This window comes from Pelodiscus sinensis, chromosome 22 (genome assembly GCF_052426305.1).
Source record: "Pelodiscus sinensis isolate ZL-2025 chromosome 22, ASM5242630v1, whole genome shotgun sequence".
Lineage (NCBI taxonomy): Eukaryota > Metazoa > Chordata > Testudines > Trionychidae > Pelodiscus > Pelodiscus sinensis.
The window spans coordinates 26011647-26149520 of NC_143073.1; the positions used below are offsets into that span (position 1 = coordinate 26011647).

The 137874-nt window shown below is 55.4% G+C and overlaps 4 protein-coding genes and 2 long non-coding RNA genes across 6 annotated transcripts; all 6 read right to left on the bottom strand.

Moving 5' to 3' along the window:
* Nucleotides 1-622: 622 nt before the first annotated feature.
* LOC142819679 (uncharacterized) lies at nt 623-53037 on the bottom strand. The gene is made up of 8 exons (XM_089772755.1): nt 50751-53037; nt 34537-34656; nt 33147-33302; nt 32306-32443; nt 28878-31648; nt 28044-28822; nt 27401-27968; nt 623-4272 (listed from the first exon to the last, which is right to left on the bottom strand). Exons 1-8 carry the CDS (start codon nt 53035-53037, stop codon nt 1723-1725), a joined length of 9369 nt encoding a protein of 3122 aa, XP_089628881.1. The 3' UTR covers nt 623-1722.
* LOC112544113 (uncharacterized) lies at nt 8766-10929 on the bottom strand. The gene is made up of 3 exons (XR_016347748.1): nt 10788-10929; nt 9684-9821; nt 8766-8981 (listed from the first exon to the last, which is right to left on the bottom strand). It is a non-coding gene; the product is annotated as an uncharacterized LOC112544113 (long non-coding RNA).
* On the bottom strand, nt 11363-19194 carry LOC149521890 (uncharacterized). Its single transcript, XR_016347749.1, has 3 exons — nt 19145-19194; nt 17700-17821; nt 11363-12012 (listed from the first exon to the last, which is right to left on the bottom strand). It is a non-coding gene; the product is annotated as an uncharacterized LOC149521890 (long non-coding RNA).
* A 3435-nt stretch (nt 53038-56472) lies between the features above and the next one.
* Nucleotides 56473-64587, bottom strand: LOC142819736 (phospholipase A2 inhibitor and Ly6/PLAUR domain-containing protein-like; the record flags this gene model as incomplete). Its single annotated transcript, XM_089772756.1, has 6 exons — nt 64350-64587; nt 62908-63040; nt 59371-59493; nt 58084-58239; nt 57410-57547; nt 56473-56717 (listed from the first exon to the last, which is right to left on the bottom strand). Coding segments are annotated over exons 2-6 (723 nt in total), but the record flags the coding sequence as incomplete, so codon positions are not given.
* A 7587-nt stretch (nt 64588-72174) lies between these two features.
* Nucleotides 72175-77283, bottom strand: LOC149521891 (uncharacterized). Its single transcript, XM_089772757.1, has 8 exons — nt 77168-77283; nt 76303-76787; nt 76036-76206; nt 75619-75774; nt 75115-75530; nt 74431-74478; nt 74143-74190; nt 72175-74010 (listed from the first exon to the last, which is right to left on the bottom strand). The coding sequence occupies exons 1-8, from the start codon at nt 77281-77283 to the stop codon at nt 72406-72408; spliced, it is 3045 nt and encodes a 1014-aa protein (XP_089628883.1). The 3' UTR covers nt 72175-72405.
* Nucleotides 77284-110366: 33083 nt separating this feature from the next.
* LOC142819678 (uncharacterized) lies at nt 110367-126119 on the bottom strand. The gene is made up of 6 exons (XM_089772758.1): nt 125932-126119; nt 122756-122878; nt 118936-119091; nt 118122-118259; nt 117179-117471; nt 110367-111565 (listed from the first exon to the last, which is right to left on the bottom strand). The coding sequence occupies exons 1-6, from the start codon at nt 125990-125992 to the stop codon at nt 110597-110599; spliced, it is 1740 nt and encodes a 579-aa protein (XP_089628884.1). The 5' UTR covers nt 125993-126119; the 3' UTR covers nt 110367-110596.
* Between the last annotated feature and the right edge of the window lie 11755 nt (nt 126120-137874).

The window sequence follows — 137874 nt, forward strand, 5'->3', positions numbered from 1 at the left end:
AGATCCTGGAGTGACTGGCCCCTCATCTGGCCGGTTCTCACCCCTCACCTTGGATGAGGTGGGGGACCTCAGGCCTGGGGGCCTGCCCAGCATTGGTGAGTCCATGTACTGGTGCTCCAGCCCCTCTGTGCTCCACCCCACAGTGGGGTGGCGGAGTGGCTACTAGCCTGGCCCCCCTTGACTCTGGGGGGGGGCGGGATTTGAGGTGTCCTCCTGCTTCTCAGCCGGGCCACATCAGTGAGAGGATTTGGGGGTTTTTGCTTCTCACTCATGTGCGGCCCCTGGCTGATTTCTCTCTGGATTGGTGGCCCCCGACACAAAACAATTTCTCCGCCCCCCCCCGCCCCGGATTGACACGTCTCCGTTATCCTGATCTCTGTCCGGAGAGCTGGGGGGCCCTGTTCCCGTGGGGCTGTTTGTACATGGGCTGTTCAGCACCACTTGCTGCAGGACGTGTCTGCAGGAGCAATCGGGGCCCAGCACCCTTAGCATGGGGGCTCTGCCAGCCCAGCCCTGTGCTCGCCGGGTTTGGGAGCCGCTCCCGCCTCACGCCAGGCCTGGGACCCAGGGCTTCTGCCTCATGTGCTGTTCCTACGGCCTGAGCCAGCTGCTCCATCCACCCAGGGATGAGTCCCCCACACCCCATAACTGATGGGCACAAATGTGCGCAGCTCCCAGAGCCTGTGGACACAAACCTTGTGTCACCTGTTGGTCATAACGGCACCACCCGCTGGAGCCGCGTCGCTCCGGGCCCTTGGGGTGTCACTCGTGTGTAGTTGGGGACGTGGAACCTGGGATGGGCCAGGGCCTGAAATGTGCAGGGGAGGCCACCCAGGGCATGTCCCTCAAGGTCACCTGTCACAGCCCCTTTCTCCTTCCAGTCTGAGCCGTGCGTGGTCTCAGGAGGTCACATGACTCCCCCCTCCCCTCCCACACACACCCGGGAGGGGCTGGCGGGTACTTTTCTGTGGAAGAGGGAGGGCGTGGTAACAAATAATTCCACCTGGAAGGAAGGCTGTGTCGCTTTCTTCTAACTTTTCCAGAAGTGGCCTCTCTCCCTGCCCTGCAGCTGTCTCTTACCCCAGCTACGGGAGGCCTGTTAGCTCTTGGGGCATCCTCGCAGCTGCCATGAGGGGCCAGACACAGCTCGGGGATAGGGGCCCATGCTGGTGCCGCTTGAGCTCTGGAGGGGGGATGGCCATGTGCCAAGGGAGATGCCCCCTGTGCTCAGTGTCCCAGGACTCCAGCCCAGATTCAGCTACTAATGTTTGTGCTGAGGGCGCGGCAGAGAGGCTCCGACATTGACCCTTCAGCCCAGCACGGGCTGGTAACAGTGGGTGGGAACTGCTGCTGAGGGGGGATACAGGTATATAAAAAACATACACCTGGAAAGACAAACCGTTGTTTGGCTAAGGTGTCTAGCCGTGCCCCAGATTAAAAAAGGCTAGGCAGGCAACGGGCACCTGGAACAGATCAAATTGGCGGACTTCTATTTCCAGTGCTAGTTTATTCAGTGAATTTACCACAGACCGATTCCAGCCAGTGGTGAGGTACTGGAATACACACACACCCATGCACCGGGCACCCCTCACCACAGGGTTATACAGCATCCCCTTTGCATCCCCACTCTACCACGGAGGAGCCTCAGGAAGGGAGCAGCTCAGATTTTCAGACCTTAATTGGAAGGCATCAGGCGCTACATGGTCCATATAGCGCAGAGGCTCAGGAGAAGAGATTCACCATCAGGATCCCAGTAAGGAGAGGCAGGTACAAGGTACGCGAGAATTTCCCCAGAACTGAACTAGCGCCACAGATGGGGTCAGTTGTTGTTTTGCTAATCGTGGTTGGTCTGGGGGTGGATGTTTCAGATATAATGGTTGTTTTTTGGGTGGTTGTTGTACTGCGAGCAATGGTGGCAGTAGTTCTAGTGGTTGTCCCTGGAGTGGTGGTGGAGGTGGTAGTCTTCGGAGTGGTAGTGGTGGGGGTGGAGGTGGTGGTCTTCGGAGTGGTAGTGGTGGGGGTGGAGGTGGTGGTCTTCGGAGTGGTAGTGGTGGGGGAGGAGGTGGTGGTCTTCGGAGTGGTAGTGGTAGGGGTGGGAGTGGTAGTCTTCGGAGTGGTAGTGGAGGTGGTAGTCTTCGGAGTGGTAGTGGTGGGGGTCGGGGTGGTAGTCTTCGGAGTGGTAGTGGAGGTGGTAGTCTTCGGAGTGGTAGTGGTGGGGGTGGGGGTGGTAGTCTTCGGAGTGGTAGTGGTGGGGGTGGGGGTGGTAGTCTTCGGAGTGGTAGTGGTGGGGGTGGGGGTGGTGGTCTTCGGAGTGGTAGTGGTGGGGGAGGGGGTGGTGGTCTCTGGAGTGGTAGTGGTGGGGGAGGAGGTGGTGGTCTTTGGAGTGGTAGTGGTAGGGGTGGGAGTGGTAGTCTTCGGAGTGGTAGTGGAGGTGGTAGTCTTCGGAGTGGTAGTGGTGGGGATGGGGGTGGTAGTCTCCGGAGTGGTAGTGGTGGAGGTGGTAGTCTTCGGAGTGGTAGTGGTGGAGGTGGTAGTGTCCGGAGTGGTAGTGGTGGGGGTGGAGGTGGTAGTGTCCGGAGTGGTGGGGGTGGAGGTGGTAGTCTTCGGAGTGGTAGTGGTGGGGGAGGAGGTGGTGGTCTTCGGAGTGGTAGTGGTGGGGGTGGAGGTGGTAGTCTCCGGAGTGGTGGGGGTGGAGGTGGTAGTCTCCGGAGTGGTGGGGGTGGAGGTGGAGGTGGTAGTCTCTGGAGTGGTAGTGGTGGGGGTGGAGGTGGAGGTGGTAGTCTCTGGAGTGGTGGGGGTGGAGGTGGAGGTGGTAGTCTCTGGAGTGGTGGGAGTGGAGGTGGTAGTCTCTGGAGTGGTGGGGGTGGAGGTGGTAGTCTCCGGAGTGGTGGGGGTGGAGGTGGTAGTCTCCGGAGTGGTGGGGGTGGAGGTGGTAGTCTCCGGAGTGGTGGGGGTGGAGGTGGAGGTGGTAGTCTCCGGAGTGGTGGGGGTGGAGGTGGAGGTGGTAGTCTCTGGAGTGGTGGGGGTGGGGCTGGAGGTGGTAGTCTCTGGAGTGGTAGTGGTGGGGCTGGAGGTGGTAGTCTCTGGAGTGGTAGTGGTGGGGCTGGAGGTGGTAGTCTCTGGAGTGGTAGTGGTGGGGCTGGAGGTGGTAGTCTCTGGAGTGGTGGGGGCGGAGGTGGTAGTCTCCGGAGTGGTGGGGGCGGAGGTGGAGGTGGTAGTCTCTGGAGTGGTGGGGGTGGAGGTGGTAGTCTCCGGAGTGGTGGAGGTGGAGGTGGTAGTCTCTGGAGTGGTGGGGGTGGAGGTGGAGGTGGTAGTCTCTGGAGTGGTGGGGGTGGAGGTGGTAGTCTCCGGAGTGGTGGGGGTGGAGGTGGAGGTGGTAGTCTCTGGAGTGGTGGGGGTGGAGGTGGAGGTGGTAGTCTCTGGAGTGGTGGGGGTGGAGGTGGTAGTCTCCGGAGTGGTGGAGGTGGAGGTGGTAGTCTCTGGAGTGGTGGGGGTGGAGGTGGAGGTGGTAGTCTCTGGAGTGGTGGGGGTGGAGGTGGTAGTCTCCGGAGTGGTGGGGGTGGAGGTGGAGGTGGTAGTCTCTGGAGTGGTGGGGGTGGAGGTGGAGGTGGTAGTCTCCGGAGTGGTGGGGGTGGAGGTGGAGGTGGTAGTCTCCGGAGTGGTAGTGGTGGGGGTGGAGGTGGTAGTCTCTGGAGTGGTGGGGGTGGGGGTGGAGGTGGTAGTCTCTGGAGTGGTAGTGGTGGGGCTGGAGGTGGTAGTCTCCGGAGTGGTGGGAGTGGAGGTGGAGGTGGTAGTCTCTGGAGTGGTGGGGGTGGAGGTGGTAGTCTCTGGAGTGGTAGTGGTGGGGCTGGAGCTGGTAGTCTCCAGAGTGGTGGGAGTGGAGGTGGAGGTGGTAGTCTCTGGAGTGGTGGGGGTGGGGGTGGTAGTCTCTGGAGTGGTGGGGGTGGAGGTGGAGGTGGTAGTCTCTGGAGTGGTGGGGGTGGAGGTGGTAGTCTCTGGAGTGGTGGGGGTGGAGGTGGTAGTCTCTGGAGTGGTGGGGGTGGGGGTGGTAGTCTCTGGAGTGGTGGGGGTGGGGGTGGTAGTCTCTGGAGTGGTAGGGGTGGGGGTGGTAGTCTCCGGAGTGGTAGTGGTGGGGGTGGAGGTAGTAGTCTCTGGAGTGGTGGGGGTGGTAGTATCTGGAGTGGTAGTGGTGGGGGTGGAGGTAGTAGTCTCTGGAGTGGTGGGGGTGGGGGTGGTAGTCTCCGGAGTGGTAGTGGTGGGGGTGGAGGTGGTAGTCTCCGGAGTGGTGGGGGTGGGGGTGGAGGTGGTAGTCTCCGGAGTGGTGGGGGTGGGGGTGGAGGTGGTAGTCTCTGGAGTGGTGGGGGTGGAGGTGGAGGTGGTAGTCTCTGGAGTGGTGGGGGTGGAGGTGGTAGTCTCTGGAGTGGTGGGGGTGGAGGTGGTAGTCTCTGGAGTGGTGGGGGTGGGGGTGGAGGTGGTAGTCTCCGGAGTGGTGGGGGTGGAGGTGGTAGTCTCAGGAGTGGTGGGGGTGGAGGTGGAGGTGGTAGTCTCTGGAGTGGTGGGGGTGGAGGTGGAGGTGGTAGTCTCTGGAGTGGTGGGGGTGGAGGTGGTAGTCTCTGGAGTGGTGGGGGTGGAGGTGGTAGTCTCTGGAGTGGTGGGGGTGGAGGTGGAGGTGGTAGTCTCTGGAGTGGTGGGGGTGGAGGTGGAGGTGGTAGTCTCTGGAGTGGTGGGGGTGGGGGTGGTAGTCTCTGGAGTGGTGGGGGTGGGGGTGGAGGTGGTAGTCTCCGGAGTGGTGGGGGTGGAGGTGGTAGTCTCCGGAGTGGTGGGGGTGGAGGTGGAGGTGGTAGTCTCCGGAGTGGTGGGGGTGGAGGTGGTAGTCTCTGGAGTGGTGGGGGTGGAGGTGGTAGTCTCTGGAGTGGTGGGGGTGGAGGTGGAGGTGGTAGTCTCTGGAGTGGTGGGGGTGGAGGTGGTAGTCTCTGGAGTGGTGGGGGTGGAGGTGGAGGTGGTAGTCTCTGGAGTGGTGGGGGTGGAGGTGGAGGTGGTAGTCTCTGGAGTGGTGGGGGTGGAGGTGGAGGTGGTAGTCTCCGGAGTGGTGGAGGTGGAGGTGGTAGTCTCTGGAGTGGTGGGGGTGGGGGTGGAGGTGGTAGTCTCTGGAGTGGTGGGGGTGGGGGTGGAGGTGGTAGTCTCCGGAGTGGTGGGGGTGGAGGTGGTAGTCTCCGGAGTGGTGGGGGTGGAGGTGGAGGTGGTAGTCTCTGGAGTGGTGGGGGTGGAGTTGGAGGTGGTAGTCTCTGGAGTGGTGGGGGTGGAGGTGGTAGTCTCTGGAGTGGTGGGGGTGGGGGTGGTAGTCTCTGGAGTGGTGGGGGTGGGGGTGGAGGTGGTAGTCTCCGGAGTGGTGGGGGTGGAGGTGGTAGTCTCTGGAGTGGTGGGGGTGGGGGTGGTAGTCTCTGGAGTGGTGGGGGTGGGGGTGGAGGTGGTAGTCTCCGGAGTGGTGGGGGTGGAGGTGGTAGTCTCCGGAGTGGTGGGGGTGGAGGTGGAGGTGGTAGTCTCCGGAGTGGTGGGGGTGGAGGTGGTAGTCTCTGGAGTGGTGGGGGTGGAGGTGGAGGTGGTAGTCTCTGGAGTGGTGGGGGTGGAGGTGGAGGTGGTAGTCTCTGGAGTGGTGGGGGTGGGGGTGGAGGTGGTAGTCTCTGGAGTGGTGGGGGTGGAGGTGGAGGTGGTAGTCTCTGGAGTGGTGGGGGTGGAGGTGGAGGTGGTAGTCTCTGGAGTGGTGGGGGTGGAGGTGGAGGTGGTAGTCTCCGGAGTGGTGGAGGTGGAGGTGGTAGTCTCTGGAGTGGTGGGGGTGGGGGTGGAGGTGGTAGTCTCTGGAGTGGTGGGGGTGGGGGTGGAGGTGGTAGTCTCCGGAGTGGTGGGGGTGGAGGTGGTAGTCTCCGGAGTGGTGGGGGTGGAGGTGGAGGTGGTAGTCTCTGGAGTGGTGGGGGTGGAGTTGGAGGTGGTAGTCTCTGGAGTGGTGGGGGTGGAGGTGGTAGTCTCTGGAGTGGTGGGGGTGGGGGTGGTAGTCTCTGGAGTGGTGGGGGTGGGGGTGGAGGTGGTAGTCTCCGGAGTGGTGGGGGTGGAGGTGGTAGTCTCCGGAGTGGTGGGGGTGGAGGTGGAGGTGGTAGTCTCTGGAGTGGTGGGGGTGGAGGTGGAGGTGGTAGTCTCTGGAGTGGTGGGGGTGGAGGTGGAGGTGGTAGTCTCTGGAGTGGTGGGGGTGGAGGTGGTAGTCTCTGGAGTGGTGGGGGTGGAGGTGGTAGTCTCCGGAGTGGTGGGGGTGGGGGTGGTAGTCTCCGGAGTGGTGGGGGTGGAGGTGGTAGTCTCCGGAGTGGTGGGGGTGGAGGTGGAGGTGGTAGTCTCTGGAGTGGTGGGGGTGGAGGTGGAGGTGGTAGTCTCCGGAGTGGTGGGGGTGGAGGTGGTAGTCTCTGGAGTGGTGGGGGTGGAGGTGGTAGTCTCCGGAGTGGTGGGGGTGGAGGTGGAGGTGGTAGTCTCTGGAGTGGTGGGGGTGGAGGTGGAGGTGGTAGTCTCCGGAGTGGTGGGGGTGGAGGTGGTAGTCTCTGGAGTGGTGGGGGTGGAGGTGGTAGTCTCTGGAGTGGTGGAGGTGGAGGTGGTAGTCTCTGGAGTGGTGGGGGTGGAGGTGGAGGTGGTAGTCTCCGGAGTGGTGGGGGTGGAGGTGGTAGTCTCTGGAGTGGTGGGGGTGGAGGTGGTAGTCTCTGGAGTGGTGGAGGTGGAGGTGGAGGTGGTAGTCTCTGGAGTGGTGGGGGTGGAGGTGGGGGTGGTAGTCTCTGGAGTGGTGGGGGTGGGGGTGGAGGTGGTAGTCTCCGGAGTGGTGGGGGTGGAGGTGGTAGTCTCCGGAGTGGTGGGGGTGGAGGTGGAGGTGGTAGTCTCTGGAGTGGTGGGGGTGGAGGTGGTAGTCTCCGGAGTGGTGGGGGTGGAGGTGGTAGTCTCTGGAGTGGTGGGGGTGGAGGTGGTAGTCTCCGGAGTGGTGGGGGTGGAGGTGGAGGTGGTAGTCTCTGGAGTGGTGGGGGTGGAGGTGGAGGTGGTAGTCTCCGGAGTGGTGGGGGTGGAGGTGGTAGTCTCTGGAGTGGTGGGGGTGGAGGTGGTAGTCTCTGGAGTGGTGGAGGTGGAGGTGGAGGTGGTAGTCTCTGGAGTGGTGGGGGTGGAGGTGGAGGTGGTAGTCTCTGGAGTGGTGGGGGTGGAGGTGGTAGTCTCTGGAGTGGTGGGGGTGGGGGTGGTAGTCTCTGGAGTGGTGGGGGTGGGGGTGGAGGTGGTAGTCTCCGGAGTGGTGGGGGTGGAGGTGGTAGTCTCCGGAGTGGTGGGGGTGGAGGTGGTAGTCTCTGGAGTGGTGGGGGTGGAGGTGGAGGTGGTAGTCTCCGGAGTGGTGGGGGTGGAGGTGGTAGTCTCCGGAGTGGTGGGGGTGGAGGTGGAGGTGGTAGTCTCTGGAGTGGTGGGGGTGGAGGTGGTAGTGTCCGGAGTGGTGGGGGTGGGGGTGGAGGTGGTAGTCTCTGGAGTGGTGGGAGTGGAGGTGGTAGTCTCCGGAGTGGTGGGGGTGGAGGTGGAGGTGGTAGTCTCCGGAGTGGTGGGGGTGGAGGTGGAGGTGGTAGTCTCTGGAGTGGTGGGGGTGGAGGTGGTAGTGTCCGGAGTGGTGGGGGTGGGGGTGGAGGTGGTAGTCTCTGGAGTGGTGGGAGTGGAGGTGGTAGTCTCCGGAGTGGTGGGGGTGGAGGTGGAGGTGGTAGTCTCCGGAGTGGTGGGGGTGGAGGTGGAGGTGGTAGTCTCTGGAGTGGTGGGGGTGGAGGTGGTAGTGTCCGGAGTGGTGGGGGTGGGGGTGGAGGTGGTAGTCTCTGGAGTGGTGGGGGTGGAGGTGGTAGTCTCCGGAGTGGTGGGGGTTGAGGTGGTAGTGTCCGGAGTGGTGGGGGTGGGGGTGGAGGTGGTAGTGTCCGGAGTGGTGGGGGTGGAGGTGGTAGTCTCTGGAGTGGTGGGGGTGGAGGTGGAGGTGGTAGTCTCTGGAGTGGTGGGGGTGGGGGTGGAGGTGGTAGTGTCCGGAGTGGTGGGGGTGGAGGTGGTAGTCTCTGGAGTGGTAGGGGTGGGGGTGGAGGTCATAGTCTCTGGAGTGGTGGGGGTGGAGGTAGTAGTCTCTGGAGTGGTAGTGCTGGGGGTGGAGGTAGTAGTCTCTGGAGTGGTGGGGGTGGAGGTAGTAGTCTCTGGAGTGGTAGGGGTGGGGGTGGAGGTCATAGTCTCTGGAGTGGTGGGGGTGGAGGTAGTAGTCTCTGGAGTGGTAGTGCTGGGGGTGGAGGTAGTAGTCTCTGGAGTGGTGGGGGTGGAGGTAGTAGTCTCTGGAGTGGTGGGCGTGGGGGTGGTAGTATCTGGAGTGGTAGTGGTGGGGGTGGAGGTCGTAGTCTCTGGAGTGGTAGTGGTGGAGGTGGAGGTGGTAGTCTCTGGAGTGGTGGGGGTGGAGGTGGAGGTGGTAGTCTCTGGAGTGGTGGGGGTGGAGGTGGTAGTGTCCGGAGTGGTGGGGGTGGGGGTGGGGGTGGTAGTCTCTGGAGTGGTGGGGGTGGAGGTGGAGGTGGTAGTCTCTGGAGTGGTGGAGGTGGAGGTGGAGGTGGTAGTCTCCGGAGTGGTGGGGGTGGAGGTGGAGGTGGTAGTCTCTGGAGTGGTGGGGGTGGAGGTGGAGGTGGTAGTCTCCGGAGTGGTGGTGGGGGTGGTAGTCTCCGGAGTGGTAGTGGTGGGGGTGGCGGCGGTAGTGTCTGGGGTGGTGGGGGTGGAGGTGGAGGTGGTTGTTTCTATAGTGGTAATGGTGGTTGTTTCTGGAAGTGCAGTGGTGAGTGTCACTGTCTCTGCGGGAATTGAGGCGGTACTCAAGATGGTTACGGCAAGGCTTGAAATAGTCAGAACGGTTCCAGGTTTAATCTCCGTTGACGATGGTGATGCACAGCCCTTTCCAACGGATACGGGTGCATCTGTTGGGGAAAATCAGCCATGTCTTCAGGGCAAGGATCTCTGGGTCCTTCTCTGCTTCCCCCCCCCCCCCCCCCCGTCCCCACCAGTCGCAGTTTCCCGTCTGCCTTCCCTTCCCAGCTGCTTGGGGGTCCGTGCTCTGGCTGCACCAGGCCAGCACTGGGCATGCACCTGGCATCCTCTTGCCTTCCCCGTGCCCCACAGGAGTGTGGCGCTGGGGTTGGGAACGGAGCTGTGGTCGGGGCTGCTCCGGCAGCCTGTGGAACATGCTGGCTCTCCCTGTCCCCGGCAGCCCCCCGCTCGATTCAGTTATTTTATAACCACACCAGAGCGCCGGGAGCCCTGGGCACACTGAGAGCAGGAGCTGCCTCACGAAGCAACAGCAGCTTAGCTCCACCTTAGACATCAAGGGGGTGGGGACTAGTGGTTAGAGCAGTGGGGGAGGGGGAGCCAAGCTTCTCTTCCCCAGCTCTGCATCCCTGACTTCACAGCACTCCCCCTGGTAAGGACCCTTCTGCCATCACCCCCAGACCAGCGCGGCATCGCTGGGGTGGGGGATTCTGGGCTGGGAGGTAAACCCGTCTTGGCAGCCCCACCTGCTTAGGGCTTGGCACAGACTCCGGGTCCCACCAGGTCTCTGGGGAACTCCAGGGGTGTGAGGTTACTGGGCAACTCCCGCCCCGAAACCAGGTGGCAGAACTTACTTTCTAACAGAGAGCCAGTCAATTCCAGGCAATAGGTCTCTTGCCCTGTGCAGGGGGTTATTACGCCGTTGCAGGTATCGGAGTTCAGAGCAAAGCAGGTTGGGCACTGCAGCCCGTTCGGGGTGGTGTCTGGGGTCACTGACAATAGAAACAGAGATGGTTATAGGGTGCGTTAAACCTCGTTCCAACTGGGGGAGGGGCCCTGCCTCGCTGAGCATGTGCGGGCCCCTCCCTGCAGCCGGGCACCATTTCTTTGTCTGGGCCAAACAGTTGGCGATGGCCGCACTGGCTCATTTCTAGATCCTAGCGAGTGTGAAGATGGAGCCCGGTAGCTTCTGGGAAGTTTAGATTTGAGCCTGTCCCGGTACCTACTCCCTCCTTCACATGCAGCCCCAGCCCGTTTGGCGGCAAATTGTCCCTGGCTGTTCTGCCCACACGCACACCTGCTGGGCAATCTACCAAGTGCAGGTGTTTCACATCTGACATTTCAGTACATGGAGTTTGGGCGATAGAGGGGAGAAATGAGAACAAATACAATTGTGCTACAGCTTGTCTACCTGAACAGTCCGATTGTAGCAAGAGAGATGGGGTGTGCAGAGCACCTGGGGTGTGACTGCCCTATGTCAGTGTGACCCACACACCTGTTGTGGTTCACTGCCCATGCAGTGGCACTTAGACCACAGGGAAAGACAAGAGCAAGCGAACTCTGCAACCTAGGCTGAGCGCCAGCTGGCTTCGTCGTCTAACCGCCAGCATGCAGATTCGAGTCGGGGACTGCTGGAGCTTAGTTAGGGGCTAAGCCAACTGGCTTTCGGCTCAGATGGTAGCAGGTCCTACCCTAAACTGACGCAAACCCAGGTTCAAATCCATCCGGTGTCAGTTACACTGGTCCCATGGCCTCGCTGTGCCTGTGCACACAGCTGGCATATTGAAGCGGTTCATTAATGTGCTTTGAGCGAATGCCCTTCCACAGTGCGCCTCCCGCCGACCATGTGCATCGGCCAGGGCACATGCGGAGCTAGATTCACACCCAGCTCACGCTCCGTAATTGCTCACAGGGCCGTGCTCTGAAATAGGGACAGTATAAACAGACCCACAACGTACCTTGAGGTAGGGCTGAGTTGCACGAATCTGTGTTGCATTGTGTGACATTGATCCTCAGGTAGTAGCCATTTCCCACCGTGAAAGAGAGGGGACCCTTTATTTCACTGTTATAGGTGCTGAGGCATTGCTTGGAGTAGAACTTCTGCACCATTGTGCCTTTGTCACATACAGAGAAACAAAACAGAAAACGTGAGGCTGGGAGGGACCCTCGGGTGGGGGCAGGGAGGGGATTTTACCTCCTTGTGCCGCTGCTGGGATCCCGTGTCAGATTCTGGGGCCTGAATTCAGCCAGTTAAAGAGCAACCCAGGCCTAAACTCCCCCCCCCCCCCCGCTGAGTCAGCCCAGCTGAGGCTAAAGGGTTCGTGTGTGGAGAGTAGGGCGCAGTGAGGGTTCAGTCTTGGGTCACGGCCACTCAAATCGCAGTGAGGCCAGAGCCTGAGTCTGGGTGGGGATTTGAATAAACCCACTGGGGACTGTGCTGGGAAAGTGTCCTGAGTGGGGTCAGAGGCAGGCAGGCGGGTGGGCATAGTGGGGAATAAGTAGGGAGGTCGGCAGACAGGTGGCTGGATAACGACCGATCCCGGTAAAGCTGGTGGGGGCTCCGCGTCATTCCTACGGGGGAATGGAAGGGCCGTTCAGTCCCGTTAGGTCAGGGGCAGGATGAACCGAACTGGGTCTGTGACTCGGGTGTCCCATGTGAAAGGACAAACTGTGAGAACTGAAGGGAACTGATGAATCCGCCAGCCTGAGGAACTCGGGGATTGAACAGGGAGAAGGTTTGTTTGGCATCTCCACGTCAAAGACCCACCCCTGCAATGCACTTTCCAAGGGCAAAAACCTGTGTGAGGAAGGGCCACAGGCCTGAGCAGGTGACGCAGGGCGTCAAACGGGCTTTGGGAGCAGCCGGCAGGGCCCAAGGGATCCCCCTCATTTCCTTTCCCACCCCCCTCGGAAAGTGCGTTTCTCCCCGGTGCAGTTTTGCTTGCTGTCACGTAGCCGGCTCGGGTGGCGTTGAAAGGCCGATGGATGAAATCCAACCAATAGCGCCCTGGCCCCCACTGCAGGGTAAGATGTGCCTGGGTTGAAGTCAATGTCACCTACCCAGTGAAATGTCTTGTGTTGTGGAGATGCAACCGCCTGTCGCCTGGTCATCTTGGCAAGTCCCTTCAGTCTCATTGCAGGCCTCCGTTTGGCCGATGCACTCGTAGCATGTCAGGTTCCCTGCTGGAGAAAGAAGAACCCATCTGCCACAACCCTGGAAATCCCAGACAGCCTACCATCTCAGGCTGTAGCCTCCTTACAGCAGGGTTATCCAGCTCTGTCAAGACTCAGACCCTATGCGACCAGCACGTCTTGCTCCCGGACACACCGCCGGCTTCCTGAGGGAACTGCAGTGCATCAGCGATCTCCCTGCACACACCAGCCTAGCTGCCGTGGCTGTAGAAGCCCCTTCCACCAACATTCCCCATGAGCATGTACGACAGACTGTCGGGACCACACTCCCCGATGAGGCCCCTGCCCACCTGACGGCTGAGATCTGTGACTACCCTCACCCACAGCGATTTCCAGTTTGAAGACAATCGAACCCTTCCAGTCAGCGGTACAGCCCTGGGCACCCACACGGCTCCACAATCTCCTGACAATATGGCTGACCTCGAACAACATTTCCTCAGATCTCGTCCCTTATGCCCTCCTCCTCTTGCATTACTTTGACGATGTCTTGATCATCTGCACCTGTGTGATGGAGACCCTTGAAGAATTCCAGCAGGAATTCAACAACTTCCACCCCAACATCAGCGTCAGCCTGGGCCAGTCCACACGAGAGACCCACTTCCTTGATACTGCCATGCCGTTAAATAATGGTCACATTAACACCATCCTGTACCGGAAACCTACTGACCCCTGTTGTAACCCACATGGCTCTAGCTTCCACCACCATATGACCAGTTGTCTACAGCCAGGCCCTAAGATACAACTGGCTCGGATCCAACCCACAGGATTTCTATCAGGCATCCTTAAAACTTAAATAGCTGCCTGGGGAAATGAGGGAACCGACTGACAGATTCAAACAAGTACCCAACTGTCCCTTCTTTAAAGACAGGCCCAACAAAGAAAATAACAGAATACAATTAGTCATTCCCTACAGCCCCCCGCTCACACCCCTGTATCAGCCTACAAACTACCATCCTTCTGAGCAAGTGTGGCCATTCTTAACATGGAAAAGTGCCAACTGTACAGTTAACCTCTGATTAATGCTTCCCATCAATGGCTCTTAGCCAGGCTGGTGTCCCTGGCCTCTGTGGGTCAGAAGCTGGGAATGGGTGACAGAGGGAATTAGCCGATGGTTCCCTGTTCCCTTCACTCCCTCTGGGGACAGGCCATGGGGCTGAATAGGCCTTTGGTTTGACCAGGTCTGGCCATTCTGATGTTCTGGAAAATGATCCCTCATTGCCTCCAGACACTCACCAACCTGCAGCAAGTCCTTTCCACAGCCACACCCCTCAGCTCAGACACACCCACCTAGGGACCCACCCCTGCAACAACCCCATTGCCAACTCTGCCCACCCATCTCCACCAGCTGCACCACCACAGGCCCTGGTGCATCAGCCACCACAGCAGGGGCTCCTAGACCTGCCCAGCCGCCAGTGTGATCTACACCAGCAAGTACCAGCCACGGACAGTGGCCACACTGGATGGACACTGCAACAAGGGATAAAGGGGCACTAGTCAGACTCAGGAATGGAAACACCCGGACCTGTGGGGACCCTGGAACCTGCTGGACCTCTCAGTCCTGGATTTACAAGTAGCCGTTCTTCTACAAAGGAATCTCACCAGCCAATCACAGAGAGACGCTGAGAACTGGAATTCATTTGCATGTTTGACGCTGCCTCGCTGGGCGAGGATGGTCACTGTTAATGGGTTAACCCAGTGCAAAGGTGGCATGAACAGGGGGAGTGCTGACGAGCACCCGGTCACTAAGGGGTTAACTCAGGTACCTAGCAAAGGTGTCAGACGGGGGGCCAGGAGAGCCAAGCAAGATAGAGGGATGAAATGCGAATTGGATCTAGGTTCCCTGCCGGCTTCCTTTGGGTGGGAGCGTAACACCAGGAGCTGAGAGAGACAGAATGACTTAACACAGGCAGGACTCCCACCCCCACCCCCAATGGAATTCAGGACAGGGGAGTGGACAGAGGGGGGATTTGAGAGCAGCCTGCAGCTCTCGGATGGTGGGTTCCAAAGAGGCTGGAGAGAGGCTGTTCTCAGTGGTGACGGATGCCAGAACAAGGAGCAATGGTCAATCATTCCCAACATTCTTTTTGGTTTTTTGATTGCCGCTGACACTGAGTACGTGTAGACTACAAGCCTCTTTTGAAAGAATTTGAAAAAGCTTCCTTCGAAAGAGATTGTCTAGACCAGTGGTTCTCAACCGAGGGCCATATGGCTCCCCAGGGGCCACATCCTACTTTTAGTGGGCCACATGGGAAAAAACGGAACATTTGGTAAATGATGTGCCTTTTTTTCCAACTAACAGCGGCTATGATGGGGGCCACAGGGGTAAACGAGGCTCAGAAGGGGACTATGAGCGAAAAAAGGTGGAGAAACACTGGTACAGACAACCACCGCTTTTTCAAAAAAGTGATTCTCTTTTTTGAAAGAGAGAACTCAGCCAGTTTGGATGCTCCCTTTCCAAAGAGCCCTGCTTGCATTCAAGAATGCCTGTTTTTGAAAGAGCTCTTTAAAAAAAAAAAAGGCGTTCTTCATCGTAAAATGAGATTTACCGGTGTCAAAAAAAACCTGTCGTGTTCTTTCTAAATTAAATTAAAAAAACGCAGCAGCAGTCTAGACACAGGTGAAGTTTTCTCAGAAAAACCCTGTAGTCTAGATATAGCCTGAGTGAATTGTCCACATGACTCCAAGATCTCTCTCTCGAGTGGAAACAGCTAACTTACTCCCCAGCATTTGACACGTACAGATTGGATCCTATTTCCCAACATGCATTCCTTGCCATTGATCAGCATTAACGTTCAGCTTCCGTTTTGTTGGTGAGCTCCTTGGGAAGCCCTTCACACTCTGCTTTGGGCTTCGCTATCCTGAGTCATTTTGTATCATCTGCACATTTTGCCCTCTGACTGTTTACCCCTTTCTCTGGATAATGAACACGTGGAATGGGATGGGTCCCAGGACAGAACCTGGGGGACCCCACTAGTTCCCTCTCTCCACTCAGAAAACTGACCATTGATTCCCACCCTGTGATTCCTTTGTATTAGCCAGGTATCAGCCCATGAGGGCTTCCCCTCTAATCCCATTGCAGCTTCCTTTGCTTCAGAGCCTTTGCTGAGGATCCTTGTCACTGGTTTCTGGAAATGCAAGTACCTTGTAGCCACTGGATCCCCCCAGCCACATGCTCATGAACCCCTCAAAGTGCTCTCGCGGATGAGCCAGGCAGAATTCCCCTTCACAGAAAACCTGTTGGCGTTTCTCCCCGAGAAATTCTGTTCATCTCTGTGTCCGATAATTCTGTTCTTTCCTAGAGTTTCAACCAGTTTGCCTGGTACTGAAATCAGCGAACCAGCCTGCAATTGCCAGGTTCACCTCTAGAGCCCCCTTTAAAGGCTGGTGTCCCATTAGCTGCCCTCCAGTGCTTAGGTACAGAAGCTGATTTCAAGGCCACGCTACACACCACAGTTAGCAATTCCCTAGTTTCATGTTTGATCCTTTCAGAACTCGTGGGTGAGACCAGCTGGCCTTGGGGACTTGTTTATGCCAAAGCCTCCTGTAATGACACCTCAGTCTGGGACAGTTCCTCAGGTTTGTCATGTACAAAGAATGGCTCAGGTCTGGCTGTGCAGACGGCCGTGGCTGGATTATCATAGCCTGAAAATCGCAGAGTCTCTAACAGAGAAGCTGCCAAGGGGCTGTATTCACACAGCCGGTGCGGGGTGCTATATACAAGCACTGAGGGGCGGGGACCCTGCGCTCGTAAGTCCCCAAGCGGTCTGTGCGTGTCCATGTCTTGCGGTTACTGCCTCATGGATCAATGGTCATTGGGAGAATAGGGGGTAATGAACATACTTTGGTCCTGCATTTTCCTTGGCAATTTTCCCCCTTTTCTCACCCCCTCCCCCAGACTGGGAACGGCTGGGTGCACCCAGAGGGCTGTGTCTTTACCTTAAACCCCCTTCATGTCCCAGAGGCTCAGGGCCCTGTACTTGGGGTGTGACCCTGGGGCCAGTCCATCAGAGCCTGCCTGTCGGGGAGCAATGTCCACAAGGCTCTGGGCCAAGGCAGCTGGCCCCAAGCCTGCTTGTCGGACCCCTCTGCTGGCCGACCGGCAGCCCAGACAGCCTGGCCACCCTCCCCTCCTCGGCACCCCCCTATTTCTGTGCCCCAGGAGAGCTGCTGAGTGCTGAGATCCCTGCTCCAGCAGTTCTGGGGATGCTCTAGACACCTCCAGGCTGAACCCTGAAGATTTGGGGGGACTCAGACCAGGAAGGGTGAAGTCAGGGACACACAGAGCCACAGGGATGGTCTAGACGGCGCTTGGTCCTGCCGTGAGGGAAGGGACCAGACTTGAAGATCTGGGGGCCCCTTGCGGTTCTAGTGCTCTATGGGTCTATGATTGGCATCATACTGGCCCAGACACACGTTCCTCCGCCCCACCCCCTCCCTGTGTGTAGCTCAGCTCACTGATTGGTGGAGCCACTGGCACCTTCCAGCCCATCACACCCCCCCCAGCTCTGCTCTGCCGAGCCCAGCGCCCCCTGGAGGTTAACGTGTTGCACCCCGAGCGGCTGGTCTCCCAAACCGACAGAAGACTGATGGGCTGTGTCTAGACTGGCATGATTTTCCGCAAATGCTTTTAATGGAAAAGTGCTTCCCCATCCACCTAGGGAAATACTTTGGGACTTTTCACATTAGAAAAGAGAAGACTAAGGGAGATGTGACAGAATTTTATAAATTCATGCCTGGTGTAGAGAAAGTGAATAAGGAAAACTTATTTCCTTGTTTTCATAACACAAGAACTAGGGGTCACCACATTAAATGAAGAGGCAGCAGATGATTTTAGACTCGTCACGGATGCTTTTGCTCAAAAGCACTTTTTGCCCAAAAGCATCCTTGCCAATCTCGACGCTCTTTTGTGGAAATACTTTTAACGGAAAAACTTTTCCATTAAAAGTATTTCCACAAAATCGTGCCAGCCTAGACGCAGCCATAGACTCTAAGGTCAGAAGGGACCATTATGATCATCTACTCTGACCCCCTGCACAGTGCAGGCCACAGAATCTCACCCACCCCTCCTAGAATAATCCTCTCACCTACATCTCTGATATTGAAGCCCTCAAATGGTTTAAGGACCCCAAGATGCAGAGAATCCTCCAGCTGTGATCTGTGCCCCATGCTACAGAGGAAAGTGAAAAACCCCCAGGGCCTCCACTCCTCTCTGCAGCCCCCTTCGTGCTGCCGAAAGCAGGGCCCAGCGGCATTGTGGAAACGAACCCAGGGCATTAAGCAGTGAGGGTGTCCCTCCGGCCAGCTCGCCAGTTGATTTCACTGCAGAGCTCAAAGGGGGGGGGGGGAAGGGGAGGTGAAAAATCCACACCTAGCCCAGCCCACCCCAGGAGTGTGTGCGGCTGGATCAGTGGAGGAGCGTTCCCCTGCGCAGGTGAGCCCCTCGAGGGAGGGAAACCCCCTTCCACTGGGGCAGGCGGCGTCTGCACTACGGGCTCTGCCGGCCTCACTCCAGGGCCGTGGCCAAGCCGCTACCGTAACCATCATGTCGAGAGGCCCTTGTGCCCCAGAGCTAGTCCCAGCACCCTGAACGTGTGCAAGGTGCCCTGGTCGAGGAGCCGAGGGGGGCGAGGGGTCCAAGTCCAGGAGGGGTTAAGTGGCTGCAGCTGCGCACAACTCACCTTGGACACTGGCTGTGGCTAGGAGAGCAGTGAGGAGGCAGAGGAGCGAGGAAACCCCCATGGTGCTGGGAGGAGCCTGGGAGCTGAATGGAGCCTTCTCACGGCTGGTTCAGTGAGCTCTGCTGGAGGGGAGCAGGAGAGAGTCAAAATTAGGCTGAAAAGGGAATTCCAGCTGAGATTGGGGGGTACATGGAAAAGCAGCACTAAGCAACAGACCTGAGAAAATACTGATTTCTGGTTCTCCGACAGTTCTAAAAACTTTGACAAGGAATCTGTATTGACCAAATTTCCCATCTAACTGAAAGCCAAATGTCCTAGGGGTTTGGTTCATTGTCTGGTATTTATAATTAATGCTTTGAAATGCTACAGTCAACACTGAAAAGAACAGCCACATTGAGACAACAACAATCAAAATGTTGACTGGTAGGAATGTCACTTTTTTCAAAAAAAAATTTTTGATTTTTTTTCTCCACAAATATTCAGATTCCCCAGTCCTGCATTTTTTGTTGGAGAAAAGTTCTGGTTGAAGAATTTCTCCCTGCTGGATTATGCCTCAGATATTCCCACAAGTAACAGAATGGGAGTCATGGGGGTAGAGACCCGCATGGAACTATATTTTAATCCTACGCACTCCTGCATTATTTTTGTATTTTATCCTCACTCCTACCTGAAAGACCTTATCTCTCTTATCCCACAAGAGAGACACATTCCCTCATGCTACTTTAAAAACTAGTTTGGTTAATACTAGGCACATGCACACAGAAACACACACAGAAGTCAAAAATACGTTTTACCACTAAAATATGGAAGAAATCTTGCATGTAAAAAGTCATTTCTCTGCTGTTCTAATGGACTTGAAATCTCTTCCTACGTCCTCTTCACATTCAAATATTTAAACCTTTCTTTGGGAAAACACTTGCTCTCTCTCACTGCCATTTCTGACAAGCTGCTGTCATGTGCTTTGCCCCGGGGCCCCACAGTCTCTTCTTCTTGCCCACCCAGCTACCCCCACAGCAAAGCACCTTTTCCCGCTCCCACGACTGTTGCAGCGAGGCCAGTGGTACCCCTCCCCCATTAGAAGGGATATTCGCTCCAGATCTGCGATATCCCTTCTAAGACTGGGTGAACGTCACTGGCAAGGGCCAGAGCATCCTGCCGGTCCGGAGAGGGCACCGCAGTATTTTCTATGTAGTTCTCCATCCCCTCTGGCAGCTGAATGTCCTTCTTGGCTTTTCTCTTCTGCAGCCGAGGTGAGCACGGCTCCTCCTCCTCCTCTGGGGACACTCGGGTCCCTTTCTGGCTCCTCTCAGTTGAGTTAGAACCTGCCAAGTCTTGGGGCGCTTCAAACTCACCATCCCCAACGCGTGACCTAAACTGAATTTCATCTGCCATCCCATTACCCTCGAGCCCACCTCGACCAGGTCTCTCTGGAGTTCTTGACTTACCTCGGTGTCTGTCACCTCTTCGAATCTCATTCCCTCCCCTGAGAGCCACCTCTTATCAACTGATAAATACCCAGGCAGGGACCCTGCCCTTCCCTGGGTGTCACCCAGCTCAACCCACATTTCAGATCCCTTGAGGGCACCCAGCCAAATACTTGCCATAAACCAAAATGGCTTATTCAAAAGCGATTGGGTAATTCTCACCACCCTGTGTGTGAGCCTAGACAGGGAGCTGATAGGGAGACAGGCACCACCGGATCCCAGTGACTCATTTGGGAAGGGAGGCATGCCGGATGCATCCCACTGCAAAACAGGGATCTTGGTGCATGGCTCAGGGTTGGGGAATCCGGTCAGACCAAGATTCAGGGCAGGTCGGGATGAAAACACAAGTGAGAGATGCAAGGGGGGAGGAGTGGGGGTGTGACAGGTTGGGTCACAGAGACCCCTTTGGCACTGTCACCTGATGGGCTGAAAACACCATGGAGCCATAGAGGGACCATAGAGGGACTCCTTGCAGCTCCCAGGTGCACAGCCCAGTGGGACCAGAACCCCAGATCAATCCGCCTTATGCTGTAGAAAGTTCATACAGAGCAAGCTCATAGCATGCTCCCCCCTTTCTCACTGTCAGACGTGCTCAGCTCTTGTCCCCCCTTTTCCCCCAGGAAGAATTCTGTACATGGGGTCTGTTAACAAACACAAGTAATTTCATTAAATATTATAGTTTGATTTCAAGGGGCAGACAGAACAAAGTCAGTCACTAAGCAAAATAAAACCGGCCAGTTGCACCTGATACTCTCAGAAACCTGCTCCCTGAAGCTTCGTACCCGGACAGTCGTTCTCATCACCTGGGAAGCCTCCCACCTCAGACCTGATCCTCCCCCTGTTCAGTCTTATGTTTCCTGCAGGCAGCTTGGGTGCTAATCTGGGGTCTCTGGGCCTATGGCAGCCACCCCCTTGGTCCAGTTTCCCGCCTCGAGAGAGATTTTGCCTCAGGCGGGATCCCTTTGTTCTCAGCGCAACCTTTGTGCCATTTCCAGGGGAATGTCCAAGCCCCACAAGGGGCTCCAGTAGCAGGTCGTCTGGTCCCATGTCCCGGCAGGACCCAGCCCAGTTCAGGCTCACAGGGGAAGTGAGACTATTCACAGAGCAGTGTCCCCAGATACCGGCCGCTGTCTCCCTTCCACACCGCTAATGGCCCCGCTTTGCGGGGCTAGGTCAGTAGATGTGGTGTGTGTTTCACATTGCTCACTCCCACTGGGATGGCTACAGGCAGCCAGACAAAACAGGCACATTCAGCCGACTGTAACTTTTCAATGGCATGTTACATGGCGTAACTTGGGGAAAGTATACTGGAATTATTCATATTCATAAGCTGATTTTCATAAAGCCTGGCGGTGCCCCACCTCCTTCCCCCCCCCCCCCGGTGATTACTGCTGGAGTTCGGGACTGTGTTCAATGCAGAGACTGCCTGCCTACAATGTTTGTTAGTCTCTGGTTACACCCCCATCCAGGCTCATTATCCCTGTGACGCCATTCGCAGGGATGTTTACAGAGTTATAGGTCTCTGTTCCTGGATACCTGAAAACATTTTGGGCTGCAGCCTCACTCCCTGGGCTCTTACACTGTAATCCCCCTGAAAACCCAAACAACAGGAGAGCTGCCTGGGATTATAGATCCAGCACCCGCCCCTGAGCAACACCTCCCGCAATTTCCTTATAATGGGGAGCCAATCCTGCACTGCCCCCTCCAGGCCACCTGCCCCTGTCCAGCTTTCAGTGAAGACGGAGCCTGCATTGGGGAACAGGTCTCCCTCCCCCTACAAAGTGGGCCGGTGTCCAGTCACCAAGCCCCTGGGGCCTCATTCCCCGCAGCGGGTTCTTGGGCCCCGACTTCCCCCTGAAGGCCCCCGTCTGTGAGACACGTCTCTGTGCAGGCTGGGGCAGGATCTACCCCCTGCTCAACTGCCCCTGCCTGGCAGGCCCCAGCCTGGACAAACACCCTATTATCAGGCAAAACACTGTTTCCCCCAGAAATGTCCATAGACGGGCTGGCTTCCTTCACGTCACACCTTGTGCCAAATTGTCTCCCAGTCCTGGAGAGGAATTAAAGAGACTCTCGGATTTCCTCACCCACCTTGTGGCTTTGCCTTCCCCTCCTTGGGCTTCAACCCCCCATTTCCTCCCTGCTGCTAACAGCCATTGGGACAAATTCAGCCCATCACAATTAGCTCGGCTTGGTTCGGCTCATTCCCACCTGTGCCGCAGCCAAAGGGGCAGGGATCTTACGGCCTCCAGCCAATCCCAGCTCTGCAGTGTCCCCGTCAGAACGTTCTTCTCGTTACTCAGGTGCCCCCGACATCAGAAATCTCGGTCCCCGTGTCCCTCGCCCTGGAGTTCCCGGCCGTGTGTTCGGGCAGCAGGCAGATGCTCCCTGCTTGGCTGTGCAGTGATTTCATCTGTCCCAACTCAGTGCAGGGCGCGCTGCCTGGGGACACCCGTGCTCTGGGGAGCAGCATTTCCATGAGTTACCTGCTGCCAGTTCGGCTCAGCCCTGGATATTTGCTCCTTCATGCTCAGTGGGACCCGGCGACAGCCCCGTCTGGGCTCCTCCAGCTGTGCAGGGGCTTTGCGGCTGGAAACAGGGGAGTGAATTGGGGTAGGAAAAGTTCCGTCCTCCCACCAGCCCCCGTCCCAGGATACCAGGGGGCCTTTGCCTCCCACCAAACTGACACCTTCTGCCTGTGATCTACCCCAACCCGCTATCTCCCATTGGTCAAACTGATCAGCACAGGCAATAGGTGTTTCACTGATTTCACCTGTTTGTCCCACGAGCACCGCTTCATAGGATCTGTAGCCTCATTCAGGAGCTATTCCTGAATGAGCCACTCGCAGGTCCCTTCTCGGCCTGCCAGGCATGTCCCTGACTCACTCATCTTCAAGATCTGACACCTGGTTCACCTAAGCTGCCTTGCTCAGCCCAGCCCTTCACTTCTGGCTCCTAGAGTGCGACCTGGAGATTTCCGGTGTCATCTGAGACTGTTAAAACCAAACCCTGACACTGACCATTGTCTGCAGCATCCCTCCCAGGCAACTTCCCGGGGACCAGCCAGAGCTCTCCCGGCGAATTTGACCATCAGCATCACCAGCTTGGGCTCCTCAGGGATCGAGGGGAGGGGCGCAGTCTGCAAAAGGAGATGGGATGTTTGGGCAGAGCTGCTCCCCCTTGCAGGATTGTGGGGATCTGGATCCTGCTGTTTTGGGCTGTTGCCTCTTCCAGGCCCAGGCAGCCAGTTCAGGCTTTTGAGCTGCCCTCTGAGCCTCCAATTCTTCACCTTTTTCAAGGTCTGCCAAGTCTTGGGCCCTCAAATGAGCCAGGTTCGGGAAGCTTTTTCCCCGGCTATTTGTATGTCAGCCTGCAAATTGTTGAATCCCCTCTGTGCTGGGTCCGTTCTCCCTCTCCCAGCCGGGGCCCTGCCGCGTCTCACTGGGCTGCTGTCTCCTGGCCTGCTCTGCGCTTGCTGATTTGCCTGCCCCTGCTCCCTGACCTGAACGAAGCCAACAGAGAATAACAAACCGGCAGCTGCTTGGGCTGTTCTCACCCACAGCACTTCCCACTTGCTTAAACTGAAGAACCCAGGGCACAAGCCGCACACGACTGCCACTGGGGCGGGACGGGTCACAGAGATCCCCTTGAGACTGTCACCTGATGGGCTGGAAACACCGCACAGCCTTCTGACCTGCTTTTGGGGTGCCCCAGACTATGTCAACTGAGCCAGGCCCTCTGGCCTCCTCCAGCCCTGGCACAGCGCTGGGGTCCCAGCCCACAGCCGAGTGACACAGACATTCAACACAGCTCTGCTCGGGGAAGACTCCGTCAAAGGACTTATCCCAGCTCCCAGGCGCACAGCCCACTGGGACCACAACACCAGATCAATCCGTCCCAATCCACATAAAGTTCATGCATAGCAAGCTAATACGTTCCTCCCCTTATCACTGAGATAGAGAGATGCCCAGCTCTTGTGCCCCAGAGAACGATTCTTTACTCTGGGTTTGTTAACAAATGAAAGGGTTTTATTGAGTACAAAAGGCAAGATTTCACTGACTGCCACTGGGGGCCTTTCCCTAGGCCTCCCCTGCTCCCTGGGGCCTGCCTGAGGCTCCCAGAACTGTGGTGAGCTGCAGAATTTCCCTTTCTCTGCATGCCCGGCGAAGTCAGCACAATAGGTCCATCTCCTGTGCTGGGGCAATTGGGCTATTGCAATGGATGAGAGGTGAGAGCCATGCAGGACGGGCATGGCACCCACTGGAGGCGTCGCTCCCCTTGGGCACTGAGAGCTGGAGAGAAAGCAACAGTTTGATTCCTTTAATTACCTTCTCCATTATCTGCCCTGGCACAGAAGTTAATCTGTAAACACCTGGAAGATAATAAGGTGCCAGGTAACAGTCAACCTGTGTTTGTACAGAACAAATCATGTAAGACCAATCCGAGAGCTTTCTGTGTTAGATAACAAGCCTTGTGGAGAAGGGGGAAGTGGTGGATGTGGTATACCTAGACTTTAGTAAGGCTTTTGGTACAGTCTCGCATGATATTCTTATCCATACACCAGGCAAATACAATCTAGAAGGGGCTCCCATGAAGTGGGTGCAGAACTGGCTGGAGAACTCTTCTCGGTGTGGTTGTTAATGGTTCACAGTCATGCTGGAAGGGCAGAACAAGTGGGGTTTCGCAGGGGTTGGATTTGGGGCGGGTTGTATCAATGTCTTCCTCAACGAGTTAGCTATTGGCATAGAGAGGACGCTTATTAAGTTTGCTGCTGATCCCAAGTGGGGGGGATTGTGAGGGCTTTGGAGGACAGGGCCATAATTCAAAATGATCTGGACAAAGTGGAGAAATGGGCTGAGGCAGTGGTTAGTGACCAGTAGATCAAGGTCTACTGGCAAATTTTGGAGCCTCTGACGGGGTCCTGCCTGGTTTGGCCGGGAGGCTGCCAGGTGCCTGCACTTCAGCTGTCCCTCCCCGCATGCCTTCCTGCTCCTACCCAGAGCCTCAGGGATGCCCCTGGGAGCCTCCTGCTTGTTGTGCAGGGTGGGGGAGACAGGCAGGGGGAAGCTGATGTCACCACTCTCTCCCCCTCCCATGTACCCCACCTTCACAAAGGGAGAAGGGCAGGGCCTTTGGTGAAGGGGCGGGGCAGAGGCAGGCCTTTGGCAAAGGGGTGGGGCAGGGGTATTTAGGTTTGACATTGATCCAGGACTGACTTAAATTCAAAAAGCGACCTTGTGCTTAAAAAGGTTAGAGATCCCTGGTCTGAGGTTGATAGGATGACGCTGAATAAGGACAAATGCAAAGTGCTCCATTTAGGGAGAAACAATCACAGAATGGGAAGTTGAAAGAAAACACAGGACTATGCAGCACTTTAAAGACTAACAAGATGGTTTATTAGGGGATGAGCTTTCGTGGGCCAGACCCACTTCCTCAGATCAAATAGTGGAAGAAAATTGTCACAACCATATATACCAAAGGATACAATTTAAAAAGAACACATATGAAAAGGACAATAGGTCAGTGACTGTTCAGAAAGGATCCTGCAGAAAGGGATCTAGGGGTCAGAGTGGATCACAAGCTAAATATTTGACGATAGTGCGACACTGTGGCAAAAAAAAGCCAATGAGATTCTGGGCTCTTCAAACAGGAGTGTTGTGAGCGAGACACGAGGAGTCGTTCTTCCACTCTGCTCTGCCCTGAAGTGGAGTGTTGTGTCCCGGTCTGAGCACCACATTACAGGAAAGAGGCAGAGCAACTGGATCATAGAATCATAGAATCATAGGACTGGAAGGGACCTCGAGAGGTCATCGAGGCCAGCCCCCGCCCTCAAGGCAGGACCAAGCTCCGTCTACACCATGCCTGACAGATGTCTATCTAACCTGTTCTTAAATATCTCCAGAGAGGGAGATTCCACCACCTCCCTTGGCAATTTATTCCAATATTTGACCACCCTGACAGTTAGGAATTTTTTCCTAATGTCCAATCTAAACCTCCCCTGCTGCACTTTAAGCCCATTACTCCTTGTCCTGTCCTCAGAAACCAAGAGGAACAAATTTTCGCCTTCCTCCTTGTGACACCCTTTTAGATATTTGAAAACCGCTGTCCCCCCTTAATCTTCTTTTTTCCAAACTAAACAAGCCCAGCCTGGCTTCATAGGTCATGTTCTCTAGACCTTTAATCATTCTTGTCGCTCTTCTCTGTACCCTTTCCAATTTCTCCACATCTTTCTTGAAATGTGGCGCCCAGAACTGGACACAGTACTCCAGCTGAGGCCTAATTAGTGCAGAGTAGAGCGGCAGAATGACTTCACGAGTTTTGCTTACAACACACCTTTAGGCGAAGGTCCAGAGAAGAGCAACAAAAATACTGACCAGATAGAGAACGTGAGCTGTGGGAGGAGGCTGAAGGAATTGGGCTGGTTCAGTTTGGAGAAGAGCAGATGGAGAAGGGGCAGGAAGGCAGGTTGCACAGACATCGATCAGGGAGGGTCCAGATGGTGCTGGGTCCTGCCGTGAGGGTAGGGGACTGGGTGTGATGAGCACTTGGGGTCCCTGCCAGCTGTCAGGTTCTAGGGATCTGTAATTCTACACGTCTCTGTCCCCCGAGACAAAAGTGTTCCTGCTGCCCCCCTCACGTAGTTCTTGGAGTGACTGGCCCCTCATGTGGCCGGTTCTCACCCATCAGCTTGGACGTGTTGGTTTGATTCAAACGGGTGGGAACCTCAGGTCTAGGGGCCAGATGCAGCCCCCAACTTGCCTGGATCCAGCCCCCGAGGGACAGGCCCCGCCCGACATTGGGGACCCTACACTGGCGCTCCAGCCCCTCCGCTGCCCCACTGCGAGGTGGAGCACACAGTCTACTAGCCTGGCCCCCTCGGCTGTGGTGGGGGTGGAATGGGGATGGTCCTCCTGCTTCTCAGCTGGGCCACGGCAGTGAGGGGATTTGGGGGGTTTTGCTTCTCACTCGTGTGCGGCCCCCGGCTGATTTCTCTGTGGATTGGTGGCCCCCGACACAAAACAGGTTTCCCTCCCCCCCCCCCCTGGATTGACACATCTCCATTGTCCTGATCTCTGTCTGGAGAGCTGGGGGGGCCCCTGAAAGTGGCATGTAGGAAATGTGTTCCGGGGGGGTTAACATACTCTGGGAAGAGACCAGTGACATTTCCAGAGACCAGGCTGGAAATCGACGCCTGCCCTGCAACTCCCCCTCCCCCATGGCCTGACACGGCCCAGCCAGGCTGCTGCCCAGGGACTCTGCTCCAAGGGGTCCCCCGGCCTTCCCAGCAGCTGCCTCCTCCCAGTCCTGCAGCTGTCTCTTGACCCAGCTATGGGAGGCTGTTAGCCCTTGGGGAGTATCCACATGGCAGCCATGAGGGAGCTCGGGGAGAGGGCTCATGCTGGCACCACTCCAGCTCTGGAGAGGAGGTTGCCATGTGCCAGGGGAGACACATGTCAGGCCTCCCTGGCTGACGGCTCCTGTGCTCAGTGTCCCAGGACTCTAGTGTTACCCGCACACGGAGTGGGCGTGGGTCACTGTCCCAAGCAGAGACACTTAGAGCACGTGCAGCAAGAGATGAGAGCAAGGGAGCTCTGCAGCCCGAGCTGAGAGCCAGCTGGCTCTATAGCCCTAGTTGTAGCAGTTCCTCCACTAAGCTCCCGCGGTCCCAGGTTCCCATCCGCCTGGTGCGGTTAAACCAGCACAGATGGAGTCATTAATGTTTGTGCCACCCTCCTGCTGAGAGCTCCGTAGAGAGGCCTGGGCGGTAACACTGATTATTCGATGCAGCGCAGGCTGCAAACAGGTGGGTGGAAACCATAGCTGGGAGTCGCATATATGCCATGCAGTGGATACAGGGCTCTAGAGAAACTCACACCCAGAAAGACAAACACACTCTTTTGTGGCTCAGGCCATGCTCCGGTCTCATGCAGACACAGCAGGGAATGTGGAACCGGAACAGAACACACCAGGGGGCTTCTATTTCCAATCCTGGTTTATTCAGTGAATTTACCAAAGCCCAGAGAGACTGCAGCCAGCAGTGAGGTACTGAGACCCATGCACTGGGCACCCCTCACCACATGGTGATTCAGCATCTCTACATCGCCACTATGCCATGGAGGGGCCTTGGAGAGGGAGCAGCTCAGATTTCAGACCTTCATTTACAGGCATCAGGTGCTGCATGGCCCATGCAGCAGGAGGTCAGGAGAACAGGTTCACCAGCAGCAGCCCAGCAAGGAGTGGAAGGTAGAGGGCAAACGAGAATTTCCACAGAGCTGGGCTAGCTCCAGAGATGGGGTTAGTTGTTGTTTTGCTCGTGGTGGTTGTTTTGGGGGTGCACGTTGTTTTAGAGGTAGTGGTGAATTTTGGAGTGGTTGTTGTAGTACGAGTGGTAGTGGCAGTAGTTCTAAGGGAGGTTCTCTTGGTGGTTGGGTAGTGAGCACTGGTGGTTGTAGTAGACATGGTACTTCTGGTGGAGGTGTTTCGGGTGGTACGGTAGAGAGTAGTGGTAATTCTAGGAGATGTGGTGGTGGTTGTTCTGCTGGTGTGGTTGGTAGTTCCAGTGAAGGTGCTCCAGATGGTAGGGTAGCGAGTACTGTTAGTTGTAGGGGTGGTTGTTCTGGGGGTGGTAGTTCTGGTGCAGGTGCTTGGGGTGGTTGTATAGGGGAAGCGGGTGGTTGTAGGAGAGGTGTTGGTGGTTGTAGTACGGGTGGTAGCTCTAGTGGAGGTGTTCCAGGTGGTAGAATAGCGAGTAGTGCTAGTTGTAGGGGAAGTGGTGGTGGTTGCCCTGTAGGTGGAGGTGCGGGTGGTTGTAGAGATGTAGTGGTGGTTGTAGCAGGGGTGGTAGTTCTAGTGGAGGTGCTCCAGGTGGTAGGGTAGCAAGAACTGGTGGTTGTAGGAGATATGGTGGTGGTTGTTCTGTGGGTGGGAGTGGTAGTTCTGGTGGAGGTGCACCGCATGGTTATATAACGAGTGCAGGGAATTGTAGGAGAGGTGGTGGTTGTTATGCAGTTGGCGGTGGTACTTCTGGGAAAGGAACTCCAGGTGGCTGTGTACTGTGTTGAGGAGGTCGAAGGAGAGAGGATAGTGGTGATAGTAATGGGAGGGGGTAGAGCTCATCCTTGTGGAGCGAGTAGTGGTGGCTATAGGAGTAGTAATTCTGCGGGGGGAGGTGGTTATTTCCAGAGTGATATGGGTGAGAGGGGTTCTTTCTAGAGTTGTTGTGGTGAGGGTGGATATGGATGTTTCCGAATTGGTACCACTTAGAGTGGTGGTGGTTGTTTCTGGAGGAGTAGTGGTGGGGGTAGAGCTGGATCTTTCCAGAGTGCTAGTGGTGCAAGTGCAGGTGCAGGTCTGATGTTTCTGCAGTGGTAAAGGCAGTGGAGGTGCATCTTTCCAGAGTGGTAGGTATGGAGGGGGATTTTTCCTGAGTGGCAGTGGTGGGACTGGCTGTGGATGTTTCCAGAGCAGTAGTGGTGAGGCTGGAGGTTTATGTTTCCGCAGAGGTGGTGATGAGGCTGGAGGTGGTTGTTTCCGGTGCGGTAGTGGTGAATCCGGAGGTAGTTGTTTCTGGAGTGCTACTAGGAAGGCTGGAGGTGGTTGTTCCCAGAACAGTAGTGGTGAGGATTGAGGTGGTTGTTTCTGGAGAGGTAGTAGTCAGGCTGGAGGTGTTTGTTTCCAGGGTGGTAGTGGTAGCAGTGGAGGTGGTTGTTTCCGGAGAGGAAGTGATGAGGCTGGAGGTGGATGTTTCTGGTGCAGTAGCGGTGAGGCTGGACTTGGTTAGTTCTGGAGCGGTAGTGGTGAGGGTGGAGGTGGTTGCTTCCGGACCAGTGGGGGTGAGGCTGGAGGTGGTTGTTACTGGTGCAGTAGTGATGAGGCTGGTATTGGTTAGTTCTGGAGCGGTAGTGGTGAGGGTGGAGGTGGTTGCTTCCTCAGCGGTGGTGGTGAGGCTGGAGGTGGTTGTTTCCGGTGTGGCACTGCTGTGGCTGGAAGTGGTTGTTTCGAGAGTGGTGGTAGTGAGGCTGGAGGTGGTTAGTTCTGGAGCGGCAGTGGTGAGGGTGGAGATAGTGGTTTCTGGAGCGGTAGTGGTACCGGCGGATGTGGTTGTTTCCAGAGAGGAAGTGATGAGGCTGGAAGTGGTTAGTTCTGGAGTGGTAGTGGTGAGGGTGGAGGTAGTGGTTTCTGGAGCGGTAGTGGTGAGGCTGGAGGTAGTTGTTTCTGGAGCGGTTGTGGTGTGGGTGTAGGTGGTTGCTTCCTCAGCAGTGGTGGTGAGGCTGGAGGTGGTTGTTTCTGGTGCGGCAGTGGTGTGGTTGGAGGTGGTTGTTTCCAGAGTGGTGGTAGTGAGGCTGGAAGTGGTCGTTTCTGGAGTGGGAGGGGTGAGGATCGAGGTGGTTGTTTCCGGAGAAGTAGTAGTGAGGCGGGAGGTGGTTGTTTCTGGTGCAGTGGTGGTGAGGCTGGAGGTGGTTATTTCCAGAGCGGTAGGGGTGAGGCTAGTGGTGGTTGTTTCTGGAGAGGTAGTAGTCAGGCTGGAGGTGTTTGTTTCCAGGGTGGTAGTGGTCGCAGTGGAGGTGGTTGTTTCCGGAGAGGAAGTGATGAGGCTGGAGGTGGATGTTTCTGGTGCAGTAGCGGTGAGGCTGGAGTTGGTTAGTTCCGGAGCGGTAGTGCTGAGGGTGAAGGTGGTTGTTTCTGAAGTGGTGGCAGACAGACTGGAGGTGTTTGTTTCCGGAGCAGTAGTGGTGAGGCTTGAGTTGGTTGTTTCTGGTGCAGTAGTGATGAGGCTGGAATTGGTTAGTTCTGGAGCGGTAGTGGTGAGGGTGGAGGTGGTTGCTTCCTCAGCGGTGGTGGTGAGGCTGGAGGTGGTTGTTTCCGGTGTCGCACTGGTGTGGCTGGAGGTGGTTGTTTCCAGAGAGGAAGTGATGAGGCTGGAAGTGGTTAGTTCTGGAGTGGTAGTGGTGAGGGTGGAGGTAGTGGTTTCTGGAGTGGTAGTGGTGAGGCTGGAGGTAGTTGTTTCTGGAGTGGTTGTGGTGTGGGTGTAGGTGGTTGCTTCCTCAGCAGTGGTGGTGAGGCTGGAGGTGGTTGTTTCCAGAGTGGTGGTAGTGAGGCTGGAAGTGGTCGTTTCCGGAGTGGGAGGGATGAGGATAGAGGTGGTTGTTTCCGGAGAAGTAGTAGTGAGGCTGGAGGTGGTTGTTTCTGGTGCAGTAGTGGTGAGGCTGGAGTTGGTTAGTTCCAGAGTGGTAGTGCTGAGGCTGGAGGTGGTTGTTTCTGGAGCAGTGGTGGTGAGGCTGGAGGTGTTTGTTTCCTGAATGGCAGTGGTGATTCCGGGGGTTGTTGTTTCTGGAGTGCTAGTAGGAAGGCTGGAGGTGGTTTCTTCCACAGCAGTGGTGATGATGCTGACGGTGGTTGTTTCCGAAGCAGTAGCGGTGAGGCTGGAGTTGGTTAGTTCTGGAGTAGTTGTGGTGAGGGTGGAGGTGGTTGTTTCTGGAGCGGTCGTGGTACTGGTGGTTGTGGTTGTTTCCAGAGAAGAAGTGATGAGGCTGGAGGTGGTTGTTTCTGGAGCAGTAGCGGTGAGGTTGGAGGTGGTTGTTTCTGGAGCGGTTGTGGTGAGCGTGTAGGAAGTTAGGGTTGCTTCCTCAGTGGTGGTGGTGAGGCTGGAGGTGGCTGTTTCCAGAGTGGTAGTGGTGTGGTTGGAGGTGGTTGTTTCCAGAGTGGTGGTAGTGAGGCTGGAAGTGGTTGTTTCCGGAGAGGGAGGGGTGAGGATCGAGGTGGTTGTTTCCAGAGAGGTAGTAGTGAGGCTGGAGGTGGTTGTTTCTGCAGCAGTAGTGGTGAGGCTGGAGGTGGTAGTTTCTGCAGCAGTAGTGGTGAGGCTGGAGGTGATTATTTCCATAGCGGTAGGGGTGAGGCTGGAGGTGGTTGTTTCCAGTGTGGTAGTGGTGAGGCTGGAGGAATTTGTTTCCGGAGCGGTAGTGGTGATGCTGAAGGTGGTTGTTTCCGGAGCAGTAGTGGTAGCGGTGGATGTGGTTGTTTCCCGAGAGGAAGTGGTGAGGCTGGAGGTGGATGTGTCTGGAGTGGTTGTGGTTAGGGTGTAGGTGGTTGCTTTCTCATCAGTGGTGGTAAGGCTGGCGGTGGTTGTTTCCGGAGTGGTGGTAATGAGGCCTGAGGTGGTTGTTTCTGTAACGGTAGTGGTAGGGGTGGACGTGGTAATTTCTGGAGCGGTAGTGGTAGGGGTGGAGGTGGTTGTTTCTGGAGAGGGAGTGGTGAGACCAGAGGTCGATGTTTCTGGAGCGATAGTGGTGAAGTTGGAGGTGGATGTGTCTGCTCGGTGTTCAAGTGTGATCGGGCTGCTGGGGGTTATTTGCCCTCTCAGAAATGTGAAGGTGTAGGCTGTAGAAGTCACTGTGGTTCTGGGTTTAATCCCCTGTGCCGCCACTGACGCGCAGCCCTTTGCAGCAAATGGTGACGATGATGCACCTGTGGGAGAAATCCAGCCTGTTCTTAGGGTAGAGAAGCTCTTTGTCCTTTTCTGTAGCCTCCCTTTGGTCTCCCCCTTCTGTGTCCACCTCCCACCTGCCTGGGGATCTTGCTGCTGAGGCTATACCAGGCGTCTGTCACCCGCTTGAGCCTGGTGTTGTGGCCAGGATCCTTCCCCAGGGCACAGCACAACAGGGATTGAAGCGCCTCTGTCCCTCCGCCCAGATCAATTATTTGTTAACTACCACAAGCTGTCAAGAGCCCTGGGCCACACTGAGAAGAGGAGCTGCCTCACGGAGCAACAGCAGCGTAGCTCCACTTTAGACAGCACGGGGGTGGGGACTAGTGGTGAGAGCAATGGGTGTGTGAGTGAGGATTCTCCCCAGCTCTGCATCCCTGACATCACAACCCTCCCCCGGCAAATATCCCGCTGCCATCGCCCCCGGAGCAGGGCGGCATCACTGTGGGTGGTGGGGAGCTGGGCTGGGAGGGAAACGTCCCAATTCCTCTCTCTTTCCCTCCAGCCAGAACCCCTCTTGGCCTCCCCACCCGCCCAGGGCTCGGCCCAGACTCTGGATCCCTCCAGCTTTCGGGGGAGCTCTGGGGCCGGGACATTCCCGGGCACCCCCGACGCTGCGACCAGCTGGTAGAATTTACCTTGGTTCAGCTCGCCCGTGTAATCCAGGCAATAGGTCTCCTGCCCTGTGCAGGGGGTGATTTCGCTGTTGCAGGTATCGGAGCCCAGAGCAAAGCAGGTTGGGCACTGCCGCCCGTTCGGGGTGGTGTCCGGGGACACTGAGAACGAAAACAGAGAGACGGTTACAGGGTGCGTTAGGCCTTGTTCCAACTAGGGGATGGGCCCTTCCTCGCCCAGCATGTGCAGGCCTCTCCCTGCAGCTGGGCAGCATTTCTCCATCTGTCTAGGATACAACCGTTGGCGACGGCCGCACTGGCTCAGTTCTAGTGTGAAGGGGGAACCAATAGGGGCCGGGAAGTTTAGATTTGAGGCTGTCCGAGCGGCTGCTCCCTCCTTTGCCTGCAGCCCCCACCCGTGTGATTGCAAACAGGCCCCGACTGTTCTACCCCCCGCTTGGAGACCCACCAGCTACAAGGATTTCACTAGAGACAGAAATGACATGGGAGGAAATAGAGTTTGGGGCAATAACAGGGAGAAACAGGAACAAATACAATTTTGCTAGGGCTTGTCCACATGAACAGTCCAGCTGTAGGAAGGGAAATGGGGTGTACGGAGCCTCTGGGGTGTGACTCTTCCCTGTGCTGGTCCCATGACCTAACTGTCCATGTGCACCCAGCTGATACATGGGAGTCGTTTATTCCTGTGCTTTGAGCTAATGCCCTTCCAAAGCGCTCCTCCTGCCCACCCATGTACATTGGCAGGGGCACACGGAGAGGTAGAGCCACACCCAGCTCATACCTTGTAATTATTCATGTGGCCGTGCTCTGAAATAGAGACAATACAAACAGACCCACAACGTACCTTGAGGTGCGGCCGAGTTGCACAGATCTGTGGTGCATTGTAGGACATTGATCCTCACGTACTGGTCCTTCCCCACGGTGAAAGAGAAGGGGCCTTTTACGTCACTGTTATAGCTGCTGAGACATTGCTTGGAGAAGAACGTCTGCTTTGTCCCATCTTCGTCACATACATAAAAGCAAAACAGAAAATGTGAGTCTGGGAGGGACCTTTGGGAGAGGGTAGGGAGGGGATTTCACCTCCTTGTGTTGCTGCTGGGATCAGGGGCAGCCCTAGACGAGCTGCCAGAAACTGGCGCCCTAGGCGAACCATGCAATCAGCGCCCCCACCTCCAAACCCCTCAATGACATTGCACCACCATTTGGTGCCCCATTTAACTTGGCGCCCTAGGCAACCGCCTAGTTTGCCTAATGGATGGGCCCGCCCCTGGCTGGGATCCTGGGGTGCACAATTCAAGATGCTCAGGAGAAACCGAGGCCTAAACTTCACTCCACACTGGGTCAGGTAGTTTGAGGCTAAAGGGTTTGTTTGTGAGGGTTCAATCTCAGGTCCCGGCCACATTAATCTCAGTGAGGCCAGAGCCTGAATAAACCCACTGGGGACTGTGCTGGGAAAACGTCCTGAACAGGCTCAGAGGCAGGTGGGCGTGGTGGGGAATGAATAAGGAGGGAGGTCGGCAGACATGCGGCTGGATAACGACCGATCCCGGTAAATCTGGTGGGGGCTCCGCATCATTCCTACGGGAAGGGCCATTCAGTCCCGTTAGTCAATGGTAGAATGATCCAAACTGGGTCTGTAACTCAGGTTTCCCATGTCAAAGGACAAACTGTGGGAACTGAAGGGAACTGGTGAAATCTGCCGGCCTGAGGAACTTGGGGAGGTTGAACAGGGAGAGGTTTGTTTGGCATCTCCGAGTTGAAGGGGAAAATGATCTTAACTTTACATGCTAAGAACAAGCAAAAAGCTTGAAAGGAAGGGCCCCAGGCCTGAGGAGGTGGCCCATGGCATCACATGGGCTTTGGGAGCGGCTGGCAGGGCCCAAGGGATCCCATCCCCAGTCTCCTTTTCTACCCCCCTCAGAAAGTGCGTTTCTACCCGATGGAGCTACGTTTAGTGCTGTGCAGCCGGCCTGTGTGGGGTTGAAAGCCCAATGGATGAAATCCCATCAGTAGTTCCCAGGAGGTGAAATCAGTCCCCTGAAGTCAATGGGAGCTTTGCAACTGACCAGTGGGACCAGGTGCCCGGCCTGTCCATTGCTGCATCAGCAACTGGAACGTTGCCAGAACTGACCCAGCGCCCCGCCCAGGAGGAGCGGTGTTGGGGTGGCTCTGGTGGCGGGGGTGGGGACGGAGACAGAGTAAGATGTGCCAGGGGTGAAGGCAACGTCACCTACTCAGGGAAATTTCTTCTGCCATGGAGAGGCAGCCACCTGTTGCCGGGTCGTCTTGGCAGGTGCCTGGAGCCACATCGCAGGCCTCCGTTGGGCCCAAGCACACGTTGCATGTCAGGGTCCCTGCTGGAGAAAGAAGAGCGAGTGTTTCCTTCTTACTGGGGTAATAGTGTCCGCTCGGACACGTCCCTGAGCCCGAGTCTCCCCCTGCTCCAAACAAGAATGGGTCCAATCGCCTGTGGGACCGTCCGCAACTGCACAATTTCAATGACAGGGCCTGCAGCAGTATCCAGGCCAGGGACTGTGGCAGTCGCGGGAAGTCCTAGACAACTAGAAATAGGCAAATGTGGTGCCCCTCTGTAGAAAGAGTCTGAAGGACAATTCATGGAACAACTTCATCATTATTTCAACACATCCCTGAATGTTGCACTGAGCCACCAAACCTACAAGAACAGTCATTCAGAGACCCTTCCTGACAGTTGAAATGATAGTCGGCACCTCTACGGGGAAAGCTTCTGCAAATGGGCCCAGGCTGACGTTGTGAACAAACAACGTCCCGCTCCTAGGGTTGCCAGGTGTCCAGTTTTCTACTGGACCGTCCAGTATTTGCACCATATGTCCGGTAGAAAAAGTCAGAATATACCGGTACTCCACGAGGAGTACTGGTAGTTCGAATTAGAGATCCTAATTCGAACTATCTACTCTGTGCCACGTGTAGCCGTGGGCACGGAGTTCGGACTAAGGGGGATTTAAAAATGGTGGCGCCCAGGAAGATGCAAATGAAGCCCGGGATATTTAAATCCCGAGCTTCATTTGCAACTTCAAATGCCTAAATTAGCCTCCCTAGTTCGAACTAGAGGGCTAGTGTAGACATACTCTCTTGAGATTTTCAGGCTATGACAATCCAGCCACAGCTGTCTGCACAGCCAGACTTGAGCTATTCTTTGTAGGTGACAAATCTGAGGAACTGTCCCACACGGAGGTGTCATTAGAGGCGGCTTTGGCACAAACTCATAAACAAGTCCCCAGGGCCAGATGGTCTCACACATGAGTTCTGAAAGGATCAAACGTGAAACTAGGGAATTGCTAACTGTGGTGTGTAGCGTGGCCTTGAAATCAGCTTCTGTACCTAAGCACTGGAGGGGAGCTAATGTGACCCCAATCTTTAAAGGGGGTTCTAGAGGTGAACCTGGCAATTACAGGCCAGTTCGCTGATTTCAGTACTGGACAAACTGGTTGAAACTCTAGGAAAGAACAGAACAGTCGGACACAGAGATGAACAGAATTTCTTGGGGAGAAATGCCAACAGGTTTTCTGTGAAGGGGAATTCTGCCTGGCTCATCCGTGAGACCGCTTTGAGGGGTTCACGAGCATGTGGCTGGGGGGATCCAGTGGCTACAGTGTGCTTGGATTTCCGGAAACCTTTGACAGGGATCCTCAGCAAAGGCTCCAAAGCAAAGAAAGCTGCAATGGGATTAGAGGGAACGCCCTCATGGGTTGGTAACTGGCTAATAGACAGGAAACAAAGGGTAGGAATCAATGGTCAGTTTTCCGAGTGGAGAGAGGGAACTAGTGGGGTCCCCCAAGGGTCTATCCTGGGGCCCATCCTATTTAACATATTTATAAATGATCTAGAGAAAGGGGTAAACAGTGAGGGGAAAACATTTTCAGATGATACAAAACTGCTCAGGATAGTGAAGCCCAAAGCAGAGTGTGAAGAGCGTCCAAAGGATCGCACCAAACTAGGTGATGGCAGTGGAATGTTCATGCTGATCAGTTGAAAGGAATGCCTGTTGGGAAATAGGATCCAATCTGTACGTGTCAAATGCTGGGGAGTAAACAAACTGTTCCCACTCCAGAGAGAGATCTTGGAGTAATGTGGACAGTTCACATAAGGTGTGTCTAGACTACATGCCTCTGCCTACCCGGCATAGGGAAATGAAGCGGCGATTTAAATAATTGCTGCTTCATTTAAATTAAATGCCACGCTCTGCCGACCAGCTGTTTGTTGGTTCAGCACGGTAGTCTGGACGCTCCACAGTCGACATCAAAGGCATTTGTCGACCTCCCCGATATATTTCCTGGCAGCCATTTAAATTTAAATGAAGCGGCGATTATTTAAATCACCGCTTCATTTCCCTATGTCGGGTAAACAAATCTACAAGCCTCTGTCTCCAGAGGCATGTAGTCTAGACATACCCTCGGTGTCAGCGGCATCAGAAAAGCAAAAAAAAATGTTGGGAATGATTGAAAAGGAAATGCAAAATGAAAGAGAATCTCATATTGCCACTGTATAACCCATGATACGCCCTCATCTCACAGAGCTGCTGATAAAATTGACACTTTTTACTTTAGAAGAGAGGAGACTGAGGGGGATATGACAGAATTTTATAAAATCATGACTAGGGTGGAGAAAGTGAATAAGGAAAAGTTACTTGTTTGCATAACACAAGAGGTGGGGGTCACCAAATGAAATTAAAAGGCAACAGGCCTAAAACAAAAAAAGGAAGCCTTTCTTCACACAACACACAGTTAACCTGTAGAACTCCTTGCTAGAGGGTGTTGTGAAGAATTTAACTGGATTCAAAACGAGGTAGATACATTCATGTAGGTTCATGAATGGCTATTAGCCAAGCTGGGTGAGAATGGTGTCCCTACCCGCTGCTTGTCAGAGGCTGGGAATGGACACAAAGGAGGGATGAGTTGATGATTCTCTGTTCTGTTCACTCCCTCTGGACCTGGCATGGGAAGACAGGACACTGGGCAAGATGGATCTTTGGTCTGACCCAGTCTGGCCACTCTGATGGTCTCAGACTCTGGCTCAGCCTTTCCGACATCCAGGTCATGTCTGATACTTGAGCTAGGATTCGTCTTTTAGACGTATGTCCAACCTCAATGGACTGAGTGCGTGGGATGAAGGCCAGGAGGGTTAAGTGGCTGCAGCCGTGGACGACTCACCTTGGGCACTGGCTGTCGCTAGGAGAGCAGGGAGGAGGCAGAGAAGTGAGGAAACCCCCATGGTGCTGGGAGGAGCCTGGGGCCGGGCTGGGAGCTGAACGGAGCCTTCTCACGGCTGGTGCAGCGAGCTCTGCCGGAGGGGAGCAGGAGAGAGTCACAACAAAATTGGGCTAGAAAGGGAATTACGTCCGAAATTGGAAGTTCAAGGGGAGGCAGCACCCGGCAACAGACCTGAGCAAATACTTGATTTCTGGTTCCCTGGCAGTTCTAAAATCTTTGACCGCAAATAGTCTGTGTTGACCACATTTCTCATCTAACTGAAAAGCCAAACGTCATAGCGGTTGGGTTCATTGTCAGACATTTATAATGACACCAATTTCTAATGCTTTTCAATGTTGCAGTCAATTCTGAAAAGAAAAGCTACCTTGAGAGGAGGAAAAAGTGAAGTGTCGAATTCTGGAAATGTCGCTTTTTTTCAAGGTTTTTTTTAACAATTTTTTTCACTAGTTTGTGCAAATTTTCAGTTTCCTCAATCCTGTATTGATGGAAAAATATGACTGGAGAATTTCTCCCCCCGGAGTATGCCTCAGATATTCCCACAAATAACAGAACAGGAGTCCTGGGAGTAGAGCCCCGCATGGGACTATATTTTAATCCTACACGTTTCCACCCTGTTTCTTGAATTTTTATCCTTGCGCCTGCCTGCAAAGACCTTAGCTCTCTAATCCCACAGGAGACATAGTCCATCATGCTACTTCAAAAACGAGTTTGGTTAATATACTGGATATGCAGTCACACAGAGACACACACACACACTCCTCAGACATAATTTTTACCACTAAAATATGGATGAAATCTTGCATGTAAAAAGTCATTTCACTGCTGTTCTAATGGACTTCAACTCTCTTCCCACCCCCTCCTCACATTCTAGTATTTAAACCTTTCTTTAGGAAAACACTTGCTCTCTCTTGCTGACATTTCTGACAAGCTGCTGTCATGTGCTTTGCCCCGTGGCCCCACAGTCTCTTCTTCTTGCCCACCCAGCAACCACCACAGCAAAGCACCTTTTCCCGCTCCCACGACTGTAGCAGCGAGGCCGGTGGTACCGGCAGGATTCCAGTCTGGCTGAAGGGCTCTACCCTGGACCGGTTTTCCCCTCCCCCATCCACATTGACTCCAGATCTGTGCTATCCCTTCTGAAACGGGGCAACCGGCACTGCCCACCTCAGGGCAAAAGCATCCTACTGGTCCGGAGAGGGCACTGCAGTATTTCCATGTAGTTCCCCATCCCCTCTGGCAGCCAAATGTCCTTTTTGGCTTTTCCCTTCTGCAGCGGCACGGCGAGCCCAGGTGAGCACGGCTCCTCCTCCGGGGACACTTGGGTCCCTTCCCTGGCTCCCCTCGGTTGAATTAGAACCTGCCAAGTCCTGGGCACTTCAAACTCACCATCCCCCAACGCGCAACCAAACCTGAATTTCATCTGCCATCCTGTTGCCCTTGAGCCCACCTTGACCAGGTCTCTCTGGAGTTCCCGACTCACCTCGGTGTCTGTCACCTCTGTGAATCTCATCCCCTCACCTGAGAGCCACCTCTTATCAACTGTTAAATACCAATGTAGGGGCGCTGCCCCTCCCCAGGTGCCACCCAGCTCAGCCCACGTTTGAGATCCCTTGTGGGCACCCAGCCATCCATTTCCTAGGAACCCAGAATGGCTCATTCGAAGAGCCTCAGGGTAATTAGCACCACCCTGCTTGTGAGCAAAGACAGGGACCGGAGTGGGCGACGTGCCCCGCCGGGGCCCAGTGACTCAGCTTGGCAGGGATCAAGGATCTGGGCATGTGGCTCAAGCTTGAGGAACCTGGCCAGGCCCACCGGGGCAGGTCCGGATGAAAACACGAGTGAGGGATACAAGGGGGGAGGGGTGGGGATGTGACAGACTGGGTCACACAGAGACCTCCCCTCGGAAGGGCCATGGAGCCCACCGACCTGCCTTTTTGCCTGCTGCTAAGCCAACCTCTCCAGCTTCCTCGTGCCCAAGCGCAGAGTTGGGGTCACAGCTCTCGGCAGAGAAACAGGGGCACTCAACACAGCCCGTCTCGGGGACGGCTCAGTTCGAGGGACTCATTGCAGCTCCCAGGTGCACAGCCCAGTGGGAGCAGAACCCCAGATCAATCTGTTTTAGTCCTGTAGTGAGCTGGGGTGGCCACTCACTGACCCCGACGGGGAAGAACTCCTCTCTAAGCCCGTGTAGGCTGAGCCGCATCCTGCCTCTTTAACTCCCCGGAGGCCCAGGTATTTACCAAGAGGTGAGGGACTGCTGCAGCACCTGCCCTGAGTCTTAGCTGGCTGTGTACACCGGGTCCAGAAAGCCCTCCTGGTTCCCATTCTAGTAGTAGGGACCCCCCTTTAAACAGGTCGCCCTCGACTCAGTGGGGCTGCTACTGGAAAGCAAAGCCAGGTATTGGTACGTTCTGGTCCTGCTTGACTATGCGACTTTGTTTCCCAAGGCCTTTCCACTCTGAAATACTGGAGCACAGACTATTGCTTCTGAGCTGGTGAAAATTTTTGCCTAGGTGGGGCTTCGCCGGCAGTTGCTGGGAGATAAGGGGACCAGTTTCACCTCCCAGCTTCTTCGCTAGGTGTGTGCCTTGCTGGGCGTACAGAAGTTACAGACTTTGGTCTCCCACCCCCAGACTGATCTGTTGGTCGAACCATTCAACCACACCTTAAAGGGGATGTTGAGAAAGTTTCCTCCTGCCAATATGCAGCAATGGGACCAACGCCTTCTGCCCTTGTTACTGGCTATTCGTGAGGTGCCCCAAGCCTTCACCCACTTTTCACCATTCAAGCTCCTCTATGGGCGTTAGCCCCGTGGGGCGCTCGATTTGATGCAGGAAGCCTGGGAAACCCCCCCCCCCCCCCCCCCACGTACAGGGCCTGCAACAGTATGTTTTACAACTGCAGGAATGGCTGGACTGAGCAGGAGCCCTGGTTCGAGAGAACCTTCAGGCCACCCAGGAGACCCAGGTAAGATACTACAGCCAGAAAGCCCTGGAAAAGACCTTGGAGCATGGGGACCGGGTGCTTCTCCTACTCCCTTCGGAGGAATCAAAGCTCATGGCCTGATGACAGGGCCCATATGAGATCACCTGCCGGATGTGCCCAGTTACTTATGAAGTCCACCAGCCTGATCAGAAGAAGAAGTGACAAGTTTATCATGTCCGTCTTCTGAAGCCATGGCAAGCATGTGAAGGGTTACGCATCCCCTGGACCTGGCACTGGGACCGCAGGTACTACAGTTAGCCGAGGAGGAAGGACCCCAGCTGGGCGACCCAGTGTCTGAAGGTCAGTGGAAGCAGGTTCAAAAATTGATATAAGCTTTTAGGAACACTTTTACCACCTTCACTGGCCGGACAACAGTCACAACCTATTCCATTCTGAAACCTCCCAGCCAAATAGTGCAAGAAGGGACCCGCCTCCTACAAAGACGGATGAGAGAGACCGTGGAGAGTGAGGTCCAGACTATGGTAGACCTTAGAGTGATTGAGAGATCTGCAAGTGAGTGGAGGAGCCCTCTGGTTCTTGTCTCAAAGCCCAAGGGTAGTATTAGATTCTCATTGACGTCTGATCAATGAGATATCAAAGTTCGATGCGTACCCAGTGCCTAGAACAGAAGATCTGCCTGACTGTCTCGGAACGGCACAATATCTTACAACCTTGGACCTGTTGAATAGGCAGATCCCCTTGAGTCAGGGTTCGAGGGAGAAGATGGCATTCTCCATCCCCTAGAGCCTGTTTCATTTAGTCCGGATGCCTTTTGGCCTTCATGGGGCCCCAGCTACCTTCCAGAGGATGATGGACCAACTACTGAGCCCCCCATCCAGCCTATGCAGTAGCCTGCTTAGACAATGTGGTTGTTTACAGCTGTATCTGGAATGAACACCTCCTACAAGTGGCGGCCGTCCTTCAGACACTCTGGGACACAGGCCTTACTGCCAATCCCAAGAAATGCCGCATCGGATTGCAGGAGATCACTTATTTGGGGTATTGGTTAGGATGGGGGTTGGCGCACCTCCTCATCAGCAAGGTAAAGACCATATAACAGTATCCTGTGACCTCCACAAAGCAGAAGGTACGGCAGTTCCTCAGGCTAACTAGCTTCGTGCCCCAGTTTGTGGCCATCGCCACGTCCCTCACGGATCTCCTGACCAAGAATAGTGCACAGAGTGTACGGGAGCCCCCTGATTGTGAAAAGGCCTTCCAGACCCCGAAGGACACATTGTGTAGAGAACCCGTCCTGTTCAGCCCAGACTTCAACCGTCCCTTCATCGTGCAAAGACGCCTCGGAGTTGGGGCTGGGGGCGGTGCTCTCTCAGGAGGTGGATGGGGAGGAGCACTCCGTTGTCTATATTAGCAGGAAACTCTTCCCTAGGGAGCGTAACTACTTGGTCAAAGAAGGCGGCCCTGGCTATCAAGTGGGAGGTCGAAGCCCTACGCTATTTCCTCCTTGGGGACTTTTTTCTACTAGTTACGGACCACACCCCATCAAGTGGCTGCACAACACGAGCAACTCCAACGCCAGGGTAAAGCGATGGTCCCTGGCCCTGCAGCACTACGCTTTTACCGCACAGCACCGAGCCAGGAAGGAGAACGCCAGCACTGATTGTCTGTCCCAGTGCGGGAGGTTCAAGTGCCCAGCCCTGCAGACCAGGAGCTGGACTTAAGCAGGGGGGGTTGTAGTGATCAAGGAATGCCACTCTCTGACCTCGAGGGGGAAGAACCCCTCTCCGAGCCCAGATGGGCCGAGCTGCATCCTGCCCCTTTAACTCCCCAGAGGCACAGGTGTGGGGCAGAGAGCATAGAAGCCCAGCCCAGGAGCTCAGTAGGGTCTCAGCTGGAGGAAGCAAAGGCCTGCCCTGAGCTTGAATCCAGGAGGGCCTGAGGACCTTAGAGAGGCTGAGGAATGACCTGGACTGCCGGGCACTGGCTCTGAAGAGGAGACCTTGTACACCCCTGCCCAAGGGTTCAGACTACCACGACCCCGAGGACCAGCAGCCGGTGTGGAGCCAGGTAGGTGCTGAGGGGGAGTTAGGAAATGGCCCAAGGGAAGCTGACGGCTGTCAGGCTGCTCTCCTAACATCCTAGAATGGGTCAGTGTCTTGCGGGACAGATACCCGCTGACCCCAGGAGCAGCCAGGACTGCCACAGCTAGGGCCCTGGGCGAGGACGTAGTAGAGTAGGGAGGGCCTGCGTCCCCCCTGTCCAACTCCCAACCAGGACAGACCCTGCCCTGGGAAGCCAGGTTCCCCTCCCCCTTCAAACTGGTCCGGCCTCCAGTTACCACATCCCTGGGGTCCTCATTGCCCATAGCAGCTCCTTGGGCCCCAACTTCCCCCTGAAGGCCCCTGTCTGAGACATGTCTCTGTGCAGGCTGGGGCAGGATCTACCCCCTGCTCAACTGCCCCTGCAGTCCCCAGCCTGGACGGCCCCTCCACTATTAGGCAGAACATCTCCCGTGTCCCCTCCCCCAGAGATGTCCATAGACGGGCTGGCTTCCTCCATCCTTGTGGCAAATGTGTCACAGTCCTGGAGAGGAATAAGAGACACTCCCAGATTTCCTCAACCGCCTCTCTGGCTTCGCCTTCCCCTCCTTGGTCTTCAGCCCCATTTCCTCGTGTTGCCGACAGCCCTTCGGATGGATTAAGCCGCATCATAAAGTCATTTCCCAGAAGAAGTGGTGTAACATCGTGTGACACAGCAGCACTCAGCCCGGCTCCTCCCTCTTGTGCCACAGCGAAAAGGGCAGGGATCTTACAGCTTCCAGCCAATCCTAGTTCTGCTATTTCCCCAGCAGAACGTTCTTCTTGTTACTCAGGTGCCCTCAATGACAGAAATCTCGGCCCCCGTGTCCCTCGCCCTGGAGTTCCCGGCCATGCGCTCGGGCAGCAGGCAGATGCTCCCTGCTTGGCTGCGCAGTGACCTGCCTCAACCCAGTGTGCCCAGTGGCTGCTGCCTGGGGACCCCCGTGCTCTGGGGAGCAGCATTTCCATGAGTTACCTGCTCAGCCCTGGGCATTTGCTCCCTCGCGCTCAGTGAGACCTGGTGACAGCCCATCTGGGCTCCTCTGGCTGTGCAGGGGCCTTGGGGCTGGGAACAGGGGAGTGAATTGGGGAGGAGAAGGCCCGGCCTCCCTCCACCCTCCTTCTTAGGTTACTGCGGGGCCTTGGCCTCCCACCAAACTGACACCCCCTGCCTGTGATCTACCCCAGCCAGCTGTCTCCCGTTGGTCAAACTGATCAGCACAGGCAGCAAGTGCTTCTGCTCATTCTGTAGCCACATCCAGGAGCTGTTCCTGAACAAACTTGCACGTCCCTCTATGCCTGCCAGGCCTGTCCCTGACTCACTCATCTACCAGATCTGCCGGTTGGCTCACCTAAGCCGCCTTGCTCCGCCCAGCCCTTCTAGAGAGCACCCTGGAGATTTCCGGTGTCATCTGCGGATATGTCTACACTACAAAGTTAATTTGAAATAACAGCCATTATTTCAGATTAACTTTAATAGCGTTTACAGAGCCAAACAGTGTGAATTTATTTCGAAATAGTGGAGCACTTATTTCAAATTTAGTAAACCTCATTCTACAAGGAGTAACGCCAATTAAGTGCTATGTAGACACTTAATTCGAAATAGGGGGCCTCCAGCCCTTCCCAGGGAGCCCTGGTGGCCACTCTGGGCACAACCAGGAAAACTTACTCTCCTCTCCTCTAGCCCCGCAGCCATTGAAGGGGTAGACCCTGGCCACAGTGCCTGCCAGCTCCAAGCCTGCCAGCCCAGAGCCAGCAGTGGCCACCAGAGCCCCTGACCCTGTGGCTCCAAAACATAAGCCAGCAAGCCACTGGCAGCCAGCCCTCGACTGCTCCCCAGGAGCAGTCTGCCAGCTCCCAGCAGCCTGACAGGGGCTGGAGAAGGCGGGCGCCTTCCTGGTCCAGGGCAGAGATCATGGACATTATTCAGGTTTAGGGGGGATGCCCCCAACTTCCATGATCTCAGCCGTAGGCGGAGGAACACGGCCGTCTACGGTAGGATAGCTGCCAGCCTGGCCACCAAAGGCCACATGCGAACTCAGGAGCAGGTTTGCATGAAAGTCAGTTTAATCCGGTGAGACCCCCCAAACCTGAGCCCTGAGCTTCCCCTCCCCCTTCTTCCCCTTGCTTCCCCCTTCCAGCTCCCTCCTTCCAGGTTTCCCCGTCCCCTCTCCTACCCTCTCTGTTCCCCTCTCCCACCTCCTTTCCCAGTCTCCCCAGAGGTTAATCCCCCCCCCCCCCCAGTTTTGTTCATTAAACCAATTTTCTATTTTTGAACATACGTGTCTTTTTATTTGACATCAGGAGGGGGGCTAGGGCGGGGTAAGTGGAAGGATGTGAGGGAGGAATGGGGCACGAGCCCCTGGTGGGGAAGACTGGGGAGGATCCGAGGGCTCCTCGGGGTGGACGCTTTCCCGTAGGGCCTCCTGGATCCTGACAGCCCCCCGATAGATTCCCCAGATGGCAGCCTGCACCAAATGCAGCCGGGCTGATGGCAACGACCCCACGAGATGCACTGGCGTGCCCAGGAGCAGCTCTGGCTCCATGTGGCCGAGTGCTGTGGTGTCCCGAGTGTGGGCACTCAGGGCTGTCCGAGCCAGGACTGCTTTGCTGTTCCTCAGCGAGATAGACAAGCAAGCGGAGAACCCTGAGAACTGTCTGTCCGGGATGAGGGTAGAGTCCTTTTAAGCCCAGAGCTCAGTTAGCCTCAGGCAGCAGCCTCACACACTAAGTCCTAATCTGATGCCAACAGAGAATACCAAACCAACAGCTGCTTGGGCTGTTCTCACCCACGGCACTTGCCACTCGTGTAAACTCAATGCGAGAACCCAGGGCAGAAGCCACACACAACCCTGCTTGACTGCGCCACTGGGATGGGATGGGTCACAGAGATTCCCTTGGGACTGTCACCTGCTGGGCTGGAAACACCACGGAGCCTGCCGACCTGCCTTTGGGATGCCCCGTCTCTGTCAGCTGAGCCAGGCCCTCCAGCCCTGGCACAGCGCTGGGGTCCCAGCCCACTGCCGAGTGACACAGACACTCAACACGGCTCGGTTCAGGGAAGGCTCCGTCAAAGGAACACATCCAAGGTTCCAAGTGCACAGCCCACTGGGACCAGAACCCCAGGTCAATCCATCCCAGTCCGTATAGGGTTCACACAGAGCTAGCTCATAGCACACTCCCCTCTTTGTCACTGAAGCAGAGACGTGTCCAGCTCTTCCCCCTCAAGGAACGATTCTTCACACTGGGTTTGTTAACAAACAAAAGTGGTTTTATTGAGTACAAAAGGCAGGATTGAACTGGCTGACCCGGCGGTCTGGCCCTAGGTCTCCCCTGCTCCCTGGGGCCTGCCTGAGGCTCCCAGAACTGTGGCGAGCGGCAGGGTTTCCCTTTCTCCGAGTGCTCCGTGAAGTCGATGCAAAAGGTCCCATCCCCTTTGTTGGGGCTATTGGGCTACTGCAATGGATGAGAGGGTGACAGCCCCGCAGGACGGGCATGGTGCCGGTTGGAGGCGTCGCTCCCTTTGGGCACAAAGAACTGGAGACAAAGTGACAGTTTAACTGCTGTGCCAGGGCAGATAACGGAGCAGGTAATTAAGGAATCCATCTGCTAACAGCTGGAAGATAATAAGTTGCTAAGTAACAGCCGGCCTGGATTTGTACAGGACAAATCACGTCAGACCAATGTGAGAGCTTTCTGGGATAGGATAACGAGTCTTGTGGAGAAGGGGAAGTGGTGGATGTGGGATACCTAGACATTAGTAAGGCAGTTGATACAGTGTCACGCGACCTTCTAGGCAAATCCAACCTAGATGGGTGCCATAAGGTGGGTGCATAACTGGCTGCATAGCCATTCTCAGAGAGTCGTTATTAATGGTTCACAGTGAGGCTGGAAGAGCAGACCAAGGGGGGTTCTGCAGGAATCTGGTTTGGGACCAGTTCTGTGCAATGTCTTCATCAACAATTTAGCTATTAACAGAGGGGTAGCCGTGTTAGTCTGAATCTGCAAAAGCAGCGAGGAGTCCTGTGGCACCTTATAGACTAACCGAAGTGTAGGAGCATAAGCTTTCGTGGGCAAAGACTCACTTCGTCAGATGCATCTGATGAAGTGAGTGTTTGCCCACAAAAGCTTATGCTCCTACACTTCGGTTAGTCTATAAGGTGCCACAGGGCTCCTCGCCAATTTAGCTATTGACATAGAGAGTTTGCTTATAAAGTTTGCAGATGATCCCAAGCTGGGAGGGGTTGCGAGTGCTTTGGAGGTTGGGTCAGAATTCAAACTGATCTGGACAAAGTGGAGAAATGCTCTGAGATAAACAGGATAAAGTAAGGACAAATGCAAAGTGCTCCCCTTAGGAAAGACCAATCCGTGTCACATACAGAACTGGAAGTGACTATCTAGGAAGGATCCTGCAGAAAGGGATCTAGGGGTCAGAGTGGACCACAAGCTAAATATGAGCCAACAGTGTGACGCTGTTGCAAAAAAATCAAACGTGATTCTGGGCGGCATGAACAGGTGGCAGGGCGGGCGTAGTACCAAAGAATTCCCGCCTGGAAGGAGGCTGTGAGGTGCCAAGTTTCCAGTCTTGGTCTGGGGCCGGCGTGGCCCTGCCAGGAGACTGAGCCAGAGACTTCGGGGAACCATCTTCCCTGGCTTGGAGGGTTAGTCTGTGCTGAGCTTTCAGTGTCCTGCTGCTTGTCCTGAGCACAGTCGCAGTCATGGACCGCCAGGCCCAGAGTAAATGACTGTTACCGGGGAGCGATCGGTGTGCGCATCCGCCTGTCAGTGCTGCAGCGGGTGGCCGGGAGGATCAGTCGGGTTCTCAGCCCGTTCGGGGAGGGGTCCCTGCAAACTGGGCTCAGACCTGCGTTTTCCTCAGACCGAAGGAGTTTCAGTGTCTGTGCTGCTCCTCAGGGGGCGGGGCTCTCAGCTCGGTGCCTTGCCTGGGGAGACCAGGGGGTCTGGCCTAACCGGGCCAGGTGGTGAGACGCCCCAGAGTCCAGGGAGACGAGTGTCAGAGGCTTTGTCAGCACCCGGGGACCAAGAGGTCTTCTGTGGCCACTCCCCCAACACATTCCCCCCATCTATCGATCTATCCCCACACCCCCCGTATCTATCTATCTTCACCCTCCACCCCTCTCCCTCTCTCTCTCTCTCTCTCTATGGCAGGACTGTATCTATGTGCGTGTGCAGCATCTGGTACATTGGGGGCCTGATCTAAAAGGCTGGGCTGGGCCGCACGTGTCACTGGAGAGCAGCGTATAGAAAACATGCTCTGACAGGAGCCCAGTCACGTTCCAGAGACCAGGCTGGAAATTGGCGCCTGCCCTGAGAATCCCCCTCCCCCACGGCCTGTGACAGCCCAGCCAGGCTGCTCCCAGGGACACTGCTCCAAGGGGTCCCCCGGCCTTCCCAGCAGCTTCCTCCTCCCATCCTGGAGCCATCTCTTGGGGGGCATCTGCACGGCAGCCATGAGGGGCCTCCCTCCTTGGGGAGAGAGCCCGCACTGGCACCACTGGAGCGCTGGAGAGGGGTGTGGCCGTGTGCCAGGGAAGACACATGACAGGCCTCCCTGGGTGACACGCCCTGTGCGTCAGTGTCCCGAGACTCTAGCGTTACCCGAACACCGAGTGGGTGCGGGTCACTGTCCCAAGCAGAGACACTTACAGCAATTGCAGCGAGAGATAAGAACAAGGGGGCTCTGCAGCCTGACGTGAGACCCAGCTGCGGCTATAGCCCGGCTGTAGCGGTTCCTTCACTAAACTCCTTAGATCCCAGATTCCCCGTCCAACCAGTGGTGCTTACACAGAGCGAGTCATTAATGCTCGTGCCACCCTGCTGCTGAGAGGCCTAGGAGGTGTCACTGATCCTGTGGCGCAGACTGGGAATGGCGGGTGGGCAGTGCGGCTGGGGTCACACACGCCCAGCAATGGATACAGGAATCTAGAGAAACACACACCCAGAAAAACAAACAAACTCTTCTGTGGCTAATGCGCGTGGCCGAGCTTTGGTCTCAAGTGGGCCAGGCCAGGCAGGCAGGCAAAGGGACAGAACACACGGGGGCTTCTATTTCCAATCCTCGTTTATTAGTGAATTTGCCAAAACCCAGGGTACGTCTACACTACAGCGCTAGTTCGAACTAACTTAGTTCGAATTAGTTAATTCGAACTAAGCTAGTTCGAACTAACGCATCTAGAACTAAAAACTAGTTCGAACTAGCGTTTTGCTAGTTCGAACTAGTAAGTCCACATTGAGTGGACTCTGAACAGGGCTTAAGGATGGCCGGAAGCAGTGCCGGCAGGGCATAAAAGGAGGACTTAGAGCATGGAGATGCTGTCTCAGGCTAGCCGAGGGCTGCGCTTAAAGGGTCCCGACCCCCACCCCGGACACACAGTTCTAAGGGGTGCCCCGCTTGCAAAGAAGTTCTGGCTTGGAGTGCCCTGAGTGCCCACACTGGGCACATCACACCACTCGGCCATCAGCCCGGCTGCACTTGCCGCAGGCTGCCATCTGGGGAGAGGGAGTAATTGGGGGGCTGCAGGAGAGCTTCCACCCCCAGAAGCCCGCAGAGCCAGCCCAGTCCTCCCCATCGGGGGCTCGTACCCCATTCCTCCCTCACCTCCTTCCACTTACCCTTCCCTAGCCCCCCTTCTTATTGATGTACAAAATAAAGATAACGTTTCTTCCAACATTGACTCTGTCTTTATTGAACAAAACTGGGGGAGACTGGGAAAAGGAGGTGGGAGAGGGGAAGAGAAAGGCTGGGAGAGGGGAGGGCAACTAACATGATCAGGGGTTGGGAACAGGTCCCAGATGAAGAAAGGCTACAGAGACTGGGACTGTTCAGCTTAGAAAAGAGGAGACGGAGGGGGGACAGGATAGAGGTCTCTAAAAGCAGGGGTTGGGTGGAGAGGGTGCATTCAGAAAAGTTCTTCCTGAGTTCCCATAAAGAAGGACTAGAGGACACCAAAGGAAAGGAATGGGTAGCAGGCTTGAAACTAGTAAGAGAAAGTTGTTCTTCTTGACAAAGCAAATAGTTAACCTGTGGAACTCCTTGCTGCAGGAGGCTGTGAAGGCTACAACTAGAACAGAGTTGAAAGGGAAGTGAGATCAAGTCATGGAGGTTGGGGCCATGGAGTCCTATTAGCCAGAGGGTAGGAGTGGTGTCCCTGCCCAAAGTTTGTGGAAGGCTGGAGAGGGATGGCACGAGACAAATGGCTTGGTCATTGTCTTCGGTCCATCCCCTCCAGGGTCCCTAGGGTTGGCCGCTGTTGGCAGACAGGCTACTGGGCTAGATGGACCTTTGGTCTGACCCAGCACGGCCATTGTAAGCTCAGGGCTCAGTGTCGGGGGTCTCAGTGGACCCCCTTGATTTTCATGCACACCTGGTCCTGGGTGGCCAGGCTGGCAGCTCTCCTGCCCTAGACGGCCACTTTCCTGTGCCTAGTGCGGAGATCGTGGACGAGGTCCATGATGTCCGCACTAGCCCAGGAAGGTGCCCGCCTCTTGCGGTCCAGGGCAAGCTCCCGGGAGCCGCCAGCCTGGTCCCGGCAAGAGGGGGTGGGCTGGGGGGCATCGGGTGGGTGGCTCTGTGCCGTGCCAGGTGCAGGGTCTGCTAGCTGGGTGCTGGCAGGCTTGCACCTGGCACGGGCACCGTAGCCAGCCCGTGCCCCTTTAAGGGGTCCGGGGCCGGGAGGGGGGCATAGAGTTTCCCTGGTGTTGGCCAGAGTGGCCACCAGGGAAACCTGGGGAGGGCTAGCCTCCCACTAGTTCGAACTAAAGGGCTACACAGCCCTTAGTTCGAACTAGCTAGTTCGAACTAGGCGTTAGTCCTCGTAAAATGAGGTTTACCTAGTTCGAACTAAGCGCTCCGCTAGTTCGATTCAAATTCGAACTAGCGGAGCGCTAGTGTAGCACCTATTAAAGTTAGTTCGAACTAACGTCCGTTAGTTCGAACTAACTTTGTAGTGTAGACATACCCCCAGAGATGTTCCAGTGGGCAGTGAGGTACTGCGACCCATGCACTGGGCACCCCACCCCCATGGTGATACAGGATCCCCTTAGCATCACCACTGCGCCAAGGAGAGGCCTCATAGATGGGGCAGCTCAGATTTCACATCCTTGTTTACAGGGATCTGGTACCGTGAACCCCATACAGCAAGGGGAGCTGGGCCATTCAAGAGAATAGATTCATCATCAGGATCCCAGTAAGGAGAGACAGACAGAGGACAAAGGAGGATTTCCCAAGACCTGGGCTAGCTCCACAGATGGGGTCAGTTGTTGTTTTGCTAATGGTGGTTGTTTTGGTGGTGGACGTTGTTTTGGAGGTAGTGGTTGTTTTGGGGGTGGTTGTTGTAGTACGAGAGGTGGTGGAAAGAGTTCTGGTTGAAGAGCTCCGAGTGGTTGTGTAGCGAGTGGTGGTAGTTGGAATAGGGGTGATAGTTCTGGTTGAGGTGCTACGGGTGGTTGTATACAAACTACGAGTGGATGTAGGAAAGGTGGTGCTGGTCATAGTGGAAAGAGGGGTAGTTCTAGGGGAACTGCTCCTGGTGGTTGTTTTGGAAGCGGTAGTGGTGAGGACGGAGGTGGTCGTCTCAGGAGCCGTAGTGGTGAGGACTGAGGTGGTCGTCTCAGGAGCCGTAGTGGTGAGAACGGAGGTGGTCGTCTCAGGAGCCGTAGTGGTGAGGACGGAGGTGGTCGTGTCTGGAGCGGTAGTGGTGAGGATGGAGGTGGTCGTCTCTGGAGCCGTAGTGGTGAGGACGGAAGTGGTCATCTCTGGAGCCGTAGTGGTGAGGATGGAGGTGGTCGTGTCGGGAGCGGTAGTGGTGAGGACTGAGGTGGTCGTGTCGGGAGCGGTAGTGGTGAGGACTGAGGTGGTCGTGTCGGGAGCAGTAGTGGTGAGGATGGAGGTGGTCGTCTCTGGAGCCGTAGTGATAAGGACGGAGGTGGTCGTGTCGGGAGCCGTAGAGATGAGGAGTGAAGTGGTCGTGTCAGGAGCGGTAGTGGTGAGGACTGAGGTGGTCGTGTCGGGAGCGGTAGTGGTGAGGACTGAGGTGGTCGTGTCGGGAGCGGTAGTGGTGAGGACTGAGGTGGTCGTGTCGAGAGCGGTTGTGGTGATGACGGAGGTAGTCGTCTCGGGAGCCGTTGTGGTGAGGTCGGAGGTTGTCGTCTCGGGAGCCGTAGTGGTGAGGACTGAGGTGGTCATCTCCGGAGCCGTAGTGGTGAGGACTGAGTTGGTCGTCTCCGGAGCGGTAGTGGTGAGGACGGAGGTGGTCGTCTCTGGAGCGGTAGTGGTGAGGACTGACGTGGTCGTCTCTGGAGCTGTAGTGGTGAAGACGGAGGTGGTCGTGTCGGGAGCCGTAGTGGTGAGGACCGAAGTGGTTGTGTCGGGAGACGTAGTGGTGAGGACGGATGTGGTCATCTCCGGAGCCGTAGTCGTGAGGAGTGAAGTGGTCGTGTCGGGAGCGGTAGATGTGAGGACGGAGGTGGTCGTCTCCGGAGCCGTAGTGGTGAGGATGGAGGTGGTCGTCTCAGGAGCCGTAGTGGTGAGGACTGAGGTTGTCGTGTCGGGAGCGGTAGTGGTGAGGACTGAGGTAGTCGTCTCGGGAGCTGTAGTGGTGAGGACGGAGGTGGTCGTGTCGGGAGTGGTAGTGGTGAGTACGGAGATGGTCGTGTCCGGAGCGGTAGTGGTGAGGACTGAGGTGGTCGTCTCTGGAGCTGTAGTGGTGAGGACGGAGGTGGTCGTGTCGGTAGCGATAGTGGTGAGGACTGAGGTGGTCGTGTCGAGAGCGGTTGTGGGGATGACGGAGGTAGTCGTCTCGGGAGCTGTAGTGGTGAGGACGGAGGTGGTCGTCTCTGGAGCTGTAGTGATGAAGACGGAGGTGGTCGTGTCGGGAGCCGTAGTGGTGAGGACCGAAGTGGTTGTGTCGGGAGACGTAGTGGTGAGGACGGATGTGGTCATCTCCGGACCCGTAGTGGTGAGGAGTGAAGTGGTCTTGTCGGGAGCGGTAGATGTGAGGATGGAGGTGGTCGTCTCCGGAGCCGTAGTGGTGAGGATGGAGGTGGTCGTCTCAGGAGCCGTAGTGGTGAGGACTGAGGTTGTCGTGTCGGGAGCGGTAGTGGTTAGGACTGAGGTGGTCGTGTCGAGAGCGGTTGTGGTGAATACGGTGGTAGTCGTCTCGGGAGCGGTAGTGGTGAGTACGGAGATGGTCGTGTCCGGAGCGGTAGTGGTGATGATAGAGGTAGTCGTCTCAGGAGCTGTAGTGGTGAGGACGGAGGTGGTCGTCTCCGGAGCCGTAGTGGTGAGGACGGAGGTGGTCGTCTCCGGAGCCGTAGTGGTGAGGACAGAGGTGGTCGTGTCGAGAGCGGTTGTGGGGATGACGGAGGTAGTCGTCTCGGGAGCTGTAGTGGTGAGGACGGAGGTGGTCGTTTCGGGAGCGGTAGTGGTGAGTACGGAGGTGGTCATGTCAGGAGCGGTAGTGGTGAGTACGGAGGTGGTCGTGTCGGGAGCGGTAGTGGTGAGGATGGAGGTGGTCGTTTCGGGAGCGGTAGTGGTGAGTACGGAGGTGGTCGTGTCGGGAGCGGTAGTGGTGAGTACGGAGGTGGTCGTGTCGGGAGCGGTAGTGGTGAGTACGGAGGTGGTCTTCTCGGGAGCGGTAGTGGTGAGTACAGAGGTGGTCGCGTCGGGAGCGGTAGTGGTGAGTACAGAGGTGGTCGTCTCGGGAGCGGTAGTGGTGAGGACGGAGGTGGTCGTGTCGGGAGCGGTAGTGGTGAGGACGGAGGTGGTCGTCTCGGGAGTGGTAGTGGTGAGGACGGAGGTCGTCGTGTCGGGAGCGGTAGTGGTGAGTACAGAGGTGGTCGTGTCGGGAGCGGTAGTGGTGAGTACAGAGGTGGTCGTGTCGGGAGCGGTAGTGGTGAGTACAAATGTGGTCGTGTCGGGAGCGGTAGTGTTGAGTACAGAGGTGGTCGTGTCGGGAGCGGTAGTGGTGAGTACAGAGGTGGTCGTCTCGGGAGCGGTAGTGGTGAGTACGGAGGTGGTCGTCTCGGGAGCGGTAGTGGTGAGTACAGAGGTGGTCGTGTCGGGAGCGGTAGTGGTGAGTACAGAGGTGGTCGTCTCGGGAGCGGTAGTGGTGAGGACGGAGGTGGTCGTTTCGGGAGCGGTAGTGGTGAGGACGGAGGTGGTCGTGTCGGGAGCGGTAGTGGTGAGGACGGAGGTGGTCGTCTCGGGAGCGGTAGTGGTGAGGACGAAGGTGGTCGTCTCGGGAGCGGTAGTGGTGAGGACGGAGGTGGTCGTGTCGGGAGCAGTAGTGGTGAGGACGGAGGTGGTCGTCTCGGGAGTGGTAGTGGTGAGGACGGAGGTCGTCGTGTCGGGAGCGGTAGTGGTGAGTACAGAGGTGGTCGTGTCGGGAGCGGTAGTGGTGAGTACAGAGGTGGTCGTGTCGGGAGCGGTAGTGGTGAGTACAAATGTGGTCGTGTCGGGAGCGGTAGTGGTGAGTACAGAGGTGGTCGTGTCGGGAGCGGTAGTGGTGAGTACAGAGGTGGTCGTCTCGGGAGCGGTAGTGGTGAGTACGGAGGTGGTCGTGTCGGGAGCGGTAGTGGTGAGTACGGAGGTGGTCGTGTCGGGAGCGGTAGTGGTGAGTACAGAGGTGGTCGTGTCGGGAGCGGTAGTGGTGAGTACGGAGGTGGTCGTGTCGGGAGCGGTAGTGGTGAGTACGGAGGTGGTCGTGTCGGGAGCGGTAGTGGTGAGGACAGAGGTGGTCGTCTCGGGAGCGGTAGTGGTGAGGACGGAGGTGGTCGTCTCGGGAGCGGTAGTGGTGAGGACGGAGGTGGTCGTCTCGGGAGCGGTAGTGGTGAGGACGGAGGTGGTCGTCTCGGGAGCGGTAGTGGTGAGTACGGAGGTGGTCGTGTCGGGAGCGGTAGTGGTGAGTACTGAGGTGGTCGTGTCGGGAGCGGTAGTGGTGAGTACTGAGGTGGTCGTGTCGGGAGCGGTAGTGGTGAGTACGGAGGTGGTCGTTTCGGGAGCGGTAGTGGTGAGTACTGAGGTGGTCGTGTCGGGAGCGGTAGTGGTGAGTACGGAGGTGGTCGTGTCGGGAGCGGTAGTGGTGAGTACGGAGGTGGTCGTGTCGGGAGCGGTAGTGGTGAGTACTGAGGTGGTGGTTTCGGGAGCGGTAGTGGTGAGTACTGAGGTGGTGGTGTCGGGAGCGGTAGTGGTGAGTACGGAGGTGGTGGTGTCGGGAGCGGTAGTGGTGAGTACGGAGGTGGTCGTGTCGGGAGCGGTAGTGGTGAGTACGGAGGTGGTCGTGTCGGGAGCGGTAGTGGTGAGTACGGAGGTGGTCGTGTCGGGAGCGGTAGTGGTGAGTACGGAGGTGGTCGTTTCGGGAGCGGTAGTGGTGAGTACGGAGGTGGTCGTGTCGGGAGCGGTAGTGGTGAGTACGGAGGTGGTCGTGTCGGGAGCGGTAGTGGTGAGTACGGAGGTGGTCGTGTCGGGAGCGGTAGTGGTGAGTACGGAGGTGGTCGTTTCGGGAGCGGTAGTGGTGAGTACTGAGGTGGTCGTGTCGGGAGCGGTAGTGGTGAGTACGGAGGTGGTCGTGTCGGGAGCGGTAGTGGTGAGTACGGAGGTGGTCGTGTCGGGAGCGGTAGTGGTGAGGACGGAGGTGGTCGTTTCGGGAGCGGTAGTGGTGAGGACGGAGGTGGTCGTCTCGGGAGCGGTAATGGTGAGGACGGAGGTGATCGTCTCGGGAGCGGTAGTGGTGAGGACGGAGGTGGTCGTTTCGGGAGCCGTAGTGGTGAGGACGGAGGTGGTCGTCTCGGGAGCGGTAGTGGTGAGGACGGAGGTGGTCGTGTCGGGAGCGGTAGTGGTGAGGACGGAGGTGGTCGTGTCGGGAGCGGTAGTGGTGAGGACGGAGGTGGTCGTTTCGGGAGCGGTAGTGGTGAGGACGGAGGTGGTCGTCTCGGGAGCGGTAGTGGTGAGGACGGAGGTGGTCGTTTCGGGAGCCGTAGTGGTGAGGACGGAGGTGGTCGTGTCGGGAGCGGTAGTGGTGAGTACGGAGGTGGTCGTGTCGGGAGCGGTAGTGGTGAGTACGGAGGTGGTCGTGTCGGGAGCGGTAGTGGTGAGTACGGAGGTGGTCGTGTCGGGAGCGGTAGTGGTGAGTACGGAGGTGGTCGTTTCGGGAGCGGTAGTGGTGAGTACTGAGGTGGTCGTGTCGGGAGCGGTAGTGGTGAGTACGGAGGTGGTCGTGTCGGGAGCGGTAGTGGTGAGTACGGAGGTGGTCGTGTCGGGAGCGGTAGTGGTGAGGACGGAGGTGGTCGTTTCGGGAGCGGTAGTGGTGAGGACGGAGGTGGTCGTCTCGGGAGCGGTAGTGGTGAGGACCGAGGTGATCGTCTCGGGAGCGGTAGTGGTGAGGACGGAGGTGGTCGTTTCGGGAGCCGTAGTGGTGAGGACGGAGGTGGTCGTCTCGGGAGCGGTAGTGGTGAGGACGGAGGTGGTCGTTTCGGGAGCGGTAGTGGTGAGTACTGAGGTGGTCGTGTCGGGAGCGGTAGTGGTGAGTACGGAGGTGGTCGTGTCGGGAGCGGTAGTGGTGAGTACGGAGGTCGTCGTGTCGGGAGCGGTAGTGGTGAGTACGGAGGTGGTCGTTTCGGGAGCGGTAGTGGTGAGTACGGAGGTGGTCGTTTCGGGAGCGGTAGTGGTGAGGACGGAGGTGGTCGTCTCGGGAGCGGTAGTGGTGAGTACGGAGGTGGTCGTGTCGGGAGCGGTAGTGGTGAGGACGGAGGTGGTCGTGTCGGGAGCGGTAGTGGTGAGAACGGAGGTGGTCGTGTCGGGAGCGGTAGTGGTGAGAACGGAGGTGGTCGTGTCGGGAGCCGTAGTGGTGAGAACGGAGGTGGTCGTCTCCGGAGCTGTCGTGGTGAGAACCGCGGTGATAGTTTCCAGAGCCGTAGTGGTGAGGGTGGAGGTGGGTGTTTCTGGAGTGGTGGTGACAGTGGTTAAGGTAGCGGCTCTGTTTTCAATATCAATCAGGCTGCTGGGGGTTATTTTTCCTGTCTGAAATGTGAAGGTGTAGTCTGTAGACGTCAAGGTGGTTCCAGGTTTAATCTCTTGTGCGGATGGTGATGCGCAGCCCTTTGCTGCAAATGTTGATGTTGCTGCACCTGTTGGAGATATTCAGCCTGGTTTTAGTGATGAGGAGCTCCCGGTTCTTCTTTACCCCTGTTTGGTTCCTGCCCTGCCTCCCCTTCTCACCTGCCTGGGATCTCCCTGCTCCTGCTGGAAGAGGCCTCAGTAGGGCAGGTGCCTGGGGGCCTCTAGACTCCCCCGCGCTCCACAGGAGCCTGGTGCCAGGGCGCCTCCTTCCCCAGCACAGAGCACAACAGGGATTCCACCGCCCCGTCTTCCCACTCAGTTCAGTTATTTTTTAAGTATCTCAAAAGCCCTGGGCGCACACTGAGAACCCTGGGCACACATTGAGAGCAGGAGCTGCCTCATTGAGGAACAGAAGTTTATCTTCACCCTAGACATCATGGGTGTGGGGACTAGTAGTTAGAGCTGTGGGGAGTGGGTGTCAGTACTCCTGAGTTCTTTACCCAGCTCTGCATCCCTGACATCACAACCCTCCCCCGCTGCCATCGCCCCCAGAGCAGGGCGGCATCACTGGGGCGGGGAGCTGAGCTAGAAAGGAAACGGTCCAATTCCTCTCTTCTTCCCTCCCGCCAAAACCCCTCTTGACAGCCCCAACCACCCAGGGCTCCGCACAGACTCCAGATCCCACCAACTCCCAGGAGAGCTCTGGGAGCAGGAGATTCCTGAGCACCTCCCCCCCCCCCGTCCAGCTGGGAGAAGTTACCTTTGCTCAGCTCGCCAGTGTAATCCAGGCAATAGGTCTCCTGCCCTGTGCAGGGGGTGACTTGGCTGTTGCAGGTACTGGAGCCCAGAGCAAAGCAGGTTGGGCACTGCCGCCCGTTCGGGGTGGTGACCGGGGACACTGAGAACAAAGCCAGGGAGACGGTTACAGGTGGGTTAAGGCTTGTTTCAACTGAGGGATGGGCCCTGCCTCGCCCTGCATGTGCAGACCCCTCCCTGCAGCCGGGTGGTATTCTTCTTCCCCCCCACGCGGAGACCCGTCAGCTACAGGGATTTCACTGGAGATAGAAATGATACATGAGGAATTGGAGTTTGGGGCAATACAGGGGAGAAAAGGAAACAAATACAATTGTGCTGGGACTTGTCCACATGAACAGTCCAGCTGTATCAAGGGAGATGGGGTGTGCGGAGCGGCTGGAGTGTGACTCTTCCCTGTGACGGTCCATTGACCTCGCTGTCCATGTGCACCCAGCTGACACATGGGAGCCGTTTATTGCTGTGCTTTGAGTTAATGCCCTTCCAAAGCGCTCATCCCGCTGACCTGTGTGCATCAGTTGGGGCACACAGAGAGCTAGAGTCACACCCAGCTCACAGCCTGTAATTGTTCGTGGGGCCGTGCCCTGAAATAGGGACAAATCAAACAGACCCACAACGTACCTTGAGGTGCGGCCGAGTTGCACAAATCTGTGTTGCATTGTAGGACATTGATCCTCACGTACTGGTCCTTCCCCACGGTGAAAGAGAAGGGGCCTTTTATGTCACTGCTATAGCTGCTGAGACATTGCTTGGAGAAGAACGTCTGCTTTGTCCCGTCTTTGTCACATGAAGAAAAGCAAAACAGAAAATGTGAGGCTAGGAGGGACCCTCGGCTGGGGGCGGGGAGGGGATTTCACCTCCTTGTGTGGCTGCTGGGATCCTGGGGTGCACAATTCAGGGTTCTCAAGAGGAGCCCAGACCTACACTTCACCCCATACTGAATTAGCCAGGCTGAAGCTAAAGGGTTTGGAGTAGGGGCAGTGAGTGTTACATCTCGGGTCATGGCCACTTTGAAAACAGTGGGGCCAGAGCCTGAGTTTGGGAATTTGAATGAACCCACTGGGGACTGTGCTGGGAAAATGTCCTGAGTGTGCTCAGAGGCAGGTGGGCCTGGCGGGGAATGAATACGTAGGCAGGTTTTCAGACAGGTGGCTGGATAATGACCGACCACGTAAAAGCTGGTGGGGGCTGCGTGTCATTCCCACAGGGGAGTGGAAGGGCCGTTCAGTCCCGTTAGGTCAGTAGCAGGGTGAACCAAACTGGGTCTGTAACTCGGGTTCCCACGTCAAAGGACAAAGTGCGGGAACTGAAGGGAACTGGTGAAATCCACCAGCCTGAGGCACTGGGGAGTAGAATAGGGAGAAGGTTTTTTTGGCATCTACCAATCAAAGAGGAAAAACAATTTTGACTTTACATGCTAAGAACAGGCAAAAAGCATGGGAGGAAGGGCCCCGGCTCTGAGCTGGTGACCTAGGGCATTAGCCGGGCTTTGGGAGCAGCCGGCCAGGCAGAAGGGATCCCATCCCCAGTCTCCTTTTCCACCCCCCTCAGAAAGTGCGTTTTTCCCCGGTGCAGCTTCGCTTGCGGCCGTGCAGCTGACCCCTGGGGGGGTTGAAAGCCCAATGGATGAAATTCCATCAGTAACGCCCAGGGGGTGAAATTGGGCCCGTGAAGTCAATGGGAGCTTTGCAGCTGACCAGTGGGGCCAGGCCTCCAGACTGACCGGCCTGCCAGTCACTGCATCAGAAATTGGAATGTTGCCAGAATCAGCCCAGCGCCGCGCCCGGTCGGAGTGTGCTTTGCCAAGTGCCAGGGCTCCGGGAGGGACTGTGTTGGGGCTTCGTCTGTTGGTGACGGTGGGGACAGAGGCAGGGTAAGATGTGCCGGGGTGAAGGCAATGTCACCTACCCAGGGAAATTTCTTCTGCCACGGAGAGGCAGCCGCCCGTTGCCTGATCGTCTTGGCAGGTCCCTGGAGCCACATTGCAGGCCTCTGTTGGGCCGAAGCCCACGTTGCATGTCAGGGTCCCCGCTGGAGAAAGAAGAGCGAGTGTTTCCTTCTTACTGGGGTAACAGTGTCAGCTCGGACACGTCCCTGAGCCCGAGTCTCCCCCTGCTCCAAACAAGAATGTGTCCGATCGCCTGTGGGACCCTCCGAAACGCCACAGTTTCAAAGACAGGGCCTGCAGCAGTATCCGGGCGAGGGCTTGTGGCAGTCGGGGGGAGATCCTAGAGAACTGAAAATAGGCAAATGTGGTGCCCCTCTATAATAAGAGTCTGAAGGACGATCCATGGAACGAGAGACCGGCCAGCTTCCCCTCAGCCCCCAGGAAAATCATGGAGGGGATCCTCAAGGAATCCATTTGGAAACTCTTGGGCTATGTCTACAATGGTGGGTTATTGTGCAAAAATGGCTGTTTTTCCGGAAAGTGTCCACACTGCCCACCCGCTCTTGAGCACGAAGATTTACAGTACGGCATGGTAAGAGAGAGCTTCTTGCGCCAGAGCAATGCTCTTTTTTAACAGGTGTAAGCTCTCTTGCGCAGGAGCCCTTGTGCAAGAGGGCAGTGTGGACGCTGGACATGTTAAAATGGCCATCCGAGCTTTCTTGCACAAGGAGCATCCACACTGCCATGGATGTTACTGCGCAAAAGCACAGCTCGCACAGGGCAGTGTGGACATTTTCTTGCACAAGAACCCTTGCACAAGATGTTCTTGCGCAAGAAGCCACCAGTGTAGACATAACCCTGGAGGAGAGACAAGTGATCAGGAACAGCCAACATGAATTCCAAGGGCAAGTCCTGTCTGACCAGCCTTCCTGGGTTCCTTGCTGAGTTAACTGGCTTGGCCTTGGGGCAAGCAGGGGGCGTGATCTATTTTGATTTTGGTGCCGTATCCCGCAGTGTAGTTGTCCAACAGGTGAAGAGGTGGGGAGTGGATGAATGGAGTGTAACGCGGGTCGTTGGGCTCAGCCAGTAGCAATCAACATGTCAGCTTCTAGTGGGCTGCCAGTATCAAGCAGAATTGGACCTAGGGCCAGTTTTGTTCAACGTCTTTGTATTTCAACACACCCCTGAATGTTGCACTGAGCCACAGGATCCCTTCCACCAATCCCACAAGAACAGTTCTACAGAGACCTCTCCTGACAGTCGGAATGACAGTCGGCACCTCTACAGGGGGAGCTTCCTCAACTGGGCCCGGGCTGACATTGTGAGCAAACAATGACTGGCGCCTTGTAACCCCAACCGTGCAGAACACTGTGCACAACCTCAACAGCCGCTTTGACATTACAACCGAAAGGGGCTGCTGTAGTCGTCATGAACAGGTCACATGACAAACAGGAGGCTGTCAGACAACTCACCCACCTCACAGTCCACAGGCCTATTTCCTCTGACCCCACTGAGGAATACCTTAGGAAACTACCCCATCTGCTTGAGAAACTCCCTGCTACAGTTATGAACCAAATCTACCCCAAAACCCGACCAAGATCCATAAACCTGGAAATCCCAGACAGCCCATCATCTCAGGCCCCAGCCCCCTTACAGCAGAATTATCTATGTCAACTCTCTCCTTAGACCATTCCGTGCCAGGGCTCTGTCTAGACTGGCATGATTTTGCGGAAATACTTTTAACGGAAAAGTTTTTCCATTAAAAGTATTTCCGCAAAAGCATCCGTGGCCAGTCTAGACGCGATTTTGTGCAAAAAAGCCCCGATCACCATTTTAGCCATCGGGGCTTTTTTGCGCAACACAGTTCTTCCCTGTCTACACTGGCCCTCTTCTGCAGGTATTCTTGCGCAAGAGGGCTTTTTCCCGAGCGAGAGCATGAAGGTATTTGCACAAGAAGCACTGATTTTGTCCATTACGAAGTCAGTGCTTTTGCGCAAATTCAAGTGGCCAGTGTAGACAGATGGCAGCCGGTTTTGCGCAAAATCTTGCCAATCTAGATGCACCCCGAGGATTCCTGAGGGAACTGCAGCACTTCAGTGATCTGCCTGCAGGCACCTGCCTGGCCCCTGTGGCTGTAGAATCTCCTAACACCACCGTTCCTCACAAGGAAGGATGAGAGTCTGTCGGGAACACTCTCCCCAATGAGTCCCCAGCTCACCTGGCAGCGGAGCTCTGCGACTTTGCCCTCCCCCACAGCTATTTCCCATTTGGGGACAATTTAAACCTTCCAGTTGGCGGCACAGCCCTGGGCACCCGCACGGCCCCACAAACAACGTTTCCTCAGCTCCCATCCCCTGGCACCCTCCTCCACTTGCGCTATATTGATGATGTCTTCATCATCTGCACCCACAGGAAGGAGACCCTTGAAGAATTCCAGTATTTCAACAATTCCCACCCCAAGATGAGCCTCAGCCTGGGCCAATCCACACAAGAGACCCACTTCCTTGACACTGCAGCACGAATATATGGTCACGTTAATGCCATTCTGTACCGGAAACCTACTGCTCCCTGTTCTAAGCCGCATGGCTCTAGCTTCCACCCGGGACACAACACATGATCCGTTGTCTACAGATACAACCGGCTCCGCTCCAACCCACAGACAGAGACGAACACCCACAGGATTTCTATTGGCATCCTTAAAACTTAAATACCCACCTGGGAAAATGAGGAAACAGACAGACCCAGACAAGTACCCAGAAGTCCCCTGTTTAAAGACAGGCCCAACAAGGAAAAGAGCAGTCATTTCCTATAGCCCCTGCCTTAAACCTCTCTAGCAACCCACAACCAACCGTCCTTCTGAGCAAATGTGGCCATTCTTATAATGGGAACGTGCCTACAGTACTGTTACCTCTGATTAATGCTTCCTATCAATGGCTCGTAGCCAGGCTGGGCAGGGAGGGTGTCCCTGGCCTCTGTGTGTCAGCGGCTGGCAATGGGCAACAAGGGAGGGATCACTGGATGGGAGAGGTAGATACACTGGAGAGCAGAGAAAAGGTCCTAAGTTACAAAGACACATTGAGGCTACGTCTACGTTGGCAAGATTTAGCGCAAAATCTTGCTGCCTGTCTACACTGCCCATGAGTATTTGCGCAAGAACACTGATGTTCTACTGTATGAAATAAGTGCTTCTTGCACAAATACTCTGACGCTCCCACTCAGGGATAAGTCCTCTTGCACAAGCGTTCTTGCGCAAGAGGCCAGTGTAGACAGGTAACATCAATTTCTTGTGCAAGAAAGCCCGGATCTCTAAAATGGCCATGGGAGCTTTCTTGCGCAAGAGAGCGGATACACTGGAACGGATGCTTTTGCGCAAAGGCACATGCCAGTATAGACGCTCTCTTACTCAAATACTCTAATGCAAAAACTCTTGCGTTTAGAGTATTTGCGCTAAATCTTGCCAGTCTAGACATAGCCTGAAGGTTTAGGCCTAAAGAGCCAAGGGGCGCGAGGGGTCCAAGTCCAGGAGGGTTAAGTGGCTACAGCCGCGCATGACTCACCTTGGGCACTGGCTGTCGCTAGGAGAGCAGGGAGGAGGCAGAGGAGCAAGGAAACCCCCATGGTGCTGGGAGGAGCCCGGGGCCGGGTTGGGAGTTGAATGGAGCTTTCTCACGGCTGGCGCAGTGAACTCTGCTGGAGGGGAGCAGGAGAGAGTCATGACAAAATTAGTCTGGAAAGGGAATTCCAGCTGAGATTGAGGAGGTACATGGGGGAGGGGGGTGTAACACCAGACAACAGACCTGAGCAAATACTGATTTCTGGTTCCCTGGCAGTTCTAAAAACTTTGACCACAAATAATCTGTGTTGTCCACATTTCTCATCTTACTGAAAAGCCAAACGACATAGGGGTTTGGTTCATTGTCTGGTATTTATAATTCAGCCAATTTCAAACATGTTTTAAATGTTGCAGTCAATACTGAAAAGCCACCTTGAGAGGAGGAAAAATCGAAATGTCAAATTCTGGAAACCTCACTTTTTTCAGGGTTTTTTTTAATGATTTTTGTTCACTAGTTTGCACAAATTTTCAGTTTCCCCATCCTGGCCCTCTTCAATGACGAAAAGTTCTGGTTGAAGAATTTCTCCCCACTGGATTATGCCTCAGATATTCCCACAAACAACAGAATGGGAGTCCTGGGGGTAGAGCTCCGCATGGGACTATATTTTAATCCTACGCGCTCCTGCATTATTTTTGTATTTTAACCTCACTCCTACCTGAAAGACCTTATTTCTCTTATCCCACAAGAGAGCCATTTTCCATCATGCTACTTTACAAACTTCTTTGGTTAATATACTAGACACACAGTCACACAGACAAACACAGACACAGACACACACAATCATCCACAATTTTTACCACCCCGTCCTCACGTTCTAGTATTTAATCCTTTCTTTGGCAAAACACTTGCTCTCTCTTGCTGACATTTCTGACAAGCTGCTGTCATGTGCTTTGCCCCTGGCCCCACAGTCTCTTCTTCTTGCCCACCCAGCCACCCCACAGCAAAGCACCTTTTCCCTCTCCCATGACCATAGCAGGGAGGCCAGTGGTAACAGCAGGATTCCAGTCTGCCTGAAGGGCTCTGCCCTGGGCCAGTTTTCCCCTTCTCCATCCGCATTGGCTCCAGATCTGCGCTATCCCTTCTGAGACGTGGCGACCGGCACTGCCCACGCCAGAGCCAGAGCATCCTGCTGGTCCGGAGAGGGCACCACAGTATTTTCCACGTAGCTCTCCATCACCTCTGGCAGCCGATGTCCTTATTGTCTTTTGTCTTCTTCAGTGGCGCAGTGAGCCTTCCCTGGCTCCCCTTCGCTGTGTTAGAACCTGCCAAGTCCTGGGCACTTCAAACTCACCACCCCCCAATGCGCGACCAAACCTGACTTTCATCTGCCATCCTGTTGCCCTTGAGCCCACCCCGACCAGGTCTCCTTGGAGTTCCCGACTCACCTCGGTGTCTGTCACCTCTGCAAATTTCGTCCCCTCACCCGAGAGCCACCTCTTCTCAACTGATAAGTACCCAGGCAGGGGCGCTGCCCTTCTCCGGGTGTCACCCAGCTCAGCCCACGTTTGAGATCCACTGTTGGCACCCAGCCAGCTATTTGCCAGAAACCCAGAATGGCTCACTGTAGAGTGATAAGGGAATTAGCACCGCCCTGCATGTGAGCAACGACAGGACCCGAGTGGGAGACAGGTAGTGACAGGGCCCGGTGACTCAACTGGGAGGGGATGGATGCCGGATGCATCCCACTGCAAAACAGGGATCTGGGCACGGGTGACGGATGCAAGGAGGGAGGAATGTGGACATGAGGGGTTGGGTCACAGAGACCCCCTTAGGACTGTCACCTGATGGGCTGAAAACACCACGGAGCCCACTGACCTGCCTTTTTGCCTACTGCTAAGCCAACATCTCCAGCTTCCTCATGTCCAAGCACCAAGCTGAGGTCACAGCCCTCAGCAGAGAAACACGGGCACTCAACACAGCTCGGCTGGGGGCAGCTCAGAGGACTCATCGCAGGTCCCAGTGGGACCAGATCAATGCACCTTACTCCATACACAGCTCATAATATGCTCCCTTTATCACTGTCAGACTGGTGCCCAGCTCTTGTCCCCAACCAAGGAACAATTCTGTACACGGGGTCTGTTAACAAACACGAGGAATTGCTTTAAGTATTATCGTTTGCATTGAAGTGGCTGCAAGTGGCAGACAGATCAAAGTCAGTCACTAAGCAAAGGAAAAGAAAGTTGCACCTGCTACTCTCAGAAACCTGCTCTCTGCAGCTTCGTATCCGAACAGTCGTTCTCATCGCTTGGGACGCTTCCCACCTCGAGCGTGATCCTCCCCCTGTTCAGTCTTATGTTCCCTGCAGGCAGCTTGGGTGCTAATCTGGGTTCTGTGTGGCTACGTCTAGACTTGAGGCTTCTTTCAGAAATAGCTTTTCCCGAAGAGATCTCCCGAAAGAACTTCTTCCGAAAGAGAACGTCCACACTCGAAAAGTGTATCGAAAAAGTGATCTGTTTTTTTGACAGATAGCGTTCAGACTCATTGGATGCTCTCCCGCATGTAAGCTGTGGTTGCTATGGGCGGAGTGACCACCTGGGCACCTGTGCTTTTTCTTCTTTCCTCCTCTTTCAATAGAACTCTCTCCCACGTCCACACACACCTTTCCCAAAAGAGCCCTTTCGGAAAAAAGATTCTTCCTCATAGATAGAGATTTACAGCTGTCGGAAAAACCCCTTCTGTTCTTTCAATTTTCTTTCAGAGATACATAATTGCATTGTGGACGTAATTGAAAACTCTGCGCACAGCTAGACGCCATCTTTTTCTTTTTTAAAGCGACTCCAAATGTGCTCCGCATTTTGTGTCGCCTTTTCCGATTCTTTGTCAGAAGAGGCTTTTCTGACATCAAGACTGGAACGAGGAGTAGTGGAGCTTCCGAACGAGGAATACTGGGGCTTCCGAAAGAGCGCGTTTGTCTTTTGCAAAAGAAAGCAGAAGAGCAAACGCGTTCCCTAGAGCAAGTAGTGTTCTTCCAGGATACCTCAGATATCCCAGAAAAACCGTGTAGTCTAACCATACTGTGTGTAGTGTAGACCTACCCTGGGCATCTGACAGCCGCCCCCATTGTCCAGTTTCCTGCCTACAGAGGGATTTTGCCCCAGGCGGGATCCCTTTGTGCTCAGCTCAACCTTTGTCCCATTTCCAGGGGAACGTCGAAGCCCCCCAAGGGGCTCCAGCAGCAGGTCCCTGGCACCATGTCCCGGCAGGACCCAGCCCAGTCCAGGCTCCCAGAGGAAGCGAGACTATTCACAGACCAGTGTCCCCAAATACCAGTCGCTGTCTCCCTTCCGTAGCGCTAATGGCCCCGCTTTGCAAGTCTGGGTCAATACACGCCGTGTGTGTTTCATTTCACTATCTCCCACCAGGACGGCTACAGGCAGCCAGACAGAACAGGCACATTCATCTGCCTGTCACTTTTCAATGGCACGTTACATGGACCGGGAAGCATGCTGGAGTCATGTATATTCATATTCATACGCCGCTTTTCATAAAAGTCTAGCCGTGACCCCTCCCCCGCAATCACTCCTGTAGTTCGGGAGGGTGTTCAATGCGGAGACCACGTGCCTACAATGTTTGTTAGGCTCCGGTTACACCCCGCCCAGGCTCATTATCCCTGTGACGCCATTCGCAGGGGTGTTTGCCGAGTTCTAGGTCTCTGTTCACGGGATACCTGGAAACATTCTGGGCTGCAGCCTTAATCCCTGGGCTCTTACATCACAACCCCCACCTCCCGAAAACCTGAACAACAGGAGAAGTGCCTGGGATTACAGAGCCAGCACCCGCCTCTGGGCAACACCTCCCTACAATCAATGGAGAGCCAATCCTGCACTGCCCCCTCCAGGCCACCTGCCTCCTGTGCAGCTCCCAGCCATAACAGACCCTGACCTGGAACCCAGGTCCCCTCCCAACAGGGACGGCCTCCAGTTACCAAGCCCCTGGGGTCTTCATTCCCTACAGTGTCTCCTTGGGCCCAGCTTCCCTCTGAAGTTGCCTGGCAGTCCCCAGCCTGGGCAGACCTCATCCCCCCATTAGTAGATAAAACATCCTGCTCCCCCTCCCCACAGATGTCCATAGACAGGGGCTGGCTCCCTCCATCCCACTCCCTGGGGCAAATTGAGTCGCAGTCCTGGAGAGGAATTAAAGAGACGCTTTCGGATTCCTCAACCTCCTCTGTGGCTTCGCCTTCCCCTCCTTGGGCTTCAGCCCCAGTTCCCTCCGTGCTGCTGACAGCCCTGGGGACAGATTCAGCCCATCACAGAGGTGGTGTCACGTTGTGCCGCAGCCAAAGGGGCAGGGATCTTACGGCCTCCAGCAAATCCCAGCTCTGCAGTGTCCCCGGCAGAATTTTCTCATTACTCAGGTGCCCCCATGACAGAAATCTCCGCCCCCGTGTCCCTCGCTCTGGAGTTCCCGGCCGTGCGTTCGGGCAGCAGGCAGATGCTCCCTGCTTGGTTGCGCAGTGATCTGCCTCAACCCAGTGTACGGAGCGGCTTCTGACTGGGGACCCCCGTGCTCTGGGGAGCAGCATTTCCACAAGTAACCTGCTGCCGGGGACACTCAGGCCTGGGTATTTGCTCCTTCTGCTCAGTGGGACCCTCAACAGCCCTGTCTGGGCTCCTCTGGCTGTGCAGGGGCCTTGGCACTGTGAACAGGAGAGTGAACTGGGGGAGGACAAGGCCTGACCTCCCCCTCCTGCTCCTTCCCAGGATACCGGCGGGCCTTGGCCTCCCACCAAACTGACACCCCCTTCTTCTGATCTACCCCAACCAGCTGTCTCCCGTTGGTCAAACTGATCAGCACAGGCAGCAAGCACTTCTGCTCATTCTTTAGCCACATTCAGGAGCTGTTCCTGAACAACCCGCTTGCACGTCCCTCTATACCTGCCAGGCCTGTCCCTGACTCACTCACCTACCAGATCTGCCACCTGGCACCCTGGAGATTTCCGGTGTCATCTGAGACTGTTATAACCAAACCCTGATATTGACCATCGTCTGCCTCATCCCTCCCAAGCTACTCCTCGGGGACTGGTCAGAGCCCTCCCGTCGAATTCGGCTGTCGACATCGCCACATTGGGCTCCTCCTGGATCGAGGGGAGGGGCCTGGTCTGCGAAAGGTGATTGGATATTTGGGCAGAGCTGCTCCCCCTTGCAGGTTTGTGGGGAGCTGGATCCTGCTGTGTTGGGCTGTTGCCTCTTCCAGGCCCAGGCAGCCAGTTCAGGCTTTTGAGCTGCCCTCTGGGCCCCCAATTCTTTGTCATTTCATGGTCTTTCAATTTCTAGGCCCCCGGATTTGGGGTTTCCTTAGGGGAGCCCAGTTCTCTCTCCTGCGGGGCTGAGACTTGTTCATGAGAAGCTTTTCCCCCGGCTATTTGCATATCAGTCTGCAAATTGTTGAATCCCCTCTGTGCTGGGTCCATTCTCCCTCTCCCAGCCGGGGCCCTGCTGCGTCTCGCTGGGCTGTTGTCTCCCAGCCTGCTCTGCGCTTGCTGATTTGCCTGTCCCTGCTCCCTGACCTGCAAGAGGCCAACAGAGAATAACTAACCTGCAGCTGCTTGGGCTGTTCTCACCCACGGCACTTCCCACTCGCTTAAACTCAACACGGGAACACAGGACAAATGCCGTGTACGCCCCTGCTCGATTGCGCCACTGGGACGGGACGGGTCACAGAGATCCCCTTGGGACTGCCACTTGTTGGGCTGGGAACACCATGGAGCCTGCCGACCTGCCTTTGGGTTGCCCCAGTCTCTGTCGGCTGAACCAGGCCCTCCAGCGTCCTCCAGTCCTGGCACAGCGCTGGGGTCCCTGCCCACTGCAGAGTGATACAGACACTCTACATAGCTCGGCTCGGGGAAGGCTCCATCAAAGGGACTCATCCCAGGTCCCAGGTGCACAGCCCAGTGGGACCAGAACCCCAGATCAATCCATCCCAGTCCGTATAGGGTTCACACAGAGCAAGCTCATAACATGCTCCCCCCTTTATCACTGAAGCAGAGACGTGCCCAGCTCTTGTCCCCCTAAAGGAGCCATTCTTCACACTGGGTTTGTTAAGAAACAAAAGTGGTTTTATTGAGTACAAAAGGCAGTATTGAACTGGCTGACCCGGTGGTTTGGCCCTAGGTCTCCCCTGCTCCCTGGAGCCTGCCTGAGGCTCCCAGAACTGCGGCAACTTGCAGAGTTTCCCTTTCTCTGAGCTCCTAGTGAAGTTGGCGCAATAGGTCCCATCCCCTGAGCCGGGACGTTTGGGCTACTGCAATGGATGAGAGGTGAGAAGGGCAGGACAAGCACGGCGCCGGGTGGAGGCGTCACTCCCCTTGGGCACTGAGAACCGGAGAGAAAGTGACAGTTTAATGGCTGTGCCAGGGCAGATAATGGGCCAGATAATTAAGGAATTAATCTGCAAACATCTGGAAGATAATAAGGTGCCAGGGAACAGCCGGCCTGGATTTGTACAGAACCAATCACGTCAGACCAATGTGAGAGCTTTCTGGGATAGGATAACGAGTCTTGTGGAGAAGGGGAAAGCGGTGGATGTGGGATACCTAGACATTAGTAAGGCAGTTGATACGGTGTCATGCGACCTTCTAGGCAAATGCCACCTAGATGAGGTACCATGAGGTGGGTGCATAATTGGCTGCGTAGCTGTTCTCAGAGAGTCGTTATTAATGGTTCAGTCAGTCTGGAAGGGCAGAACAAGGGGGGTTTGTCAGGGGGTCTGTTGTGGGGCAGGTTCTGTGCAATGTCTTCATCAACAATGTAGCTGTTGGCGTAGAGAGTTCGCGTATTAAGTTTGCAGATGATCCTAAGCTGGGAGGGGTCACAACGACTTTGGAGGAAAACACAGGACTATGTAGCACTTTAAAGACTAACAAGATGGTTTATTAGATGATGAGCTTTCGTGGGCCAGAGCCACTTCTATCACTAACTACTTTGGAGGTTGGGTCAGAATTCAAAGGGATCTGGACAAACTGGAGAAATTGTCTGCAATAAATAGGATAAAGTGAAATAAGGACAAATGCAAAGTGCTCCGCTTAGGAAGGACCAATGTGTGCCACAAACAGAACTGGAAGTGACTATCTAGGAAGGATCCTGCAGAAAAGGATCTAGGGGTCAGAGTGGGCCATAAGCTAAATGTGAGCCAATAGTGTGACGCTGTTGCAAAAAAAAGGAAACATGATTCTGGGCGGCATGAACAGGAGTGTTATGAGTGAGACACATGAAGTCGTTCTTCTCCTCTACTGTGCACTGATCAGGCCTCAGTTGGAATTTTGCGCCTAGTTCTGGGCCCCATATTACTGGAAAGATGTGAGGAAATTGGAGAAGGTCCAGAGAAGAGGAAAACTGGCCTCGAGAACATGAGCTCTGGGGGAAGGCTGAAGGAATTGGGCTGGTTTAGTTTGGAACAGAGCAGACGGAGAGGGGGCAGGAGGGCCGGTTGTACTGACGTCGATCAGGGATGGTCCGGACTGTGCGTGGCCCTGCCGTGAGGGCAGGGGACTGGGCATGATGAGCACTCGGGGTCCTTGCCAGTTGTAGGGTGCTATGGATCTATAATTCTACACGTCTCTGTCCCCTGAGAGAAGCCTGTTCCTGCTGCCCCCCTCGCATAGATCCTGGAGTGACTGGCCCCTGATCCGGCCAGTTCTTGCCCATCAGCATGGACTTGCTGGTTTGATTCAAACGGGTGGGGAACCTCAGAGCTGGGAGCCAGATTCAGCCCCCAACTTGCCTGAATCCAGCCTCTGAATCTCAGGGCCCCGCCCAGCATTGGGGGCCCTACTCTGGCGCTCCTGCTCCTCCGCTGCCCCACTGCAGTTTGGAGCACACAGTCTACTAGCCTGGCCCCCCTCAGCTCTGGTGGGGGGGAAAGGGAATGATCCTCCTGCTTCTCAGCCGGGCCCCATCAGTGAGGGTTTTGGGGGGGGTGGCTTCTCACTCGTGTGTGGCCCCCGGCTGATTTCTCTGTGGATTGGTGGCCCCCGACACAAAACTGTCGTCCCCCCCCCCCGGATTGACACGTCTCCATTGTCCTGATCTTTGTCCGGAGCGCTGAGTGGTCCCCTGTTCCCCATGGGGGTGTTTGTACGTGGGCTGTTGGACACAGCTTGCTGTGGGACGTGTCTGTGGGAGCACTCGGTACCCAGCACCCTTAGCAGTGGGGGCTCTGCCAGCCCAGCCCTGTGCTCGCCGGGTTCCAGGAGCCGCTCCCACCTCACTCCAGGCCTGAGACCCAGAGCGTCTGCCTCAGGCGCTGCCCCTACGGCCGCGAGCCAGCTGCCCTGTCCGGCCTGGGACGAGTGCCCCCCTTTCTAGGCTTTATGAAAGTAACTCTTGGGCACAAATGTGGGCAGCTCCCAGAGCCTTTGGGCACAGACCCCGTGGGACCTGTCAGTTATAACATCACCACCCACTGAAGCCACGTCGCTCCCGTTGGGGCGTCACTCGTGTGTAGTTAGGTACGTGCAGCCTGGGATGGGCCATGGTCTGAAATGTGCAGGGGAGGCCACCCAGGGCTTGTCCCTCAGGGTCACCTGGCACAGCCCTTTTGTCCTGTCAGTATGAGCACTGGTTAGTTTGAGGAGGTCACATGACCCCGCACCTGGGAGGGCCTGGGAGGTAATTTCTCATGGCAGGGCGGACTAGTAGGCTTCCTATTCCGAACTACCTGTACACCTCGTTCCATCAGAACTGTTGCCACCACCTCTTGTACTACAACAACCACCTCGTTTCACGAGGTGTACAGGTAGTTTGGAAAAGGAAGCCTAATCCGAACTACCTAGTCCGTGCCGCGTTTAGCCGCGGGCACGGAGTCCGAACTAGCCGGCATTTTAAAATGGCGGCGCCCGGCAACATGCAAATGAATCCCGGGATATTCAAATCCCAGGCTTCATTTGCAAGTTCGTATGACTACATTAACCACCCTAGTTCAAACTAGGGTGGTAGTGTAGACATACCCTCAGAGAGTCATTAATGCTCGTGCCACCCTCCTGCTGAGAGGCCTAGGAGGTGTCACTGATCCTGTAGCGCAGACTGGGAATGGCGGGAGGGCACCACAGCTGGGGTCACATGTGTGACCGGCGAGGGATACAGGAATCTAGAGAAACACACACCCAGAAAAACAAACAAACTCTTCTGTGGCTAATACGCCTGGCCGTGCTTGTGTCTCGAGTGGGCCAGGCCAGGCAGGCAACAAGACATAACACACGGGGGTTTCTATTTCCAATCCTGGTTTATTAATTAATTTGCCAAAGCCCAGAGATGTTCCAATGGGCAGTGAGATACCGCGACCCATGCACTGGGCACCCCTCCCCCCATGGTGATACAGGATCCCCTCAGCATCGCCACTGCGCCAAGGAGAGGCCTCATAGATGGGGCAGCTCAGATTTCACATCCTTGTTTACAGGGATCTGGTACCATGTACCCCATACAGTATGGGGAGCTGGGCCATTCAAGAGATTAGATTCATCATCAGGATCCCAGTAAGGAGAGACAGACAGAGGACAAATGAGGATTTCCCAAGAGCTGGGCTAGCTCCACAGATGGGGTCAGTTGTTGTTTTGCTAATGGTGGTTGTTTTGGGGGTGGACGTTGTTTTAGAGGCAGTGGTTGTTTTGGGGGTGGTTGATGTAGTACGAGAGGTGGTGGCAACAGTTCTGGTTGAAGAGCTCCGAATGGTTGTGTAGCGAGTGGTGGTGGTTGGAATAGGGGTGGTAGTTCTGGTTGAGGTGCTACGGGTGGTTGTATACAAACTACGAGTAGTTGTAGGAAAGGTGGTGCTGGTCATAGTAGAAAGAGGGGTGGTTCTAGTGGAACTGCTCCAGGTGGTTGTTTTGGGAGCGGTAGTGCTCAGGGTGGAGGTGGTTGTTTTCGGAGCGGTAGTGCTGAGGGTGGATGTGGTTGTTTTCGGAGCAGTAGTGCTGAGGGTGGAGGTGGTTGTTTTCGGAGCGGTAGTTGTGAGGGTGGAGATGGTTGTTTTCGGAGCCGTAGTAGTGAGGGTGGAGGTGGTTGTTTTTGAAGCGGTAGTGCTGAGGGTGGAAGTGGTTGTTTTGGGAGCGGTAGTGCTGAGGGTGGATGTGGTTGTTTTGGGAGTGGTAGTGCTGAGGGTGGAGGTGGCTGTTTTAGGAGCGGTTGTGCTGAGGGTGGAAGTGGTTGTTTTGGGAGCGGTAGTGCTGAGGGTGGATGTGGTTGTTTTGGGAGCGGTAGTGCTGAGGGTAGAAGTGGTTGTTTTGGGAGCAGTAGTGCTGAGGGTGGAAGTGGTTGTTTTGGGAGAGGTAGTGCTGAGGGTGGAAGTGGTTGTTTTGGGAGAGGTAGCGCTGAGGGTGGCAGTGGTTGTTTTGGGAGAGGTAGTGCTGAGGGTGGAAGTGGTTGTTTTGGGAGCGGTAGTGCTGAGGGTGGATGTGGTTGTTTTGGGAGCGGTTGTGATGAGGGTGGCGGTGGCTGTTTTAGGAGCGGTTGTGCTGAGGGTGGGGGTGGTTGTTTTCGGAGCGGTAGTTGTGAGGGTGGAGGTGGTTGTTTTGGGAGCGGTAGTGCTGAGGGTGGCGGTGGTTGTTTTGGGAGCGGTAGTGCTGAGGGTGGAGGTGGTTGTTTTGGGAGTGGTAGAGGTGAGGATGGAGGTGGTTGTTTTAGGAGCAGTAGTGCTGAGGGTGGAGGTGGTTGTTTTGGGAGAGATAGTGCTGAGGGTGGAAGTGGTTGTTTTGGGAGCGGTAGTGCTGAGGGTGGAAGTGGTTGTTTTGGGAGCGGTAGTGCTGAGGGTGGATGTGGTTGTTTTGGGAGTGGTAGTGCTGAGGGTGGAGGTGGCTGTTTTAGGAGCGGTTGTGCTGAGGGTGGAAGTGGTTGTTTTGGGAGCGGTAGTGCTGAGGGTGGATGTGGTTGTTTTGGGAGTGGTAGTGCTGAGGGTGGAGGTGGTTGTTTTGGGAGAGGTAGTTGTGAGGGTGGAAGTGGTTGTTTTGGGAGCAGTAGTGCTGAGAGTGGAAGTGGTTGTTTTCAGAGCGGTAGTGCTGAGGGTGGATGTGGTTGTTTTCGGAACGGTAGTGGTGAGGGTGGAGGTGGTAGTCTCTGGAGCCATAGTGGTGAGGACCGAGGTGGTCGTCTCGGGAGCCGTAGTGGTTATGACGGAGGTGGTCATCTCCGGAGCCGTAGTAGTGAAGACTGAGATGGTCGTCTCGGGAGCTGTAGTGGTAAGGACCGAGGTGGTCGTCTCGGGAGATGTAGTGGTGGGTACGGAGGTGGTCGTCTTGGGAGCCGTAGTGGTAAGGACTGAGGTGCCCGTCTCGGGAGCCGTAGTGGTGAGGACGGAGGTGGTCGTCTCCGGAGCCGTAGTGGTAAGGACTGAGGTGGTCGTCTCCGGAGCCGTAGTGGTAAGGACTGAGGGGGTCGTCTCAGGAGCAGTAGTGGTTATGACGGAGGTGGTCATCTCCGGAGCCGTAGTAGTGAAGACCGAGATGGTCATCTCGGGAGCTGTAGTGGTAAGGACCGAGGTGGTCGTCTCGGGAGATGTAGTGGTGGGTATGGAGGTCGTCGTCTCGGGAGCCGTAGTGGTGAGGACCGAGTTGGTCGTCTGGGGAGCCTTAGTGGTGAGGACTGAGGTGGTCGTCTCCGGACACGTAGTGGTGAGGACCGAGGTGGTCGTCTCGGGAGCCGCAGTGGTGAGGACCGAGGTGGTCGTCTCTGGAGCGGTAGTGGTGAGGACCGAGGTGGTTGTGTCTGGAGCTGCAGTGGTAAGGACTGAGGTGGTCGTCTCGGGAGCCGTAGTGGTGAGGACCGAGGTGGTCGTCTCGGGAGCGGTAGTGGTGAGGACTGAGGTGGTCGTCTCCAGACCCGTAGTGGTGAGGACCGAGGTGGTCGTGTCTAGAACTGCAGTGGTGAGTACGGAGGTGGTCATCTCAGGAGCGGTAGTGGTGAGGACAGAGGTAGTCGTCTCGGGAGCTGTAGTGGTGAGGACGGAGGTGGTCGTCTCCGGAGCCGTAGTTGTGAGGAACGACGTTGTCGTCTCCGGAGTCGTAGTGGTGAGTACAGAGCTGGTCGTCTCGGGAGCTGTAGTGGTGAGGACAGAGGTGGTCGTCTCGGGAGCTGTAGTGGTGAGGACTGAAGCGGTCGTCTCAGGAGCCGTAGTGGTGAGGACCGATGTTGTCGTTTCCTGAGCCGTAGTGGTGAGGACCGAGGTGGTCGTCTTGGGAGCGGTAGTGGTGAGGATGGAGGTGGTCGTTTCTGGAGCTGTAGTGGTGATGACCGATGTTGTCGTCTCAGGAGCCGTAGTGGTAAGGACGGAGGTGGTCGTCTCAGGAGCCGTAGTGGTGAGGACGGAGGTGGTCGTCTCGGGAGCCGTAGTGGTGAGGACCGAGGTGGTCGTCTCGAGAGCTTTAGTGGTGAGGACCGAGGTGGTCGTCTCTGGTGCGGTAGTGGTGAGGACCGAGGTGGTCGTGTCTGGAGCTGCAGTGGTAAACACTGAGGTGGTCGTCTCTGGAGCCGTAGTGGTCAGGACCGAGGTGGTCGTCTCGGGAGCCGTAGTGGTGAGGACCGAGGTCGTCGTCTCTGGAGCGGTAGTGGTGAGGACCGAGGTGGTGGTGTCTGGAACTGCAGTGGTGAGTACGGAGGTGGTCGTTTTGGGAGCGGTAGTGGTGAGGACCGAGGTGGTCGTTTCGGGAGCGGTAGTGGTGAGGACCGAGGTGGTCGTTTCTGGAGCCGTAGTGGTTAGGACCGATGTTGTCATATCTGGAGCCGTAGAGGTGAGGACCGAGGTCGTTGTCTCCTGAGCTGTAGTGGTGAGGACCGATGTTGTTGTCTCCGGAGTCGTAGTGCTGAGGACGGAGGTGGTCGTCTCCGGAGCCGTAGTGGTAAGGACTGAGGTGGTCGTCTCGGGACCCGTAGTGGTGAGGACTGAGGTGGTCGTCTCTGGAGCGGGAGTGGTGAGGACCGAGGTGGTCGTGTCTGGAGCCGTAGTGGTGAGGACCGAGGTGGTCGTCTCGGGAGCGGTAGTGGTGAGGACCGAGGTGGTCGTTTCTGGAGCCGTAGTCGTGAGGACTGATGTGGTTGTCTCAGGAGCCGTAGTGGTGAGGACCGAGGTGGTTGTCTCTGGAGCCGTAGTGGTGAGGACGGATGTGGTCGTCTCCGGAGCCGTAGTTGTGAGTAACGACGTTGTCGTCTCCGGAGTCGTAGTGGTGAGTACGGAGGTGGTAGTCTCGGGAACCGTAGTGGTGAGCACCGATGTTGTCGTCCCGGGAGCTGTAGTGGTGAGTACGGAGGTGGTCGTCTCAGGAGCCGTAGTGGTGAGGACCGAGGTGGTTGTCTCTGGAGCCGTAGTGGTGAGGACGGAGGTGGTCGTCTCAGGTGCAGAAGTGGTGAGGACCGATGTCGTCTCCGGAGCCGTAGTGGTGAGGACGGAGGTGGTCGTCTCTAGAGCCGTAGTTGTGAGGAACGACGTTGTCGTCTCCGGAGTCGTAGTGGTGAGTACGGAGGTGGTCGTCTCGGGAACCGTAGTGGTGAGCACCGATGTTGTCGTCCCGGGAGCTGTAGTGGTGAGGACCGAAGTGGTCGTTTCCTGAGCTGTAGTGGTGAGGACCGAGGTGGTCGTCTCGGGAGCAGTAGTGGTGAGTACGGAGGTGGTCGTTTCTGGAGACGTAGTGGTGAGGACCGATGTTGTCGTCTCTGGAGCCGTAGTGGTGAGGATGGAGGTGGACGTCTCGGGAGCGGTAGTGGTGAGGACTGAGGTGATCATCTCCGGACCCGTAGTGGTGAGGTCGGAGGTGGTCGTCTCGGGAGCCGTAGTGGTGAGGACCGAAGTCGTCGTCTCTGCAGCGGTAGTGGTGAGGACCAAGGTGGTCGTGTCTGGAGCTGCAGTGGTGAGTACAGAGGTGGTGGTCTCAGGTGCGGTAGTGGTGAAGACCGATGTCGTCGTCTCCGGAGCCGTAGTGGTAAGGACTGAGGTGGTCGTCTCGGGAGCCGTAGTGGTGAGGACCGAGGTGGTCGTCTCGGGAGCGGTAGTGGTGAGGACCGAGGTCGTTGTCTCCTGAGCTATAGTGGTGAGGACCGATGTTGTCGTTTCCGGAGCCGTAGTGGTGAGGACCGACGTTGTCGTCTCTGGAGCCGTAGTGGTCAGGACCGAATTGGTCGTTTCCTGAGCCGTAGTGGTGAGGACCGAGGTGGTCGTCTCGGGAGCGGTAGTGGTGAGGACCGATGTGGTCGTTTCTGGAGCCGTAGTGGTGAGGACCGACGTTGTCATCTCTGGAGCCGTAGTGGTGAGGACCGAGGTCGTTGTCTCCTGAGCTGTAGTGGTGAGGACCGATGTTGTCGTCTCCGGAGTCGTAGTGGTGAGGACGGAGGTGGTCATCTCTGGAGCTGTAGTGGTGAGGACTGAAGTGGTCGTCTCAGGAGCCGTAGTGGTAAGGACTGAGGTGGTCGTCTCGGGAGCCGTAGTGGTGAGGACTGAGGTAGTCGTCTCGGGAGCGGTAGTGGTGAGGACTGAGGTGGTCGTCTCCGGACCCGTAGTGGTGACGACCGAGGTGGTCGTCTCGGGAGACGTAGTGGTGACGACCGAGGTCGTTGTCTCCTGAGCTATAGTGGTGAGGACCGATGTTGTCGTTTCCGGAGCCGTAGTGGTGAGGATCGAAGTGGTCGTTTCCTGCGCCGTAGTGGTGAGGACCAAGGTGGTCGTTTCGGGAGCGGTAGTGGTGAGGACCGAGGTGGTCGTTTCTGGAGCCGTAGTGGTTAGGACCGATGTTGTCATACCTGGAGCCGTAGTGGTGAGGACCGAGGTCGTTGTCTCCTGAGCTGTAGTGGTGAGGACCGATGTTGTTGTCTCCGGAGTCGTAGTGCTGAGGACGGAGGTGGTCGTCTCCAGAGCCGTAGTGGTAAGGACTGAGGTGGTCGTCTCGGGACCCGTAGTGGTGAGGACTGAGGTGGTCGTCTCTGGAGCGGGAGTGGTGAGGACCGAGGTGGTCGTGTCTGGAGCCGTAGTGGTGAGGACCGAGGTGGTCGTCTCGGGAGCGGTAGTGGTGAGGACCGAGGTGGTCGTTTCTGGAGCCGTAGTGGTGAGGACTAAGGTCGTTGTCTCCTGAGCTGTAGTGGTGAGGACCGATGTTGTTGTCTCCGGATTCGTAGTGGTGAGGACGGAGGTGGTCATCTCCGGAGCCGTAGTGGTGAGGACGGAGGTGGTCGCCTCGGGACCCGTACTGGTGAAGAGCGAGGTGGTCGTGTCTAGAGCTGTAGTGGTGAGGACTGAGGTGGTCATCTCAGGAGCTGTAGTGGTGAGGACCGAGGTCGTCGTCTCTGGAGTGGTAGTGGTGAGGACCGAGGTGGTAGTGTCTGGAGCTGCAGTGGTGAGCACGGAGGTGGTCGTGTCAGGAGCCGTAGTGGTGAGGACCGAGGTGGTTGTCTCGGGAGCTGTAGTGGTGAGGAATGAAGTGGTCGTCTCGGGAGCTGTAGTGGTGAGGATCGATGTTGTCATCTCCGGAGCCGTAGTGGTGAGGACAGAGGTGGTCGTCTCCGGAGCCGTAGTTGTAAGGACTGAGGTGGTCGTTTCGGGAGCGGTAGTGGTGAGGACCGAGGTGGTCGTTTCCGTAGCGGTAGTGGTGAGTACCGAGGTGGTGGTCTCGGGAGCCGTAGTGGTGAGGACCGAGGTGGTCGTCTCTGGAGCCGTAGTGGTGAGGACGGAGGTGGTCGTCTCAGCTGCAGTAGTGGTGAGGACTGATGTTCTCGTCTCCGGAGCCGTAGTGGTGAGGACGGAGGTGGTCGTTTCTGGAGCCGTAGTGGTGATGACCGACATTATCGTCTCTGGAGCCGTAGTGGTGAGGACCGAGGTCGTTGTTTCCTGAGCTGTAGTGGTGAGAACCGACGTTGTCGGCTCCAGAGCCGTAGTGGTGAGGACGGAGGTGGTCGTCTCGGGAGCCCTAGTGGTGAGTACCGAGGTCGTCGTCTCTGGAGCGGTAGTGCTGAGGATCGAGGTGCTCGTGTCTGGAGCTGCAGTGGTGAGTACGGAGAAGGTCGTCTCAGGTGCGGTAGTGGTGAGGACCGATGTTGTCGTCTCCGGAACCGTAGTGGTGAGGACGGAGGTGGTCGTCTCCGGAGCCGTAGTGGTAAGGATTGAGGTCGTCGTCTCGGGAGCCGTAGTGGTGAGGACCGAGGTGGTCGTTTCTGGAGCCGTAGTGGTGAGGACCGACGTTGTCGTCTCTGGAGCCGTAGTGGTGAGGACCGACGTTGTCGTCTCTGGAGCCGTAGTGGTCAGGACCGAAGTGGTCATTTCCTGAGCCGTAGTGGTGAGGACCGATTTGGTCGTCTCGGGAGCGGTAGTGGTGAGGACCGAGGTGGTCGTTTCTGGAGCCGTAGTGGTGAGGACCAACGTTGTCGTCTCTGGAGCCGTAGTGGTGAGGACCGACGTTGTCGTCTCTGGAGCCGTAGTGGTCAGGACCGAAGTGGTCGTTTCCTGAGCCGTAGTGGTGAGGACCGAGGTGGTCGTTTCTGGAGCCGTAGTGGTGAGGACCGACGTTGTTGTCTCTGGAGCCATAGTGGTGAGGACCGACGTTGTCGTCTCTGGAGCCGTAGTGGTCAGGACCGAAGTGGTCGTTTCCTGAGCCGTAGTGGTGAGGACCGAGGTGGTCGTCTCGGGAGCGGTAGTGGTGAGGACCGAGGTGGTCGTTTCTGGAGCCGTAGTGGCGAGGACCGACGTTGTCGTCTCTGGAGCCGTAGTGCTGAGGACCGAGGTCGTTGTCTCCTGAGCTGTAGTGGTGAGGACCGATGTTGTCGTCTCCGGAGCCGTAGTGGTAAGGACTGAGGTGGTCGTCTCGGGACCCGTAGTGCTGAGGAGCGAGGTGGTCGTCTCGGGAGCCCTAGTGGTGAGTACCGAGGTCGTCGTCTCTGGAGCGGTAGTGCTGAGAATCGAGGTGCTCGTGTCTGGAGCTGCAGTGGTGAGTACGGAGAAGGTCGTCTCAGGTGCGGTAGTGGTGAGGACCGATGTTGTCGTCTCCGGAACCGTAGTGGTGAGGACGGAGGTGGTCATCTCCGGAGCCGTAGTGGTAAGGATTGAGGTGGTCGTCTCGGGAGCCGTAGTGGTGAGGACCGAGGTGGTCGTTTCTGGAGCCGTAGTGGTGAGGACCGACGTTGTCGTCTCTGGAGCCGTAGTGGTGAGGACCGACGTTGTCGTCTCTGGAGCCGTAGTGGTCAGGACCGAAGTGGTCGTTTCCTGAGCCGTAGTGGTGAGGACCGATTTGGTCGTCTCGGGATCGGTAGTGGTGAGGACCGAGGTGGTTGTTTCTGGAGCCGTAGTTGTGAGGACCGACGTTGTCGTCTCTGGAGCCGTAGTGGTGAGGACCGACATTGTCGTCTCTGGAGCCGTAGTGGTCAGGACCGAAGTGGTCGTTTCCTGAGCCGTAGTGGTGAGGACCGAGGTGGTCGTTTCTGGAGCCGTAGTGGTGAGGACCGACGTTGTTGTCTCTGGAGCCGTAGTGGTGAGGACCGTTGTTGTCGTCTCTGGAGCCGTAGTGGTCAGGACCGAAGTGGTCGTTTCCTGAGCCGTAGTGGTGAGGACCGAGGTGGTCGTTTCTGGAGCCGTAGTGGCGAGGACCGACGTTGTCGTCTCTAGAGCCGGAGTGGTGAGGACCGAGGTCGTTGTCTCCTGAGCTGTAGTGGTGAGGACCGATGTTGTCGTCTCCGGAGCCGTAGTGGTAAGGACTGAGGTGGTCGTCTCGGGACCCGTAGTGCTGAGGAGCGAGGTGGTCGTCTCGGGAGCCGTAGTGGTGAGGACTGAGGTGGTCGTCTCTGGAGCGGGAGTGGTGAGGACCGAGGTGGTCGTGTCTGGAGCCGTAGTGGTGAGGACAGAGGTGGTCGTCTCGGAAGCGGTAGTGGTGAGGACCGAGGTGGTCGTTTCTGGAGCCTTAGTGGTAAGGACTGAGGTGGTCGTCTCGGGACCCGTAGTGGTGAGGAGCGAGGTGGTCGTCTCGGGAGCCGTAGTGGTGAGGACTGAGGTTATCATCTCTGGAGCGGGAGTGGTGAGGACCGAGGTGGTCGTGTCTGGAGCCGTAGTGGTGAGGACCGAGGTGGTCGTCTCAGGAGCGGTAGTGGTGAGGACCGAGGTGGTCGTTTCTGGAGCCGTAGTGGTGAGGACCGACATTGTCGTCTCTGGAGCCATAGTGGTGAGGACCGAGGTCGTTGTCTCCTGAGCTGTAGTGGTGAGGACCGATGTTGTCGTCTCCGGAGTCGTAGTGGTGAGGACGGAGGTGGTCGTCTCCGGAGCCGTAGTGGTAAGGACCGAGGTGGTCGTCTCGGGAGCCGTAGTGGTGAGGACCGACGTTGTCGTCTCTGGAGCCGTAGTGGTCAGGACCGATGTTGTCGTTTCTGGAGCCGTAGTGGTCAGGAGCGAAGTGGTCGTTTCCTGAGCCGTAGTGGTGAGGACCGAGGTGGTCATCTCGGGAACGGTAGTGGTGAGGACCGAGGTGGTCGTTTCTGGAGCCGTAGAGGCGAGGACCGACGTTGTCGTCTCTGGAGCCGTAGTGGTGAGGACCGAGGTGGTTGTCTCCTGAGCTGTAGGGGTGAGGACCGATGTTGTCGTCTCCGGAGCTGTAGTGGTAAGGACTGAGGTGGTCGTCTCGGGAGCGGTAGTGGTGAGGACCGAGGTGGTCGTTTCTGGAGCCTTAGTGGTAAGGACTGAGGTGGTCGTCTCGGGACCCGTAGTGGTGAGGAGCGAGGTGGTCGTCTCGGGAGCCGTAGTGGTGAGGACTGAGGTGGTCGTCTCTGGAGCGGGAGTGGTGAGGACCGAGGTGGTCGTGTCTGGAGCCGTAGTGGTGAGGATCGAGGTGGTCGTCTCGGGAGCGGTAGTGGTGAGGACCGAGGTGGTCGTTTCTGGAGCCGTAGTGGTGAGGACCGACGTTGTCGTCTCTGGAGCCATAGTGGTGAGGACCGAGGTCGTTGTCTCCTGAGCTGTAGTGGTGAGGACCGATGTTGTCGTCTCCGGAGTCGTAGTGGTGAGGACGGAGGTGGTCGTCTCCGGAGCCGTAGTGGTAAGGACTGAGGTGGTCGTCTCGGGACCCGTAGTGGTGAGGACTGAGGTGGTCGTTTCCGTAGCCGTAGTGGTGACGACCGAGGTGGTGGTCTCTGGGGCGGGAGTGGTGAGGACCGAGGTGGTCGTGTCTGGAGCTGTAGTGGTGAGGACTGAGGTTGTCGTTTCAGGAGCTGTAGTGGTGAGGACCGAGGTCGTCGTCTCTGGAGCGGTAGTGGTGAGGACCGAGGTGGTAGTGTCTGGAGCTGCAGTGGTGAGTTCGGAGGTGGTCGTCTCAGGTGCAGTAGTGGTGAGGACCGACGTTGTCGTCTCTGGAGCCGTAGTGGTGAGGACCGAAGTTGTTGTCTCCTGAGCTATAGTGGTGAGGACCGATGTTGTCGTTTCCGGAGCCGTGGTGGTGAGGACCGACGTTGTCGTCTCTGGAGCCGTAGTGGTCAGGACCGAAGAGGTCATTTCCTGAGCCGTAGTGGTGAGGACCGAGGTGGTCGTCTCGGGAGCGGTAGTGGTGAGGACCGAGGTGGTCGTTTCTGGAGCCGTAGTGGTGAGGACCGACGTTGTCGAATCTGGAGCCGTAGTGGTGAGGACCGAGGTCGTTGTCTCCTGAGCTGTAGTGGTGAGGACCGATGTTGTTGTCTCCGGAGCCGTAGTGGTAAGGACTGAGGTGGTCGTCTCGGGACCCGTAGTGGTGAGGACCGAGGTGGTCGTCTCGGGAGCCATAGTGGTGAGGACCGAGGTGGTCGTTTCTGGAGCCGTAGTGGTAAGGACCGACGTTGTCGTCTCTGCAGCCATAGTGGTGAGGACCGAGGTCGTTGTCTCCTGAGCTGTAGTGGTGAGGACCGATGTTGTCGTCTCCGGAGTCGTAGTGGTGAGGACAGAGGTGGTCGACTCCGAAGCCGTAGTGGGAAGGACTGAGGTGGTCGTCTCGGGACCCGTAGTGGTGAGGAGCGAGGTGGTCGTCTCGGGAGCCGTAGTGGTGAGGACCGAGGTGGTCGTCTCGGGAGCTGTAATGGTGAGGACTGAAGTGGTCGTTTCGGGAGCTGTTGTGGTGAGGACCGAGGTGGTCGTCTCCGGAGCCGTAGTGGTGAGGACAGAGGTGGTCGTCTCCGGAGCCGTAGTTGTAAGGACTGAGGTGGTCGTCTCGGGAGCGGTAGTGGTGAGGACCGAGGTGGTCGTCTCCGGAGCCGTAGTTGTGAGGAACGACGTTGTCGTCTCAGGAGCCGTAGTGGTGAGGACCGAGGTGGTTGTCTCTGGAGCCGTAGTGGTGAGGACGGAGGTGGTCGTCTCAGGTGCAGTAGTGGTGAGGACTGATGTTGTCGTCTCCGGAGCCGTAGTGGTGAGGACTGTGGTGGTCGTTTCTGGAGCCGTAGTGGTGATGACCGACATTGTCGTCTCTGGAGCCATAGTGGTGAGGACCGAGGTCGTTGTTTCCTGAGCTGTAGTGGTGAGAACCGACGTTGTCGTCTTCGGAGCCGTAGTGGTGAGTACCGAGGTCGTCGTCTCTGGAGCGGTAGTGGTGAGGACCGAGGTGATCGTGTCTGGAGCTGCAGTGGTGAGTACGGAGGAGGTTGTCTCAGGTGCGGTAGTCGTGAGGACCGATGTTGTCGTCTCCGGAACCGTAGTGGTAAAGATTGAGGTGGTCGTCTCGGGAGTGGTAGTGGTGAGGACTGAGGTGGTCGTCTCCGGACCCGTAATGGTGAGGACCGAGGTGGTCGTCTCGGGAGCCGTAGTGGTGAGGGCCGAGGTGGTCGTTTCTGGAGCCGTAGTGGTGAGGACCGAGGTCGTTGTCTCCTGAGCTATAGTGGTGAGGACTGATGTTGTCGTTTCCGGAGCCGTAGTGGTGAGGACCGACGTTGTTGTCTCTAGAGCCGTAGTGGTCAGGACCGAAGTGGTCGTTTCCTGAGCCGTAGTGTTGAGGACCGAGGTGGTCGTCTCGGTAGCCGTAGTGGTGAGTACCGAGGTGGTCGTGTCTGGAGCCGTAGTGGTGAGGACCGATGTTGTCGTCTCTGGAGCCTTAGTGGTGAGGGCGGAGTTGGTCGTCTCTGGAGCCGTAGTTGTGAGGACCGAGGTGGTCGTGTCTGGAGCTGCAGTGGTGAGTACGGATGTGGTCGTCTCAGGTGCGGTAGTGGTGAGGACCGATGTTGTCGTCTCTGGAGCCGTAGTGGTGAGGACCGACGTTGTCGTCTCTGGAGCCGTAGTGGTTAGGACCGAAGTGGTCGTTTCCTGAGCCGTAGTGGTGAGGACCGAGGTGGTCGTTTCTGGAGCCGTAGTGGTGAGGACCGACGTTGTTGTCTCTGGAGCCGTAGTGGTGAGGACCGTTGTTGTCGTCTCTGGAGCCGTAGTGGTCAGGACCGAAGTGGTCGTTTCCTGAGCCGTAGTGGTGAGGACCGAGGTGGTCGTCTCGGGAGCGGTAGTGGTAAGGACCGAGGTGGTCGTTTCTGGAGCCGTAGTGGTGAGGACCGACATTGTCGTCTCTGGAGCCATAGTGGTGAGGACCGAGGTCGTTGTCTCCTGAGCTGTAGTGGTGAGGACCGATGTTGTCGTCTCCGGAGTCGTAGTGGTGAGGACGGAGGTGGTCGTCTCCGGAGCCGTAGTGGTAAGGACCGAGGTGGTCGTCTCGGGACCCGTAGTGGTGAGGAGCGAGGTGGTCGTCTCGGGAGCCGTAGTGGTGAGGACCGACGTTGTCGTCTCTGGAGCCGTAGTGGTGAGGACCGACGTTGTCGTTTCTGGAGCCGTAGTGGTCAGGACCGAAGTGGTCGTTTCCTGAGCCGTAGTGGTGAGGACCGAGGTGGTCGTCTCGGGAGCGGTAGTGGTGAGGACCGAGGTGGTCGTTTCTGGAGCCGTAGAGGCGAGGACCGACGTTGTCGTCTCTGGAGCCGTAGTGGTGAGGACCGAGGTGGTTGTCTCCTGAGCTGTAGGGGTGAGGACCGATGTTGTCGTCTCCTGAGCTGTAGTGGTAAGGACTGAGGTGGTCATCTCGGGAGCGGTAGTGGTGAGGACCGAGGTGGTCGTTTCTGGAGCCTTAGTGGTAAGGACTGAGGTGGTCGTCTCGGGACCCGTAATGGTGAGGAGCGAGGTGGTCGTCTCGGGAGCCGTAGTGGTGAGGACTGAGGTGGTCGTCTCTGGAGCGGGAGTGGTGAGGACCGAGGTGGTCGTGTCTGGAGCCGTAGTGGTGAGGATCGAGGTGGTCGTCTCGGGAGCGGTAGTGGTGAGGACCGAGGTGGTCGTTTCTGGAGCCGTAGTGGTGAGGACCGACGTTGTCGTCTCTGGAGCCATAGTGGTGAGGACCGAGGTCGTTGTCTCCTGAGCTGTAGTGGTGAGGACCGATGTTGTCGTCTCCGGAGTCGTAGTGGTGAGGACGGAGGTGGTCGTCTCCGGAGCCGTAGTGGTAAGGACTGAGGTGGTCGTCTCGGGACCCGTAGTGGTGAGGACTGAGGTGGTCGTTTCCGTAGCCGTAGTGGTGACGACCGAGGTGGTGGTCTCTGGGGCGGGAGTGGTGAGGACCGAGGTGGTCGTGTCTGGAGCTGTAGTGGTGAGGACTGAGGTGGTCGTTTCAGGAGCTGTAGTGGTGAGGACCGAGGTCGTCGTCTCTGGAGCGGTAGTGGTGAGGACCGAGGTGGTAGTGTCTGGAGCTGCAGTGGTGAGTTCGGAGGTGGTCGTCTCAGGTGCAGTAGTGGTGAGGACCGACGTTGTCGTCTCTGGAGCCGTAGTGGTGAGGACCGAAGTTGTTGTCTCCTGAGCTATAGTGGTGAGGACCGATGTTGTTTCCGGAGCCGTGGTGGTGAGGACCGACGTTGTCGTCTCTGGAGCCGTAGTGGTCAGGACCGAAGAGGTCATTTCCTGAGCCGTAGTGGTGAGGACCGAGGTGGTCGTCTCGGGAGCGGTAGTGGTGAGGACCGAGGTGGTCGTTTCTGGAGCCGTAGTGGTGAGGACCGACGTTGTCGAATCTGGAGCCGTAGTGGTGAGGACCGAGGTCGTTGTCTCCTGAGTTGTAGTGGTGAGGACCGATGTTGTTGTCTCCGGAGCCGTAGTGGTAAGGACTGAGGTGGTCGTCTCGAGACCCGTAGTGGTGAGGAGCGAGGTGGTCGTCTCGGAAGCCATAGTGGTGAGGACCGAGGTGGTCGTTTCTGGAGCCGTAGTGGTAAGGACCGACGTTGTCGTCTCTGCAGCCATAGTGGTGAGGACCGAGGTCGTTGTCTCCTGAGCTGTAGTGGTGAGGACCGATGTTGTCGTCTCCGGAGTCGTAGTGGGAAGGACTGAGGTGGTCGTCTCGGGACCCGTAGTGGTGAGGAGCGAGGTGGTCGTCTCCGGAGCCGTAGTGGGAAGGACTGAGGTGGTCGTCTCGGGACCCGTAGTGGTGAGGAGCGAGGTGGTCGTCTCGGGAGCCGTAGTGGTGAGGACCGAGGTGGTCGTCTCGGGAGCTGTAATGGTGAGGACTGAAGTGGTCGTTTCGGGAGCTGTTGTGGTGAGGACCGAGGTGGTCGTCTCCGGAGCCGTAGTGGTGAGGACAGAGGTGGTCGTCTCCGGAGCCGTAGTTGTAAGGACTGAGGTGGTCGTCTCGGGAGCGGTAGTGGTGAGGACCGAGGTGGTCTTCTCCGGAGCCGTAGTTGTGAGGAACGACGTTGTCGTCTCAGGAGCCGTAGTGGTGAGGACCGAGGTGGTCGTGTCTGGAGCTGCAGTGGTGAGTACGGATGTGGTCGTCTCAGGTGCGGTAGTGGTGAGGACCGATGTTGTCGTCTCCGGAGCCGTAGTTGTGAGGAACGACGTTGTCGTCTCCGGAGCCGTAGTGGTGAGAACGGAGGTGGTCGTCTCAGGAGCTGTAGCGGTGAGGACCGAGGTGGTCGTCTCCGGACCCATAGTGGTGAGGACCGAGGTGGTCGTCTCCGGAGTGGTAGTGGTGAGGACCGAGGTGGTCGTCTCAGGCGCCGTGGTGGTGAGGGTGGAGGTTGGTGTTTCTGTAGTGGTGATGTCAGTGATTGGGGTAATGTCTCTGTTTTCAATATCAATCAGGCTGCTGGGGGTTATTTTTCCTGTCAGAAATGTGAAGGTGTAGTCTGTAGACGTCATGGTGGTTCCAGGTTTAATATCCTGTGCGGATGGTGTTGCGCAGCCCTTTGCCGCAAATGTTGATGTTGATGCGCCTGTTGGAGATATTCAGCCTGGTTTTACGGATGAGGAGTTCCGGGTCCTTCTCTACCCCGTTGTGGTTCCTGCTCTGCCTCCCCTTCTCACCCGCTTTGGATCTCTCTGCTCCTGCTGCAAGAGGCCTCAGTAGGGCAGGTGCCTGGGGGCCTCTGGACTCCCCTGCGCTCCATAGGAGCCGGGGTGTTAGGGTGGGGAATTGAACTGTGGCCAGGGCGCCTCTTTCCCCCAGCGCAGAGCACAACAGGGATTCCACTGCCCCGTCCTGCCACCCAGTTCAGTTCTTTGTTAACTGTCTCAAAAGCCCTGGGCACACATTGAGAGCAGGAGCCGCCTCACTGAGCAACAGCAGCTTATCTCCACCCTAGACATCGGGGAGTGGGGACTAGTGGTTAGAGCTGTGGGGAGTGGGAGTCTGGACTCCTGGGTTCTTTACCTAGCTCCGCATCCCTAACATCACACCCCTCCCGCTGCCATCGCCCCCAGAGCAGGGCGGCATCACTGGGGCGGGGAGCTGAGCTGGAAAGGAAACGGCCCAATTCCTCTCTTCTTCCCTCCAGCCAGAACCCGTCTTGACAGCCCCACCCACCCAGGGCTCCGCACAGACTCCAGATCCCACCAACTCCCAGGAGAGCTCTGGGAGCAGGACATTCCTGAGCACCTCCCCGCCTTCCCTCCCCGGACCAGCTGGGAGAAGTTACCTTTGCTCAGCTCGCCAGTGTAATCCATGCAATAGGTCTCCTGCCCTGTGCAGGGGGTGACTTGGCTGTTGCAGGCAGCGGAGCCCAGAGCAAAGCAGGTTGGGCACTGCCGCCCGTTCAGGGTGGTGTCCAGGGACACTGAGAACAAAGACAGAGAGACGGTTACCGGGTGTGTTAAGCCTTGTTCCAACTGTGAGCTGGGTCCTGCCCTTGTTCCAACTGGGGGCATTTCTCCGTGTGTCTGGGACACAACAGTCAGCGACGGCTGCACTGGCTCAGTTCTGGATCCCGGCGAGTGTGAAGGGGGAGCCGATAGGTGCCGGGAAGTTTAGATTTGAACCTGTCCCAGTAGCTGCTCCCTCCTTCGCATGCAGCCCCCGCCCGTCTGATGGGAAATGGGCCCCGACTGTTCTACCCCCGCCCGGAGAGCCGCAGGCTGGAAGGATTTCACTGGGATACAACACAAATAGATGGTGACAGGATAGGTTGAAGCTCATCCCAACTGGGGGCTGGGCTCTGCCTCTCTGAGTATGTGCAGGCCCCTCCCTGCAGCCGGGCGGCTTTCCTCCCTCTGTCTGGGACGGCCGCACTGGCTCAGTTCTGGATCCCAGCGAGCGTGAAGGGGGAGCCGATAGTTTCTGGGAAGTTTAGTTTTGAGTCTGTCCAGGAGGCTACTGCCTCTTTTTCATGCAGCCCTCGCCCATTGGAAGGCAAACAGGCCCTGAGTCTTCTTCCCCCCGCGCGGAGACCCGTCAGCTACAGGGATTTCACTGGAGATAGAAATGACACATGAGGAATTGGAGTTTGGGGCAATACAGGGAAGAAAAGGAAACAAATACAATTGTGCTGGGACTTGTCCACATGAACAGTCCAACTGTACCAAGGGAGATGGGGTGTGCGGAGCGGCTGGAGTGTGACTCTTCCCTGTGACGGTCCATTGACCTCGCTGTCCATGTGCACCCAGCTGACACATGGGAGCCGTTTATTGCTGAGCTTTGAGCTAATGCCCTTCCAGAGCGCTCATCCCGCTGACACGTGTTCATCAGTTGGGGCACACAGAGAGCTAGAGTCACATGCAGCTCACACCCTGTAATTGTTCATGGGGCCGTGCCCTGAAATAGGGACAAATCAAACAGACCCACAACGTACCTTGAGGTGCGACCGAGTTGCACAAATCTGTGTTGCATTGTAGGACATTGATCCTCACGTACTGGTCCTTCCCCACGGTGAAAGAGAAGGGGCCTTTTATGTCACTGCTATAGCCGCTGAGACATTGCTTGGAGAAGAATGTCTGCTTCATCCCGTCTTTGTCACATGAAGAAAAGCAAAACAGAAAATACAGAGGCAGGCGGGCGGGTGGGCGTGGTGGGGAATGAATAGGGAGGCAGGTTTGCAGACAGGTGGCTGGATAACGACCAATCCCAGTAAAGCTGGTGGGGGCTCGACGTCATCCCTACAGGGGGAGTGGAAGGGCCGTTCAGTCCCGTTAGGTCAGTGGCAGGATGAGCCAAACTGGGTCTGTAACTCGGGTTCCCACGTCAAAGGACAAAGTGCGGGAACTGAAGGGAACTGGTGAAATCCACCAGCCTGAGGTGCTGGGGAGTTGAACAGGGAGAAGGTTTGTTTGACATCTACCAGTCAAAGTGGAAAAACAATTTTGATTTACCATGCTATGAACAGGCAAAAAGCATGGGAGGAAGGGCCCCGGCTCTGAGCTGGTGAACTAGGGCATTAGCCAGGCTTTGGGAGCAGCCGGCTGGGCAGAAGGGATCCCATCCCCAGTCTCCTTTTCCACCCCCCTCAGAAAGTGCGTTTTTCCCCGGTGCAGCTTCGCTTGCGGCCGTGCAGCCGCCCCCTGGGGGTTGAAAGCCCAATGGATGAAATCCCATCAGTAACGCCCAGGGGGTGAAATTGGGCCCGTGAAGTCAATGGGAGCTTTGCAGCTGACCAGTGGGGCCAGGCCTCCAGACTGACCGGCCTGCCAGTCACTGCATCAGAAATTGGAACGTTTCCAGAATCAACCCAGCGCCGCACCCGGCCTGAGTATGGTTTGCCAAGTGCCGGGGCTACGGGAGGGACTGTGTTGGGGCTTCGTCTGTTGGTGACGGTGGGGACGGAGACAGAGTAAGATGTGCCGGGGTGAAGGCAACGTCACCTACCCAGGGAAATTTCTTCTGCCATGGAGAGGCAGCCGCCTGTCGCCTGATCGTCTTGGCAAGTCCCTGGAGCCACATCGCAGGCCTCCGTTGGGCCCAAGCACACGTTGCATGTCAGGGTCCCCGCTGGAGAGAGAAGAGCGAGTGTTTCCTTCTTACTGGGGTAACAGTGTCAGCTCGGACACGTCCCTGAGCCCGAGTCTCCCCCTGCTCCAAACAAGAATGTGTCCGATCGCCTGTGGGACCCTCCGAAACGCCACAGTTTCAAAGACAGGGCCTGCAGCAGTATCCGGGCGAGGGATTGTGGCAGTCGGGGGGAGATCCTAGAGAACTGAAAATAGGCAAATGTGGTGCCCCTCTATAGTAAGAGTCTGAAGGACGATCCATGGAACGAGAGACCAGCCAGCTTCCCCTCAGCCCCCAGGAAAATCATGGAGGGGATCCTCAAGGAATCCATTTGGAAACTCTTGGGCTATGTCTACAATGGCGGGTTATTGTGCAAAAATGGCTGTTTTTCCGGAAAGTGTCCACACTGTCCACCCGCTCTTGAGCACGAAGATTTACAGTACGGCATGGTAAGAGAGAGCTTCTTGTGCCAGAGCAATGCTCTTTTTTAACAGGTGTAAGCTCTCTTGCGCAGGAGCCCTTGTGCAAGAGGGCAGTGTGGACACTGGACATGGATTTCTTGCGTTAGAAAGCTCTCTGGCCAAAATAACCATCCGAGCTTTCTTGCACAACGACCATCCACACTGCCATGGATGTTACTGCACAAAAGCACAGCTCGCACAGGGCAGTGTGGACATTTTCTTGCACAAGAACCCTTGCACAAGATGTGCACAAGATGGGAGACCAGCACAATTGAGGTAATGGATTTCAGGAAGGCAGATTTTGATAAGCTCAGAGAACTTGTAGGTAAGGTCCCATGGGAAGCAAGACTGAAGGGAAAAACAACTGAGGAGAGTTGGAAGTATTTCAAAGGGACGTTGTTAAGGGCCCAAAAGCAAACAATTCCACTGTGTAGGAAAGATAGAAAATATGGCAAAAGACCAGCTTGGCTTAACAAGGAGATCTTGCATGATCTCAAAATAAAAAAGGAGTCATATAAAAAATGGAAACTAGGACAACTAACAAAGGATGATTATAGGCAAGCAACACGGGAATGCAGGGGCAAGATTCGAAAGGCAAAGGCACAAAATGAGATCAAACTAGCTACAGGCATAAAGGGAAACAAGAAGACTTTTTATAAATACATTAAAAGCAAGAGGAAGACCAAGGACAGGGTAGGCCCACTGCTTACTGAGGAGGGAGAAGCAGTAACAGGAAACTTGGAAATGGCGGAGATGCTCAATGACTTCTTTGTTTCGGTCTTCACCGAGAAGTCTGGAGGTGTGCCTAACGTAGTGAATACAAGCAGAGAGAGGGTAAGTTTAGAAGATAGGATACACAAAGAACAAGTTAAAAGTCACTTAGGAAAGTTAGATGTCAGAAAGTCACCAGGTCCTGATGAAATGCATCCCAGGATACTCAAGGAGCTGATAGAGGAGGTATCTGAGCCTTTAGCTATGATCTTTGAAAAATCATGTCAGACAGGGGAGATTCCAGAAGACTGGAAAAGGGCAAATATTGTGCCCATCTATAAAAAGGGGAATAAGAACAACCCAGGAAACTATAGACCGGTCAGTTTAACGTCTGTCCCAGGGAAGATAATGGAGCAGGTAATAAGGAAATCCTATGCAAACACTTGGAAGGTAATAAAGTGATAGGGAATAGCCAGCATGGGTTTGTGAAGAACAAGTCATGCCAAACTAATCTGATAGCTTTCTTTGATAAGATAACGAGCCTTGTGGATAAGGGAGAAGCGGTGGATGTCATATACCTAGACTTTAGTAAGGCATTTGTTACGGTCTCTCATGATATTCTTATTGATAAACTAGGCAAATATAACTTAGATAGGGCCACGATAAGGTGGGTGCATAATTGGCTGGATAACCGTAGTCAGAGAGTTGTTGTTAACGGTTCTAAATCCTGCTGGAAAGGGATAACAAGTGGAGTTCCTCAAGGGTCTGTTTTGGGACCCGTACTGTTCAATATCTTCATCAATGATGTAGATATTGGGATAGAGAGTATGCTTATTAAGTTTGCAGATGATACCAAACTGGGTGGGGTTGCGACTTCTTTGGAGGATAGGGACATAATTCAAAATGACCTTAGCAAGTTAGAGAAATGGTCAGAGGTAAACAGGATGAGGTTTAATAAAGAGAAATGCAAAGTGCTCCACTTAGGAAGGAACAATCAGTTCCATACATACAAGATAGGAAGCGACTGTCTAGGAAGGAGCATGGCGGAAAGGGATCTAGGGGTCATAGTGGACCACAAGTTGAATATGAGTCAACAGTGTGATGCTGTTGCAAAAAAAGCAAATATGATTCTAGGTTGTATCAACAGGTGTGTTGTAAGCAAAACTCGTGAAGTCATTCTGCCGCTCTATTCTGCACTAGTTAGGCCTCAGCTGGAGTACTGTGTCCAGTTCTGGGCGCCACATTTCAAGAAAGATGTGGAGAAATTGGAAAGGGTACAGAGAAGAGCGACAAGAATGATTAAAGGTCTAGAGAACAAGACCTATGAAGCCAGGCTTCATGAACTGGGCTTGTTTAGTTTGGAAAAAAGAAGATTAAGGGGGGACATGATAGCGGTTTTCAAATATCTAAAAGGGTGTCACAAGGAGGAAGGAGAAAATTTGTTCCTCTTGGTTTCTGAGGACAGGACAAGGAGTAATGGGCTTAAAGTGCAGCAGGGGAGGTTTAGATTGGACATTAGGAAAAAATTCCTAACTGTCAGGGTGGTCAAATATTGGAATAAATTGCCAAGGGAGGTGGTGGAATCTCCCTCTCTGGAGATATTTAAGAACAGGTTAGATAGACATCTGTCAGGGATGGTGTAGGTGGAGCTTGGTCTTGCCTTGAGGGCGGGGGGGCTGGACTCAATGACCTCTCGAGGTCCCTTCCAGTCCTATTATTCTATGATTCTATGATTCTAAGAAGCCACCAGTGTAGACATAACCCTGGAGGAGAGGCAAGTGATCAGGAACAGCCAACATGGATTCCAAGGGCAAGTCCTGTCTGACCAGCCTTCCTGGGTTCCTTGCTGAGGTAACTGGCTTGGCCACGGGGCAGGCAGTGGGCGTGGTCTATTTTGATTTTGGTGCCGTATCCCGCAGTGTAGTTGTCCAACAGGTGAAGAGGTGGGGAGTGGATGAATGGAGTGTAAGGCGGGTCGTTGGGCTCAGCCAGTAGCAATCAACATGTCGGCTTCTAGTGGGCTGCCAGTATCAAGCAGAATCGGACCTAGGGCCAGTTTTGTTCAACGTCTTTGTATTTCAACACACCCCTGAATGTTGCATTGAGCCACAGGATCCCTTCCACCAATCCCACAAGAACAGTTCTACAGAGACCTCTCCTGACAGTCGGAATGACAGTCGGCAGCTCTACAGGGGGAGCTTCCTCAACTGGGCCCGGGCTGACATTGTGAGCAAACAACGTCTGGCGCCTTGTAACCCCAACCGTGCAGAACACTGTGCACAACCTCAACAGCCGCTTTGACATTACAACCGAAAGGGGCTGCTGTAGTCGTCATAAACAGGTCACATTACAAACAGGAGGCTGTCAGACAACTCACCCACCTCACAGCCTACTGACCTCTTTCCCCCGAGTCCTCTCAGGAATACCTTAGGAAACTACCCCATATCCTTGAAAAACTCCCTGCTACAGTTATGAACCAAATCTACCCAAACAAACCCACCAGGGCCCTGACCTGCTACGCAAGATCCATAAACCTGGAAATCCCAGACAGCCCATCATCTCAGGCCCCAGCCCCCTTACAGCAGAGTTATCCAGCTATGTTAACTCTCTCCTTAGACACTACCTGACCAGTGCTCCTCACTGCCTTTCAGACACCAGCAGTTTCCTGAGGGAACGGCAGTGCATCAGTGATCTCCCTGCAGGCACCAGCCTGACCTCATGGCTGTAGAATCTCCTTACACCACTGTTCCTCACAAGGAAGGACGAGAGTCTGTCGGGAACACTCTCCCCGATGAGTCCCCAGCTCACCTGGCGGCGGAGCTCTGTGACTTTGGCCTCCCCCACAGCTATTTCCCGTTTGGGGACAATTTAAACCTTCCAGTTGGCTGCACAACCTTGGGCACCCGCACGGCCCCACAATCTGCAGACATCGTTATGGCTGACCTCGAACAACGTTTCTTCAGCTCCCATCCCCTGGCACCCTCCTCCACTTGCGCTACATTGACGATGTCTTTATCATCTGCACCCACAGGAAGGAGACCCTTGAAGAATGCCTGCCGCAAGTCCTTTCCACAGCCACACCTCAGACACACCCACCCAGGGACACACCCCTTCAACAATCCCCATTGCCAACTCTGACCATCCATCACCACCAGCTGCACCACCACAGACCCTGGTGCATCAGCTACCACAGCAGGGGCTCCTAGGCCTTCACAGCCGCCAGACACAAATCAGACTCAGGAATGGAAACACCCATATTTGTGGGGAACATTGGAACGTCCCAGGGCTCTCAGTCATGGATTTAGAAGTAGCTGATCTTCCAGAAATGACTCTCACCAGCCAATTACAGAGGGACACTGGCAACTGGAATTCATTTGCATGTTTGACACCGCCTCCCTATGCTTGAATACTGATATGAACTGGTTGACCCACAACAAAGGCAATTTTCCCTTCCTTTGACATTTGCATTTTCACATCAGTGGACATATCAAGCCTACTCAATTAGCTTCATTAATAAGGGTCCTGCAGTTGACGGGTAACTGGTTTTGCTGTATTATGTATCTTGGATTCTTTATTCACACTTCAACTCCTCTGATGAAGTTGATTTTACCCAGGAAAGCTCGTGATTCTCTGCCTCTGTTAATCTGCCAAGTGCCACAGGACTAATCATCATTAATGACCTGGCTGAGGAGATGGATTGTACCCTCAGGATGTTTGCAGATGACACTAAACCAGGGGGAGAGGTAGATACACTGGAGGGCACAGAAAAGGTCCTAAGTTACAAAGACACATTGAGGCTACGTCTACGTTGGCAAGATTTAGCGCAAAATCTTGCTGCCTGACTACACTGCCCATGAGTATTTGCGCAAGAGCACTGACGTTTTACTGTATGAAATAAGTGCTTCTTGCGCAAATACTCTGATGCTCCCGCTCAGGGATAAGTCCTCTTGCACAAGCGTTCTTGCGCAAGAGGCCAGTGTAGACAGGTAACATCAATTTCTTGTGCAAGAAAGCCCCGATGTCTAAAATGGCCATCGGAGCTTTCTTGCGCAAGAGAGCGGATACACTGGAACGGATGCTTTTGCGCAAAAGCAAATCTTATGCGCAAAGGCACATGCCAGTATAGACGCTCTCTTACTCAAATACTCTAATGCAAAAACTCTTGCGTTTAGAGTATTTGCGCTAAATCTTGCCAGTCTAGACGTAGCCTGAAGGTTTAGGCCAAAAGAGCCAAGGGGTGCGAGGGGTCAAAGTTCAGGATGGGTTAAGTGGCTACAGCTGCTCACAACTCACCTTGGACACTGGCTGTCGCTAGGAGAGCAGGGAGGAGGCAGAGGAGCAAGGAAACCCCCATGGTGCTGGGAGGAGCCGGAGGCCGGGCTGTGAGTTGAATGGAGCCTTCTCACGGCTGGCGCAGAGAACTCTGCCGGAGGGGAGCAGGAGAGAGTCACGACAAAATTAGTCTGGAAAGGGAATTGCAGCTGAGATTGAGGAGGTACATGGGGGAGGGGGGTGTAACACCAGACAACAGACCTGAGCAAATACTGATTTCTGGTTCCCTGGCAGTTCTAAAAACTTTGACCACAAATAATTTGTGTTGTCCACATTTCTCATCTTATTGAAAAGCCAAAGGACATAGGGGTTTGGTTCATTGTCTGGTATTTATAATTCAACCTATTTCAAACATGTTTTAAATGTTTCAGTCAATACTGAAAAGCTACCTTGAGAGGAGGAAAAATCGAAATATCAAATTCTGGAAACGTCACTTTTTTCAGGGTTTTTTTTAATGAGTTTTTTCACTAGTTTGCATAAATTTTTAGTTTCCCCATCCTGGCCCTCTTCAATGATGAAAAGTTCTGGTTGAAGAATTTCTCCCCGCTGGATTATGCCTCAGATATTCCCACAAACAACAGAACAGGAGTCCTGTGGGCACAGCCCCTCATGGGACTATATTTTAATCCTCAGCGCTCCTGCATTATTTTTGTATTTTAACCTCACTCCTACCCAAAAGACTTTCTCTCTCTCATCCCACAAGAGAGCCATATTTCATCATGCTACTTTAAAAACTTCTTTGGTTAATATACTAGACACACAGTCACACAGACAAACACACACACAGACACACACAATCATCCACAATTTTTACCAGCCCCTCCTCACATTCTAGTATTTAAACCTTTCTTTGGCAAAACACTTGCTCTCTCTTGCTGACATTTCTGACAAGCTGCTGTCATGTGCTTTGCCCCATGGCCCCACTGTCTCTTCTTCTTGCCCACCCAGCCACCCCACAGCAAAGCACCTTTTCCCGCTTTCACGACTGTAGCAGGGAGGCCAGTGGTAACAGCAGGATTCCAGTCTGGCTGAAGGGCTCTGCCCTGGGCCAGTTTTCCCCTTCCCCATCCGCATTGGCTCCAGATCTGCGCTATCCCTTCTGAGACGGGGGGACCGGCACTACCCACCCCGGGGCCAGAGCATCCTGCTGGTCTGGAGAGGGCACCACAGTATTTTCCACGTAGCTCTCCATCTCCTCTGGCAGCCGATGTCCTTACTGTCTTTTGTCTTCTGCAGTGGCGCAGTGAGCCTGGGTGAGCACGGCTCCTCCTCCGGGGACACTCGGGTCCCGTCCCTGGCTCCCCTTCGCTGTGTTAGAACCTGCCAAGTCCTGGGCACTTCAAACTCACCATCCCCCAACGCGCAACCAAACCTGACTGTCATCTGCCATCCTGTTTCCCACTAGCCCACCCCAACCAGGTCTCTCTGGAGTTCCCGACTCACCTCAGTGCCTGTCACCTCTGCAGCTTTCATCCCCTCACCCGAGAGCCACCTCTTCTCAACTGATAAATACCCAGGCAGGGGCGCTGCCCTTCTCCGGGTGTCACCGGTTCAGCCCACGTTTGAGATCCCTTGTGGGCACCCATCCAGCTATTTGCCAGAAACCCAGAATGGCTTTACAGAAGAGTGATAAGTTAATTAGCACCGCCCTGCATGTGAGCAAAGACAGGACCGGAGTGGCAGAAAGATACTGCCAGGGCCCAGTGACTCAACTGGGAGGGGATGGATGCCGGATGCATCCCACTGCAAAACAGGGGTCTGGGCACGGGTGACGGATGCAAGGAGGGAGGAATGTGGACATGAGGGGTTGGGTCACAGAGACCCCCTTGGGACTGTCACCTGATGGGCTGAAAACACCACAGAGCCCACCGACCTGCCTTTTTGCCTGCTGCTAAGCCAACATCTCCAGCTTCCTCACGTCCAAGCACCAAGATGGGGTCACAGCCCTCGGCAGAGAAACACGGGCACTCAACACAGCTCAGCTGGGGGCAGCTCAGAGGACTCATCGCAGGTCCCAGTGGGACCAGATCAATGCACCTTACTCCATACACAGCTCATAATATGCTCCCTTTATCACTGTCAGACTGGTGCCCAGCTCTTGTCCCCAACCAAGGAACAATTCTGTACACGGGGTCTGTTAACAAACACGAGGAATTGCTTTAAGTATTATCGTTTGCATTGAAGTGGCTGCAAGTGGCAGACGGATCAAAGTCAGTCACTAAGCAAAGGAAAAGAAAGTTGCACCTGCTACTCTCAGAAACCTGCTCCCTGCAGCTTCGTATCCGAACAGTCGTTCTCATCGCTTGGGACGCTTCCCACCTCGAGCGTGATCCTCCCCCTGTTCAGTCTTATGTTCCCCGCAGGCAGCTTGGGTGCTAATCTGGGGTCTTTGTGGCTATGTCTAGACTTGAGGCTTCTTTCGGAAATAGCTTTTCCCGAAGAGATCATCCCAAAGAACTTCTTCCGAAAGAGAGCGTCCACACTGGAAAAGTGTATCGAAAAAGTGATCTGTTTTTTCGACAGATAGCGTTCAGACTCATTGGATGCTCTCCTGCATGTAAGCTGTGGTTGCTATGGGCGGAGTGACCACCTGGGCACCTGTGCTTTTTCTTCTTTCCTCCTCTTTCAATAGAACTCTCTCTTCCACGTCCACACACACCTTTCCCAAAAGAGCCCTTTCGGAAAAAAGATTCTTCCTCATAGATAGAGATTTACAGCTGTCGGAAAAACCCCTTCTGTTCTTTCGATTTTCTTTCAGAGATACATAATTGCATTGTGGACGTAATTGAAAACTCTACACACAGCTAGACCCCATCTTTTTTTTTAAGCGTCTCCAAATGTGCTCCGCATTTTGTGTCGCTTTTTCAGATTCTTTGTCGGAAGAGGCTTTTCTGACATCAAGACTGGAACGAGGAGTAGTGGAGCTTCCGAACGAGGAATACAGGTGCTTCCGAAAGAGCACGTTTGTCTTTTGAAAAAGAAAGCAGAAGAGCAAACGCGTTCCCTAGAGCAAGTAGTGTTCTTCCAGGATACCTCAGATATCCCAGAAAATCCGTGTAGTCTAACCATACCGTGTGTAGTGTAGACTTACCCTGGGCATCTGACAGCCGCCCCCATTGTCCAGTTTTCTGCCTAGAGAGGAATTTTGCCCCAGGAGGGATCCCTTTGTGCTCAGCTAAACCTTTGTCCCATTTCTGGGGGAACGTCGAAGCCCCCCAAGGGGCTCCAGCAGCAGGTCCCTGGCACCATGTCCCGGCAGGACCCAGCCCAGTCCAGGCTCCCAGAGGAAGCGAGACTATTCACAGACCAGTGTCCCCAAATACCAGTCGCTGTCTCCCTTCCGTAGCGCTAATTGCCCCGCTTTGCAAGTCTGGGTCAATACACACCGTGTGTGTTTCATTTCACTATCTCCCACCAGGACGGCTACAGGCAGCCAGACAGAACAGGCACATTCATCTGCCTGTAACTTTTCAATGGCACGTTACATGGATTAGCTTCCGGGAAGCATGCTGGAGTCATGTATATTCATATTCATACGCTGATTTTCATAAAGTCCAGCAGTGACCCCCTCTCCCGCAATCACTCCTGTAGTTCGGGAGGGTGTTCAATGCGGAGACCACGTGCCTACAATGTCTGTTAGGCTCCGGTTACACCCCGCTCAGGCTCATTATCCCTGTGACGCCATTCGTAGGGGTGTTTGCCGAGTTCTAGGTCTCTGTTCACGGGATACCTGGAAACATTCTGGGCTGCAGTCTTAATCCCTGGGCTCTTACATCACAACCCCCCCCTCCCGAAAACCTGAACAACAGGAGAAGTGCCTGGGATTACAGAGCCAGCACCCGCCTCTCGGCAACACCTCCCTACAATCAATGGAGAGCCAATCCTGCACTGCCCCCTCCAGGCCACCTGCCTCCTGTGCAGCTCCCAGCCATAACAGACCCTGACCTGGAACCCAGGTCCCCTCCCAACAGGGACGGCCTCCAGTTACCAAGCCCCTGGGGTCTTCATTCCCTACAGTGTCTCCTTGGGCCCAGCTTCCCTCTGAAGTTGCCTGGCATTCCCTAGCCTGGACAGACCTCATCCCCCCCATTAGTAGATAAAACATCCTGCTCCCCCACTTCCCCCCCCCCCACTGATGTCCATAGACAGGGGCTGGCTCCCTCCACCCCACTCCCTGGGGCAAATTGAGTCACAGTCCTAGAGAGGAATTAAAGAGACGCTCTCAGATTCCTCAACCTCCTCTCTGGCTTCGCCTTCCCCTCCTTGGGCTTCAGCCCCAGTTCCCTGAGTGCTGCTGACAGCCCTGGGGACAGATTCAGCCCATCACAGAGGTGGTGTCACATTGTGAGACACAGCAGCACTCAGCTCGGCTCCACCCACCTGTGCCGCAGCCAAAGGGGCAGGGATCTTACGGCCTCCAGCCAATCCCAGCTCTGCAGTGTCCCCGTCAGAACGTTCTTCTCGTTACTCAGGTGCCCCCATGACAGAAATCTCAGCCCCCATGTCCCTCACCCTGGAGTTCCCGGCCGTGCATTCGGGCAGCAGGCAGATACTCCCTGCTTGGCTGCATGGTGACTTGCCCCGACCCAGTGCGGAGAGCGGCTTCTGCCTGGGGACCCCCGTGCTCTGGGGAGCAGCATTTCCACGAGTTACCTGCTGCCGGGGATACTCAGCCCTGGGTATTTGCTCCCCCTGCTCAGTGGGACCCGACAACAGCCTGTCTGGGCTCCTCTGACTGTGCAGGGGCTGCGGGGCCAGGAACAGGGGAGTGAACTGGGGGAGAAGTTCTGACCTCCCCCTCCCCCTCCTTCCCAGGATACCAGGGGGCTTGGCCTCCCACCCAACTGACACCCCCTGCCTGTGATCTACCCCAACCAGCTGTCTGCCGTTGGTCAAACTGATCAGCACAGGCAGCAAACACTTCTGCTCATTCTTTAGCCACATTCAAGAGCTGTTCCTCAACAACCCGCTTGCACATCCCTCTATGCCTGCCAGGCCTATCCCTGACTCACTCATCTACCACATCTGCCAGCTGGCACCCTGGAGATTTCCGGTGTCATCTGAGACTGTGAAAACCAAACCCTGACATTGATCATCGTCTGCAGCATCCCTCCCAGGCTACTCCTCAGGGACTGGCCAGAACTCTTCCGGCGAATTCGGCTGTCGACATCGCCACATTGGACTCCTCCGGGATCGAGGGGAGGGGCCCAGTCTGCGAAAGGTGATTGGATATTTGGGCAGTTTAATGGCTGTGGCAAGGCAGAAAATGGGCCAGATAATTAAGCAATTAATCTGCAAACACCTGGAAGACAATAAGTTGCCAGGTAACAGCCTGGATTTGTACAGAACAAATCATGTCAGAGCAATGTGAGTGCTTTCTGGGATAGGATAACGAGTCTTGTGGAGAAGGGGGAAGCGGTGGATGTGGGATACCTAGACTTTAGTAAGGCTTTTGATATGGTGTCACGCAACCTTCTAGGCAAATGCAACCTAGATGAGGTACCATGAGGTGGGTGCATAACTGGCTGCATAGCCCTTCTTAGGGAGTCGTTATTAATGGTTCAGTCAGCTTGGAAGGGCAGAACAAATGGGGTTTGTCAGGGGTCTGTTTGGGGGCAGGTTCTGTGCAATGTCTTCATCAACAATGTAGCTGTTGGCGTAGAGAGTTTGCTTATTAAGTTTGCAGATTGTCCCAAGCTGGGAGGGGTCACAACTACTTTGGAGGTTGGGTCAGAATTCAAACGGATCTGGACAACCTGGAGAAATGCTCTGAGATAAATAGGATAAAGTGTAATAAGGACAAATGCAAAGTGCTCCGCTTAGGAAGGACCAATGCGTGCCACATAGAGAACTGGAAGTGACTATCTAGGAAGGATGCTGCAGAAAGGGATCTAGGGGTCAGAGTGGACCACAAGCTAAATATGAGCCAACAGTGTGACGCTGTTGCAACAAAATCAAACATGACTCTGGACGGCATGAACAGGTGTGTTGTGAGCGAGACACAAGAAGTCGTTCTTCTGCTCGACGCTGCGCTGGTTAGGCCTCAATTGGAGTATTGTGTCCAGTTCTGGGCCCCACATTACAGGAAATTTGTGGGGAAATTGGAGAAGATCCAGAGAAGAGCAACACAAATGATGGCCGGCCTCGAGAACGTGAGGTATGTGGGAGGGCTGAAGGAACTGGGTTGGTTTAGTTCAGAACAGAGCAGACGGAGGGGGCAGGAGGGCAGGTTGCACTCACGTCGATCAGGGACGGTCCAGACGGTGCTTGGCCCTGCAGTGAGGGCAGGGGACTGGGCGTGATGAGCACTTGGGGACAAGCGAGGGTTTCCCCAGAGCTGAGCTAGCTCCACAGATGGGGTCAGTTGTTGTTTTCCTAATGGTGGTTGTTGTAAGGGTGGACGTTGTTTTAGAGGCGGTGGTTGGTTTTGCAGTGGTTGATGTAGTACGAGTGGTGGTAGCAATACTGCCAGTGGAGGTGCTACGGGTGGTTGAGTAGCGAGTGGTGGTGGTACTAGGAGAGATGAGTGTAGTGGTACTAGTGGGCACAGAGGTGGTTGTTTGTGGAGTGGTGGGGAGGGGATGGGGGTTGTTTCCAGAGTGGTGGTGGTGTGAGTGGGGGTTGTTTGTGGAGTGATGGGGGTGGGGGTTGTTTCTGGAGTGGTAGTGGTGTGAGTGGGGGTTGCTTGTGGAGTGATGGGGGTGGGGGTTGTTTCTGGAGTGGTAGTGGTGTGAGTGGGGGTTGTTTGTGGAGTGATGGGGTGGGGGTGTGGTTTTTTTCCAGAGTGGGGGTGGGGAGTTGGGGGTTGTTTCCAGAGTGTTGTTAGTGGCGAGTCACTCCGGGTCCTTCTTTGCCCCTTCCCCTCTGTCCCCAGCAGCCAGTGGTTCCCCTCTCTCCCAGCCCTTCTCACCTGCCTGGGAACATCCCTGCTCCGGCTGCACCAGGCCATGGCAGGGCAGGTGCCTGGCGCCCTCTTGCCTCCCCCGTGTCCCACAGGAGCCTGGCGCTGGGGTTGGGAACAGAGCTGTGGCCAGGGTGGCTCCTTCCCCAGCACGGCGCCACCGGGGAACACGCCGGCTCTCCCCACCCCCGACAGCCCCCCGCTTGGTTCAGTTATTTTATAACCACCCCAGAGCGCCGGGAGCCCTGGGCCACACTGAGAGCAGGAGCTGCCTCACGGAGCAACAGCAGCTTAGCTCCACCTTAGACATCAAGGGGGTGGGGACTAGTGGTTAGAGCAGTGGGGGTGGGAGCCAGGACTCCTGCGTTCTCTCCCCAGCTCTGCATCCCTGACATCACAACCCTCCCCTGGCAAGTACCCCACTGCCATCGCCCCCAGAGCAGGGTAGCAATCTCTGGGTGAGGGACACATCCCAATTCCTCTCTTCTTCCCTCTGGCCAAAACTCCTCTTGGCTGCTCCACCCGCCCAGGGCTCCACACAGACTCCAGGTCCCACCAGCTCTCCGGGGGTTGCCTGAGGCGGGACATTCCCGGGCACCCCCTGACCTGCGACCAGCTGGCAGAGTTTACCTATAACTATGTCGCCACTGTAATCCAGGCAAGAGGTCTCCAGCCCTGTGCAGGGCATGATTTGGCTGTCGCAGGTAGGGCTGAACATATCAAAGCAGGTTGGGCACTGCAGCTCGTCCGGGGAGAGACGATTACAGGGGGGTTAAACCTCGTCCCAAATGGGGGATGAGCACTGCCTTGCCCAACTGGGAGGGACTGGCGGGTAATTTCCTTTGGCAGAGCAGGTGTAGTAACAATGATTCTTCTTCGGTGGTCCCCATGGGTGCTCCACTGTAGGTGATGGGTTCATACCGGTGCCGCAGGTCGGAGATTCTTTAGCCGTGGTTTAGCCGGACCGCACATGTGCGGGTGCGTCACGTGCCTTTCACGCTGTTTCTGAGCATGCGCGCGGTCCAGCTCCCGCCTGTTCCTCCTAACTATTCATGGTCGCAGGTGGAGTGAACTCTATCTCCTCAATCTGACAGGAAAATATTTAGAAACCTGTTAATAGTTGGCTTAGAGTTAGTTGTTTGATATCGTTAGTCGTTCTTTATACATAAATACTCTTCGGCTACGTCTAGACTGGCATGATTTTCCGCAAATACTTTTAACGGAAAAGTTTTCCGTTAAAAGCATTTGTGGAAAGAGCGTCTAGATTGGCACGGATGCTTTTGCGCAAAAGCATCCGTGGCCAATCTAGACGTGGTTTTGTGCAAAAAATCCCCGATCGCCATTTTCGCCATCGGGGCTTTTTTGCGCAAAACAATACCGTGTTGTCTACACTGGTCCTCTTGCACAAAAGAAGTTGTGCAAGAGGGGTTTTGCCCTAGCGGGAGCGTCAAAGTATTTGTGCAAGAAGCACTGATTTTGTACATTACAAAGTCAGTGCTCTTGCGCAAATTCAAGCGGCCAGTGTAGACAGCTGGCAAGTTTTTGCGCAAAAGCAGCTGCTTTTGTGCAAAATCTTGCCAGTCTAGACGCAGCCTTCTAGTTTAAAAAAACCTTTTTCCTCCATTTTTCTCTACTGTTAGGCTTACTAATTAGTTATATTTATCAGAATGCCGGGGTCTCCCAGATTCAAGAAATGTTCCTTGTGCCGTAAAGCAATGCCAGCCTCGGATGTCCATAACAGCTGTATCAGGTGCTTGGGCGAGGATCATATCCCTCAGAAGTGCCAGCACTGCTCCAAGCTCATGGCGCGCATGAGACGAGACCGTGAAATGCACCTGAAGATGCTGCTGTTTAACAAGGCTCGTCAACCCCATGAACTTCAGCCTTTGGCAGCCTCTAAGACCGCAAGTAAGACAACAACGACCCATAGGATAAGCATGGTTGACAAGCCAGGTACATTTGGCTCCTCTTCTGGCAGCCAGGCTCGAACTTATAAGATGAGCCGTACAGTCTCGGAGCCAAGCCCATCTGCGTGTAGAGAAGCGGCGCTGCCATCAGAAAGGCCACCAAGGACCAATTCGGCGCCTGTGCCGATGACATTAAAGCCGTTGGCACTGAGCAGACCGACACCGAAGCACTGAGACCATTGACTCGGGTACCACCCTTGAGTCCATCGCCATCCTCTTCCTCAGCACCTAGTCCAACGGTGCTTAGTCCCACAGCATCGGCACCGACGGCACCAAGCCCACCGGCACCGATGACAACATCTCTAGCACATTGGCTGTTGGCTACTTCTGCCCCAACGCACGCCACACTGGCACCGACACCTTCCACGCCGTTCAGTGTCACAACATCACACTGATCCGCACCAGCAGAACTGGCACTGGGCTTTGATGATGAATCAACTCAAACGGTCCTGCCGGCACAGTCAGCACAACAACTACAGAAAAGGTCTCGCAGCCACGTGTCTACTGTGGCATGCAAGGCTGCTTACCAATCCAGGAGGGTACTCATGCCTTCTCCTAGCCCAGAACCAGCTGCATGCTCTCCACAACCACAGTCACCAGCCTCAATACTCTCAGTTCGCTCTCACCATAGGAGTCCTCCTAGATCCTACTGAAGAGGATCTCCGCAGTATTCACCCTCTGTGCAGCATTATCATAGGTTACCTCACTTGCCTTCATACTCCAGGGCTATGTCTACACTGGCATGATTTTTCTGGAAATGCTTTTAACGGAAAAGTTTTCCGTTAAAAGCATTTTCGGAAAAGCACATCTAGATTGGCAGGACGCTTTTCCGAAAAAGCACTTTTTGCGGAAAAGCGTCCGTGGCCAATCTAGATGCGCTTTTCCACAAAAAAGCCCCAATCGCCATTTTCACGATCGGGGCTTTTTTGCGGAAAACAGTACTCTGCTGTCTACACTGGCCCTTTTGCGCAAAAGTCTTTCCGGAAAAAAGACTTTTGCCTGAACGGGAGCAGCATAGTTTTCCAGAAAAGCACTGATGATTTTACATTAGGTCGTCAGTGCTTTTCTGGAAATTCAAGCGGCCAGTGTAGACAGCTGGCAAGTTTTTCCGGAAAAGCAGATGATTTTCCGGAAAAACTTGCCAGTTTAGACACAGCCCAGGAGAAGGTCTTGATCTCCTACAAGATCCTCTTGCACTTCGGACAGAGATATTCTCCATATTACCATTCATCCCGGCATTACCACGATGGGTATTACCGTCACCGAGGCTACTACTAGTCACTCTCATTCCATCTCACCACGCTATCATGAAAGACAATCACATAGTAGTGCTAGACTGCCATCACCTCATCCATCCACAAGACCACCAACTCCCTCAGGGGATACACCTGCGCTGGTGGACCACCCCGACGAGCATCGGGAGTTTCTCCAACAACAACTGCAGCCTGAAATGAAGTCCCTAACTGACATGTCGTCTTCTTCCCCAGACGACGCCGTCTTCCCTGGTGATACTTCCCCCATGGATGACATTGAGCAATTCCATGACCTTTTCAGGAGGGTGGCAGAGTCCCCAGAGGTGCAACTTGGTGAACTTATACAGAAACAACATCATCTACTTAAAAACCTGCAACCATCACAGAAGAATAAGATGGCTCTCCCATTGGATGAAGCGATCCTTGAGATTGCAGATGACATATGGCAGTCACCGGCTTCTTCCCAGGCCACTCACAAATGGGCTGATAAGAAATATTTTGTGACCCCTAAAGGGATGGAGTTTTTATTTACCCATCTGCAACCAAATTCCTTAGTTGTCGACACCGCTCAACAACGAGCAAAGAACCCACAGCACAAAAATGCTCTTGGTGATAAAGAAGCCAAGTATTCAGGACCTGTTCAGGAGCAAAGTCTATTCATCCTCCACATTAACACTCAGAGTGGCAAACTACTGCCCTCGCCTGTCTAATCACAGCTTTGATAACTATTCAAAGCTCCTGACACTCCCGGAGCATCTCCTGGAGGACAAACACCAATTACTAAAGTCAGTGGAACAGGAGCGCTATACGGCATCGAGGACTGCCCTGCAAATTTCCCTGGACATTGCTGATGCTGCAGCTCGAACCACTGCTACATCTGTGGTGATGCGGCACTCCTCCTGGCTGCAGATGATGGTGGTGCCTAAGGAGCGTCAGGCTAAAGTGGAGGATCTGCCATTTGATAGGCAAAGTCTCTTCGCGGCTAACACAGATCAGGTCCTCCACTCAGGAAAGGACTCTAAGACTACCCTTAAGGCACTGTCGATGTGTACGCCGCCATACCACCGAAAGCGCTATACCCCTTACTACAGGCAGCAGCTGTTCTCCTTTACCAACCCCAGGTTCCGACAAGACGAACCTCAACAACGGGGCAAGCCACGTCACAAGAGGCAACGCCGGCAATCTACCAGAAAGCCTGCTCAACACAATCACAAGCAGTAAGTTTGACGGGCTAGTCAAGGGACTGCAGACCATCTCTCTAACACCTTGTACAGAGACTGGAAAACTTTTTCACCATCGTTTACACCTGTTCAGACTCAGGTGGTTTGCCATCACCACTGACCAATGGGTCTGCTAGCTGATGACATCTGGCTACCATCCCCCTTCTTTCCCTCCCCCCCCCACAAATCCCCCACTCCCGTCCCTCTTCAGGAACCCTTCTCATGAAACTCTCCTCATGCAGGAGGTTTCACATCTCATTGACATTGGGGCTGTGGGGAAGGTACCTGAACAATTCCAGGGCAGAGGGTTTTATTCCCATTATTTCCTAATGGAGAAGAAATCAGGGGGATAGAGACCTATTCTGGACCTTCGGTGGCTCAGTCAACATCTCAAAAAGTATAGATTCAAGATGGTGACACTAACTTCTATCATTCTGGTGCTGAACAGGGGAGATTGGTTTACATCCCTCGACTTACAGGACGCACACTTTCACATTACAGTACACCCCGCACACAGGCATTTCCTCAGATTCATTGTTGGCAACCAACACTTTCAATACAGAGTCCTGCCGTTTGGCCTCTCGTCTGCTCCGAGAGTCTTCTCCAAAACAATGGCGATGGTATCAGCCTATCTTCACTGCCAAGACATTATAATACTCCCATATTTGGATGAGTGCCTGATCAAAGCAACCACGTACCAGCAGTCGCTCCTTGCCACCCATATGACAAGAGAACTATTTGTGACACTAGGACTTCTAATAAACATCCAGAAATCATCATTCATACGCCAAGACTCCATCGAGTTCATTGGGGCTCGGTTAGACCCTATAACAGCCAGGGCTTATCTTCCTGTAAACAGACTATGAGATCTAGTCCACATCATAGCTATGAGTCCCAGAATCAATATAATTACCTGCCTACGACTCCTGAGACATATAGCATCCACCAGTTATGTGGTACAGCACGCAATGCTCTGTCTCAGATGCATTCAGCATTGGATAGCTTCTGTGTACCGCCCACACAGCCAACCTGTTCACAGAATGGTAATGATAACACCTGTGGTACAACAGTCCCTTACATGGTGGACATGCCTGACCCAACATGCTTACTGGTCTTCCCTTCTACAGCACACAACCCGACATACAAATCACAACAGATGCCTCTCTCATAGGATGGGGAGCACATTGTGAAAAGGAACACGCTCAAGGTCAAAGGACAGTGACAGAGGCGCTCCCACATATCAATTTATTGGAGTTAAGGGCTGTATACAATGCATGCAAGGCATTTTCACACAAAATCCAAGGCCATACAGTCCAAATCCTTATGGATAATACCACCACAGTCTATTACATCAATCGTCAAGTCAGTGCCAGATCAAAATCCGTCTGTGCGGAAGCCACCAAGCTATGGAACTGGTGCATTCGTCAAGCAGTCAACATCATGGCTACGTATCTGCCTGGCAAAGACAACACCACTGCCGATACGCTCAGCAGATATTTTTTTCTTCAGCACGAGTGGGAACTCGACCGATGTGTAGCACACTTTCTGTTCCAGAGATGGGGGTACCCCACCATAGACTTGTTAACAACCCACCTCAATACGAAATGCCCAAAGTATTGCTCCAGAGCAGGGATTGGCCCTAGGGGACGCGTTCCTGATACATTAGGGCCAACGGCTACTCTACACTTTTCCCCCATTTCCACTTCTTCCCAGAGTACTAGAAAAGATAACTATGGACAAAGCCACAATTATACTTATAGCCCCCTCTGTTCTAAAATCTAATTTGTCAATTTTATATTTGTTCTTTTTTTTTATTGTATCCCTTTGATATATATGGTTGTGCCAATTTTCTTCCACAAATTGATGTGAGGAAGTGGGTCTGGCCCACGAAAGCTCATCATCTAATAAACCATCTTGTTAGTCTTTAAAGTGCTGCATAGTCCTGTCTTTTGTTTCAGTTTAGGATAAGTCTGGCTATGTCTACACTAGCCCCCTAGTCCGAACTAGGGAGGCTAATGTATGCATTCGAAGTTCCAAATGAAACCCGGAATTTAAATATCCCGGGCTTTATTTGCATCTTCCCATGAGGGCTCCATTTTTAAATGCCCCTTAGACCGAACTGACTGCCCGCGGCTACACACGTCAGTCAAAAGTTAACTGGAACTAAGTCAGGTTCTCAGCCTGTTCAGAGAGGGGTCCCTGCAACCTGGGCCTGGAACTGTGTATTTCTCAGACCGGAGGACTTCCAGTGTCAGCTGCTCCTGATGGGGGCGGGGATCTCAGCTCGGTGCCTCGCATGGAAGGACCAGGAGATCTGGCCCAGCAGGACCGGGTGGTGAGATGTCCCAGAGAGCAGGGAGACGAGTGTCAGAGGCTTTGTCAGCACCCCGGGAATCACCCCCTCTAGCTATCTATGGCAGGACTGTATCTACGTGTGTGTGCAACACCTGGTATGTTGGAGGTCCCAATATAGGGCAGGTCTGGGCCACACGTCTCCCAAAGGGTCCCTGGTCTCTGGCTATTGCCCAAGGAGGTTTCTTTTTCTCTGGGCTAGGACAGCGCTGACACGCAGCCACCACTGGAGGGAGTGGTGAGCCCAGCCTGGGCCTGTCACTGGAGAGCAGCGTGTAGGAAACGTGCTCTGAGGGGTTGATATGCCTTGGGAGGAGCCCGGTCACGTTCCCAGAGATGAGACTGCAAATCGGCACCTGCCCTGTGACTCTCCATGCCCCACACATGGCCTGTGATGCCCCAGCCAGGCTGCTGCCCAGGGACTCTGCTCCGAGGGGTCCCCTGGCCTTCCCAGTGGCTGCCTCCTCCCACCATGCATCCATCTTTTACCCCAGCTGTGGGAGGCTGTTAGCCCTTGGGGGGCATCTGCACGGCAGCCATGAGGGGCCAGGACCAGCTCGGGAAGAGGGGCCTGCACTGGCACCGCTCGATCTCTGGAGAGGTCTGTGGCCGTGTGCCAGGGGAAACACACGTCAGGACTCCCTGTGTGACGTGCCCTGTGCCTCAGTGTCCCGGGACTCTAGTGTTACCCACACACTGAGTGGGGGTGAGGTTACTGTCCCTTGCAATGAGAGATGAGAACAAGGGAGCTCTGCAACCTCAGCTGAGACCCAGCTGCCCCTATAGCCCGGCTGGAGCAGTTCTCACGCTAAGCTCCTGAGGTCCCAGGTTCCCATCTGCCCAGTGGTGGTTACATCAGTGGACACCAAGTCATTAATGTTTGTGCCACCCTCCTGCAGAGAGGCCTAGGAGATGTCACTGATCCGGCAGCACAGGCTGGGGAGCAGTGGGTGGGCAGTGCAGCTGGGTCACAAACATGCCGAGTGGGGGATACAGGGATCTAGGGAAACACGCACCCAGAAAGACAAATAAACTCTTCTGTGGTTAATGTGTCTGGCTGTGCACCAGTCTAAAGCCGGCAACTGGGACATAACACACCGGGGGATTCTATTTCCAATCCTGGTTTATTCAGTGAATTTGAAAAAGCCCAGAGAGATTCCAGTCAGTAGTGAGGTACCAGCGCAGACACACACCCGAGTACCCGTCACCACATGGTGATAGAGCATCCCATTGGCATTGCCACTGCTCCACGGAGAGCCCTGGGAGAGGGAGCAGCTCAGATTTCAGACCTTCATTTGCAGGCATCAGGTGCTGTGTGGCCCATACAGCAGGGGATCAAGAGATCAGTTTCACCAGCAGGATCCCAGCAAGGAGAGGCAGGGGGAGGACAAACGAGAATTTCCCCAGCGCTGGGCTAGCTCCACAGATGGGGTCAGCTGTTGTTTTGCTAACAGTGATTGGTTTGGGAGTGGGCGTTGTTTTAGAGGTAGTGGTTGCTTTGGAAGTGGTTGTTGTAGTATGACCGGTGGTGACAGTCGTTCCAGTGGAGGTGCTAGGGGTGGTTGAGTAGCGAGTGGTTGAGATGGTAGTAGGAGAAATGAGGGTGGTGGTACTAGTGGTCATGGAGGTGGTTGTTTCTGGAGTGATAGTGGTGGGGGTGGGAGAGGGAGTGCTGGCTTCCAGAGTGTTAGTGGTGGTGGTGGTTATTTCTGGAGCAGTAGTCTTGGGGGTGGGAGTGGTGGTTTGCAGAGTAGTAGGGGTGGTTATTTCTGGAGTGGTAGTGGTGGGGGTAGAGGTGGAATCAGAAGAAACAGCGGTGGTGGTGGTATCAGAAGGGACAGGGGTGGTGGTGGTATCATCAGAGACGGTGGTGGTGGTACCACCAGGGACAGCGGTGGTGGTGGTATCAACAGGGATGGGGGTGGTGGTGGTATCACTAGGAACGGCGGTGGTGGTGGTCTCAAGAGGGACGGCGGTGGTAGTGGTATCAAGAGGGACAGGGGTAGTGGTGGTATCAAGAGGGACGGCGGTGGTGGTGGTATCAAGAGGGACAGGGGTGGTGGTGGTATCAAGAGGGACAGGGGTTGTGGTGGTATCAAGAGGGACGGTGGTGGGGGTGGTATCAAGAGGGACGGCGGTGGTGGTGGTATCAAGAGGGACAGGGGTTGTGGTGGTATCAAGAGGGACAGGGGTTGTGGTGGTATCAAGAGGGACGGCGGTGGAGGTGGTATCAAGAGGGACAGGGGTGGTGGTGGTATCAAGAGGGACAGGGGTGGTGGTGGTATCAAGAGGGACGGCGGTGGTTGTGGTATCAAGAGGGACGGCGGTGGAGGTGGTATCAAGAGGGACAGGGGTGGTGGTGGTATCAAGAGGGACGGTGGTAGTGGTGGTGGTGGTATCAAGAGGGACAGGGGTAGTGGTGGTATCAAGAGGAACGGCGGTGGTGGTGGTATCAAGAGGGACAGGGGTAGTGGTGATATCAAGAGGGACGGCGGTGGTGGTGGTATCAAGAGGGACGGCGGTAGTGGTGGTGTCAAGAGGGACAGGGGTCGTGGTGGTATCAAGAGGGACGGCGGTAGTGGTGGTATCAAGAGGGACGGCGGTAGTGGTGGTATCAAGAGGGACGGCGGTAGTTGTGGTATCAAGAGAGACGGCGGTAGTGGTGGTATCAAGAGGGACAGGAGTGGTGGTGGTATCAAGAGGCACGGTGGTGGTGGTGGTATCAAGAGGGACGGTGGTGGTGGTGGTGGTATCAAGAGGGACAGGGGTAGTGGTGGTATCAAGAGGGACAGGGGTGGTGGTGGTATCAAGAGGGACGGCGGTGGTGGTGGTATCAAGAGGGACAGGGGTAGTGGTGGTATCAAGAGGGACGGTGGTGGTGGTGGTATCAAGAGGGACAGGGGTAGTGGTGGTATCAAGAGGGACGGCGCTGGTGGTGGTATCAAGAGGGACGGCGGTGGTGGTGATATCAAGAGGGACGGCGGTGGTGGTGGTATCAAGAGGGACAGCGGTAGTGGTGGTATCAAGAGGGACGGCGGTGGTGGTGGTATCAAGAGGGATGGCGGTAGTGGTGGTATCAAGAGAGACAGGGGTCGTGGTGGTATCAAGAGGGACGGCGGTAGTGGTGGTATCAAGAGGGACGGTGGTAGTGGTGGTATCAAGAGGGACGGCGGTGGTGGTGGTATCAAGAGGGACAGGGGTAGTGGTGGTATCAAGAGGGACGGCGGTGGTTGTGGTATCAAGAGAGACGGCGGTAGTGGTGGAATAAAGAGGGACAGGAGTGGTGGTGGTATCAAGAGGGACGGTGGTGGTGGTGGTGGTATCAAGAGGGACAGGGGTAGTGGTGGTATCAAGAGGGACAGGGGTGGTGGTGGTATCAAGAGGGATGGCGGTAGTGGTGGTATCAAGAGGGACAGGGGTCGTGGTGGTATCAAGAGGGACGGCGGTAGTGGTGGTATCAAGAGGGACGGCAGTGGTGGTGGTATCAAGAGGGACGGTGGTGGTGGTGGTATCAAGAGGGACAGGGGTAGTGGTGGTATCAAGAGGGACGGCGGTGGTGGTGGTATCAAGAGGGACGGCGGTGGTTGTGGTATCAAGAGAGACGGCGGTAGTGGTGGTATCAAGAGGGACAGGAGTGGTGGTGGTATCAAGAGGGACGGTGGTGGTGGTGGTATCAAGAGGGACAGGGGTAGTGGTGGTATCAAGAGGGACAGGGGTGGTGGTGGTATCAAGAGGGACGGCGGTGGTGGTGGTATCAAGAGGGACGGCGGTAGTGGTGGTATCAAGAGGGACGGTGGTGGTGGTGGTATCAAGAGGGACGGTGGTGGTGGTGGTATCAAGAGGGACAGGGGTAGTGGTGGTATCAAGAGGGACGGTGGTAGTGGTGGTATCAAGAGGGACGGTGGTAGTGGTGGTATCAAGAGGGACAGGGGTAGTGGTGGTATCAAGAGGGACGGCAGTGGTGGTGGTATCAAGAGGGACGGTGGTGGTGGTGGTATCAAGAGAGATGGCGGTAGTGGTGGTATCAAGAGGGACGGCGGTGGTGGTGGTATCAAGAGGGACGGCAGTAGTGGTGGTATCAAGAGGGACGGTGGTGGTGGTGGTATCAAGAGGGACGGTGGTGGTGGTGGTATCAAGAGGGACAGGGGTAGTGGTGGTATCAGGAGGGACGGCGGTAGTGGTGGTATCAAGAGGGACAGGGGTCGTGGTGGTATCAAGAGGGACGGCGGTGGTGGTGGTATCAAGAGGGACGGCGGTGGTGGTGGTATCAAGAGAGACGGCGGTAGTGGTGGTATCAAGAGGGACAGAGGTGGTGGTGGTATCAAGAGGGACTGTGGTGGTGGTGGTATCAAGAGGGACTGTGGTGGTGGTGGTATCAAGAGGGACAGGGGTAGTGGTGGTATCAAGAGGGACGGCGGTGGTGGTGGTATCAAGAGGGACGGTGGTAGTGGTATCAAGAGAGACGGCGGTAGTGGTGGTATCAAGAGGGACAGGGGTGGTGGTGGTATCAAGAGGGACGGTGGTAGTGGTGGTATCAAGAGGGACGGTGGTAGTGGTGGTATCAAGAGGGACGGTGGTGGTGGTGGTATCAAGAGGGACAGGGGTAGTGGTGGTATCAAGAGGGACGGCAGTGGTGGTGGTATCAAGAGGGACGGCGGTGGTGGTGGTATCAAGAGGGATGGTGGTGGTGGTGGTATCAAGAGGGACGGTGGTAGTGGTGGTAACAAGAGGGACAGGGGTCGTGGTGGTATCAAGAGGGACGGCGGTGGTGGTGGTATCAAGAGGGACGGTGGTAGTGGTGGTATCAAGAGGGACGGTGGTGGTGGTGGTATCAAGAGGGACAGGGGTAGTGGTGGTATCAAGAGGGACGGCAGTGGTGGTGGTATCAAGAGGGACGGCGGTGGTGGTGGTATCAAGAGGGATGGTGGTGGTGGTGGTATCAAGAGGGACGGTGGTAGTGGTGGTAACAAGAGGGACAGGGGTCGTGGTGGTATCAAGAGGGACGGCGGTGGTGGTGGTATCAAGAGGGACGGCGGTGGTGGTGGTATCAAGAGGGACAGGGGTGGTGGTGGTATCAAGAGGGACGGTGGTAGTGGTGGTATCAAGAGGGACGGTGGTAGTGGTGGTATCAAGAGGGACGGTGGTGGTGGTGGTATCAAGAGGGACGGCGGTGGTGGTGGTATCAAGAGGGACGGCGGTGGTGGTGGTATCAAGAGGGACGGTGGTAGTGGTGGTAACAAGAGGGACAGGGGTGGTGGTGGTATCAAGAGGGACGGCGGTAGTGGTGGTATCAAGAGGGACGGCGGTGGTGGTGGTATCAAGAGGGACGGCGGTGGTGGTGGTATCAAGAGGGACGGTGGTAGTGGTGGTAACAAGAGGGACAGGGGTGGTGGTGGTATCAAGAGGGACGGCGGTAGTGGTGGTATCAAGAGGGACGGCGGTGGTGGTGGTATCAAGAGGGACGGCGGTAGTGGTGGTAACAAGAGGGACAGGGGTGGTGGTGGTATCAAGAGGGACGGCGGTAGTGGTGGTATCAAGAGGGACGGCGGTGGTGGTGGTATCAAGAGGGACGGCGGTGGTGGTGGTATCAAGAGGGACGGTGGTAGTGGTGGTAACAAGAGGGACAGGGGTCGTGGTGGTATCAAGAGGGACAGGGGTAGTGGTGGTATCAAGAGGGACAGGGGTGGTGGTGGTATCAAGAGGGATGGCGGTAGTGGTGGTATCAAGAGGGACAGGGGTCGTGGTGGTATCAAGAGGGACGGCGGTAGTGGTGGTATCAAGAGGGACGGCAGTGGTGGTGGTATCAAGAGGGACGGTGGTGGTGGTGGTATCAAGAGGGACAGGGGTAGTGGTGGTATCAAGAGGGACGGCGGTGGTGGTGGTATCAAGAGGGACGGCGGTGGTTGTGGTATCAAGAGAGACGGCGGTAGTGGTGGTATCAAGAGGGACAGGAGTGGTGGTGGTATCAAGAGGGACGGTGGTGGTGGTGGTATCAAGAGGGACAGGGGTAGTGGTGGTATCAAGAGGGACAGGGGTGGTGGTGGTATCAAGAGGGACGGCGGTGGTGGTGGTATCAAGAGGGACGGTGGTGGTGGTGGTATCAAGAGGGACGGTGGTGGTGGTGGTATCAAGAGGGACGGTGGTGGTGGTGGTATCAAGAGGGACAGGGGTAGTGGTGGTATCAAGAGGGACGGTGGTAGTGGTGGTATCAAGAGGGACGGTGGTAGTGGTGGTATCAAGAGGGACAGGGGTAGTGGTGGTATCAAGAGGGACGGCAGTGGTGGTGGTATCAAGAGGGACGGTGGTGGTGGTGGTATCAAGAGAGATGGCGGTAGTGGTGGTATCAAGAGGGACGGCGGTGGTGGTGGTATCAAGAGGGACGGCAGTAGTGGTGGTATCAAGAGGGACGGTGGTGGTGGTGGTATCAAGAGGGACGGTGGTGGTGGTGGTATCAAGAGGGACAGGGGTAGTGGTGGTATCAGGAGGGACGGCGGTAGTGGTGGTATCAAGAGGGACAGGGGTCGTGGTGGTATCAAGAGGGACGGCGGTGGTGGTGGTATCAAGAGGGACGGCGGTGGTGGTGGTATCAAGAGAGACGGCGGTAGTGGTGGTATCAAGAGGGACAGAGGTGGTGGTGGTATCACGAGGGACGGTGGTAGTGGTGGTATCAAGAGGGACTGTGGTGGTGGTGGTATCAAGAGGGACTGTGGTGGTGGTGGTATCAAGAGGGACAGGGGTAGTGGTGGTATCAAGAGGGACGGCGGTGGTGGTGGTATCAAGAGGGACGGTGGTAGTGGTATCAAGAGAGACGGCGGTAGTGGTGGTATCAAGAGGGACAGGGGTGGTGGTGGTATCAAGAGGGACGGTGGTAGTGGTGGTATCAAGAGGGACGGTGGTAGTGGTGGTATCAAGAGGGACAGGGGTAGTGGTGGTATCAAGAGGGACGGCAGTGGTGGTGGTATCAAGAGGGACGGCGGTGGTGGTGGTATCAAGAGGGATGGTGGTGGTGGTGGTATCAAGAGGGACGGTGGTAGTGGTGGTAACAAGAGGGACAGGGGTCGTGGTGGTATCAAGAGGGACGGCGGTGGTGGTGGTATCAAGAGGGACGGTGGTAGTGGTGGTATCAAGAGGGACGGTGGTGGTGGTGGTATCAAGAGGGACAGGGGTAGTGGTGGTATCAAGAGGGACGGCAGTGGTGGTGGTATCAAGAGGGACGGCGGTGGTGGTGGTATCAAGAGGGATGGTGGTGGTGGTGGTATCAAGAGGGACGGTGGTAGTGGTGGTAACAAGAGGGACAGGGGTCGTGGTGGTATCAAGAGGGACGGCGGTGGTGGTGGTATCAAGAGGGACGGCGGTGGTGGTGGTATCAAGAGGGACAGGGGTGGTGGTGGTATCAAGAGGGACGGTGGTAGTGGTGGTATCAAGAGGGACGGTGGTAGTGGTGGTATCAAGAGGGACGGCGGTGGTGGTGGTATCAAGAGGGACGGCGGTGGTGGTGGTATCAAGAGGGACGGTGGTAGTGGTGGTAACAAGAGGGACAGGGGTGGTGGTGGTATCAAGAGGGACGGCGGTAGTGGTGGTATCAAGAGGGACGGCGGTGGTGGTGGTATCAAGAGGGACGGCGGTGGTGGTGGTATCAAGAGGGACGGTGGTAGTGGTGGTAACAAGAGGGACAGGGGTGGTGGTGGTATCAAGAGGGACGGCGGTAGTGGTGGTATCAAGAGGGACGGCGGTGGTGGTGGTATCAAGAGGGACGGCGGTAGTGGTGGTAACAAGAGGGACAGGGGTGGTGGTGGTATCAAGAGGGACGGCGGTAGTGGTGGTATCAAGAGGGACGGCGGTGGTGGTGGTATCAAGAGGGACGGCGGTGGTGGTGGTATCAAGAGGGACGGTGGTAGTGGTGGTAACAAGAGGGACAGGGGTCGTGGTGGTAATAGGGATGGCGGTGGTGGTGGTAGCAGGACGGGTGCCGGGGGTGGTGATAGCAGGACTGATACTGCGGGCGGTGGAAGCAGCATTGGCGCTGGGCGTGCCTCTTTCGCGGTTGCCAATTGGTATCGGGCTGCTGAGGGTTATTCTCTCTCCAGGAGCAGACGACCCCGCCAGGAATGTGAGGGTGTAGCCTGTTGCTGCCAGGGTGGTTCCAGGTTTAATCTCCTGCGCAGACGCCGACGCGCAGCCCTTTGCAGCAAACGGTGAGGAAGATGAACCTGTTTGTGAAATTTGGCCTGTTTTTAGGGGCGAGTCGCTCCGGGTCCTTCTCTGCCCCCTCCTCTTTTTCTCCGCCACCTAGCGGCTCCCTCTCTGCGTCCTCTTCCCTCCCACCTGGGGGTCTGCCTGCTCTGGCTGCACCAGGCCATGGTAGAGCAGGCGCCTGGCACCCTCTTGCCTCCCTCACGACCCACAGAAGCCTGGTGCTGAGATTAGGAATGCACCCGTGGCCAGGACGGCTCCTTCAACAGCTCGTAGCACCCCTGGGGAACACGCCGGCTCTCCCTGTCCCCGGCAGCCCTTGTCCCCTTCCGATCAGTTATATTATAACCCCCACAGAAATCGAGGCACCCTGGACACACTTAAAACAGGAGCTGCCTTATTGAGCTCTGCATACCTGACGTCACAACCCTTCCCCTGGCAAGTCCCCCGCTGTCATCAGCCCCGGAGCAGGACAGCAATCTCTGCGGGAGGGATACGTCCCAATTCCTCTCTCCTTCCCTCCAGCCAAAACTCCTCTTGGTCACCCCTCCCACCCAGGGCTCCACACAGACTCCGTGTCCCACCAGATCTCTGGGGTCCTCCTGGGCCGGGACATTCCTGGGCTCCCCCTAGACTCCCTCCCCTGTGTCCAGCTGGCAGAATTTACCTTGGCTCAGCTCGCCAGTGGAATCCAGGCAATAAGTCTCCAGCCCTGTGCAGGGGGTCATTTGGCTGTCGCAGGTAGGGGAGTTCAGAGCAAAGCAGGTTGGGCACTGCCGCCCGTTCGGGGTGGTGTCCGGGGTCACTGAGAACCGAGATAGAGACGGTTACAGGGTGGGTTAAACCTCGTCCCAGCTGGGGGCTGGGCCCTGCCTCGCCCAGCATGTGCAGGCCCCTCCCTGCAGCCAGGGGCATTTCTCTGCCTGTCTGGGACACAACAGTCGGTGACGCCCGCACTGGCTCAGTTCTAGATCCCAGCGAGAGTGAAGGGGGAGCCGATAGGGGCCAGGAAGTTTAGATTTGAGCCTGTCCCAACAGCTGCTCCTTCCTTGCCTGTAGCCCCACCCGTCTGATTGCGATCGGACCCCGACTGTTCTACCCCTGCTTGGAGACCCGCCAGCTACAAGGATTTCACTGGAGACAGAAATGACATGTGAGTACATGGAATTTGGGGCAATAACGGGGAGAAATGGGAACAAACACAATTTTTCCGGGGCTCGTCCACACGAACAGTCTAGCTGTAGCAAGGGGGATGGGATGTGCGGAGCAGCTGCACTGTGTGACTGTTCCCTCTGTCAGTTCCATGACCTAGCTGTCCACGTGCACCCAACTGACACATTGATGCCATTTATTAATGTTCTTTGAACTAATGCCCTTCCAAAGTGTTCCTCCCGCCAACCCATGTGCATCAGCTCACCACCCTCTAATTGTTCATGTGGCTGTGCCCTAAAATAAGGACAAAACAAACAGACCCAACGTACCTTGAGGTGCGGCCGAGTTGCACAAATCTGTGTTGCATTGTAGGACATTGATCCTCACGTACTGGCCGTTTCCCACGGTGAAAGAGATGGGTCCATTTATGTCACCGTTATAGTCGCTGAGACATTGCTTGGAGAAGAACGTCTGCTTCGTCCCGTCTTTGTCACATACAGAAAAGCAAAACAGAAAATGTGAGGCTGGGAGGGACCCTTGGGTGGGAGCTGGGAGGGGATTTCACCTCATTGTGTGTCTGCTGGGATCTTGGGGTGCTCAATTCAAGGTGCTCAAGAGGAGCCCAGACCTACACTTCACCCCACACTAGGTCAGCCAGGCTGAAGCTAAAAGATTTGTATGTGGAAAATAGGGGACAGTGAGCGTTAAATCGTGCATTACGGCCACATTAATCGCAGTGAGGCCAGAGCCTGAGTTTGGGAATTTGAATAAACCCATTGTGATGTCATGCTAGGAATCTACTACAGGCCACCTCCCACTAGAAGAGGTAGATGAGGCTTTTTTTAAACAACTAACAAAATCATCCAAAGCCCAAGATCTGGTGGTGATGGGGGACTTCAACTATCCAGATATATATTGGGAAAATAACACAGTGGGGCAGAGACTATCCAACAAGTTCTTGGACTGCATTGGAGACAACTTTTTATTGCAGAAGGTTGAAAAAGCTACCAGGGGGAAGCTGTTCTAGATTTGATTTTAACATATAGGAAGGAACTGGTTGGGAATTTAAAAGTGGAAGGCAGGTTGGGTGAAAGTGATCATGAAATCATAGAGTTCATGATCCTAAGGAAAGGTTGAAGGGAGACCAGCAAAATAGAGACAATGGATTTCAGGAAGGCAGATTTTGGTAAACTCAGAGAGATGATAGGTAAGGTCCCATGGGAGTCAAGACTGAGGGGAAAAACAACTGAGGAGAGTTGGCAGTTTTTCAAAGGGACATTATTAAGGGCCCAAAAGCAAGCTATTCCGCTGCGTCAGAAAGATAGAAAATATGGCAAAAGACCGCCTTGGCTTAACCACGAGATCTTGCATGATCTAAAAATAAAAAAGGAGTCATATAAAAAATGGAAAGTAGGACAAATTACAAAGGATGAATATAGGCAAACAACACAGGAATGCAGGGGCAAGATTAGAAAGGCAAAGGCACAAAATGAGATCAAACTAGCTACAGGAATAAAGGGAAACAAGAAGACTTTTTATAAATACATTAGAAGCAAGAGGAAGACCAAGGATGGGGTAGGACCACTTGTCAGAGAGGAGGAAGAAACAGTAACAGGAAACTTGGAAATGGCAGAGATGCTCAATGACTTTTTTGTTTCGGTCTTCACTGAGAAGTCTGATGAAGGAATGCCTGACATAGTGAATGCTAGTGGGAAGGGGGTGGTTTCAGAAGATAAAGTAAAAAAAGAACAAGTTAAAAATCACCTAGAAAAGTTAGATGCCTGCAAGTCACCAGGGCCTGATGAAATGCATCCTAGAATACTCAAGGAGCTGATAGAGGAGGTATCTGAGCCTCTAGCTATCATCTTTGGGAAATCATGGGAGACAGGAGAGATTCCAGAGGACTGGAAAAGGGCAAATCTAGTGCCCATCTATAAAAAGGGAAATAAGAACAACCCAGGAAACTACGGACCAGTTTAACTTCTGTGCCAGGGAAGATAACGGAGCAAGTAATTAAGGAAATAATCTGTAAACACTTGGAAGGTGGCAAGGTGATAGGGAACAGCCAGCATGGATTTGTAAAGAACAAATCATGTCAAACCAATCTGATCGCTTTCTTTGATAGGATAACGAGCTTTGTGGATAAGGGAGAAGTGGTGGACATGGTATTCCTAGACTTTAGTAAGGTGTTTGATACGATCTTGCTTGTTATTTTTATCAATAAACTAGGGAAATACAACTTAGATGGGGCTACTCTAAGGTGGGTGCATACCTGGCTGGATAACCATACTCAGAGAGTAGTTATTCATGGTTCACAATCCTCCTGGAAAGGCATAACAAGTGGGGTTCCGCAGGGGTCTGTTTTGGGACCGTCTCTGTTCAATATCGTCATCAACGATTTAGATATTGGCATAGAAAGTACGCTTATTAAGTTTGTAGATGATACCAAGCTGGGAGGGGTTGCGAGTGCTCTGGAGGATAGGGTCATAATTCAAAATGATCTGGACATATTGGAGAAATGGTCTGAAGTAAACAGGATCAGGTTTACTAAAGACAAATACAAAGTGCTCTACTTAGGAAGGAACAATCAGTTTCACACATACAGAATGGGAAGCGACCGTCTAGGAAGGAGTACGGCAGAAAGGGATCTAGGGGTTATAGTGGACCACAAGTTGAATATGAGTCAGCAGTGTGATGCTGTTGCAAAGAAAGCCAACATGATTCTGGGCTGCATTAACAGGTGTGTTGTGAGCAAGACACGAGGAGTCATTCTTCCGCTCTACTCTGCGCTGGTTAGGCCTCAGTTGGAGGATTGTGTCCAGTTCTGGGCACCACATTTCAAGAAAGATGTGGAGAAATTGGGGAGGGTCCAGAGAAGAGCGATAAGAATGATGAAAGGTCTAGAGAACATGAGCTATGAGGGAAGGCTGAGGGAACTGGGCTTGTTTAGTTTAGAAAAGAGAAGACTGAGGGGGGACATGAGAGGGTGTCACAAGGAGAAGGGAGAAAACTTGTTCATCTTGGCCTCTGAGGATAGAGCAAGAAGCAATGGGCTTAAACTGCAGCAAGGGAGGTTTAGGTTGGACGTTAGGAAAAAGTTCCTAACTGTCAGGGTGGTCAAACACTGGAATAAGTTGTCCAGGGAGGTTGTGGAATCCCCATCTCTGGAGATATTTAAGAGCAGGTTAGATAAATGTGTATCAGGGCTGGTCTAGACAGTATTTGGTCCTGCCGTGAGGGCAGGGGACTGGACTCGGTGACCTCTCGAGGTCCCTTCCAGTCCTAGTATTCTATGATTCTGTGATTCTATGATTCTTTGGGGACTGTGCTGGGAAAATGTCCTGAGTGTGGTCAGAGGCCGGCAGGTGGGTGGGCGTGTTTGGGAATAAGTAGGTCGGCAGACATGTGGCTGGATAACGACCGATCCTGATAAAGCTTGTGGGGGCTGCGCATCATTCCTACAGGGGAAGTGGAAGGGTAAATCCCGTTAGGTCGGTGGCAGGATGAACCGAACTGGGTCTGTAACTCGGGTTCCCACATCAAAGGACAAACTGCGGGAACTGAAGGGAACTGGTGAATCCACTGGCCTGAGGCACTGGGGAGTTGAACAGGGAGAAGGTTTGTTTGGCATTTCCGAGTCGAAGGGGGAAAAGATCTTGACTTGACACGCTAAGAACAGGCAAAAAGCATGTGAGGAAGGACCCCAGGCCTGGGCGGGTGACCCAGGGCATCACATGGGCTTTGGGAGCAGCCAACAGGGAACCCAGGATCCCCTCCCCCGTCTCCTTTTCCACTCCCCTCAGAAAGTGCGTTTCTCCCGGCGCAGCTTCACCGCGCAGCCGGCCCGGGTGGAGTTGAGAGGCCAATGGATGAAATCCCATCAGTAGCACCCAGGGGTGAAATCAACCCCCTGAAGTCGATGGGAGCTTTGCAACTGACCAGTGGGGCCAGGCCTCCAGACTGCCTGGCCTGCCAGTCACTGCGTCAGAGACTGGAACGGTGCCGGAATCGACCCAGCTCTGTGCCCAGCCGGAGTGTGCTGTGCCGGGTGCCAGGGCCCCGGGAGGGGCGGTGTTGGGCTGGCTCTGGTAGTGGGGGTGGGGACAGAGGCAGGGTAAGATGTGCCGGGGTGAAGGCAACGTCACCTACTCAGGGAAATTTCTTCTGCCACGGAGAGGCAGCCGCCCTTCGCCGGGTCGTCTTGGCAGGTCCCTGGAGCCACATCGCAGGCCTCCGTTGGGCCCAAGCACACACTGCATGTCAGGGTCCCCGCTGGAGAGAGAAGAGCGAGTGTTTCCTTCTTACTGGGGTAACGGTGTCAGCTCGGACACGTCCCTGAGCCCGACCCTCCCCCTGCTCCAAACAAGCCGAGAGGAGAATGGGCCCGACACTCCGGAACTCCACAGTTTCAATGCCAGGGTTGCTGCAGTTCCCAGGCCAGTTGGGGGAGGTCCTAGACAACTGGAAATAGGCAAATGTGGTGCCCTCTTTAGAAAGAGTCTGGAGGACAATCCATGGAACCACAGACCGGCCAGCCTCCCCTCAGCCCCCAGGAAAATCATGGAGGGGATCCTCAGGGAATCCATCTGGAAACTCTTGGAGGGGAGGCAAGTGATCAGGAACAGCCAACATGGATTCAAGGCCAAGTCCTGCCTGACCAGCCTGCCTGGCTTCCATGCTGAGGTAACTGGCTCTGGCCACGGGGCAGGCGGTGGACGTCATCTATGTTGATTTTGGTACCGTGTCCCGCCCAACAGGCGAAGAGGTGCGGAGTGGATGAATGGAGTGTAAGGGGGGTCATTGGGCTCATCCACTAGCAATCAGCAGCTCGGTGTCTAGTGAGCTGCCAGTATCAAGCAGAGTCAGACCTAGGGCCGGTTTTGTTCGATGTCATCATGTTTCAACACACCCCTGAACGTTGCCCTGAGCCACAGGATCCCTCTGACCAACCCCACAAGAACAGTTCTACTGGAACCCCTCCTGGCAGTCAAAATTAGAATTGGCACCTCTCTAGGGGGAGCTTCTGCAAGCAGGCCTAGGTTGGCATTGTAAGCAAACAACGTCCCATAACCAGCGTTGCAGAACGCTGTGCACAGCCTCAACAGCCGCTCTGACATTACAACCCAAAGGGGCTGCTGTAGTCGTCATGAACAGGTCAGATTACAAACAGGAGGCTGCCAGACAACTCACCCACCTCACAGTCCACAGGCCTCTTTCCCCTGACCCACTCAGGAATACCTAAGAAAATTCCCAGCCACTTGAGAAACTCCCTGCCAACAACTATGAACCAAATCTACCCAAACACCCCACCAGACCCCTGAGCATGGGTATTCCATCAGCTACCCATGATCCATAAACCTGGAAATTCCAGACAGCCCATTAACTCAGGCATCAGCCCCCTTACAGCAGGGTTATCCGGTTCTGTCACCAGTGCTCCTCGCTGCCTTCCCCTTCCTGGGGGAACTGCAGCGCTTCAGTGATCTCCCTGAACACACCAGCCTGGCCCCCGTGGCTGTAGAATCTCCTTACACCACCGTTCCCCACGAGGACGTACGACAGCCTGTCGGGAACACTCTCCCGAATGAGGCCCCGGTTCACCTGGCGGCGGAGCTATGTGACTTTGCCCTCCCCCACAGCTATTTCCCGTTTGGGGACATTTTAAAGCTTCCAGTCGACGGCACAGCCCTGGGCACCCGCACGGCCCCACAATCTGCCGACATCGTTACGGCCGACCTCGAACGTTTCCTCCGTCCCCTGGCACCCTCCTCTACTTGCAGTACATTGACGACATCTTCATCATCTGCATCTGTGTGACGGGGACCCTTGAAGAATTCCAGCGGGATTTCAACAATCTCAACCTCAACATCTACCTCAACGTGGGCCAATCCACACAAGAGACCCACTTCCTTGGCACTGCAGCACAATTATATGATGGTCACATGAATGCCATCCTGTACCGGAAACCTACTGCCCCCTGTTCTTACCCACATGGCTCTAGCTTCCACCCAGGATGCAACATGTGATCCGTTGTCTACAGCCAGGCCCTAAGATACAACCGGCTCCGCTCCAACCCAGAGACAGAGACGAACACCCACTGGATTTCTATTGGCATCCTTAAAACTTAAATACCCGCCTGGGAAAATGAGGAAACAGACAGACCCAGACAAGTACCCCAAAGTCCCCTTTTTAAAGACAGGCCCAACAAGGAGAAGAGCAGAAAACCGTAAGTCATTCCCTACAGCCCCTCAGCTTAAACCCCTATAGCAATCTACAGCCTACCATCACTTGGCGCAAGAGTTTTCCTTCTTATAATGGGAACGTGCCCACAGTACTGTTACCTCTGATTAATGCTTCCCATCAATGGCTCTTAGCCAGGCTGGGCAGGGAGGCCTTGGAGACAGGCCAACCCTGCCTCCGACACTCACCAACCTGCAGCAAGTCCTTTCCACAGCCACACCCCACAGCCCAGACACACCCACCCAGGGACACACCCCTGCAACAACCCCCATTGCCATCTCTGCCCACACATCTCCACCAGCTGCACCACCACAGGCTGTGGTGCATCAGCCTCCACAGCAGGGGCTCCTAGACCTGCATCGCCTGGCTAATGGCCAGTGATGGGAAGCACCAGCCACGCCCCTCTGCCACGGACAGTGGCCTCCCCGGACAGTCTCCGCAACAAGGCGACAAATCAGACTCAGGAATGGAAACACCCGGACCTGTGGGAACACTGGAACCTGCCGGGCCTCTCAGTCCTGGATTTACAAGTAGCCGTTCTCCAAAGGCATCTCACTAGGCAATTACATAGGGACGCTGGTAACTGGAATTCATTTGCATGTTTGACACCGCCTCCCTGGGGGTGAACACTGATTTGAACTGGTTGACCCACTACAAAGGGATTTCCCCTGCCTTTGACATTTGCGTTTTCACTTCAAGGGACACACCCAGCCTACTTAACTAGCTTCATTAACAAAGGTCCTACATTGGACAGGTAACTGGTTTTGCTGTGTTATCTATCTTGGATTCTGCATTTCCTCTCCAACTCCTCTGATGAAGTGGATTTTACCCAGGAAAGCTCGTGATTCTCTGCCTCTGTTAGTCTGCCAAGTGCCACAGGACTAATCATCGTTAATGACCTGGATCAGGGGATGAACTGTAGCAAATTTGCAGATGACGCTAAGCCAGGGGGAGAGGTAGATACGAATGAGGGCAGGGAAAGGGTCCTAAGTGACACAGACACATTGAATGTTTAGGGCAAAAGAGCCGAGGGGCACGAGGGGTCAAAGTCCAGGCGGGTTAAGTGGCTGCAGCCGCGCACGACTCACCTTGGGCACTGGCTGTTGCTAGCAGAGCAGGGAGGAGGCAGAGGAGCGAGGAAACCCCCATGGTGCTGGGAGGAGCCTGGGGCTGGGCTGGGAGCTGAACGGAGCCTTCTCACGGCTGGTGGAGCGAGCTCTGCCGGAGGGGAGCACGAGAGAGTCAAGACAAAATTAGACAGGAAAGGGAATTGCAGTCGAAATTGGGGAGTACGTGGGAGGTGGGGGGGGGGGAACACCAGACATCAGACCTGAGCAGATACTGATTTCTGGTTCCCTGGCAGTTCTAAAAACGTTGACCACAAATAATCTGTGTTGACCACATTTCTCATCTTACTGAAAAGCCAAACGACATAGGGGTCTGGTTCATTGTCTGGAATTTATAATTTGACCAGTTTCAAATACGTTTTTAATGTTGCAGTCAATACTGAAAAGCCACCTTGAGAGGAGGAAAAATCGAAATGTCGAATTCTGGAAATGTCACTTTTTTCAAGTTTTTTTTTTAATTTTTTTTGACTACTTTGCACACATTTTCAGCTTCCCCCACCGTGCCCTTTTCGACGAAGATAAGTTGTGGTCAAAGAATTTCTCCCTGCTGGATTATGCCTCAGATACTCCCACAAATAACAGAACGGGAATCCTGGAGGAAGAGCCCTGCATGGGACTATATTTTAATCCTACGCCCTCCCGCCCTGTTTCTTCTGTTTTTATCCTCACTCCCACCTGCAAAGAGCTTAGCTCTCTAATCCCACAAGAGAGACATATTCCTTCATTCTACTTTAAGAACTAGTTTCATTATTATACTAGACACACACACACACAGAGACAGACACACACAAGTCAGACATAATTTTTACCACTAAAATACAGAGGAAATCTTGCATGTAAAAAGTCATTTCACTGCGGTTCTGACGGACTTCAACGCTCTTCCTATGCCCTTCTCACATTTAAGCATTTAAACTTTTCTTTAGGAAAACACTTGCTCTCTCCTGCTGCCATTTCTGACAAGCTGCTGTCATGTGCATTGCCCCGTGGCCCCACAGTCTCTTCTTCTATCCCACCCCACCACTCCCACAGCAAAGATCTTTTCCTGCTCCCACGACTATAGCAGCAAGGCCGGTGGTACTGGCAGGATTCCAGTCCGGCTGCAGGGCTCTGCCCTGGACCAGTTTTCTCCTCTCCTGTTCTCATTGGCTCCAGATCTGTGCTGTCCCTTCTGAGACGGGGCGACCGGCACTGCCCACCCCAGGGCCAGAGAATCCTGCCAGTCCGGAGAGGGCATCACAGTATTTCCATGTAGTTCTCCATCCCCTCTGGCAGCCAAATGTCCTTTTTGGCTTTTCCCTTCTGCAGCGGCACGGCGAGCCCAGGTGAGCACGGCTCCTCCTCCGGGGACACTCGGGTCCCATCCCTGGCTCCCCTCGGTTGAATTAGAACCTGCCAAGTCCTGGGTGCTTCAAACTCCCCATCCCCCAACGCGCGACCAAACCTGAATTTCATCTGCCCTCCCGTTGCCCACGAACCCGCCCCAACCAGATCTCTCTGGAGTTCCCGACTCACCTCAGCGCCTGTCACCTCTGCAGATTTCATCCCCTCACCCGAGAGCCACCTCTTATCAACTGATAAATACCCATGTAGGGGCCCTGCCCTTCCCCGGGTGTCACCAGCTCAGCCCACGTTTGAGATCCACTGTGGGCACCCAGCCAGCTATTGCCAGAAATGCGGAATGGCTTATTCAAGGAGCCAGAGGGAGATTCGCACCACCCTGCCTATGAGTAAGCAGAGGGACCAGAGTGGGTGACATTCGCTTCCGGAGCCCAGTGACTCAACTGGGAAGAGATGGCTCCTGGATGCATCCCATTGCAAAATGGGCATATGGGCACGAGTGAGGTATGCAAGGGGGGAAGGGTGGGGATGTGATGGGTTTGATCACAGAGACGCCCTTGAGACTGTCACTTGGGCTGAAAACACCACAGAGGCCATCTCCCTGCCTTTTTACCTGCTGCTAAGACAACATCTCCAGCTTCCTCATGTACAAACATTCTCCCCCCTTTATCACCGTAAGAGATGAGCCCAGCTCTCATCCCCCCCAAGGAAGACTTCTGTTCAAGGGGTCTGTTAACAATCACATGTAATTTCATTAAGCATTATAGTTTGATTTCAAGTGGCAGACAGATCAAAGTCAGTCACTAAGCAAAAGAAAACAAAACAGGCCAGTTGTGCCTGATACTCTCAGAAACCTGCTCCCTGAAATTTCGTCCTTGGACAGTCGTTCTCATCACCTGGGACGCCTCCCACATCAGGCCTGATCCTCCCCCTGTTCAGTTTTATGTTCCCTGCAGGCAGCTTGGGTGCTAATCTGGGGTGTGTGTGGCTACGTCTAGACTTTAGGCTTCTTTCAGAAAAAGCTTTTTCCGAAGAGATCTTCCGGGGAAACTTCTTCCGAAAGGGAACATCCACACTGTGAAAGTGCATCAAAAAAGTGATCTGCTTTTTCGACAGAGAGGGTACGTCTAGACTACAGGGTTTTGTCGACAGAAGTTTTGTCGACAGATACTGTTGACAAAGCTTGTGTCGACAAAGAGTGTCTAAACTACATCCAGTTCTGTCGACAAAGCAAGTCGCTTTGTCAACATAACAGTGTGGACGCAGTGTACATGCAATAATGCCTTCTGTCGACAGAACTCTGTCGACAAAAGGCATTATTCCTCGTAGAATGAGGTTTACATACGTCGACAAAACTTCTGAGTTCTGTCGACGTTATGTCGACATAACTCAAAGGCAGTGTGGACGCAGGTATAGTTTTGTCGACAAAAGTCCACTTTTGTCGACAAAACCCTGTAGTCTAGACACACCCAGAGTGTCCACACTGAATGGACGCTCTCTCGCATGTAAGCTGTGGGTGCTGTGGACGGAGTGGCCACCAGGGCACCTGTGTTTTTTCCTCTTTCCTCTTCTTGTGAAAGAACTCCCTCTTCCCCCTCCACACATGCCTTTTTCTGAAAGAGCTCTTTCGCAAAATGGCTTCTTTCTCGTAGACAGAGGTTTACCGCTCTCAGAAAAAGCTCTCTGTTCTTTCGATTTTCTTTCAGAAGAATGTGATTGCAATGTGGATGTAATTGAAAAAAACTCCAAGACAACATCTTTTTGTTTGTTTGTTTGTTTTTTGAAAAAGCTCCTCATTTTGCGTAGCTTTTTCCAATTCTTTTGTCGGAAAAGGTTTTTCCAACATCTAGACTGGAACGAGGAATAGCGGGGCTCCAAACGAGGTAGAGAGGGGCTAGTGGAACAAGGAATACAGGGGCTTCCGAAAGAGCACGGTTCCTCTTCCAGAAAAGAAAGTGGAAGAGCGAACACGTTCCTCGAGTATCCCAGAAAGAGGGTGCAGTCTAGTCATACTCTGTGTAGTGTAGACATACCCTCGGCCTCTGGCAGCCACACCCATTTCCTGCCTTGAGAGAGATTTTGCCCCAGGCGGGATCCCTTTGTGCTCAGCTCAACCTTTGTCCCCTTTCCAGGGGAACGCCCACAAGGGGCTCTGGCAGCAGATGCCTGGCTCCATGTCCCAGTAGAACCCAGCCCCGTCCAGGCTCCCAGGGGAAGCGAGACTATGCACAGAGCAGTGTCCCCAGATACCGGCCATTGTCTCCCTTCTGTAGAGCTAATGGCCCCACTTTGCAGGGCTGGGTCAGTAGACACAGTGCATGTTTCATATCGCTAACTCCCACCAGGAGTGCTACAGGCGGACAGACAGAAGAGGCACATTCGGCCGCCTGTAACTTTTCAATGGCACGTTACATGGTGTAGCTTGGGGAAAGCATGCTAGAGTCATGCTTATGCATATTCATAAGCTGATTTTCATAAAACCTGGCAGTGACACCCCCCGCCCCTGTGATCACTGCTGGAGTTTGGAAGGGTGTTCAATGTGGAAACCGCCTGCCTACAATGTTTCCTAGGCTCTGGTTACACCCCGCCCAGACTTATTATCCCTGTGACGCCATTCACAGGGGTGTTGGCTGAGTTCTTGGTCTCCATCCCCAGATGCCTGAAAATATTTTGGCTGCAGCCTCGCTCCCTGGGCCCTTACATCACAACCACTGGAAAACCAGAACAACAGGAGAGGTGCCTGGGATTGCAGAACTAGCACCTGCCCTGGGCAACACCTCCCTGCAATCAATGGGGAGCCAATCCTGCACTGCCCCCTCTGGCCCACCTGCCCCCTGGCCAGCTCCCAGCCATGACAGACCCTGCCCTGGAAACCCAGGTCCTCTTCCCGCTTCGAACTGGGCCAACCTCCAGCTACCAAGCCCCTGGAGTCCTCATTCCCCACAGCGGCTTCTTGGGCCCCGACTTCCCCCTGAAGGCCCCGTCTGCGACACACGTCTCTGTGCAGGCTGGGGCAGGATCTACCCCCTGCTCAACTGCCCCTGCCTGGCAGTCCCCAGCCTGGACAGCCCCTGCTGCCCCCCCATTATTAGGAAAAACTTTCCTCCCTCCCCCAGAGATGTCCACAGACAGGGGCTGGCTCCCTCCACCCCACCCCATGGCAAATTAAGTCACAGTCCTGGAGAGGAATTAAAGAGACACTCTCGGATTTCCTCAACCGCCTCTGCGGCTTCGCCTTCCCCTCCTTGGGGTCCAGCCCCAGTTCCTCCGTGCTGCCGACAGCCCTGGGGACAGTTTCAGCCGGATCGTAAAGTCATTTCCCAAAAGACGTGGTGTAACGTCGTGTGACACAGCAGCACTCAGCCCGGCTCCTCCCATCTGTGCCGCAGCCAAAGGGGCAGGGATCTTACGGCCTCCAGCCAATCCCAGCTCTGCAGTGTCCCTGACAGAACGTTCTTCTCGTTACTCAGGTGCCCCCGACGACAGAAATCTCGGCCCCCGTGTCCCTCGCCCTGGAGTTCCCAGCCGTGTGCTCGGGCAGCAGGCACATACTCCCGTCTTGGCTGCATGGTGACTTGCCCAAACCCAGTGCAGGGCGCAGCCGCTGCCTCGTGATACCCGACCTCTGGGGAGCAGCATTTTCATGAGTTACCTGCTGCTGGTTCCACTCAGGTCTGGGCATTTGCTCCCCCGTGGTCAGTGAGTCCCGGCAACAGCCGCATCTGGGCTTCTCTGCTTGCATGGGGCCCTGGGTCTGGGAACAGGGGAGTGAATTGGGGGAGGACAAGGCCCGGCCTCCCCCCACCCTCCTTCCCAGGGTACCGCAGGGCCTTTGCCTTCCACCAAACTGACACCCCTGCCTGTGATTTACCCCTGCCGGTGGTGGGATTGTTCAAACTGATCAGCACGGGCAGCAAGAACTTCTCCTCCTTCCCCTTTTGTCCCACAAACACGGTTTCACAAGGTCTGTAGCCACATTCAGGAGCTGTTCCTGAACAACCCACCTGCCAGGCCTGTCCCTGACTCACTCATCTACAGCTCTGCCAGCTGGCTCACCTACGACGCCTTGATCCGCCCAGCACTTCGCTTCTGGCTTCTAGAGGGCGCCCTGGAGATTTCCAGTGTCTTCTAAGACTGTTAAAACCAAACCCTGCAGCATCCCTCCTGGGCAACTTCTTGGGGACCAGCCAGAGATCTCCCGGTGAATTTGGCTGTCGGTGTCGCCACCTTGGGCTCCTTGGGAAGGGCCTAGTCAGCGAAAGGGGATGGGATATTTGGGCAGAGCTGCTCCCCCTTGCAGGTTTGTGGGGATCTGGATCCTGCTGTGTTGGGCTGTTGCCTCTTCCATGCCCAGGCAGCCAGTTCAGGCTTTTGAGCTGCCCTCTGGGCCCCCAATTCTTCATCTTTTTCAAGATCTGTCAAGTCCTGGTCCCTCGAATGCACCTGGTTTGGGGTTTCCTTTGGGGCTCCCAGTTCTCACTTCTGCGGGGCTGAGACTTGTTCATGGGAAGCTTTTCCCCCGGCTATTTGCATGTCAGTCTGCAAGTTGCTGAATCCCCTCTGTGCTGGGTCCGTTCTCTCTCTCCCAGCCGGGGCCCTGTCGTGTCTCGCTGGGCTGCTGTCTCCCGGCCTGCTCTGCGCTTGCTGATTTGCCTGCCCCTGCTCCCTGACCTGAACGAAGCCAACAGAGAATAACAAACCGGCAGCTGCTTGGGCTGTTCTCACCCACATCACTTGCCATTCGTGTAAACTCAGCGCGGGAATCCAGGGCCCAAGCCGCGCACGACCCTGGTCGATTGCGCCACTGGGATGGGACGGGTCACAGTGATCCCCTTGGGACTGTCACCTAATGCGCTAGAAATACCACGGAGCCTGTCGACCTGCCTTTGGGGTGCCCCAGTCTCTATTGGCTGAGCCAGGCCCTCTGGCCTCCTTCAGACCTGGCACAGCACTGGGGTCCCAGCCCACAGCGGAGTGACACAGACACTCAACACGGCTCGGCTCGGGGAAGGTAGGGGCGCAGGCCAATGGGACCAGAACCTCAGATCACTCCATCCCAGTCCATATAGGGTTCACACAGAGCTAGCTCATAACACACTGCCCCCTTGTCACTGAAGCAGAGACGTGTCCAGCTCTTCCCCCTCAAGGAGCAATTCTTTATTCTGTGTTTGTTAACAAACAAAATGGTTGTATTGAGTACAAAAGGCAGGATTGCATTGGCTGCCCGTGGGGCCTGGCCCTAGGTCTCCCCTGCTCCGTGGGGGCTTCCTGAGGCTCCCAGAACTGTGGTGAGTTGCTGAAATTGCCTTTCTCTGAGCGCCCTGTGAAGTTGGCGCAATAGGTCCCATCCCCTGCGCTGGGGTGATTGGGCTACTGCAATGGATGAGAGGTGAGAGCCCTGCAGGATGCGCATGGCACCTGCTGGAGGCGTCGTTCCCCTTGGGCACTGACGACTGGAGAGAGAGCGACAGCTTAACCTCTGTACCAGGGTAGATAATGGAGCAGGTCATTAAGGAATTAATCTACAAACACTTGAAAGATAATAAGGTAAAGAACCAATCACATCAGACCAATCTGAGAGCCTTCTGGGATAGGATAACGAGTCTTGTGGAGAAGGGGGAAGTGGTGGATGTGGGATACCTAGACTTTAGTAAGGCTTTTGACATGGTCTCACATGACCTAGATGGAGTACCATGAGGAGCGTGCTTATCTGGATGCATAGCCGTTCTCCGAGAGTCGTTATTAATGGTTTACTGTCAGTCTGGAAGGGCACAATAAGTGGGGTTCCTCAGAGGTCCGTTTTGGGACCAGTTCTGTTCAATGTCTTCATTGACAATGTAGCTATCAACATAGAGAGTTCGCTTATTAAGTCTGCAGATGATGCCAAGCTGGGGGGGGTTGCGAGTGCTTTTCAGGTTGCGTCAGAATTCAAAACGATGTGGACAAAGTGGAGACATGGTCTGAGATAAATAGGATGAAGTTCAATAAGGACAAATGCAAAGTGCTTCCTTTAGGAAGCACCAATCTGTGTCACATGCAGAATGGGAAGTGACTGTCTAGGTAGGAGTCCTGAAGGAAGGAATCTAGGGGCCATAGTGGACCACAAGCTAAACATGAGCCAACAGTGTGACACTGTTACAAAAAAAGCAAACGTGATTCTGGGCTGCGTGAACAGGAGAGTTGTGAGCGAGACACGAGGACTCATGCTTCCGCTCTGCTCTTTGCTGATCAGTCCTCACTTGGAGTATTGTGTCTCGTTCTCGGCCCCACATTACAGGAAATATGTGCAGAAATTGGAGGTCCAGAGAAGAGCAACACAAATGACCGGCCTTAAGAACATGAGCTGTGGGAGCAGACTGAGAGAACTGGGCCAGTTTCGTTTGGAAGGGTATGTCTACACTACAGCACTAATTCGAACTAACTTAATTCGAATTAGTTAATTCGAACTAAAGTAATTCGAACTAGTGCATCTAGACCTAAAAACTGATTCGAGTTAGCGTTTTGCTAATTCAAAATAGCATGTCCACAATGAGTGGACCCTGAACTGAAGTTAAGGTTGGCTGGAAGCAGTGCTGGCAGGGCATCAGGTTAGGACTTAGAGCGTGGAGCTGCTGTCTCAGGCTAGCCGAGGGCTGTGCTTAAAGGGACCCGACCCTCACCCCGGACAGACAGTTCTCAGGGGTGCCCCGCTTGCTTGTCTACCTCGCTGAGGGACAGCAAAGCAGTCCTGTCTTGGAGTGCCCTGAGTGCCCACACTCGGCACATCACAGCACTCGGCCATCAGCCCGGCTGCACTTGCCGCAGGCTGCTATCTGGGGGAGGGGGTCAATTGGGGGGCTGTCAGGATCCAGGAGGCCCTGCAGAAGAGCTTCCACCCCGAGGAGCCTGCAGAGCCACCCCAGTCCTCCCCATCGGGGGCTCGTGCCCCATTCCTCCCTCCACTTACCCCTCCCTAGCCCCCCTTCCTGATGTAAAAAATAAAGGACACGTGTGTTCAAAAATAGAAACTCTCTTTATTTAACAAAACTGGGGGGGGATTAACCTCTGGGGAGACTGGGAAAAGGAGATGGGAGAGGGGAAGAGAGAGGGTGGGAGGGGGAGGGGGAAACCTGGGAGGAGGGAGCTGGAAGGGGGAAGCCAGGGGAAGAAGGAGGATTGGAAGTATAAAACTATGGTGTTATGGAGCGTTGGGGTTTTCCCGTCTCCTGCACCCCTGTAATGGCACGGACAGACTACCCCAGCCAGTAGAATAGAGGGAGTTTATTGCTTCTCCAGGATACAGCACAGCACAGATGTAATCCGGCTACAGGGCAGGCCTAGGATGCTTTGAGATGGGGGAGCCTTGGCCCCTAAATCCCAGCCCGTTGCCTAGGCTGCTTCCTCCATGATACCAGCCAGAAACCTAACTCAGTCACTTCCTCCCTGCCCCCAGCCAGGGCTCCACTCCCCTTCTTCCCATTTGTTCCGCTCCCTGGGTGATAACTGGTCAGACAGGTTTGAAGCCCCCTTGCATAATGGCTTATCCCCTGCCCTGCTGGGCCGTGCTGCAGACAGCAGCCAGTAGAGGTCACTCACAACCCAAGCCCAGAAACCAACAAGGTATCCACACCACGTCACATATGGTACGCCATATCTGTAGTGCTGTGTACGGATGTGGTCTCCTCACCCAAAAAAGATATTTTGGCCTTGGAAAGGGTTCAGAAAAGGGCAACTACAATGATTAGGGGTTTGGAACGGGTCCCATATGAGGAGAGGTTAAAGCGACTGGGACTTTTCAGTTTAGAAAAGAGGCAACTGAAAGGGGATATGATAGAGGTCTATAAAATCATGAGTGGTGTGGAGAGGGTGAATAAAGAAAAGTTCTTCAATTGTTCCAATAATAGAAGGACTAGGGGTCACCAAATGAAATGAAAGGACAGCAGGTTTAAAACTAATAAGCGGGTTTAAAACATAGTCAACCTGTGGAACTCCTTGCCACAGGAGGCTGTGAAGGCTAGAACTATAACAGAGTTTAAAGAGAAGTTAGATAAAGTTATGGAGGTTGGGTCCATGGAGTGCTATTAGCCAGGGGGTAGGAACGGTGTCCCTGGCTCTGTTTGTGGAAGGCTGGAGATGGATGGCATGAGACAAATCACTTGGTCATTGTCTTCGGCCCATCCCCTCCTGGTGTTGGCCGCTGTCAGCAGACAGGCTACTGGGCTAGATGGACCTTTGGTCTGACCCAGTACGGCCGTTCTTATGTTCTAAGCTCAGGGTTGGGGGTCTCACTGGACCAACTTGATGTTCATGCAAACCTGCTCCTGGGTTCGCATGTGGCCTTTGGTGGCCAGGCTGGCAGCTATCCTGCCCTAGATGGCCGCCTTCCTGTGCCTAGTGCAGAGGTCGTGGATGTTGGAGGCCTCCCCCCAAACCTCCATGAGGTCCACGATCTCCGCACTAGACCAGGCGGGCGCCCGTCTCTTGCGGCCCTGGGCAGGCTCCTGGGAGCTGCCAGCCTGGTCCCGGGAAGAGGCGGAGGGCTGGGTGGCAGCGGGTGGCTGGCTCATGCCGTGCCAGGTGCAGGGTCTGCTGGCTGGGTGCTGGCAGGCTTGCAACTGGCACAAGCACCGTAGCCGGACCGTGCCCCTTTAAGGACCCCGGGGCTGGGAGGGGGGCAGAAAAGTTTCCCTGGTTTGGCCCAGAGTGGCCAGCAGGGAAAGCTGGGGAGAGCCTTCCGGACGACATCACGGCCGCCGGGCCATTTTAAAATGGCTCGCCGCCGGCGGGGAGGGGGGCAGCCGCCACAGCTGCCGGATGGTGGACGAGGGCCGAGAGGCCACCTGGAACGGCCCCCACGACCGACGGACGGCGAGCCCTCGCTGCAGAGCGGCTCCTCGCCGGAGGCGAACGGCGCATCCCGGACTCCGAGCAGCCCAGGAGAGCCCCCGCGGAACGCAACGGGAGTGACGGACAACCAAGAAGTGCCCCAGACACCAACCGTCAGAACCACGGTAGGCGCAGGGGCACTAGAGGGCGGGCCCTAGAGGGGAGGAAGCAGCCCGGGGCGGGGCCTTGGTGGCGCCCGTGGGCAGACGTGTCGAGGGCGTAAAACCCCCCCGCCTGCCGTGCAGGGGCACTGTTGGCCCCCTGCACTTAGGGCCCCGGGCTGGGACCCGGTGGAGCGGGTGGGCCTGGGTCCCCCTCCCCCTCTTTACCCACAGCCACACGCCCTGCTATACGGCAGCACAAATTGTTGCCATCAAGCCAGGCAGGCAAGGTCGGAGGGACTAGCCCTGAGGAGGGGTCTAAAACTAACTCTGGGTCCTGGACCCACTGGCCATGGAAGTAGGATGGACAACGGGTTCGCTGAACCCCGCCCCCGCTCATCAGAGAGGGGGTGATCGCACCCGACCCACCGGCCCCCGGCCCGGGGAATCCAGCCCTGGGGGCCGACTAGCCGCACGAGAGGGTCCGTCGAACCCCCTTTGCCCCGCCGGCAGGGGGAGATCGCACCCCAAAGCTCGTCCACAGGCACAAATGTGCCCAGTTCCCAGAGCCTTTGGGCACAGACCCCCGTGGGACCTGTCGGTCGTAACGGCCCCGCCCACTGGAGCCGCGTCACTCGTGTGTAGTTGGGGTCGTGGAACCTGGGATGGGCCAGGGCCTGAAATGTGCAGGGGAGGCCACCCAGGGCGTGTCCCTCAAGGTCACCTGTCACAGCCCCTTTCTCCTTCCAGTCTGAGCAGTGGGTGGTCTCAAGACGTCACGAAACCCCCCACCTGGGAGGGGCTGGTGGGTAATTTCCCGTGGCGGGGCGGGCGTAGTACCAAAGAATTCCCGCCTGGAAGGAGGCTGTGAGGAGCCAAGTTTCCAGTCTTGGTCTGGGGCCGGCGTGGCCCTGCCAGGAGACTGAGCCAGAGACCCCAGGGAACCATCTTCCCCGGCTTGGAGGCTTAGCTGTTGAAGATAGTCACGACCAAAGGAAGGAGGAGGGAGACCTGCCTGCTGCTCTGGAGGGAGGGCAGTAGGGACCTGACTGCCCAGGAAGCCAGCAGCTCCCTGGGGGAGGGCAGGGCTGGGGAGGCGTTGGCCTAGCAAACCCAGACTACCAGGCCTGAGGCCCTAGGGGCCGCGAGAGGCAGCCATGGTGGGCAGGGCTGCAAGAAGCAGACGCGGGAGGCTGGGATCAGGGAAGCCTCAGGCTGTAAGGCCTGTAGGCTGGGCAGCAGGAGGCAGCCGGGTAGGCAGAGGCAGCAAGTCTGCACCCTTAGCCAGGGAGGAGTGGCCTGGAGGGACTGCAGTCTGCCCCCGGGTGGGCTAGAGAGGGACTGGCAGGGGGCCACTGAGGCCTGGAGGGGGCAAGGGAACTGGGTCCTCCTGGAGGAAGTTGAGTGTCCCCGGGTGGAAGAACTGGGGGCCCTAGGGAGTAGGGAGGACCCTGGAGTATAGGGAAGGAAGAATAATGACCCCCCCATGGGAGGGGGTGCAGACAAGGACCGGAGGGCAGTGCCCTGAAGACAGTGCCGTACCGATGGAGGACATGGGGGAGATGCCAGCGGAAGGGGGCACGTCGGGACAGCCAGCTAA

Excerpts from the sequence above, each read along its gene's own strand:
- LOC142819679 (XM_089772755.1), bottom strand. The coding sequence starts at position 53,037 with ATGACCACCTCCGTACTCACCACTACCGCTCCCGAAACGACCACCTCC. Across the intron at positions 34,657-50,750 it reads GATGATGAATCTATTCTCTT|GGACCCTGACATGCAACGTG; the intron begins GAATGGCCCAGC and ends TTTCTCCAGCAG. Across the intron at positions 33,303-34,536 it reads GGCAGAAGAAATTTCCCTGA|ATGGGACAAAGCAGACGTTC; the intron begins GTAGGTGACGTT and ends TATGTGACGAAG.
- LOC142819678 (XM_089772758.1), bottom strand. The coding sequence starts at position 125,992 with ATGGGGGTTTCCTCGCTCCTCTGCCTCCTCCCTGCTCTGCTAGCAACA. Across the intron at positions 122,879-125,931 it reads AGCAACAGCCAGTGCCCAAG|CGGGGACCCTGACATGCAGT; the intron begins GTGAGTCGTGCG and ends TTCTCTCTCCAG. Across the intron at positions 117,472-118,121 it reads CACTGGCGAGCTGAGCCAAG|GTTCATCTTCCTCACCGTTT; the intron begins GTAAATTCTGCC and ends TTTCACAAACAG.
- LOC149521891 (XM_089772757.1), bottom strand. The coding sequence starts at position 77,283 with ATGACCACCTCCGTCCTCACCACTACGACTCCGGAGACGACAACATCG. Across the intron at positions 76,788-77,167 it reads ACGGCTCCAGAGATGACAAC|CTCCAGACACGACCACCTTG; the intron begins GTCGGTCCTCAC and ends TCACCACTGCAG. Across the intron at positions 74,011-74,142 it reads CTCCCGAGACGACCACCTCG|ACTACCACCTCCACCCTCAC; the intron begins GTCCTTACCACT and ends ATGGCTCCAGAG.